Source organism: Lepidochelys olivacea (assembly GCF_965140295.1).
Source record: "Lepidochelys olivacea isolate rLepOli2 genome assembly, chromosome: 15".
Classification (NCBI taxonomy): domain Eukaryota; kingdom Metazoa; phylum Chordata; order Testudines; family Cheloniidae; genus Lepidochelys; species Lepidochelys olivacea.
Window position 1 is genome coordinate 27,774,425 of NC_140425.1, and position 144,179 is coordinate 27,918,603.

Consider the following 144,179-nt stretch of genomic DNA (forward strand, 5'->3'; position numbering starts at 1 on the left):
ATTATTAATCTTTCCGCTCATGCAATTTAATCAGCCTCAAGAACAACTAGGGATTCTCAGCTCTGTATAGAAAGAGTATAAAGTGATGTGTTCCACATGGACAGACCTAGAATTTGGTGTAGTCAATGTGAAAAAAACCAACAATCCTTAAAGGAATAGGAACTTAACTGTTAACAAGACATTATTTAGTGTGCCACGCTCCGGCTTCTTGTCATCTGAGAGGAGTTCAAGTTGCTCTAATTACAAGTTGTGGAAGCTGTCTTCTTGGTGAGCTTTAAGCTTGAGATGGTCATTTGTCATTGTCTGAGTTAATGAATACCTCATTTTCATTAATGTCCTCAAGACAATAAATGGGTCTCTAAAGATTTTCAGGCTGGCTCCTAGAGGTACCAAAACAATCTATTCCTATTTCCTCTAGTGATAAAGCAGAGAAATCCTCAAGGATGAAAGGTGTAATGTTAATATAAAATATTATTGGACCAGGTTCTCAGGTGGTATACACCAGTGTTGTGACCTGGCTGTATTATATTTAGTAGGAAGCAACTCAAATGACACAATTTTGATCTTTAAGGCTTAAAAAATACATTTTTATACAATAAAAATATGGCAGACTAAAGCAAGGTTAATACAACGATTTACAAATAAATTGTCAAACATTAATTGCATTGAAAGCGATAGAAGAAAGTTCAGCATTTGGAGAATGTACAATTTAAAAGTCAGTTGATCACCAATATCCAATATGCATAATTCTCACGCAATTTTTAACTTCTCAAATCTTGGGTCAATCAACTCTTCCTCACTTAATTCTTCATTTAGGGACCTGACATTTCCATTTGCAACAGCCATGTCTAACCATGTTACTGTTCAGATAATGCTCCATTGGAGTAAATAAAATAAGCTTCTGAATTTTTCACTTAACATTTTATAGCCTCAGACTTTCAATCGTTAAATCGATTTTTTAGAAATAATTCAATGGAAAAACTAATGCTTTTAAATTGTATAAAATCTCACTTAGCCCAATATCTTCTCTAGCTATTTATTTATCTTACACATTAAAACAAAATCTTACACATTTTTACACATAAAAACAAAACATTACTTGGCCAATTTCTGCATGATTCCCTCATACATCTTTATTATTTGCATAAAATGCATGTGTTTGTGGTTCATTATTTGTAAAATAACGAGGACAGTTTCCTCTCCATTCAAAGGGAGAGAGAAGAATTTATCTTTAAATATTGGTCAAATCCTGTTTGCCCTGCTCCTGTAGACCAAACTCTTCTCAAGGATTAGTTTGGCCAAAGTGTGCAGGATCTGGCTTTGTTATATTCCAAAAAGAGACACTGTGATGTTCTTACTGTGTTAATGGGTGCTTTTTAAAAACTCTAATATTTGCAATCAAAAATTTAAACGTGTGATTTTATTCAGTACTGATTGACCTGAATAGGGCTCTGCGCAGACATACGCTCTGCCTTTGTGGATCCAATTGCAAGACCAGAGCCTTAATCCATTTGACAGATACTGATTCTATGTTTTCAGCAGAGTTGCAGCTAACCTGAAGAGTTTTGTTTCATTTTCTTCATGGCTATATTATATGGTATTTGCATTGCTCTGGGAATAGGATTTCGTTAAAGGGACATGTTTGGATCAAGTTTCCACACATTTTGTAAAAATTATGTTTTTCTCTAACCTAAGAACAATGGGAAAAAATGGTGAAAATTTTTTTATTTTCTTTTTTTACCATTCATGAAAATAAATATTTCCATGAAATAAAATAAAAAAGCAGTAGTTTAATTTTTTTGAAAGAATAAAGTCATAAACATTGCAGCATTGTGTTACTGCATGAGAACCTGACAGTGAAACTGAGTAGACAGCAACTACAAACTAAAGTCATACCAACTAGCCTCTTTTTATCTTTCATGCTGAGAAAAACTTTAATAAATTAATTAATTAAATAAATAAAACATCTTTTAATTAAGGTGTCCCACTTTAGTGGGAGTCCTCAGCAGGATCAAGACCATTATTTTAGGCAAGAATATATATTTTTAATTTTTTTTTTTAAGTTTTACACTGTCCCTTTAACTACTGATGTTTTGCCAGGAAAAAGAACACAGGGCTAACTCCATCAGACCTTACTGTGGCAAAATTCCAATTAAAGTCAACAAGAATTTTGTCGGAAGGACTGCAGGATTTGACCCACAGTTCCTTGCTGATTTTATCTCAATTGTGTAGGAAATTTTGCTCTGCCTCTCCTACAATCTTGTGCTTCTAATGGGGCATTAAGTTATCATGGCCCCAACTGCTTACAGTATTTCCTTGTTTGTATACCAAAATCACTGAAAGCAGCACAGCACAATTATTTGTGAAAAACCGTCCCCTGCCATGTTTTAGTTAAAGATAGGTTAGCGATGGTGTCTGGAAACTGAGGCAGAACGAACATAGGGAGCACAAGAGCAGAAAAATTGGGTTTGTATGGGTCACACATTCAGGATCCAGAGGCCCCTTCCTCTTCATATTAAAACAACTTTAAAATAGCCTAAATTTTGAGACTACTTAACTACCTAATTATTTAGGTGTTGCCTCATGCAGCGGATACCTTGAGAAATAGACACCTCCAAAGCTGATCCATGCAATTCTTCCCTATTGGAACATTCACATGTCCAAGAAAATTGTTGCATTCTGCTACCCTTCTGAGGCTGGAACAAAGACCAGAACAGAAAGGGAGCTGAAGAGTTAACACGGTAGGAAACCTGCTGATATAAATAACATTGGACATACAGAGAACAAGTTATTTGTCCTTTTTGGTTTTTTTCATTTAAACCTGAGCGAATATAGCGCTAATGAAAGGTGCCAGATTTACAGGCATCAAGTCTGTAGTTTTCTTTATCCACAAAGCAGATACAAGGCAAGCTTCTCACCCTCTGCCATGCCAGTGCGGCGCAACCCTCTTCTGGTGGGGACACCTATGGTGACAGGGTAGCTTGGTCTCCATGGCCCTATCAGTCCTGTGCCTACGTTGCTGTTGAGAATGGCTACAGGGTTGCCAAACTTTGCCAGCTGCCACAGTGATTTAGGAACTGGCCTGATACTGCCAACTCATTATGCATACTTAACTAAGCTGAGGACAGCCTCCAGGTTGTAGTGACTTTCAGCTACTGCTGATCTGGGCCAAATATGGAACAGTGATCTAAAGGTGAAAGGCTCTGTATCCCATTTCCAGTTCCCTGGGCCATCTGGTCACCCTAAGAACAGATTTTATATTACATACTGAGAATGATACATCCATTTTAATTAATCAGGACACTCTCACAAAGAGGACTTTTTTTAACTCACTGAGCTGTCACTAAATAATACTGTACCTTAAGATACAGATGTTTGCAGGGCTTTCTTCAGGAGACAGCTTTAATAGATTTTATATTTATTAGGCTAATCTGTGCCAAATCATTTTTGAGTTGCTATTTTTAGAACAAAATGTTAAGGTCTTAATTGAACTAGATTTTTCTTCAGGTCTTTTTTTGTACTTTATATCTACCAAAAATGTCATGTATTTAAACATAATAAAATACAACTATAGAGCTCAAGCCTACAAACACTTAAGCAGGTGGACAGCTTTACATATGTGAATTGCTCAGTTGTACTAATCACGTAAGTAAAGTTATATGTTTATATATATATATATAAAGTGTTTGCAGATTGAGCCATTTGGGGGATATTCTAATATTTCTCCTCTATTAATGCTCTAATAGAAGCAAAATGGTAACTGCTAATATTGACCAAACAAATGAGCATGAGAAATCCAGATGATAAAAGTATTAACCGATTGGTTATGTAACAAGCCAAAAAAGTTTGCTCATGCCCATTTCTGATTTCCCTATTCATAGTGCTTACTCATTTGGGAGTTGCCTGTAACTCTTGAAAAGGAAATCCCTTGAATCAGTGTTACACTTGCATGACAAAACCATGCAATGCTATGGAACACAAACAGCCTTTAAAGTTGGATTATTTCCTGGTTTAACTCTGGGTAAAGATAGGTACTAGTCTCTTGAATCAATGTATGCAGTTGGTGTCTTAACAGGAAGAAATTTTTAAGAGTACAGAAACACAGAATTTCACTGACTACATTTTTTTTAATTTGGATCTTCAAAAGTAAAAGGCAGGTGATTTTCCAAGTTGTATTTGTAATCTCATTAGGTAGCCAGCTAGACTATTAATACTAATAGAGCAAAAGATAATGAGATCCTTCTTTGTAAATTACCAGCAGAAGAAATTAACTGTCCGAATCAGTCAAAGATTTTTGAATGCTCCCATCAAATCACTAACTGGCTGGAAAAGCCACTGAACAGAATCCATTATAAACCTGCATTAAATGTCCACTTATCTAAAAGCTAAAAATAACTGTGTAGCAGCTTTTTAGTTTTTCCAATTATCTTTTCTTAGAGTAATTCTGATTTTCTGCTTTGCTTCAGCAAGTCGTTCTGATGCTGTAAGAATGATGCCGCACTAATTAAATCAGTGCAACCATCATGTAATCTTAAATCAACTACCAGTAACTTGTTTTTAAAAAGAAAGAGACTCTGCTTACAGGGTAACACTGAACAGAAAAAAAATTACATCCAGTTGGACTGTACATTACTCCTATAGATTTCAAAGCATAACTCCTGCGCAACTGGCAGTGCCATATAAAAAAGAGATGTCTAAATGATTTAGTGAATAATCAATGTGATTTTAGGTTTGGGATTTTGTTAAGAATTAGTTTCATGTGCATGTCCCTCCCTCATCTTCTCCCCGCTTTTCTGTGGCTTTGGAGCATGTGTTCTCCTTCACCACTGCACATGACCCCTAAGGAATCCAAATGCCCCTTTTCTGGAGATCATCCCAGGCTCCCCCTAATATATCTCCTGTCTAGATGGCCATGCTATTCCACTGTTGATGACAAGCATTCAACAAGATGCCTATAACCCTTCCTCAAAAGGCCAAGTATGTAACTCCCATAACTTTCTTCAGCTCCATCTGGCACTAGAGCACTGTAAATAAATAAGTAATAATTAATAAATACTGGGCTAGCAAGAGAAGAACCTAAAGATATTCCTGGAACTGGGTTTCCCCATACCACACAGTCTGCTGCCATTTTGTTGAGCTTGCCCCTAGCACATTGTTTGATGTAGTTCCAGTCCAGTGCCTTAACCTTGAGACAATCCTTCTTTTGCCATGTAGGGCACTCACATTGTGGAAGAGGCACATGGTAGTAATGAGACATACTCTCCCAGCTGCCTGTAAATCTACCTAAGGTCCACCCCCTACACAGCAGGCTTCCCTCCAAATCCAGTGAAAACCTGCATAGGAGTTAATGCTGCTTAACCTGTTGCAGCTTCTACCTGTCCTTGGAGAGAAGGTCAGTGTGTAGTTGTGGAGAAAGAGTCCCTTGAGCTATCCTGAAGGGGAAAGAGGAGCCAAGGGGCAGGGCCCCACATGGGGATGAGATGGGACTTACCCCCCGTCTCCAGGCAAATCTTAGGGTTGTGTGGGATTTGAAGGCTTTGTTTTCTTAGCAGGGCTGCAAACACTTTTTGTTGCCAAAGAAATAACTCTGTGAAGTGAATCTGAGTTTTTCAAACACCTTTTTCCTTTAAGGCCCAGCAAGCTGCTTACCTTTATTAATGACTGTTCAATTACTTCCATCAACTAAAGGAATTTTTATAAAGACACTATCACCACCAGATTTTATTTTTCTTCTATTTCTGTTTAATATATTGAACGCAAATGCAGATTAGGGAAGGGGTTCACACAAAAAGCAGCAAGTGGCTGTATAATTAAATATCAGAGAAAGCTAAAATATTTGTTATACCCAAAGTAACACTGAAGGTACTATTAAAAATTAGGTCAATTTTATTTCAAACAGGATAGAATTTTCCAAATGGCTTTTCTATAGGCCAAAAGAAAGGAAGAAAAGCAGTAAGAATGTTGATCTTCATGACATAACTCTATAGCTCTGACCCTTGTCTGTTTGGCCAAAGAGTGCACAGCAAAAATCAGGAGGGGTGAGGGAGTTTCAAGCCATTTTTTGCACTTCTCTGATCCTGGGCCAGCTGTGCACCAGGTGGATCCCCTGATGTCTCTCAGAACAGTCTGAAGGCTGTCAGTGACCTCCAGGGACTATTTTGACAACTAGTCAGGGTGCAGGGAAGTCTTGCCCACAAACACCTTTCCATACCTTAATTTATGTAGGAAGAATTGGGCCAGATCTACATCACTGGAGGACTGCCCCTGCACTGGGATGAAGTGGGCAGCTATCACTTAGAATCACTTTGCATAAAGAAAACAGCACAAAGCTGCCTCAGTGCAGGGGAAACCCTAGGCCTGTATTTCTTACTAGGCCCCAGTTTAAGTTTTCATGACAACCACAGGGCAAAGTTAGAAGACAGCACATATTTAAAAAGAAAAAAAATGGGAAAAAAATGGAAAAAGCTCAGAATCCAAGTAATTGTTCTCAAATCCTGCTTCTGTCTTTCTGCCAACGAAGGGTCCTCTGGCAGCACAATCAGTTTACTTCAATTGTGTAAGGAGATAGAGGGATTGGGAGTGGAGTGTGCAGGGTGTGTGCACCTCTAGCGTGGCACGGAGCTCAGTTCTGCAATGGCTCCATGCTTACCAGTGAATGAACTGGGGCAAGACAGGAAGGAGAGGGCCATGGGTGGACCAGAACTTCCTATCCTTCCCTCTGAAAAATGTAGCGTTAGGGCTACAGTAGCAGCTGAAGAGCAGCTCTACCAGCTTTCTCTGGCCTTGGGAAAGGACTCCTTCCCCTTGGTTTCTTTGGGAAGATCCACAGACTTTACAGTGAAATTCACCTCAGTGCAGAGGGCTCACACAAGACCCTCCACATGACTTAAGTCATTAACCTGGCACTTGAATAATGTAGAGGGCTCTCTGCTTGGGAGTTAATTTCAACCTTATATTACCCACTGAAAATAAATAATTTAAAAGTAACCTATGTAGAAACAGTGAGAAAACAAAGCAATATTCAATTGAATGATCTGAGGAAATGACGAGGTTAGAAGCAGGAATTCAAAACAAATTCATAATACCAGCCTATCCTCGCCACCTTCCTGAATGACTTGACCAACAGAAGTTTGATTTTGTTGCTTTAGAAAACACTCTCTCTTACACTCCATCAGTTGCTCAAAATCCTGCCACATTTTAGCTTGCTTCATATTTGGTCCATGACTTTCCCGCACAGCTTTTTGTTTCTCTCGTAGTTTCTGTTATAAACAAATAAAGATATTTGGATAGGTTCAACATGACAAACGTTAGCCTACATAGATAGCCTAATGTGAATAAAGAACATTTCCTCTCCCCCTGAAACATTATTAATGTTCAGTTAAGTTAGAAAACATTCCTTGTAAATGGACAAGCAGCATTCTCTGTAGAGTCTTTGATGTGTGCGGCTTGCATGATGTTAGTTTTATTGCAGCTCCTTGAAAAGAACACCCCATTTTTTATATATAGTGCAGCTTTACCCTGCTGTATTCCAGTTTCTCTGTGGGGAGTCCCATTTGTTCTGTAAAAGTTTATTTTAAAAAATCAGTTCACTTCCAGACTGAGATTTTGCATATCAAGTTGCAGCGTGTAATGTATTCTGATCATGAAGTTATATATCCTGAAATTAAACTTTTACATGAGAAACTGTAATTAATTCTCAACTGTAGTGACACAAACTTGTAAAATTCACTCACAAACTGACTCAAAGGGAAAACTAGAGAGGAAAAAGAGGACATTTTGATTGAAATAGTATGGCTAAGCCCTTCACTAGCCTGAATTTCACATGTGAATAAACAATGATTTTGTTAACACAGCTACATTGAAGATATCGTTAGCCTTTTATAAAGATAAGACTGACAGCTCTAAAATTTATTGACTTCAACAGGTTGCTTTATATACAACTTCAGATCTGAGCTGGCACAGTTTGTTATATCTGTGTTTCAGTTTCTTATCCAAATGGTTTACAGGGAATGTGCTGTTGTGTTAAGCTGTTTGACTATCTTTTACAAGAAGCTCATACTATGCTCTGTAGGAAATCAAACTCTGAAGGGTAAGTATGATATCTTTTCAGGGGATTCATTACTGATGCTAACAGGAATAGAGTTTTCTCTGTGTTCTGCAGTATGCTTTTTAAAAGGATTAACACAGTTTTGAACATTGGACCAAATAAAAGTATGAATTGCAACATGTTTGTTCAAGTGAAAAAAGCCAAACTCATCCTTACCTTCCCAAGGTTTTCTTGTTCAAGGATCATTCGTGTATATTGTTCTCTAAAGAAGGTACATAATAATTGAGTTATAATTTTAATTAGTTCTAAGTAATAAGACAGATTAACTCTACAAGAGGGGAAAAAATGGAAAGTGGTAGAAAGTTTACATGTAGCCAGGGTGGGGATAGCATCAAAATCTAAGGGCCCCTAAATAAGAAACTCAAAAGAGTGAGATGAAGAAATATCTTTATCATCAGGCTTCAGGAGTTCTTTGACCCCCATAATTGTGCAGCTGGCATAAAATGCTATTCACGAATGGATAAGATCATTGTTAAGCTTTCAGAGCAGGTTTGATTTCTGGGGTTCCCCACGTGAAGTCTGAGTGCATGGCCCCTCCCGAATAATGCATGGTTGAGAACCTTTTTAATACTGCATTAAAGTTGCCAGTATTCTGAGACTGCTCAGTGTCATACTTCTGTACAAATGCCATACAATGTCCAAATCCAGACTGCTTCGCTTATGGGAATAGTGTCACTGGAGCAAATGGGAAAACTGAGGAGTTTAAGATGAGCAGTATTTGGTCCCATGTTTCACAAAACCTAACACTGGTGGCTTGATTTTCAAAAATGCTGAGCACCCTGCAGCTCCAATGGATTTCAATAGGAACTGCTGGGTGCTCAGCACCTCTGAAAATCAGGCTTCTTATTTAGGTGCCTAAACATAGATGTAGGAGCGTAAGTCTTGACATCCAATATTAAAAATCTTTGCCGTTGCTGTCATCAGTGGATGAAGCTATTCCCTTGATGCTGTCAGGTTTCACATACATGATATGATATTCAAATAATAAATTCTGATATGCTGTTATGCCCTTATTTACATATTTTTCCAATTTAGGTGAGATATTAAGAAACAACATGCTCTCTTTTAAGAACGAAGTATGACGGTGTGTAACAAGTACACTTAGCTGCAGAGGGTTTGAGAGTTCATGAAACACAGAGTGGTTCAGATATCTAAAGAACTTTCAAAATTGCTCAGCTTGGGAAATCTTAGTTTCCAAAAGGATAAAACACATGAATAAACCACATCAGGTTGTGCTAGTAGGCTATTATTCGGCAAGGGTGGAGGATATTGGGATGCATTAGGAGAGGTATTTCCAGTAGGGATAAGGAGGTTTTAGTACCGTTATACAAGGCACTGGTGAGACCTCACCTGGAATACTGTGTGCAGTTCTGGTCTCCCATGTTTAAGAAGGATAAATTCAAACTGGAACAGGTACAGAGAAGGGCTACTAGGATGATCCGAGGAATGGAAAACCTGTCTTATGAAAGGAGACTCAAGGAGCTTGGCTTGTTTAGCCTAACCAAAAGAAGGCTGAGGGGAGATATGATTGCTCTCTATAAATATATCAGAGGGATAAATACCGGAGAGGGAGAGGAATTATTTAAGCTCAGTACCAATGTGGACACAAGAACAAATGGATATAAACTGGCCATTGGGAAGTTTAGACTTGAAATTAGACGAAGGTTTCTAACTATCAGAGAACTGAAGTTTTGGAATAGCCTTCCAAGGGAAGCAGTGGGGGAAAAAGATCTATCTGGCTTTAAGATTAAACTCGATAAGTTTATGGAGGAGATGGTATGATAGGATAACATAATTTTGGTAATTAATTGATCTTTAAATATTCATGGTAAATAGGCCTAATGGCCTGTGATGGGATGTTAGATGGGGTGGGATCTGAGTTACCCAGGAAAGAATTTTCTGTAGTATCTGGTTGGTGAATCTTGCCCATATGCTCAGGGTTTAGCTGATCGCCATATTTGGGGTCGGGAAGGAATTTTCCTCCAGGGCAGATTGGAAGAGGCTCTGGAGGTTTTTCGCCTTCCACTGTAGCATGGGGCACATGTCACTTGCTGGAGGATTCTCTGCTCCTTGAAGTCTTTAAACCACAATTTGAGGACTTCAATAGCTCAGACATAGGTGAGGTTTTTCACAGGAGTGGGTGGGTGAGATTCTGTGGCCTGCGTTGTGCAGGAGGTCGGACTAGATGATCATAATGGTCCCTTCTGACCTTAGTATCTATGAATCTGCTGTGATGCAGATTTTTCTATACATTCCCCATCCCCATTGATTACTCCATCTTTGAGCTATAGTACATTCTTTGAGCTCCATACCATCTGATCCTGGCTCCTGCTCTCTCAGCAGAGTAGATGTGTTAGTGGCCGGAGAGGGTGTGGCTGGAGCATATTGTGCTCTGGCAACTCAGAACCATTCTAAACAGTGTGCAAGTCAGAGCACCCATGAGGCTGCTCTAAGTTGTGCTAGGAGCCAAATTGGCCCTAGCTAGTCCTACCAGATCAAAAGAGCGAAAAGCCACCTGAAATCTCCTCCTTCCTATTAAGCTCACTGGATGTTACTCAGGCACAATTAAGGACCTGGCCCCAGGATGTGTTTGATTGTTTTAAGTAAAGCTGTTTATTGCAAAGCTGTTTATTGCAAAATAATGATAAAAAATAAGAACTCATTTTCATGGTAGCCTTTTTCTTTACTATTTATAATGATGACTGGAATGAATGAATTTAATTAGAAAAAAAACCCAACTTTTATTTTTAGAGAACAAAATTAACTTTTCACATTCCTTAGTACTGACTGTATGGAACAGAGCGTTTATATCCAATAAAGAATGTCAGAATTAAGACTTTTTTGTTCAATACGTTACTAGGAAAGTTCTGTTCTATTTATGGTTCATTTTAGCTCTGTTTACATTCCAGTGCCCAGTGAAAATACATACACATTCTAAAAGGAGGCCTAGAAACTCATTTTCTCTCCCTATTTTGCATTTTGTAAATATCTGCATATCAAAGCCTTCAGTATACTTATAAATGTGAATGCTTTCTGAACTCACAGAAGGTCAAAATAAAATGTTTCTAATTTCAGAGAAACTGTCACCTTATCTAGCTTCTTTTCTCATGTTTAGCAAAGGTTCAGCAAAACAGTGACAGCAGGAGAAGTGGCAATGCTCCACTCAAGTCTTATTCCCAATGCCCAGAATCCTATAACTCCACTCACCATGTTCCAATTCCCGCATTTCCCCTACTTGCTCCTCTGTTTGCCCAATCACAGCTACTTGATTCCATGAAACCATTATTGACAGACGGCAGTAGTGTTTGCCATGTGCCGTGCGCTTTCCATACTCAGCGGAAGATGCAGTTTCTGCCCTTAAGAGCATCCAGTCTTATTAAAAAAATAAGGGCAGCTGAGTGGTGGAAAGGGATACACCATACAAAGAGATTAGGAGATGAGACACATTTGGAGGTTGGTTTGTGTTTTTAAGTTACATTCATTAAATTCTCTTCCCCCTCAACTCAGCCCTCTCACTTTTCTCCTGCACCAGTTCCCAGTTTCAGTTCTAGTGTTCTAATAACGGCCCCTCTGTAGAACACTGGAGTTCTTCTCCGCACGTAAGTGACTGGTCATTGTTATTAAATATTTATGTTCCAGTGGCACCCACTTGTGTCTGCTGGGGTGGATGGTGTCAGGAGGGCACAAGGAACAGCACCCACTTGTGTCTGCTGGGGTGGGTGGTGTCAGGAGGGCACAAGGAACAGCACCCACTTGTGTCTGCTGGGGTGGGTGGTGTCAGGAGGGCACAAGGAACAGCACCCATTTGTGTCTGCTGGGGTGGGTGGTGTCAGGAGGGCACAAGGAACAGCACCCACTTGTGTCTGCTGGGGTGAGTGGTGTCAGGAGGGCACAAGGAACAGCACCCACTTGTGTCTGCTGGGGTGGATGGTGTCAGGAGGGCACAAGGAACAGCACCCAGTTCTCCTACGGAGCACCAGCACTTCGCTTTTCAAGCACCCGTGCAAGTGCTGGCAAGAGCTGGTCAGGATCTGAGGACAACGCATGCTGGACTCCCTTGAAAAGGTGGCAGATTTGCTGCTTCAGTGTGCGCTTTCAGGAACCCCCGGAGGAAACTTGGCTGACTCTCTCTGTCTGACTCAGCCATATTTCCTCCCTGGGCTTGGCTGCGGCAAGACATCTCTGCATCCATTTCCAATGGGAACCTGGAGTTCAAAGTTACTGTCTGGCCGATAGTCTCCAACGCAAAGGGAAAGATTTTTGGTATGTTTGAGAGAACTACTGGGTATACAACAATATCTTTTAGATGCAGGATATTTATTTTTTGAATATTATAGTATTTTTAAGCTTAGATGGTGAATTCCTTCTTCCAGTTCAAATACCAATGAAAACATTTATAACTTTAGGCTCGGTTTATAAAAATCCTCTGAATTAACACACAAGAGACAGACAAGAACATTTACCTAATTGCTTTTCTTCTGTCTTGTGGATCTGGGGAAACATACGTCTTCATCTCATCTTTAGCACGTTGAAGTTGTATTTCTAGATTCTAAAAAGAAATACACAGCATATTTTAGACATATACCATCTTTCCTACTTAAATATTCTCACCTATGCAAGTTTAGGCTTCTCTCTTGTGGACTTACCTTTTTCATGCAGTTAGTATGATGATAGCAGCTTTCTTCCTGAATACACTCCTCACGCAGCCCTTTTACTTCCTGCAGTATGAGAACAATATATTTTATTAGGCAGTATTCTTGAAGTCCCCAGCAGACAGACTGTTATTGTACAAAGTACAACTGGAAGTGTTTAGGGCAACATCCTGCCATCATTTTGAGTGCAGAATTCTAACTGCAGTCAATGGCCCCTACCTTCATGTGAATTAGTAATTGAATTCCCTTTGCTTATTGTGCAAAGCATTATTCTCTGCTTTGGGCTCAAAATCTTTTGAATTCTATAAAGATTACATCAATTTAAATCTGAGACATTCAGCACTTTTATATTTAAGAGAGTTCTCAACCAAAAGATCTTAAAATTCTGTCGCAGCAAATGAAGGTAATGCACATCACTACATACTGTTCAGTTCCTTAAATGTTTAAATCATTTGGGTTTTCCAGTATTAAAGCTCCTTTTAAAATGGTAATGAAAGGATTAAAAAAACCCTTTGGCCCCTTAGTGTTTTGTCTAGACTTGAATTTTCAGGCATGTTCTAACACATGTTAATTGATTACCAGTGAACATGTTTAACTAACACGATCATAATTTCTAATACAGACACTTCACAAATGTGTTCCAGGACTCAAATCCTAGTTCTTATTCATGTCATAAGTATTTGTGTCCTGGAACACATTTGTGAAAGGTCTACATCAGAAGGTACAATCATGTTAGCTAACATGTTAATTGACAATCAATTAACATGTTCGAATAGGACTTAAAATTCAAGTCTAGACAAAACCGTTAGGGTTGGTATCCAGAAACTAGATCAATATAAGGATATTTATACTATATATATATATATACACACACACACACACTATATATATATATATTTATACTAGTATATCTGCATACACACTAGGGGATTGCATGGATTTAACTACATCCGTTTCTAAATTGATATAGTTAAAGCAGTTCAAAACCTGTGTGTATATAATCCCTGTTTTCGGCCTGGTCTGCACTAGGATTTTACACCAGTAAAGGTACATCTCTCAGAGATGTGAAAAATCCACACCCCCGAGAGAGGTAGCTATACTGATTTAATCCCCCAGGGCAGACAGTGCTAGGCTAACAGAAGAATTCTTCCGTCGACCTAGCTACCGCTTCTTGGTGAGGCGGATTACCTACGCTGATGGGAGAACTCCTCCCATCAACGTAGGTAGTGTCTGCACTGAAGCACTATAGTGGAGCAGCTGTGCTACTGTAGCATTTTAGGTGTAGACAAGCACTTAGACATACAAGTATATGTTTGTATATTTACAAAAAAGTAATGTCTGTAATCTATCCAATATCCTAAGCAAACGGGCACTTTGTATAAGCATTTTTAAAATTCGCAGGGAAAACAATTACTCTGTATGCCTCTGGATAGCAGCTGATTAACATTTCATTAAATTTATCCATTAACTATTGGTTTTGTTTTGCTAATTTAGTGAAAATGGCATTCTAGTTACATAAACATTTGAAGATGTCTCTTGGTAATAATTCATTAACATTCCAACAGCCAAATGCTATCCCAGCAGGTGTTACATGAGTGAGCAGGGATTCTGGCAGATGCATCTTTTGCAAAAAGAATTTTGCTGGTCAGGACAAGATTCCATTGGATGGGCCTGGAAGACCCACTCAATGCATTTGTTGTGCTCAAACAAGAGATGTGTACAACTCCAGCTAGCCCTAGGCAGCTCAGGATGCATGGAGCTGGAAATGCATAGTTGGGGATGTCAAGTCACTCCCAACCTGTGTGCACTGGGGCCTTCCTTGTCCAGAAAGTGGGGGTGGGGGTGGGGTGGGTATATCCCATGACCGAAACAGTTACAGGGGCATCATTCTGTGACATTTCAATGGGCAGTTTTATTCCTCCAATCCCCATCTCCTCTCTGGGACCCCCATTTTATAGATGAGGAACGGAAGCACTGAGAGGCTCGGTGACTTTCCCAAAGTCACACAAGAAGTCTGTGGCAATGCAGGAAATTGAGCCTCGGTCTCCCGCATCCCACCAGTGCCCCACTCACTGGGCCATCCTTCCTCTCCAGAGGCAGGGTCGGGGGAATTTATCCCATAATGAATTATATGCTTCATAGAGTTTGTAAATATACAGTAAGAACAATCTTACCTGTTCAAGTGTGGAGCGATTACTTTCTAAACCTGCTGCACAGCTGTCATACTGGACTTTTTTTTCATCACATTCTTGGGTTAACTCCTGGTGTGAAAAGGGCAAAAGGTCGTGTAAATGAAAACTTGAGTCTAGTAACATAAGGCACCTAAGCAATATAAGTTCTTGTCAATCTCACACTTCGACTTCAGCTATTGGCACACTGAGAGCGACTTACATAAACCAAGCAGACATACACGTATCATTACAAGGGTATCACTTCTAGCCCTGCATATTGGAGGATCAGTAGTATAAACTACAACATAACATACAAGTTTCCTTTTTATATTTATATCCAAAGTCTTTAACATGGTGGATTCAATTTCTAATTTGTTCACATTGTGTCAAAGGTTTTACTTGCTCTTTAAACATTAAGCTTACAAGATAGTTTAGATGATTAATTATGTTCCATGTAAAAACAATTTTGTCCACATTTATTTACATTATAAAACAAGAATAGGTTGGGCTTTGCAGAAAGAAAGAAAAAAATTGATGTTGCATTAAAACTTTTTAGCAAACAATAAAAGTTATCATACTTTCCCCTACAAAGAGTACATATTGCTACTAAATCCCATTTAGTTATCCTGTATTTGCAGACACATGTTTTCAAATGAATTATGAAAAGAATGTGTCCAAATCCTCAGCTGGTAAAAAAGGGGCAGAGCTCCACTGACTTTATTGGGAGTGGGCCAGTTTACACCAGCTAAGGATCTGGATGACTTTTTTTTCCCCCCCATAGCCCTGTAGCTTTCTAAAGCCAATGGATAAAATTGCCATCTTCAAGGATTGGAACATGAGATGGTTCCGGTGTGTTATTGCTTAATTATGATGTTTTGTTTTGTCGTGATGTTGTCGTCACCATAGGAACTACTATTGTGAGGGAAAAAGCCTCAGCCGAAAAATATGGCTATATTGTTGATTTTTAAGAGTTCCAGACCCCTTTGGCCACTTCATGTTGCAAATTGCTTTTCTCAATCAGAGTTTCACCACAGTTTACCTATTCTACATCTTCCAGCTTTCCTCCAAGTTGACTGTGGTCTTGTATTAGGTAGCAGAGGTTTGTAAATCATGTATATTTGTGGGTTTTGCCTTCCATACAGCTGTAAGGAAGGCTCTCATGTAACTAACACAACAGTGTTATTTGTCATTAAAATCATTCTCTTTTCTGGGGGGAAAATCCCCAAGGTTTACAATTAAATTGTTTAAATCCACAAGCAGGGATCCTGGAAAATTTGTATAGTGGGGGAGTTGAGAGCCATTGAACCAAATTGTAAACCCTGTATATAATGGAAGCCACTTCAAGTCAGGGGGTGCTGCAGCACGCCCCCCCACACCTCTAGTTCCAGCACCTATGTTCACAAGACAATATAGACTTGTACCACCAGAGGATCCAGCTCTTTGGATTCCAACAACTAAGAATAAAACTTAAGTAACATGCATATTGCCTTAAATTTTCATAGGGGCCTCAACTCAGCCTCTAAATCTGCACATGCAATCTGCACATGCAAGTTTTGGACACAAACTTCTGAATGGCAGTTTACAGACAGACTTATCTACAGACCTGATTTGCCACTTGTGATACCAGTTTTATGCTGCTGTAACTCTACTGAAACCAAACACAGTTATAGTGGTATAAAACTGGAGTAAAGCAGGTCGCAGATGTGCCCTGAATTCACTGGCAAAACTGCAAAGCAAAATTTAGAGGTGATTTCTGAAAATTTGTCCCACTGCACAGACAGTTCACTAATGTCTATTACACAATATATTCCTAAACATTTTTACTAACCTGGCAGTTCTGCCGCAACTGTCTCAATTCTTTGATAATTGGAGCTAAACTTGACTTCTTATCTGCCACCATAGCATTCAGTTTTTTTACCTGATATATGAAGAAAAGGCACTACATGAATATGCTATTAGTAAAACAGTGAGAGTATAAAGAATGGGAGGTCAAAGGAAGGGAAAGATATGGGGAAAAAACAGCTATGAGATGTGAAGAAAGGAGACTGAATCATATATTATGTAAAATAAATGATAGGCAAATGATAATTAAGAAACATAGTACATTTGATAATAGGGGTACCATCACAATCTACTGCAGCTCTGCTCCCATGGTTTGAATTGCCTGTTTATTCTGTATATAGATGAATTCTACCCTGCTGATTATGCAACCTAATACCTTGCTTAGACTGGAAGTTACTGTGAATAAAGGTCTCTGAACTTTTTTAGCTCCGGTGTATGGCCTGTCAAACCCTGACAAGAACTGAAAAAATGCAAAAAGTTCTAGTCAGCTTCTAACATTACTTGCATATACTGATCTGTAAGGTGGGTACAAAAAGAATAGCTACAAATAAATATGAGAATAAAATCTTTTACTGATATTTTATAATGTTCTTCATCAGGATAGATACAAAATTACACATATTTACATCAAATTTAGTCCTCTCTGTCTAAGGACAGGTCAACACTACTGTGTAAGACGATTTAACTTACATTGCTCAGGGGTGTGAGAAAGACACCCCCTTGTGAGCGATGTAAATTACAGCGACCTAAGTGCTGTCCACACTGGCACGAGACGCTCTCCTGCCGACATAGCTTCCGCCTCTCCTAGAGGTGGAGTAATTATGCTGATAGGAGAGTGCTCTTCCATCAACAGAGAGCCTCTTCACGAGACGCACTACAGCGGCACAGCTGCACCCATGCAGCACTTCTAGTGTAGACCTTCCCAAAGGCTGTTTCTGAAAACCAGGTATTTTGTACAGCGTGTAATAAAGAGGGAGCATTTCCATGAACACAGGATCCAATCCAATGCCCACTGAACTTAATGGATGAACTCACTTCAATGGAAGTTGTCTCAGGACCAATACAAATTGTAATCTAGAGTACAAAAGCCTTTTAACGGGGATAGCTTTACAATGAAGTCCTCATAAAGAGGGACCACTGTGTGCAGTAAAGATAGTAGAATCTCAAACATTTATGAGGTTCAAACCTTATTTAACTGATGGCAATCTCTTGCTTCCCAATAAACTTGTGTGATCCTCTTTCTTTCCATCAATCTAATTCCAATCCAATCCCTAGTCCTTCTCCTAATTTTAAACTGGTTAGACACCCAGCAGGTAGTCTCTCCTGGATTCTAACGTTATATTTTCTGCAAATGTGTTGACAGGCTGGGGCTTCCCCTGGTAGAAATATATATAAATCTGAGTACTCAATGTTCCTCTGACAGGACTTTCCAGAGCAGGAAATCCCTCTTGCTCCGGGGCTTCCTATTACTGGTTCAGCAACAATTAGGTTTTTGCAAGTATATTTAGAAATGATTGTAAAATACCTTGAAAAATAGAAATATTTTGAAATAATGAAATGATGTTGCCTAACTGTTCAAATCATATTCAGCCTCCTGGCTGAGAAGAATGCTTTTTTATTTTCATCAGTCAGTTTAAAAAAGGACCTGCAAAGTGTTAAAAAAAAAAAAAACAACACTGTGCCCTTTTTTGTTGTTTCTTTACTATATATAAATAAAGAAGGCTTGAGAGGCTTTCAAAAATATTTTTTCTGCATGTTTTTTTCATTAGAAATTCAAGTCCTGTCTTGTCTATGATGAGTTAAATGACGACATCACAAGATTCATGACAGTTGAAAATGGAGAAGGGGAAGGGATTAGTCAGGCTGTTTAAAACTCATTATGTTTCGGTTTTGTTAACAACCATAACTTCCAGTGATTAAATCACATTTTGGAAAAGGGAGTCTTTGTTAAGTTTCAATCCCATTCCATGTTTTCAATTAAGGTGCCAATACTAACAATAGACAATGCCTGAAATCACAAAAATGTTGAACCAAGGAAGCCCAGATTTGATACCCCTGATATTTCTAAAGGGAAAACGATCAGGAAACATTGCCCACGCATGCAAATGTACTTTTTAAAAAGGCATTCTTTGTACATCAAAAACAGACACATGCCCGATTTTACTAAAACTCTTCCAGGTCACCTTTGTAGCTGTACATTGCCCAAAAGTATATTACAAAATGTATTTCTACAAACATACATTGCATTTTATTTTAAAACCTGTGCCAGAAATGTTAATCCTGATTTTATTTTTTCTAAAATTAAACATCCAGCTTGCAGAAATACAATTGTTAAATTAGGCAAAATCACCATTTCAGACATGTTATCTAATGTTCGTCCCTTCATTTCATCCATCTCGCTCTTTGCCGCAGATACTCTCTCCAACTCCTCCTGTGTGTAACTGTATCCAGAGATACCCTTCTTGTCCTCAATAGCTTGCTGTGGACATAGGAAACAAATACAAAATGTGAGGACAGGTGCTGGCAGACCATGGAGCAAGTTCTTTAATGTAAGTGAAATATTGCAAGAATGCTGAAAGTGAAGTTAAGTGCTAGAATCAGTTTATTTTAAGAGTGATGAAACTCTATGACTGCCGTAAGAACTAACTAAAGTATCTGCCATTCTGTTCAACTGGTAGGTTATTAACTATTTTCTGCAAGACCTCTATCTGGGGGTAATTCTAAGCTAACTGAAGTCAAAAGAAAGTTTCCCATTGACTTCAGTGGGTTTTGGATCAGATCTTCTCTAGAGCAATTAAATATATAAAAAGAGGGATGCCTATTTTGGAGGATGTAATCTGTAGTAAATATAGCTAATTCTATAAAAAAACCTACTTTGTAAATGAGAACAGAATACAGTATTTCTGAACTGTTTTGCCAACTGTATTCTCCAATGCTGTTTTTTTACAGAAGAAAATAGTTTACGGTAATGCCTCAATATATAAAGCTATTTTTCCTATATATTTCTTCAAATTATTTGGGATGTAATACAGTAGAGAAATTATTCTCTTAACTATTTTTATTCCTTTCACAGTTTAACAAAACTTTACCTGTTCATTCACACAGTGGTTACAGTAGCTAATCATTAAATATGCAAAGAAATGTAAGTTTGTAATACAGAATGTTGAGCAACGACTCAAGCAGTCATGGTAGACTAGTATGCAGGGCATTAAATCTCTAAAAGTGACACACACATACCAACTCCAAGTGGATCAGTCTTACAAAAACCCATTCAACTCTAGTGGTTTTAAAAACATTAATCTTAGAATATCTACAGCCACTATGGTGTGGCGCATTTTATGGGGTTTAATAGCTATATGGAGTTAGATATAGGCTTTGTCTTCATTGCCAAAAAGGGTGTGTTTTTTACTGCAGGATAACTAATGTACATTATCTACCTTGCTGTAAAATTCTATTGCAATTAGAATGGATATACATTCTCTGGAGACTTGTACTCTGTACACACGCATATTCAGTTGCCCTTGATTGGTGTGGGAAATCCACACCCACACCCACATCCGATGAAGTGAGCTGTAGCTCACGAAAGATTATGCTCAAATAAATTGCTTAGTCTCTAAGGTGCCACAAGTCCTCCTTTCGTTTTCTTGTTGTTTAGTGGTAGAAGCTGAGTTTGGCTAGTTTTCAATTTCTGAGTAATACATATTCTCTAACTTACTTCAAGAACCACTGTGAAGTACCTTTGCTTCTTAATGCTTGGATTTTGTTGTTGCTATTTTTAAATACTATTCCAGTATCTCTGACAGCTTGTATCTGTACCTTATTGTTGATAAAGTAATTTTAAAGCCCTCAAAATATACCAAAGCTTACCTTCAACTAATTAAGGACCTAGTCCCACTTCTGTTGAAGTCAATAACATTTTTGCCCATGACTTCACTTGAGTGCAGGATTAGGCCCGTCAGACTCAAGAAAAAAAAATGTAGAGCTTGAACTACTGTCTATAAGAAACTATTTCTAGTCATGAAATACGATAGCGGAGTATAACTGGCAGATTAAAACAATTCCTATACCAAGCACGCTTTATCAGTGTTTAGCTAATAATAGTAAGAGAGCTTTAAAGATTAAAACACATTAAAAAATTCCAAACCAATTATGTCCATATCATTGTATTGATGGTTATCGCTGTGGCTAGAATGTATGGAGTGGGAGAATTTTGCCTTACCAATTGTTGCTGAATAGCCTCATGACGTTGTTTTAGGAGTTCTTCTGTTCTCTGTAGGATACCATACTCGGCTGTAATTTCTGCTATTTCTACACGCTTCTTTTTATAAAATGTGTTCTTGCTTCGAAGCTTATTAACATATCGTTTAAACTGAAATGAGACATAACAGGGATATTTGTAATTTAATTTGAATGAAAAAAAAAAGGCCTTATCACGCTTTCTAACTAGCCTATTCAGATAGCAATTAAACTACAATAAACTAGCCTGTTCAGATAGCATTTAGCAGAGAACTGGAAGTCAGGGCTCCCAGGTTCTATTTTCAGTTCTGCCAATCACTCACCATGAGCCATCAGAAAAGTCAGTTCTATCTCTCTATACCTCTGTTTAGCCATTTGGAACATGGAAATCATTAATTTCTACCTACCTGCCCCACTGAGGGGCTAGAAAGGCTAACTGATGTTTGCAAATTTTTGTAGACCCTTGGATAATAATAAAGTTAACATAATAGTACTTTGCACGTACATGAGAATGCCTTCCATCCAAGAACATCAAAGAGCTTTACAGAACTGAACTGCACAACATCCTTGTGAAGTAGATAATCATTATTATTCCCACTTTACAGATGGAAACTGAGACACAGAGATGACTTGCTCAAAGTGACAAGACATTTGTGGCAGAGTCGGGTCTAGAACTCAGGTCTATTCATGGGCTTGAGCCACAAGATTGTCCTTCCTCTCCTAAGATGAAAGGCAGTGGATAAGTATTATCATTAATGTTCCAATTACCTCTGATCCATGTCACTGTGGCAATTTAAATTTTTTTAAAATTAAGAGTTTATTTTTTTTTCTCAAATTTAACCAATGAACACAGGAATTACAGAGAATTACAGAGTCCTATGATCCTAAAGCTCACGCTTCAGGGTTTCAGCGAGTCACCTGCAGGGGTCAGGAACTGATTCCCCCACCCCCATGTATTCTAGGGAGTATTTAAAAAAAACCCTCCTTTCTCTGAAGTATCAAGGATGGCCACATCTGGAGATGGACGGGGTTAACCAGAGCTCTGAGGTGGCGCCAACTTAGCATTCTCTCTCAGGTGCTTGGCTGGCTGGTTCTTGCTCACATGCTCAAGGTCTAACTGATCACCATATGTGGCGTTGGGAAGGAATTTCCCCTAGGTCAGTTTGGCAGTGATCTTGGGGGGTTTTCATCTTCCTCGGCACCAGGTGGGGCAGGTCACTTGCCACAATTGTCTGGGTATATCTCATTTAATTATTTCCCTGCCATTGCAGGGGCCTCGAGCACTGGTGCACTTCGGTCGGTTTCTCCTATTCTCTGCCAGTGGCACATAATAGTCTAGTCTCCTGAAGGTTGTAATACTTTGGTCTAATTTTGGTTGTTGGGTTAATGTGCAGTGTTGGTGGCTTGTGACATACAGGAGGTCTGACTGGTGATCCCTTCTGACCTTAAACTCTATGAGTTCTCAAGTATGATGGGAAAGGGCAGAAAAACGCTACGAGAAAATTGAAAAGGGCCATAGGGAAAAGATTCTTGATTTTAAGTACTGGTTGTAAGTAGTTAAAATACTGATCTCTTTTAATGTCTCTTGCTGAATTGAAAGATATTATTGACTAATCATTTTTAACAAAAGGACAGGGTAGAGTAGAGTCAACTCTTCACTCTGTGTACCCAGCTGAAGGACTGTCATACACAGAACTAGCATAAAAGGCGCACAGCTAGAATTAGTGAACAGGAGTTCAATTTTTGCTTATTAAAAAGTAAAGCATAATAATCCAGAGTTTTACAGATCATCACATTTACTTAATCTGTTTCTCAGTTCTTACGTGTTCAACTTGATATACCCCTGAAAAATCAGGCCCTAGGTGTCTCTTAAGTTAAATGCAGAAGAACTGAGGCTCTTTGAATTACTAACTTTTTTTTTTTTTAATGTAGGACCTAAACTTTCTCTTATCTCTTAGTTTTCCCATTTATAAAATGAGGTTAGCTCTTATTGATACACCTCACAGGGATGTTATGAGGCAAAAATCACTGACATTTGTAAAGTGCTTTTAGAACCACAAATGGAGAGCAAGGAATTCAAAACAAATAAAATACGCTATGATAATTTAGTGTAAAACAGGTTTCAAAATATTGAGCTGGGATAAAGTCATTATTGTAGAATTAGTGCATTCTACTAACAAAGAATCACAAGAAAATATCAGCAGTCCTATTACCATAGATACAATTTTAAACTTTAAAAATTAAGATGCATGAAAGTACCTAGCTTGTGAGTGAATTTCCCTGTTGAAGAATAATGCATAAAACTGATGTGACTACAGCCTAAGAAACCTTAGAGTAACTGTGTTCTATAAAAAGTGTCCTGGGCAAAATGCCCAAAATGAAATCCACCCTGTTCATCTGCCATCCTGTGCAATATCTAGGCCAAAGCTTTTTCTATCTTGCTATGCTCCAGAACTATTTTTAAAGCCAAAAGCTATAAGCGTTTTTCGTGAAAGAACAAACCCACAAATTACTCAATGTGCTCTATGCAGATTGGAGTATGTGTGGCTTTAGGAGACCATTTTACATTGTGCGTATTACCTAGGACAAGGATAGACAAGGTCACAAAAGTCATAGCACTAACAGTAAAGCAGTAGTTTTGTTACAATAAAGACCTCAGTGCAATTGTAATATTATTGTTGGAAATTTATCCCGTTAATTAGCAAAAGAAACGTTTTATAACAGTCAATTCAAACACATCCTCTGAGTTTATACAGACTAGAAAAAAAAGTTTTATCACTTGTGCAAACACTGAATTTTCTGTGGTTTTCAAGCTATTACAGCAGATACTTTGTTACAAAATAATCAGACATGATACCAACTAACACAAACCCATACAAGAAAAACATGGATTGCCTTCCTCTCTCTTGATGGAGGAGTTCCAGTGATATTTCATTTGGACAGCAGAATATAGTAAAGAATTATGTAAGAGAAGAAACTTTTTTCACATGTGACTATAGACAGCTGTCAGATCTGAATGATTTTCTGTCAGTTTACCCCAGGGTTGAAAGCAAGCTGTTATTCTCCTCACTTCCATAACTACTTTTAAGGTCTTGAAAATAGCCTGAGTGGGAGACACAGTATTTGCATATTCAGTATTTTGCCAAGCATAATCTACTTAATAATGGAAACCAAAGGACCCTGTTGAATAAAGAACTGATTTCACAGATGTTCAATTATTAGCGATTGAGTCTGGGCCATATAATAAGCAACCCATCCAAAACCAAAAAAATTGACGAAACCTTCAGATACGGACATGTGGACAGGGTTGCAACCCCATCCATTTTAGGCCATGAAAATCTGGCTCTAATATAGTGCAATCTCCTGGTTTATAAATGCATATCTTGAATTTTACATTATTCTAGTTACATGAAACTATAAAACAAGATATAAGCCGTAGTAGCAAGATGACAGTGTTCTGTAGATAATGAATCAAATAACCTGGCAGAATTTCTACAGACTTAGTCTTTTCCAAATGTAACACAGATTTAAAAACCCTCCTAAATGCAGGGCCAAATTCAGTGCTAGGTCAGCAGGTGAAACTCCAGTTAAATCTAACTGGAAATGAGCTCATGGCAGATTTATCAGATCTATGGCAGCCCAGGTGCTCCCTAGCCCAGCAGCCAAGAATCAAACCAAGAGATCCCTCAAATCAGGGAATTTATAACTAGTCTAATTGCAAATTACCAATCCTTTCAAATGTGTGAAAGCATACTAGGGCATTTCAACTATGTAAAAGGTTGTTACAAGGAGGAGGAAGAAGTTTTTTCTTAACCTCCGAGGATAGGACAAGAAGCAATGGGTTTAAATTTCAGCAAGGGAGATGTAGGTTGGACATTATGAAAAACTTCCTGTCAGGGTGGTTAAGCACTGAAATAAGTTTCCCTAAGGAGGTGGTGGACTCTCCATCATTGGAGATTTTTAAGAGCAGGTTAGACAAACACCTTTCAGGAATGGTCGAGATAATTAGTCCTGCCACGAGTGCAGGGGACTGGACTAGATGACCCCTCGAGGTCACTTCCGGTTCCATGATTCTATGATTATTTGCAGATATGCTTAGCATCTGCAGTGCCCTGCAACTCATCTTGAGCTGTGGGGGGAAAAATCAGGCCCTTAAAGCTTTTAATAAAATATTACATTTTACTCTGGTAAGAAGCCTTTAAGTAGCTATGTTTAGCCAAATTGCTTTCAAATTATCCACCTCGCTCTTATATAGCACATTTCATTGGTAGATCTCAAAGCACTTTACAAAGGAGGTCAGTATAATTATCCCCATTTTACAGATGGGGAAACTGAGACACACAGAGGTGAAGTGGCTTGCCAAGATCATTCAGCCAGCCAGTAGGAATAGAAAGGAGTCCATTTTCCAGCAATTATCTACTCATAGGTCAGGTCATCTCTTCCCTGCATAGAAGCTAAGCAGAATTCATTTAGAGCATTCCTATGGATCTGTTGGTTCCCAAAGTAAAGTATCATTTCAAAGACATTTGTCCCCTAGTGAGCTTTCTGTTTTCAAGCAACTTAATATTAATAGGTTTCAGAGTAGCAGCCGTGTTAGTCTGTATTCGCAAAAAGAAAAGGAGTACTTGTGGCACCTTAGAGACTAAGCAATTTATCTAAGCTTAAGTTTTCGTGAGCTACAGCTCACTTCATCGGATAATGCATTCGATGAAATGAGCTGTAGCTCACGAAAGCTTATGCTCAGATAAATTGGTTAGTCTGTAAGGTGCCACAAGTACTCCTTTTCTTTTAACATTAATAGTTATTTAAACTTCAAAGATCAAATGACTGGACAAGAACCATTTGCTGGTGCTGAGGTAACATTTAAAGTAAACATACCAGCCTTCTGACTGCTGCTTGCTAGCCAAGTCAGAGGCCCCCTGAGATACAGAATCTCTGAATGTAAGCAAAGAAAAATTATGCTTTTCCACTTGATTATTTATATGGGTGGATGTAAGATGAAAGCCTGCTAGTTATGCTATAAAATGGATTGAATAAAAGTCGGACTTTGACCAGAACTTATAGTTCTGAGGCACGTGGGTACCTAGAATCCCAGGACAGATTAGCTATATAACCCTCACTTTTTATTTAAAGATCCACCAACACTATCACTTACCCTGCTCTACTGACTTCCATCTTAGTATCTAAAGGCACTTTAGAAATATTAATGTATTAAGTCTCACAACACCCTTGTGAGATGGATAAGTATTATCATTTTACAGATGGGGAAACTGAGTCAGAGCTATTAAATTGACTTTCACAAGAGCACACAGGAAATCTGTGGGACAGCTGTAAATTTATCCCCTCATTCAGCAAAGCACGTAAGCATGTTAAGCACATGCTTACGTGCTTTCCTGAATTGGAGCCAAAACCTAGATTTCCTAACTCTCAGTCCTACGCTTTAACCACAAGATCATCTTTCCTTTCCTGAAAAGTAACACTTAAGTAACATATTCCCTTCATATGGTTACGTCACCTGGCTTTTGACCTAGCACCTCTTACAATTCTCAGTGTATCTGGGATATTTGACACAATCAAAGCAATCCTGGAAAGGGCAGTGTATCATAAACAAACAGGCAACATTTCTAAGTCTTTGTTTTTAAAGAACTATATTCTTAGGAACATAAATGGTTATCTTCGTTCCCTCCTATTTCTTTGCTTCCTGTGTTTTCGTAATCCTTTCCCAAATGAAAGAACACTGGCATACAATATACTCTAATCCTCTATAAACTATGTCCATTATATGTACTATACACAGTTTAGGGCTTGATCCTGCAAAGTGCTCAGCATTTGGCCCCAATCTTGCAAACACAAGTACATTCTTAACTTTAAGCACAAGTAGTTCCATTGACTTCAAACGGCAGTACTAACATACTTAAATCTAAGAATATGCTCAAGTGCTCTGCAAGATTGAGCCCTTTGCAAGCAGCATAATTCTGATTTATGTTAGTTCAGGTTTTCTTCTAGATTTCTTTCAATAACCAAAAGTGTCAATCAGAAGTTTAAACAACTCACAATATTTGGTGTTTTTCTTTAAGATCCTGCTTGTGGAGTCATGTTGTAAGTTTCTAGCCCTCACAGTTGCAGAGAAAAGCTTGAGAACCCTAAAGGCCCAAAAACCAGCAGGAAAAAACAACAACAAAAGACAATCCAAAATATTTATTTTTAAAATCTAATTATTTTTAAGCCAATCCCATTATTTTTGAGTGCTTGGGATTATGCATTTATAAACATGATGGGCCATATTCTGTACTGATTCACCCTGGGCAGTTCCAGTGAAGTAGGAAATGGTGTAAATCTCAGCAGAACTTGCTCCACTATAAGGGTTAAGAATTTTATTTTCTACTTTATCATTAATACTGCCATTGACTTCTTAGTTATTAATTTTTAAAGATTTAGTAGAGAAAAATCTTTCAGATGTAGCCAGGCACTAGTTTATTTGGGTATCCTATATCATATAAACAGGAAAAAGAACAAAAGAATGGAGATTTCACAAACTCCTTACTACAGGATTAACAGCAGCAAACATTCAAAAGATGAAAGGAGAGGCTGGGTTTTTGGGGGGTGAGAGGATGGGGTGAAACAAATCCACAAATTAATCCCTTACTTTTGTGGCAATCACTGAATGTGGTGATATCATTTTGGATGCATAATATTAAAAATACTTCTTTTTGCAGAAAGTCAATGTCGAAAACAAGGTATTAAATGTGAAGAAAAGATTTTAGCAGCAATTGTGTCAAGGTATCGAAAACCATCTAAATTATTAATAATTAAGAACACCTGGATAATATTAGGTCAGTCTAAATCCCCAAAAGGGATCTTTTATTTCTAAAATTAAGAATTGAATGCAGATTCTGAACAAGCAGTTTTGTTAACATTGGGACACTATCATTGTCTCAGTACGCCAGCCATAAAAAATCTTAGTCAAATCGGTGTACTGAGAATCAAGGAGCAGATGGTTAATTTTCTAGCCAGTCCAATTAACATGATAAAGGCCTTGCAAGCAATTAAAATTCAGTCAGAGAAAGTTCCTGGGCATGACAGGTTTTCAATAATCTCAGATCTCTGTGTTTGAGCCAGTATAGATATTTTTACATATGACTAATGACTCATATACTAAGGAGAAACTTTTAGAGAGAAGCCAATTATTTTGGTATATTAAAAGGAAAGTTATCCTACAACCTGCTCATCAGACAGGCCAATCACGGAAGTTCTTCATTAATGTTAACTAGCAAGTTTCTTCTAAGATGCTTGCTGCTGGGCAGGAAGGGATATTACAACAGCCATTAGTAATAATTTGTACCAATCCAAATATATTTAATGAAAGAGTGCTTCCAGTTATCACTGAAAACATGGAGATCAATAAGATTAATGCTTTATTCATGCCTGTCAGTGCTGAGAGAGCATTCAGTTGTGTGAAGCCATATTTTAAGTCGGACTTACAACATACATTTGGTTTCAGTGATGGTTAATGTCTTACAGCAAGAGCTTTTGGCTTCAGTAGCAATTCTATAGACTTGCCATCTTTGTACTCACAGTGGGATTGACCGTAACATTCTTTCCCCCTGTTTAATTTATTTATAGAACCTTTGGCAGAAAGGATTAAAACCTTTCTCCAATATTTCACTTGGTAGTTAAGAGAAAGAGATGGTTGCATAATGGTGGGGAAAATATATCCCAAGTCCCTGCTCAAACCCATTAACGCCTAAACTGCCAGCTCCTTGATGACCATATTTTTAAAGTTATCTATCTAGTATTGCTAACAGAAGTTTGTTTTTTTGATGGACTCACACTGACTAGGACACTTTGGGGGCTGAATGATCTATAGTCAAAGGCCTCTTTTCTTCTCCTGATATTTGCAAACAAAATATTTCTGCTTGAGAGAGAGAGATTTGTATGTAAAAATAATTCACCAAGCAAGCAAGTTGCTTAACTCAACTACATGTTTAAAAATCCATGGGATGCCATAGGCTACATTCTCAACAAATGTTCTTTTTAACTTCATCTACTATGGGTGAACCCAGCTTTGATCCTATTTAATTCTGATACCCTGGGAAAGTCTAGGCTCCAGGGGTCCTACGTTGAACTCTGAAAAGTATGATGTGCTATGAAAAGAGCTAAAAATATCACAGGTTTACCTAGGATCACTTGTAATTGAACCATCTACCCTTCTAAGTGTCAAAATTTGATTCCCTAATTTTCAGGATCTGACAGCTGCAGCCAACAGCTTGCCAGCTTTGCCCCTATGTTCATTGTACTTCTGTTTGAAGTACTTAAAAGATTTCACAATCCCTGCAGCAGACAGACAATTTAGCTCTAGCGTTTTGTAGTTTGGTATCCAGTGAATTGGTCCCTCCCTGCTGTTGCCTGTAAATTCCATCCGGCTCTGCAACTTCTTGAACTAGTTGCCACTGGAAAGCTGTATGTTCCTTTTCATGATTAGAGGAGAAGGCAAAACACTGGCTCCCAAAAACATAAGCCAGGATTGACCTTTCAGTGGATGAAGAGCTAAGAAGACCTCAACTGAAGATACAATTGCTGGTCTGAGAATCCAGGCAAAGAAGGTATTCATTTGAATGCCAAATCCAGCGACTGCCATGCCATAAGGGGATACAGCAGCACTAGAGAGAGCAATTTGATAATAAATAATTAAAGATGTAAGATCACAGACATTAATGCCTAAGTATAAGAGAAAAAGAACATGTTGATTTTACTACAGGACTTGGGAAGAAGATAGTTGTGTTAATAGCTAGCATTATCATTAAGACTCCATTTAATCCCTTTAAAAATCATGTACAAATACAAAAAGGAGAAGTGGAGGTGTATGTCCCCGTGGGCACTCCACTTCAGATGCACATGCATCATGTGCCTTTGATAGGAGATTTTTCATACCAGTGCCCATTTGGCCCATGGATGTGCCCTATATATCCTTGTGCCCCATATGGAGACTATATAGGGCTGTGCGAGCGAACCACCCTCAGTTCCCTCTTTACCGCAAAGTCCCACAGAGGAAACGCCGAAGGGGAGGAGGGGAGGGGTAATGAAGCACCCATAGAGACACACGTCTCAAAGAACTCCAGTTATTGCACAAGGTAAGTAATCTCTCCTTCTTCTAGTCTCCCTGTGGGTGCTGCACTTCAGGTGACTCCCCTTAAGGAGGCTGGAGTTTTGGAAGAGTCCATCAGAGAATAACTACATCGGCTACTGTAGCATCTGATCTTGCAGCATGAACCAAGCATAATGGGTGGAAAACATATGCACCAACAATCATGTTGCAGCATTGCAGATTTCAGCAACTAGAATGTCCTTGAGTATGGCTACAGATGCAGATTGTGATATAGTAGAATGTCCAGTCATTTGTTGGGGAGGTAGAACTTCAGGGGAACCATAAACAGGCAATAATGCATCCAGAGATCCATTTAGAAAGTCTCTGAGTGAAGATAAAGACTCCACTAGACTTATCTGCAATAGAAACAAAGAGTCTAGGAGTCTTCCCGAATGGCCTAGTTCTGTCCAAGTAAAAGGCTGATGGGCTCTTAACATCTAGCATGTGCAAAGTAGATTCCTGTGTAGATTGATGTAGCTTAGGAAAGAAAACTGGAAGGTGAATAGTTTGTTTAATGCAAAACTCAGAAGAAACCTTAGGTAAAAATTTTGGATGGGGTCGTAATGATACCTTCTCCTTGGAGAACACAATAAATGGAGAGCCTGCCATTAGAGTCCCCATTTCCCCAACTCTTTGAGCAGAAGTGATGGCCATCAAAAAGGCCATCTTCACAGGCAGATGTAGCAGTGAGCACAAGAATGTGTGGCTGAAAGGGCTGTTTGGTTGAAAGGGCTGATCGGTGAGCTGGTTAAGAACGAAGTTGAGATCCCGACGTGGCATAGGGGCTCTAATCTGCAGACAAAGATTCATAAGGCTTTTCAGGAATCTCGTTGTGATTGGATGAGTGAACATCAAGAAACCATATACTGGCATGTGGAAAGCTGTTATTGCCACTAAATGAACCTTGAGGGAACTCAGAAAGCCCTGACATTTCCAACTCCAAGAAGTAATCCAGGACTGTGGAAAACGATGATGGGGCAGGTGTAAGATGGTGCCAGTTACACCAGAAATGATATCTTCTCCATTTCTGAAAATAAGTGTATCTTGTAGATTCCTTTCTGTTAGTTAAAAGTACATTTTGTACTACCGATGAACACAGGCCGCCTCTTAATCCCAAGAACCATTGAGAAACCATGATTGTAGTTGCAGAACATTCAGAGTGGTGTGAAGTGTTTGACTTGCATCCTGAGATAACAGTCGAGGATTGCTCAGGAGCCACCATGGAAGGCAAGAGTTGTGTTTGATGAGGTAAGGAAACCAAACCTGTCTTGGCAAAGCTGGTGCAATCAATCAAAATGAGCTTGGCTTGGTCCCGCTTGATCTTAGTGAGGACATTTAAAGCAGTGGAGCTAAAGGATATGCATGCAATGAAGAAAAAGCAACTTCTAGAGATTGGGGATCGAGTCCCCGTTTAGAACAGAATTTCCTGCCCTTTGTGTTGGCTGCCATGGCTGAAAGGTTAACCTCTGGAAATTCCCAAGCTAGGAATATTTAGGAATAAAATTCCCAAGCTGAGGTTTCAAGAGGCCAACTCCCATTCATAATTTAGGGAGAAATGTCTGCTGAGGTTGTCTGTCCATGGTTTTGTAAACCCATCAGGTAAGAAGCTGAGATGACTATTTGGCTGGCTATGAATAAATTCCAACACTTTAACGCTTCAGTGCAGAGCAAGGGGGGAACGTGCTCCACCCTGATGATTGATATAATACATGCAAGTTATGTTGTCTGTCATGATCTTAATGGACTTGTTTTTGAGTAGGGGAAGAAAGAGCAGACAAGCATTTCTGACCGCTCTTAACTCCAACAGATTAATATGCATGTGTTGTCCTGTTGTGAGCATTTGCCTTGGACTGTGTGAGGACTCAAATGTGCTCCCCATCCCAAGAGGGAAGTGTCTGATGTTAACATGACCATAGGGGGATTGTGGTTGAATGGGACTCCTGCACAAACATTGGAAGGATTCTTCTACCAAGTGAGTCTCTAAGGTGCCACAAGTACTCCTTTTCTTTTTGCGAATACAGACTAACATGGCTGCTACTCTGAAATCTACCAGGTGAGTGCCTGAAGGACACAGCTGGGTACAGACACCTGTTTGTTCAGACTGTGTTTGTTGGGTACACAACTGTCGTGAGCCACTCCTGGAGACATCAAAGATGCAACCTAGCATTTTGTGTCACAAAAACGCAAGCTGCCATGTGTCCCAGCAGTTGCAAACATGTCCTTGGCTGGCCTGAGCTGCATTCTTTGGATAAGGTTCTTTAGAACAAGGAACCTGTCAGGAGGGAGGTAAACTCTGCCCTTTATTGAATCCAGAAACACTCCTATAAACAGTATTCGCTGTGTAGGAATCAAGATTGATTTCAAGATTTATCTATAGGCCTAGACTTTGAAATAGTGAAGTTGCTGTTTGAACTCACCTTCTGATAAGACCAACCTTTGAGGAGCCAGTTATTGAGGTAGAGAAAAACGGTTATTCCTAGATGACGGAGGTACGCAGCTACAACAGCCATGGTTTTTGAGAACTCCCTTGGGGTGGAAGACAGGATGAAGGGTAGGACCCGGTACTAGTAATAGTTGTGATCAGTGTGAAATGAAGAAATCTTTGTGAGAGGGATGAATAGCTACATGGAAGTAGTCATCTTTGAGGTCAAGGATCTCAAACCAGTCCCCGGATTCCAGGGAGGGAATTATACCTGGTAGGAACACCATCCTGAATTTCAAATGTCTTAAGATGCTTATTCAATTGTCTGAGATCTAGTATTGGCCTCCAGAAAATATCTTGAGTAGAACCCTTTCCCCCTGGTTGAAATAGAACTGGTACTATGGTCCCTAGTCTTAGGATTGATGAGATCTCCTGTGTCAGTAGATGATTGAGAGAGGTATGGGTACTTGAAGAGGGATGGGAAAGGGGGGTGGGACAGTGGGATGGAGGTAAATCAGATATTATAACCTGATGTAATGGGCTCTAGTACCCATCTGTCCGATGTTACATCCTCCCACGTTTGATGCAATAGAGAGAGATGATGCCCAAATTGAGCAAGGAGGGGCTGTGCCATGCAGCTGAGAAACTATGGTTATTGTGTGGTTTGGACGCTTGACCAAACCATCAAAACTGGTGTTTGGATGATGTTGATGGCTTGGATGATGCAGTCAAGGTACTTGCAGGCTTCTTTTTAGAAAATCTTAACCTCTTAGCTGGTGGTTCTGGTGGCCTATGTAAGGCTGAAAATTGAGCAAGACAGGATCTTGGCACCAACTGGGACCTGCTAAATTTTCTCTTACTTGTAGGTGTTTATATCCCTAAAGACCTAAGTGTTGCCCTGGAATCCTTTAGTGTATGAAGCGAGTTGTCTGTGTTGTCTACAAAGAACTTGTGGCTCGCTACATGTAAATTTTTCATAGTCGATTGTACTTCCTGGAGAAACCAGGCAACTGAAGCCAGGAAGCTCATTTCATTACTACTGTGGTGGAAATAGACCTAGCTCCAGTGTTCGCTGCACCAAGTGAATCCTGTGGAGATGTCTTTGCCAAGAGCTGACCGTCCTTTATTATGCTGTTAAACTGTTCTCAGTGTTCCTGTGACAAATACTCAATGAAAGCATTAAACTTCTCATAGTTCGGTAGTCATATTTTGACATTAATGCCTGGTGATTGACTCTTCTGAACTGTAACATTGCCAAAGAGTAGCTTTTACATCCCAAAAGATGCAGACATTTCTGGTCCTTATACGGGGTAGCTTTTGGGGCGTGTTGCCTGCTCCTTTCATTCACTGCATCCACGACCAGAGTATTTGGTTCTAGATGAGAAAATAATAATTCAGAATCCCTGTCCAGGATGTAGTATTTTTTATTGTCTTGCTTGCAAGTGGGGGCACTGCTGGAGTTTGCCAGATGGTCTTGGCTGGCTCAAGGAGGCCTTCATTAATTGGCAATCTGTCCAGGAGCTTGTGATGGGAATCTTGGACTTTTTGCAGGGGAATTTGCAGGGTGTCAGCAACCGACTTCATCAGGTTCTGGAATTGCCAAAAGTCATCGTTTAATGACAGCAGTGGTGCCATTACTGCCTCATCAGATGATGATGAAGATATACTTGTAAGCAAAAGGTAACCCTCCGTGTCTGCTCTTGCTCCTCAAAGATCTCCTCTGCTGACTGAGAGTGAAGGGGAGGGATGGGGACTGAATCGGGCCCCCTCAAAATTGGTGGTGGTGGTATACTGCACATGAATCCCAGTAAAACCAATGAGGAGGACTATAAGGCATGTGGGGAGGTATCCTTTGCTGGCTGTCCCAAGTGTTAATAGGCAGGCATCTGGTATCCTGCCTTTCTTGCAAGTGCATCGGGGAACATCTCCTGGAGTATATTGGAGAGCCTTCAATGGAAAGTTCCAAATCTGAGTCAGAATGCTCCTCCACATATTGTACAGGAGGTGACAATCCTGCTTCATGGATAGTATAAGTTGGGGAGGAGGTAGGTCTTTCAAAAACATGAACAGTCGGTGACCAGGCAGATCTTGGCACTGAGAGGTGTCTGGAGGTTACAAGGAGGGGTGACTCAGACTCATTCGGTACCAAGAGGTCTTTAGTATAGTGGAACTCCTGAGGTACCAAGAGCACAACAGAACTTGGTAAGGGCACTGATGATGTTCCCGATGCTGTTGTCCGAAGCGCTGTACTCAGGGTATCATGGATTCCACTAAAGCTGTTCTCTTGGCAACAGAAGTCTTTGGTACCGAGCCATGAGGAATGGGACTTAGTTGAAGTCTTAGAGTGCTTTATGGTACCCGAAGTGCTCGGAGCCTCACTTGCACCTCTCTTGAGGTCTGAGGTCTCTGGTGATGGAATCTTCTTTGAGGAGTAACTCTCTGTCCTGCTCCTCTGATCCTCTCCTTAGTCTGAGTGGGAAGCTCTTGGTACTGCCAGCACAGTTATTGGTACCTCACTCATGGAGAGTATTGGAAACCAGGTTCTCAACGCCGCCATCACTTTGGAAGCTTTCAGTGATCATGATCTTTACATCAATGGGGCATTAAGAGAACAGGAGGGACTCTGTACAACAGGGGGCTCTCTGCACCTGGGTCTACAGCTGATCTTAAGGCCTACTCCATCACTAAGAGACTATACTTTATTTCCTTGTTTTTACAGGATCTTCCCTTAGAAGAAGTGCAGATCTTGCACTTGCTGGGGATATGAGAGTCTCCAAAACAATGTATGTACTGGGAATGCCCATCGGCCATCAACAAGAGGGACGGCTTCTTGAAACAAGAGGCATCCCAGACAGAAGAAAAATTTGTTTGGACCCCTCAATAGGGGAAAAATTAAAACATAATTATACACACACATTTTTAAGAAAAGAAAAGCACGAACAACCATTCCAACAACTATAAGGTTATTAACTAAATATACTACTACTAAAGAACTAACTACTAATGCAAAGCACACATAGGCACACACTAAACTCCAACTCTGGTTGAAGGTGGTTGAGAAGGAGCTGAGGTCAGTTTGCCCATGCAGCCCTATATAGCCTCAATATGGGGCATGAGAATAGGTAGGGCGCATGTGCAGGTCAAACTGGCACTGCTTCCACAAAGTCACAGGGCGCATGCTCACCTGAAGTGGAGCACCACAGGGACATTACTCAAAGAAGAATCTATGTTATTGAAACATTAAGCTTGCACAAGTAAGCATTCAGTTGCTAGAAAGTGCAAAAGTTAAGGTTGATTGTGAAACCTAACTCTGTCCACACTGAACATACACATTACAGTACAGTCTACAAGCCTGATTCACCACTATATTACTCAAGTTTAGCCTTAGATTCACACTGGCATAAAGATGGAGTTACACACTGGTGAATCAGGCATTATAAATTTATGAGCACATCATCTTAGATCCCAAGGTGTATTTAAGGTTGGCTAGATAAGTGGTGAGCCGAGATCTCTGCTTAACGTACAATAACTTTTGCCTAATCGTCTCCTTCCCCCACATTTGTTTGCCTTGTCCACTGGTCCTGTCTTAGCATAATTTAGACTGAAAGTTCCTTGGGGTCAGGATCATCTTTTCAATGGGTGTTTGTACAGTGCTAACACAATGGGACCCCAGTTCCGGATCGGCGTTCTTAGGCACTACTGCAATACTAATAAAAAAATAAAAAGAATAAGATTGTAGAAAAATTGTATTATATTGTGATTCATTATTGAGAAATAGTGTGTGTTCCCTTGGCTCTGCACCAAAACCTGTTTTCTGTAAAACAGAAAGTATATTTAAAAAAAAAAAAAAAAAGGCGGCAGGCACTTTTTCCAAAATAGCGGTGGCTCCTAAAATGAAGACTTAAGAAGATGTGAAAAGCAAAATAAAAGAGCATATCTGAACACAGGCAACATATCTTATGTACAAATATTCTCTTCAGCTTTTCCATCTTGGGCCATATCCCTTGCTCCATGCTATGACCCAGCCATGCAACCTGAATATTTTGTCACCGAATGTCTTTCTGGTACCTGAAACAAAGCACCCTGATTTACTGTATTACCTGACTGTCTAACAATTCCTGGATAAAAACAAATTGTTCCTGTCAGATGTTGCCACAACATGAAGTTTCTTTCATTTACTGTAAAGTACATAGATATGCAGTATTTTCCTGGAGATAAGACAGAGTGTTTGTGGATATCTCTCTTGTAAAAAATTGCTGCTGAGTAATTAATCATTTCTTTCTGAATACTGGGGATGTCATGAAGCACAGATTGCCTGCTTCCAAATTTTATTTAAAAAGCTGTCTGACTTTGACAAGCTGGACCCTGGGGCTAAAGAGCTGATGGTGGTGAGAAATCCAATCCTGTGGTTTTGTTATTACTGTTACTCATATAGCCCCATAGATATGCCTAGTGCTTTACAAGACAGGAAAGAGCTGACAGCCTAAAGCCTTGATCCTGCAGATTTACTTGGGTCTTGCTAACATGAGTAGTCTACTGGAGTCAACCGAACCATTCACTATACTAAACACTACCCTGGATAGGAAGTTCCTGTTGTTGCCTCCACCTGTTTTCAGCATGATTTAGGGAGGAGGTGGGAAAAGAGCAAGTGGGAAGGCAGTACGAACAAGCAAGGTGCACTAGAGTAATGTGTCCCTCTTGAGGAGTAAACAGTTATTTTATTACTTATGGAAGAGAACAAACATGCACAGATGCACACACGCACATGCATATACACATACTTTTAGCGTGTAAGGCTCCTTTGAAGGAAAAGTGATATTTGAGGAGGGAGTTAATGGAGGAGCCGTGGCTGATGGGATCCAGACGGGAGTTCCCCACACAGAGTAGTCCATAGGGCTTGTCTACACTGGCACTTTACAGCGCTGCAACTTTCTCACTCAGGGGTGTGAAAAAACACCCCCCTGAGCGCAGCAAGTTTCAGCGCTGTAAAGCGCCAGTGTAAACAGTGCCCCAGCGCTGGGAGCCGCACTCCGAGCGCGGGTAGCTATGCCCCTCATGGAGGTGGGTTTTTTAGAGCACTGGGAGAACTCTCTCCCAGCACCCTGCCGCGACTACACAAGCCACGTTAAATCACTGCCGCGGCAGCGCTTTAGCGTTGCCCAATGTTCCCTCTAATTTTTGGCAGGCCGTGTGTGCAAAAAATGTCTTCTGTGCAAATTGTTGTGCTTCTGTGCAAATTGTTGTGCACGCGGTGTTTCGCTGTGTGCGCAGGGTTTAGGATCTGTGTGCGTGCGCACATGCGCACAGCTTAGAGGGAACACTGGTTGCCAGTGTAGACTAGCCCTTTCTTAAGAAGGCAAGATGTGGGCATGGGAAAAGATCACTAAGGATCACTCCAGTATGGGCTAAGCAAAGAACATATGCAGGAGGGTGAAAAGAAACAAGAGGTAAGAAGGTGGATTCAGCTAAGGCAGGCTTTGTCTTACTGATTCTGCCTGCCTCTGCTCCCTCAATATGGGTGACAGTTTTTTCCACATGAGGGGAAGTGTAAAATCGGGAAAGTAAATTTGGCAAGGCAACAAGCTGTTGCCCAGCTATAGCAGCCTGACACTTCACAAATCTCCTAAGAAGAAAAAGCTTCTTTGATGTGTGCAGCTTCAAATAAAGCTTTGCCTGCGCCAAACTGAATGTAGAGTCAAAATCTGTGTTACAAATAAACTTCAAGTGGGTCTGGGAGAACAGAATGGAAAAAAAACAGAAAAAGTAAAATGTATCTGGATAATGAACAAATGGTATTAAATCAGGTTTCATGTCATTGCTGATCATTTCACTCTATGATGATGTGTCCTAAAGAGAATAAAATGTAAATTTGTGGATTTTTTTATTGTACATCCCTTAGCAAAGTGAACTACCTGACTTATCTCTGAATCCTGATTACTTGTGACTGAACCATGATTATTACCAAGACCAAACACCATTATTTATTATCATTCCAACAATGAGATGGACTCTGACATTATTTTGACATGTGACACTAAAAGGCTAAGAGATACCAACAACTCCAGTTCACATTATATATGAATATTTATACAAGATTTGGGTAAAACATTAACAACCTGAAATCAAATGTTTTAAAAGCTGTGTTGTAGTATAAACTATGGAAAATATTGTTATTTATCTGATTGCGTGAAGTTAAAAGAAAAGTCTTAGAACAGTCTTTGGTATCAAATTCTAAATTATATTTCGCAAGAAAGTAGATACCTAATTTAGTTACAACATTGTCATTTTCTTTGATGTGAACATTCCATAAAATGTTGGTAAGCTACTCTAGTAACTGTTACCAAATTGTAAAGTTCAACTGGAAATGCTCCATCTTTTACCTTCTCTCATCCTCCCCAACCCCGTTGCTACCTCAGCTCACCTCATCACCTTTCAAAACTTCTGTGCCATCCAACTCACGGGCCTGGTTTGCTTTCTGTAACATTTGCCTCTCCATGTTTGACATCTCCTCCTTGGCAGCCTGAAGCTCTTCTGCCTTGACTTCTTTCTTCCGAGAAATTATGGATGCCTGTGGGATTATCAGATGTCAATTTGGATGAGCAAAGTAAAAAGTGCACTTGGTCACCCATGGTTAACCATCAATAAAATCTAACCGTTAAATTTTAAAATTCAGGTGGGGTAAAATTGAGACTGTAAAGAAAATAGTAGGGAGGAAATTGACTATTAAGGAGAAAATTTCATTGTTAACATGCCCCTTTGTAGGTATACTGGAAGTAAATAATAACAACAGTAGAAGTGGATTAAATCCTGAATCCATTTTGGTCAATTGCAAAATTCTGATTGACTTCACTGGAACCAGGATTTCACCCAGAGCACTTATGTTCCAGATTCACGTTAAACATTTATATTTCAGATTAATGTTCATATTTTTACATTTAGCTTTAATTTCTGTAACTTAATTTTTAATTTGCATTAAAGAAAAAGAGGTGTAGACTACTGTTGCTCAGTTTAATTTGTTTAGTCTTTTTTGTGCATACGTAAAATGCACTAAGCAGGCTTAACTGGAAAGGTATCCAAGATTTTGCAAGATTTCAAAATGTCATAATATGGATTTTTATAAAAGCTACATATTTCTGTAGGTTGGAGTTAACTAGCAACAGAACAGAGTCATTAAATCTGTGCAACCTAGAAAAAGACAACGAGGAAAGGAATAAAGGATTACAGGTTATTTCACCCTTTTGAGCCTCACAGAGATAGACTGGTTTTTAAATGAAAGTTTCACACCATGTATACTATATAGTATTTTTAGTGTTGCCTAACATTTCATGGAAAAATTAATGTGTTTAAGAACATAGGTGTAAAACAGATTAGAAAAATAAAGCATTTTTATATCAGAATTTTTTTTCCCAAGAATCAAACACTAAAGTTATAACATGCAACCTAGTGTTTTTGGCATATTAAAATAAAATATAGCCACAAAGGTATCTTCAATGCTAGCTTCTCCTCACTGGACTAAAGGAACATCTTTTTTTCTAAATATATATCAGAGGTGATTCTGCCTACATGACATCTCAGCTCTTAGCTTCTTAAGATTATCCACAGAGACAAACTGTGGTGAATACATGTGATGATTTTGTAAAGTTGACTATACTAATTGTGGAACTGAGCAGAGAATTTCACTCAAGCTGAATTCCTGGAATGTTTCCCCCACAGAACATCAGAGCTTTATATTAGTAGCCAGATGTTTTTTGTACAATACATTATGTAGCATGCTTATCTTGGGCAACAAAACACATCTTGACACAACAAAGACGAAATACTTCAGATCACATTTGCAACTAAAAATAATATACATTCTACCATTAAATTACAATTTTTACCCAATAAATTTGAAAAATATTTTTCCATAACTGTAGAAATGGTCATGAACAATGACAGTAAAATACAAAGTCACACAGGTTATTGGGAAATAAATCTAGTATTTTACTATATAAGCCCTAGAAATGGTCAAATTTCATATATTTTGGTCTATAATGTGTGGATTTATCATGTCTTGACCAAGAGCATTTGTTTTTTGCTTTCTTTTCACTTTAAGTCTGTAACATACGTTCTGAAATAGACACAATTGGGAAAATGCTATGATACATGGTCACACACAAGAAATGGGATATGACTGGTAGTAAGAACTGCAGTGATTACTGAATCAGGATCTAGGCTTTTCTCTTTTAGGAATTGTCTACACTTGGAAGTTTACCAATATAGCTGTTCCGGAATAAGCCCTAGTGTGAATGCTCTTATTCCTGAAGAGCTATTTCAGTAAATTTCCAAGTGTAGATTAGCAACTCAGTAATGAGCATGCAATATATATAGGCCAATCCTGGAACGTGCCCCAACTACCACTAACTTCTATAGGAGCTGAGGGCACCTTTCAGATGTTAGGCCTAGAATACAGACGCTCTACTGTGTCTAACACACAAAGCCTACGGGCCTGATCCTGTAACTGCTTATCATCAGGCTTAGTCCCACTGCAGTCAATAGGACTATGCCCAGCAGTAAGCAGTTGAAGGATATATAATGTAAATATACTGGTGTTCAACTGTTATTTATTTATTTTTAATGTCTTTCTGTTTAATTTAGCTTTTCAGAAACAAGAAAAAAGACAACACAAGACTGTAGATTACAGTCAGTCAATTTGACAGGATTTTGCTGCTTACAAAAAAGCTTTTGTTCCTTCTTACCTGTTGTCGATACATGGAAAATTTACTATCAATTGGCTCATACTTCATCATTCTCTTTTCAATCAATTGATTAATTTGAGCATTGACTTCATTTATCTGAAATAAAGAGTGGAAGATGGAGAAAATGCCATATTTCTTACTAAATAAACATTAGCAGAGTTAGAGAAAACAGAATATTAATACTTTGTCCTCTCTCTAAGGATATCAAAATGCTTTGCAAACTAATGAATTTAGCCTCACAACACACTTGTAAGGAAGTATTATCAGACTCATTTTAAAGATGGAGAAACAGACACAAAAAGGTTAAGTGACTTGCCAAGGTTGCACAGGAAGTCTGATGCAAAGCTAGAAATACAGCCCATGTCTTCAAACTCCCAGTCCTATGCCTTAACAACATTCTGTGTTAGGGAGTCCCTCCAAACTAAGGCCTTGATCCTGCAAAAGGAATTGGGTTGATGGACTCTTACAGAGAAAAGGGATGATGTTACAAGTGCTTTGTGTACCCTGATTAGATCAATGACCAGCTATAATTCTTCTTTAATAAGCCATTTATCACTAGTCTGAAGAGGAGATAGATTCAAACTAAATGGCACCCAGTTCCACTATAATTCTGAAGATCCCAGGACCCACTTGCCCCAACAGTACAGTATTCAGAGTAGCAGCCGTGTTAGTCTGTATTCGCAAAAAGAAAAGGAGGACTTGTGGCACCTTAGAGACTAACCAATTTATTAGAGCATAAGCTTTCGTGAGCTACAGCTCACTTTCCTTCTACTCCTCCAAGACGGGCTCGTTTTGCTTCTTCTCCCAAAACCTTGATTTTCCTCCTCTATGAGCCCACCTTAGCTGGCAGCCAGTCAACAGGAGCCAAGATAATATACCGATCCCTGATACTCTTAACTCTGACTCACTGCTATATTGGGTGTTCCCTGTAACCATGGAGCCCAGAGCCCAAGCATCCTGCCTTAATTCTCTGCTGCCTAGAAAGATATGTGCTAATAAGCAAATCCTGTAAAAGTGTGCTGCAATCAGAGGGAACTCTAAAAGTAACACAGGCATGGCACTGGGCACTACCCTAGCAATTCTGCAGGCAACAGATGTGTGTACTTTGAAGACCAAATATGTCAAGACTATTACTTAATAATGGTGTACAGAGACTTCCAAATACTGAGACTCCTGAACTCTTCCTCCTCTATGTGGGATTCTCTTTTATTATTTCTAAAGGTATTAACTCTCTGTGGGAATGGGTGTGAATTCAAAGAAGGTATGAATTCCCTTATATCAGTGATTCCCAAACTTTTTAATGCCATGACCCCCTTTGGGCTAATCTCAGTTAATGTAATCCCCAGACTGGGCCCAGGGGTTGAGAATGAGTCTACCCCATGAGGGATGCCCTCAGAAATTCCTCTCATGGTATGCTGGGCTAGGGGGAAAGAGGGCCAGGTCCTGCCCTGGGGGGTGAGGTGTTGGAACGTCTGGCTGGGCTGAAAGAGGTGTTAAGTGTGGAAAAGGGACTTTTTGGGGTGAGAGAGAGAGGGGATGGGGATGAAGAGGGCTTCTTGGTGAGGTGAAGGGAGTGAAGATGGGGTTTTGGGGGGGGTCTAATGGGAGTAAGTCAGGTTGCTGTCCACCAGTTGCAGGTGGCACTGAAGTGGGTGGAGGGTATGAACTCATGCTGCAGACCTGGATGCACACATCTGGCTTGGACAGCACCTGGTACCAGCAGCCTCTGTTATGATCAAAGTAAAGCCAATGACAGTACCATGTCCTCCCATACTCTGATTGGTATAATGACTCCATTATTAAAACTACAGATTAGATCTGAAACCTTAAAATAGCAGTGTGATTCACCTTTGGAACCTCTGCCATCCACCGCAGTGTGATTATGTTTGGGAATTAAAAACATTTATTTAAGGATTTAGGGCAGAAATAAGACAGTCGATGCTTATATAAGTCCAGAAGACAAACTAGTTGGATTTTTAGTCAACATACCTTAGTTTCAAGTTCACTGAGATCCGATTGACCCATAGCCGGCTCTGAAACCACTTTTTGTAGGAAATACAATGATTGCTTCTTAGTTTCTAGTTCTCTAGGAAATTTTTCAGAGGACAGATATGAATTGAACTTTATCTCCTCTTCCAGTCTCTTCATTAAGCCTTGAAAAAAATATTAAAGCAACATGTGTCTAAACAAAGGAATGTAGAGGGTAATTAGGTTTCATTCCAACATAACTGTAATTTAACCAACACATCAAGCTATTTAGCAACAGATTACAATAATTAGAGCATAATGCTTGAGCCCGCTACTCAAAACTGAAAGGAATACCTAGTTGTTTCATTTATACTTTAAATTCTGGTTATCTCTTTAAATAAAAGTAACATATAATACAGCAAACTACATGTTTCCCTTCCAAATTTCCTTCTTCAGGATTTAACTACAATAAAACCCCCTCTTCTGTGAAACTCCATTAACCTGAATTTGGATACAATCTCCAATTTGCAGCACTCAAATGAAAAGTCTCACCATCCTCATTCAAACAAACACCATGTGCTCCATTTCATTCAGAAAACTGGGTTGTGTAGTACTTTTTTGTTATACTAAAATTGATGTGGTTTTGGACTACATTTATACAAAGTTCTAGAAGAGGGTGACCAAATATAGGCAGCTTATGTGTATCCATCTTCTTATGTGTATTCAGAAAAAGGGGTGACCAAGCACAGCACAAGTCTGGTGGATTGCTCAGGGCTTTTCTAAAACTCTCACGCCTCAGGACCTCCAGGGTTGAAGCATCAAAGTAAGCATCATGACACAGATGTGCACACAGACAATCCCAGTCACATGTGGATTACTTCAGCCCCAGATGGTAATTACATGGAGGTGAGGAAAGGAATCTCTGTCTGTCTGCTCTTAGCACCGCTTCTGCATCATTACTATACCTGACCCTGCCCTCTATCTGTGACTCAAAATAGAACAGGTCTAGAATTTGACCCATTATCTTTAATAAGCATTTGTAAGTGTTCTAATATGGGCCTTAGTGAGAGTTTGTCCTGTCTGATGTGCAGATTTCTGATAGTCTCTGACCCTGTTCAGCCTGATTCTCATTTACAATAAGACCCCTTTACACTGCTCTGGCAGGGTACAGGAGCCTAAAAGTGAATGATTTGCAATTTATGCTCACTTTAAGACTCCTTCAAACTGCCAGAGTTCTCTTTAAAAAAAAAAAAAAAACTCACACAACTGTATATTGATTAAGAATACTGAAAATGAAAATGAAATAGAAAAAGACAAGAAGAAATTGCTGAGGTTTCTGTCCATGGATGCAACAGGAGAGAGCATTGTTTGCTCTGTAGAAGCCTGATGTGCACTGCCTGTTACCAAGCTTATGACCACTTTGCTCTTGCTAGGTACAGTAGGTTAGCCTATTTTCCTGCTAATTCAGAAAAGGAACATTAATACATCCAGATAAGTAAAATTCACAACCAGTGGGAAATTAGTTTACTCTGTCAAGTAGCTGTGAGATTTTTAAAATTACATTGTACAGTCTTCTGATGACAGTAGGTGGTAATAGCTCAATTAGTTCTCTAAGATACTAGTGCCAAGGACTATGATTTGGAAAGCACACACAAGATAATATGACAGTGGGGAGAGTATTTTAGAATATTTTCATCGGTTTGATGGACACAAAAAAGACTAGTGGTGCTGTAGCTATCCAAAGTGCTTTAGAAGCATGGCTGTTATTTTCATGGTTGTCACAGATATTACAGAAAACGTTAAATTAGCTATGCCAAGAAAAACATGAAATGCAGACTCTGCCAGTTTTTCACTTATTGCACACATGCAGGGAAAAACCTGAGACACATGGATATGATTGATCCTGCTGAGACAGGGATGGAAATGCAGGAGGCAGGTGGGAATGGGACCAGGGCTCGAGTCAGCTGGCCTGCCCTTTGGTTCTCTCAGGCTGAGGGTCTTGAGGTCTTGCCATTGAGAACAACAGAGGGAGAAGGTCAAAACAACTTGAGAAACAGGCCTATGAAAAAGGGGTCATGACTCTCCTGCAGCTATTTACATCTGGAAAGTGGGGAGGGCCAGATCCTCTTTGCCCTTCTGTTTTCAATAGCTTTTTTAGACAGAAGCGGGGAGGGTCCTCATTTCAGCTGCCGTAAGGGAATTAAACCAGATGGAAGAGAGGAAAAGGTCTTAAAAACATAGAAGAAAAAAAGCCACCCCCAGAGAAAGCAGTACTATTAATGAAGTAAAACCGACACAATCCAAACGTGAGTGAATTCTTCACTTCCATTCCAGCAGTTTATAAGGATAATTTGTTTATACTGACCATTTAAACATGTGCTTAGAAAATAGATATTGCCCTACAAAATGAACTGTTTTACTCCACGGAATATGTCAAGTGTTTCCATTAAAAAATACAATTAATAAAAATGCAGCCTTAATGGTGACTTCAGAACTGGGATAGAATGTGTAGGTTCATGCAGTAGCCATTATGCACTCAGCAATACTCACCTGCCACCTTGCCCATTAGAATCTGATTTATCCAAAGGAAATGCAGGCCAGCACAGCAGGGTTATGATTCACCTTTTTCCAAAAATGCTGTGATTTTAAACTTTCACCAGGCCTTTCATCAGAGCTGAGTCCCTTCTGCCCATGGTTAGTGTTTCAGCAGAAACACAGCACCTCTACAACTGCAGCAACCTCTCCCACATACACAGTGTAATAAACTTCAGCATCAGCACTGAATAGGAACACAAGCCCTGGTTTGGAATATATAACCATGGCCCTTGGCATGGAAACAAAAGTGATGCCAATTGATTTACCCTGACACTAACTGCTAGTTTTTTACTTTAGGCTGATTTCTAGCTTTCCAACTTCCTTTTAAATAAGAAAGGGAGATTACAATATATGTAACCTTATATATTCATAGAATCCAAGGCTAGAAGGGACCATTAGATCTAGTCTGACCCCCTATATAACAAAGGCCATAGAACTTCTCCAAAATAATTCCTAGAGCAGATCTTTTAGAAAAAACATCCAGTCTTGATTTAAAAGTTACCAGTGATTGGGAAACCACCACGAACCTTGATAAATTGTTCCAATGGTTAATTACCCTCACTTAAAATGTATGCCTTACTTCCAGTCTGAATTTGTTTAGCTTCAACTTCCAACCAGTGGATAATAACTTTCTATGATATGCTAGATTGAAGAACCCCTTATTAAATATTTGTTCCCCTTGTAGGTACTTATAGACTGTAATCAAGTGATCTTAACCTTCTGTTTGTTAAGCTAAATAGATTGAGCTCTTTAAGTCCTATAAGGCATGTTTTCTAATCTTTTAATCATCCTTATGACTCTTCTCTGAGTCCTCTCCAATTTATTAACATCCTTCTTGAATTGTGGGCTCCAGAACTGGACACAGTATTCCAGCAGTGGTGGCACCAGTGCCAAATATGGAGGTAAAATACCTTCTCTACACCTACTCGATATTCCCCTTTTTATGCATCCCAGGTTTGCACTAGCTCTTTGGCCAAAGAGTCATATTGGGACCTCATGTTCAGCTGATTATCCACCATGACCCTCAAATATTATTCTTTATATCTAATGCTACTAACATTTCTAAATATCCCACTGTACATAATGTAATCAAGCTAAAAATTCTAATCAAGTATTTCCAGAGGAGCAGGGACCAACTGGCTTCAAGGGGCTTGAACCTGCTGGTATTTGGGTTTATTTCTCCAACAAGCTGATAGCCATTACCAAGCTATTAAATTTTGATTGCTCCTTATACCTCGAATGCTCCTGAAGGTACAGTAAAGCAGTGAAACAAGTCAAAACTTGACAACTTGATGGGAAAGAGCAAACACTGATGACTAACCTACTCAGTTTCCTTCACAAATAATTTTGGAATATTTTACTCTCTGTGGGATTAGACATATGGGGAAGTAGCTACCTAAATGCTATTTCTGCAGTTTAACTGTAACTTTTTAAAACAGTGTTTGACAATGAATCATGCTTTTTTCAAATTCCCAGGCTAGAAGACAGAGAAGCAAGTGTACTTTAAATCTTTCCATTACATACATCAAAATCTCATTTTTAATTTTTTCGACTCTGACTTTCTCTCTCTCTAAACAAGCTGTACAGTAAGTTTGGCTCAGTGCCCAAAGGTTATTTTAGCTGAGATTTCTGCCAACCACATATTTACATGTGAAAAGCTATTAACAGCAATTCCTAATGTTTTCCATTCAGATTATTTTATTACAGGAAAGGGGTGGGCAAAGAGTTACTTAGTGCTTGCTCCGTTATGCAGGAATTAGGCAACTTTCTTGCCCTGATTCTATTAATGAACATAAATTCAGACTTGCCTCAGCTCTCAGGCTCTTAGTTCTTTCCAAGCTGCTAATTGTGCAAATCTGTACCATAAACATTTGCAACATTAACCGATCTGATAAAAAAAAATGAGGAACATACAGTTAGTGGCCTCCTGACAAAATGTTGGTTTAAGTGACTTGCTCAACATCACATAGGAAGACCATGACGTAAGCAGATCTAGAACTGACTTCTCCTGTGTAGAATTCACATGCCTTAACCATAAGATCATCCCTTCTCTTCCTGCAGTCACCATCTTTTTCTCTTCACCACTTCCAATTTCTATCCCACGTCAGGTATGGATGCTACAGACACTTCCATTACACAGCCCTAATTCATTTCCTGACCACCACCCATACTAGGCATTGAATGAAGCAGGCATCCCTTGGAAGAAAACAGTATATATCTATGTAATGAAAGACTATCATAATGAATGCGCACAAAAGGGCCAAATTAAGGTTGTGACATTTCCTAACTTTTGAGTGCTTAAGTTAGCAAAATAACACAGTAATATCTTTTTAACATAGGTTTTTGGTTTGTAATGTCCTGTTTCTTTGAGGGTTTTTTAAAAGGAAAAAGGTAAAACCAAATTTTACTATGTGCAACGGTAACGTTGCCCCTCAGCATGCATCAGTGGAAGATTTGTACTCTGAACCTTCATCACTGCAGCACAGCTTCAGCTTCAGGACTAACTGTATTAGCTGGCAGCAGGAAACAACTGTTATCCCCAAAGGGAGGATGGCCTACTGGGGCCATGCGCTAGGTCCAAGAGGGTTATCGGGGAGCTGCTCTGGCTCTCTTTCCTCATCCTTGAGAGGTTGTCTCCCTAAGCGTTCTCAGTACAGTGCATACGACTGTTGCTTTGGCAGTGGTATGGGCCTGAGTTATTTGCTGCATGCTGCAAAAAATTTCCTGAGCAATGCAAATGACAATTTCAAGAGCTTGTATCTCATAGATTATAAGGCCAAAAGGAACCATTGTGATCATATAGTATGACCTCCTACACAAAACTGGCCATAAGACTTCTATGCCTTAATTCCTGTTTGAACTAGAACATACCTTTTAGAAAAACATTCAATCTTGATTTTAAAATTTCCAGTGATGGAGAATCCACCACAGCTCTTGGTAAATTGTTCTAATGGTTAATTACCCTCACAGTTAAAAATTTACTCCGTATTTCCAGTATGAATTTGTCTAGCTTCAGCTTCCAGACATTGGAAATTGTTATACCTTTGTCTGCTAGATTGAAGAGCCATCAATTATCAAAACTTCTGTTCGCATTTAGGTACCTATAGACTGTGATCAAGTCACCCCTTAACCTTCTCTTTGATAAGCCAAACAGATTGAACCCCTAGAGCCTCTCACTATAAGGCATGTTTACCAATCATTCTCATGACTCTTCTCTGAACACTCTCCATTTTTTCAACATCTTTCTTGACTTCTGGACATCAGAACTGGACATAATAATCCAGTAGTAATCATACCAGTGCTAAATACAGATGCAATATAACCTCTCTACTCCCACACAATAATCCTGTGTTTAAACATCCAAGGATCTTGTTAACGCTTTTGGCCACAGTATTGCATTGGGAGCTCATGTTTAGCTCATGGATTATCCATTATGGCCCCCCAAGACTTTGTACCAGTCACTGTTTCCCAGGATGGAGATTCCCATCCTGTATGTATGGCTTACATTCGTTGTTCCTAGATGTATGACTTTACATTTGGTTGTATTGAAACTCATACTGGTTGCTTGGCCCAGCTTGCTGTGTGATCCAGACAGCTCTGTATCAGTGACCTGTCCTCTTTCTTTTTTACCACTGCCCCCAAGCTTTGTGTCATCTGCAAACTTTATCAGTGATGATTTGATGTTTTCCTCTAGGTCGTTGATAAAAATGGTACAAGCCATAGGGCCAGGACCCAACTCCTGTCGGACATCACTACAAACACACCTGCTCAATGATTAATCTCTTTTTATAATTACACGTTGAGAGCTAAAATTTATCCAGTTTTTAAATCCATTTAAATGTGCCATGTAGAATTTATAATATTCCAGTTTCTTAAAATGTTGTGTGCTAGCAAGTCAAACAACTTACAGAAGTCTTAGTATATTACTCAAATGTTATTACTTTTATCAACTAAACTTGTAATATCATAAAAAAAATTAAGTTAGTTTTACAAGATCCACTTTCATATACACATGTTGATTAGCACTAGTTATATTACCGTCCTTTACTTCTATACTAATCGAGGCCTGTATTTGTTTTGCTTGGGATCCACATCAGGCTGACAGGCCTATTGTTACTTGGGTCATCTTGTTTACTTACTTTAAATATTGGCACAATTTTACCTTCGTCCAGCCCTTGGGAACTTGTCCAATATTTCAAAACTTAATGACAATCAACATTAACAGTCCAAAGAGCTACTCAACCAGTTCTTTTAAAACACTTGGATGCAAGTTATCTGGAACTGCTATTTAAAAATATTTAACTTTAGTGGCTGCTGTTTAACATCCTTCTGAGTTGCTCTTGGAATGGAAAGTATTTAATCATCATATGACATGATGACACCATCTGGCTTTTTCTCAAATATAGAACAGAAATATTTATTGAACACATCTGCCTTTTCTGAATTATTGACAATTTTACCATTTCCATCTGGTATTGGACAAATATCGTTGTTCAGATTCCTTTTGTTTCTAATATACTTTAAAAACTCCTTACTGTCCTTAATTCTGTTGACCACTGATGTCTTCTTCTGTTCCTTTACTTCCTATATCAATTTTCTACAATTCCTATCTTATAAATTGATATTCATTGCTAACAACTGCCCCTTTTTTCTATTTGATATATATATATTTAATTTTTTTTATAGCTTCTTTCACTTCCCTTTTCACCCAGATTGTTTTTCTAACTAGTGTAGTGTTCTTTCCCCATTGTAGGATTGTAAACTTTGGCCCATTAAATTCTATTCAGGTTTGCTAAAGAAAAGGCTCTTCTCGGGCTCAAGGGCTTTCTACTCACTGAAAGGCCTGCTGCCAACAAGAGCTTCTCAAAAAAGTATGCTAGAATCTTTCATTACAGAAAGTGGTAAGCAACCTAAATATAAGCTACCAGCTCCTCTATAATAAATAATAAAAATACACAAAGGACATACTTTAATTTTAAGGGCTATTTTTCAATCAGTCTCAGTCTTTTCTCTGGTTTCTGCACTCTCTTTTGCATATGCAAAAGTCAATCAATAATCTGTACCTGCAAAAATGGGCACAAAGAAACAGGCCAAGGCTGAAAATCTGGCCCAAATGTTCTTAATTAAAACCCAAAAACAAAGCAGTGAAAAATTAAGGATTAAGCTATTGTAATCTTATTATGCCTCTGTATTGCAACACATACTGTATATGTGCTAGATCACATCATTGTCAGAGACATCTATGAACTGTCTAAGCACAATGGGTCACATTAAGGACAGGAGTTTCAGCTTTTAACTAATAATTTCTTTAATTGATGGTCCAATCTTACCTCAGCTGAAGTCAATGGGAATTTTGTCATTGAGTTCAACAGGAGAAGAATCAGATTCCACATGAGTTTAAGGTATCAGGAGCAAATCCTCCATCTGCCTCCACAGCCACATATCACATGAAATGCAGCAGGACTGGTACAGCTCTACTACATGCGGAGAGTTGGGTGCTCCATGCCCACTACAGAGCTGTGTTCTGTGGTTGTGATCTAACGCCCACTGAAGTCAACAAAAGACGTTCCACCAATTTCACTAGGCTTTTTGAATCAGGTCCTACAAAAGCTGTGGTGCTGTTCTGCTATTAGAGTAAACCCTGGAAGAGGGCTGTCTTTATCCCACATCCCAACTGCCAGAGAAACCACTGACTCAGGGTTGAAGCAGAGACCTGGATAAGAACCTGAATCTATCTTTATTGTCACCTTTCCTCTTTAATTTCACTTTTTATTTAAAAGTAATGTGAAAAAAAATATCCCTCATCCAAATGTTAGGGATTTGGGGACACCAACCTGATTTCAATGCAAGTGTATGAGAAACCCATTAAAATATGGCTTATTTGTCAACACCAGATCAATGAGCTCTTTCATGAAACCTCTGAGAAACAAACTCCAATATGCAACAGTGATCTGATTTCTTTTTTAAAATTAACTCTTCTTTTTTAATTATGAGCAAGAATCTACCCTACGATACACAACTTTGACTTCAGTGGGAGTTGAACATGAGGATCTGTGGGAAGAATTCGTCCCTAAGAATTTAAAGGAAGAAACTTCAGTGAACCAAATACAGTGCATTTATAATGACATAGGTTACAAATAATTTTTTAATTATCTTTTTAAATTAAATGTAATGTATTTTAATAAGGGCATCTTATGCTTCTCTTTCATCATATGTACAGAGTAAGGTTAAATATCAGATACAGTTTATATGAAGTAATTCCTCTTTTACTGGTATTTTAAAGTGGCTATCCCTCTGATCCTATTACTATTTATTAATTTGACCAAGTGTACCAATTTTTCCGCTTATCAACGATAGTCATCTTAATATATTATTTTAATCAATATTTTACAGCTAGTCATCCACATCCCGGTATCCGTGCCAATGAAATGAACAATAGTGTTCTCTATAGTGGACAAGAACCAAGAATTTATGTAATTCAGTTCCCTTCTTGGCATTAACAATTTGTGTTTGTGCCAGCAGAGATATTCAAAGCAAATCGAGGGCAATCTTGCTGAGAAAGCATGAGTTAGATTTTCCAAACCCTCTGCTACTGACCACTGTCAACAAAAATACTATGTCATATCCTGGGCAAAAAATTAGAAACTGCAAATTCATGCCACCTACTTCAGTACTAACAGCAGCAACAACTGCCTCCACAGTTAAGCAAACTATTAAGAAATGCTGAACTTAATGAAACCGGGATGGGGTGCCATAGTGAAACCAAGGAGAACAGTCACTTCAAAACACTTAACAGAAAACCTATATAGACTAGTACAATGGTCAACCATTTTTCATTGTACAATACATCTTTTAAATCACTTACCTGAGCTACACTTCTAGAAGAATAAAACCTCTAGTAACAATTAGTTGTAATATTTTCCTGGCAAGGCTAAAGCACACCGATACTAATTGCACATTGACACAATAAGAAATAGTGACCTAATTCCATGTTCATAAGCTTTTCTTAAAATTAACTTAATTTTAGTTCATAACATGAGGTATTTGTACCCTTCAAGCTGGGGGGTATAATTTCCAGTTGGAGGGGACATACTGGTGTAACTCTCATTGAGCTAATTCACTAAAAATAGAGTGTAGCCATGGCAATGCACGTGGGGGGACAGGCTAGCTGCCCACCTGAAACCCTACACATGTTCTCAGGGCAGCTAGCCCATCCCACTGCTCATGCTGCCATGGTGAAACACACTATTTTCAGCACACTATCTTGATGAGAGCTAGCGTAAGTATGTCTCCTCCAGCTGGGAATTACAGCCCCAGCTCGAAGTGTTGATGTAACCATGGAGAAAAAGAATTCAAAATCAGATCACAGTAATATGTATTAGAAAGACAGATAGAATGCTCCCAATTAAGCACTCACTGAAGAGCAATACACTCACTAAACAGATTTTCCTTCTTGTGTCAGAAGTGAAAGAATCTGATACAGATTGAAAACTGAGGAGAATGATTTTAGGGGAGAAAATACCAAACCTTCAGTGAGTCTCCATTGCTTTCAGACAGCCTCTACACTAACATAGATTTGAAGTGGTAGGAATAGACATCCTGACTAAAAGAGCTGCAGCAAAACATTTAAGAGATATAATAGCTCCAACTACAGACCAACAAAGCAATAAACTGAACCCTACTTAATACACTTATGTCATCTAACTTAATTTTTGTAAACCATATTGGCTATGTTATAATTGCTCTGGAGAGCAGTACCTTTGCTTCTCCCCAACGCTAGTTACAATCAGAAACCCAAATCCTGGAGCCTTTACTCAGTCAAAACTTCAACAGGGTCTTTACTTAAGTAAGGATGCCAGGATTTAGCCCAGGATCTCTAAACACTTGGTTCTCTTTTGCAAGCAAGGCAGAAGATGAGATATCTCAATATATTAATCTCATCTGTGTTTTTATCTCAGTGACAAAATGACAAGTTTACTGACTTTTTTTTACTATCCTGCCTTTGCTTCTGTAAGCGAAGATAAAACTAACCCATAAAGTTTCCATTGGACTAAAAATAATAATAATAAAAAAAACTTGGAACTGGTGCAGAAATGCTGACTTAGCTTTGGTATGGCTACATCTCTGGCAGCTGAGTACCACTACTGAGAAAATGGAATGGTTACAAAAGCCCTACATACTTCTTTTGAGAAAAGCATGCAATTCAGATCCCTGTTTGGTTCCATTTCAAGTTGACATGCTGATGCTGCATCCCCATTTTTCTTTTTTCAGCCATACAGAATTAAATTCTTCAATTTCTTCATAATTTTGTATATCACCATTTAAAGACCTGATTCCTACCCCATTTGTGCAGTTTTCTTGCAGCCATCAACCAGGTTAAAAAAAAAAAGAAAAAGAAAAGAAAGAAGTTTGCAAATCGCTGCTTCATCAGCCCTCATGCCATAAGTGTGCAAATATTATCTTCTCCACTGTGTATTTCTAGGAGGAATTTTTTTAAGAGAGTTAAAAGTTAGAAATGAGGGCATTAGTCTTCTCATTCTGTTCATTACACAACATAAAAACTGAACCTGTATTCATTTATTTTAACAGTATGTGAATTAGACCTCCTTCATACATCCTGTTTTGTAAATTCTGTGATCAATCTGAGATTTCTATCACCTTGGCAGCTGACTGGGCAACTATGAACAATTACAATTAGTAAGAACACTTGGTAAAGGAGACTGAACATTTTAAGATAAACAATGCGATCTGCTGAAAACTAGACGCCCTACTTTTTGAGAGCGGATTTGGTGTCCTAGAATTTGAACCAGCTGATTCATCTATGTGCTGCTATTAGACCATTTAAAGTACCAGAAGGGGAAGGCCAACACTTTATTTGGCAACACACAAATCTAAACACACACAAACACAGCCCCGATTCTGTTACGTGGGTGGAACTCTGAGTGTCTGCAGATCTCCAATAATCTAATAGGGCTTTACAGGAAGCAGAAGTCTGGGAACAGTGGCACGATCCAGGCCATACCTTTTCATGGCTAATATCATTATAATAGTAATTTGCACTAATACAGCACCTTCCATCCTAACTACCCAGGATGACACTCATCCTGGGAAAAGGGTCAACTCAAGGTTTATGATCCACTTAAGTCTTGTGCTAACCCTCTATACAGCAGTGAATTTCACTCTCAGTGATTGTATAAACATTAATATATTAAGCCTCTAATGAATCCTATGAGCATCATCTGCATGCTATAGAAGAGGAAACCAAGACACTGAGAAGTGTTTTGCCCAAGATCACATGTCAGACACATAGATGAGAAGAGAACCTTGATTTGAACCTCACTTTTGTGCTCCAACCACTGGACACTGGTACTTACTTTTCCTTAAAATGACTTAGTAGTTAGAAACTTAAGTATCATACGATTGCTTTAGGAGACAGAATTAGCCATGCATATATCTTGCCTCTACATGGTTTTACAATGGGAGGAGTTTTATAATCTTACTCACATTGGAGTAAAACCTTAGTCTGTGACTAATCCCACTGATTTCAGTGGGGCTATTCATAGATTCAGACATACGCCATGTGATGAGTAAGGGTGACAGAATCTAGTCCTATAAAACTATATGGGCAACAGTTACATAGAAAGAACAGAGCACCCCATGCAATTTGTGCACTGGGACGTAAGTATAACTGGGAACTGACTTTATTTCAAGTTTCATAAAAACTGCAGTGCTAATCTGCTCTACCAGCTATAAAAATGTTTCAAAGGTTTTTTTCAGCCAACTATTTTGCCAAATGAAGGGAATTATGGAAAAGAAGTCTATACTTGTCACAATGTTACATGTACATGCTCATTTCTGAAAAAGTCAGTATTTTATATATTGTCTTCCCCGGTCACAGACATGATATACATAAAATCTTCCTGCTTAAAAAACCCAGTATTAAATCCATCTACTTTTACAACACTGGTCATTTTTAATTCCAGTCATCTCTCCTTCTAGTATATGATCATTAATATTGAATATTTTATTCTTTAAACATTAAAAAAAATTAATTAAGCCACAAAAGCATGTACATGCCTAAACTCAGACACTCGCGTTGCTATCACTCTAACCCCTCCCTCCTCACTCTCTACTATTTGTCTCCCTCATTCCTTCTTGTGCCAGGGCTGACCAAATTTCAGATTGTAAGCTCTTCACTGTACAGACTGTTTCTTTCTTTGTCTTTTCTGAAGTTCCTTTCTGGCACTTTAAGATAATAAATCATTACCATGCAACTTTGATTCTGCCTGCTTCTAACACCACGGGAAATAAAAAGCAACATTTATGGATTATTACTCACTTTCAGGCTTTGAATCCACAACTGCATGTTGCATATCTTTCAACTGGAGCTGTACTCTTTGCAGCCTCTGCTCTGCATGGAACAGCTTAAAAAAGACAATTGACTCTATTAATATATGTATTCTTTTGGAATGCAACAATGAAATATGATATCAACAAGATGCTCAAAATACAAAAAATGGTAACAGTTTGCACCTGGAGAACATCTGTTCCACAAGACAAAAGTAGTATGTTCTTACAATGCAAAAACAAATGCTTCAACAATTAGTTTAGTTTTATTTGTTGCATTTTAGAATTGAAGAATATATACTTCTTGAGCTACATCTGAGTGATTTTTTCTTTATGGCACAAACTCATTTAATAATTTTTTAAAAATAAAAAATGCTAGTATTCATGAAGGTAAGGACAAAAAGCAGTAACTAGGATCAGGGAGCGCTAAGGGAGGTACTGGAGAAGTATCCTTACAGTGCTTCGGCAATGCGGATGAGTTCTCGCAGCAACCCGCTATAATATTGAGCCAAGTTTGAGAAGACACTGCCAAGTTTGATGCTAAACAGCACCTGCTTGAATAGTATTTTTGTGATTTGGACAAATATCCACTAAGAAGTGAAACTAGTTGAACATCAAGTTCATTTCACTTGTGGTCTAACCCAGATGTCAAGCTAGGACTCAGCAGCTGAAAAGGAGTCCAATAACTTCTGCACAAGCGCCAAACACAAATGAAGCCTGCAATACTAAAATCTTTGACTTTTTCTTTCAGTACATTTTGCCAGTTCACACTAGTCGTCAAAAGTTGGCTAGCTGGTATAACAAACAATGCCATCAGACAGCACTGGGCTTCTGTTTAAAAAGTCTTGTTTTGTCACTGTGACCTGGAAGCAAAGTCCAGCCATTCTGATACCAACCACTTCCAATCAAGCATGTTATATCTATGACACACATGATTTTCAAGTTGGAAAGACAAAATCGTAAAGTTACTCTTAAACCCACATCCCACAAAACAGGGTAGTGCAATGTCATTGTGTTTGTTTCTGCTATTTCCCATCTTAAATCTTAATGGAAACACATATATGTACAAACCACATCAAATCAATATTTGCTCACTACAATAATTTCAATCCTCTGTCTCTCAGAAATACAGTAATATGCCACAGAGCACAGAGTTCTTAAGTGGCTTTGATGTCAGTGGCAGTTAAGACTGCCAAACACTTGAAAGGTGCTCAGCACCCTGCTGGATCAAACCCTTAGTATAGAAATTTACTAAAATATTCCTGTTAAAAATAGGTTTTAATTTCCTGGGGGAGGATATACACACGGTCACCTAATATCATCTTCAGTGTTACTCTTTTAAAAACCTACCGAGGGCTCATCCCCATATAAAGCCAAACATCTATTTCCTTATGTTTAACAGATTTGCTTTTACATGGATACCTGATTCTTTTGTTCTTGTTTCTGCTGGGCTAAAGATTCTTCTCTCTCTTTCTCTACTCGAAGCTGTCTTGCTATTTCAAGCATTCGTTGATGGTTTTGCACCGTCTCCACCTACAGCACATGGATAAATAGTGCACATTACTGTCAGATAGTTGAGAAATAAATTAGTGTGATCATATGTCCCACAAAGCCACTTAGCACTTCCTTTCCATATATATTGCTACTTAGAGATGACAGTAAGGCACTGGATTCAAGGTCCTTAAAAACTTTGGACTATCGCCGAGGGAGATTCCCTTTCCGTCAATTAGTTATTCAATTCCTTCCTCAGACATACAGCATGTTCATCTTAATCCTTGTTTGCATTCCTAAATCAGAGTTGCAAGCCAAGGATTGTGACACTGAAATGTTACAATGTTACTTCTCTCATTACCCTCTTCTTAAGACGCTCCACTCTCTTGATGAGCTGATCTTTCTCCTCTTCCATTGCAGTGATATCCTACAAAGCAGCAAAAATAAACAAAATTCTAATGTACTTACAATATTATATTATAATATAGGAGTTGGGCCAGATTCTGTTACAGTCATGTAAACGTGGAGTAAGCAAAATTGGAATCTGTCCTTTTACATACTGATACACTTGCAACTTCATTGATTCATGGTCTGATCATCCAAGGCTCTAGTCCCGCTCTCTCTTTCGTCTTATCACTCCAACCCTCACAATCTTTATGTAGAACAGGCTAGATGACAGCATAGCATTCACCATGTAATTACTGTGCCTATTTAAAATGTGAGCACATGGATTTCTTTGATGATTAGGAAAAAACAAAACCATTAAGACAATTCCAAATTTGATCCTGTAACATGTATGCCCTTAAAAGCTGCTGTCGTGTCCACTTCTATGCAGATAGATGTTTGAATTCCAGTTTTGCATTCAGTTACATAAGAGAGCTGCATTCTGCCATTTTTCCAGTGAAATTACATTTAAAGAGATACTCTGTTTATAAACCATGGGTCTGATTACTGTTCTCACTTACCCTTCTTTACAGTGATGTCTCTCCATTGTTTTACAATGAAGTGAGAGGAGAAACAGGCACTATATATTTAGGCCACAATCCAGCATAGCACTTAAACATATGCTTAATTTTAAGCATGTGAGCAGTCCCTCTGAAAAGTTAGGCGTGTGCTTACATGCTTTGCTCCATTAGGGTCTTTATGAAAATAGCCTTATTTAATAATAACACCACCTAGGTTCTCATAACTGAAATAACTTCTATAATTGAGTTTACTTTTCAACATTTCTGTTGCTTTCAATTGACTCCTAAGTCACCGTCTGAAAATGTTACCCTACATTACTAAAGAAAGAGGTTTTATGGACAATGTGTGTTCAGAGGGAAATGCAGTATTAATATTGGAAAATCTTATTATTGAGGCCAGTCCTGTGTCTTGGCAGCACTGCTTCACAATGCGCTCCAGAAGACACAGTTCTGAGCGTGACCTTAGGTCTCGTTCTTCCTTTGTCAGCAGAGAACTAGTCCAGCTAAGCAGAACAAAGTTGCAGTATCTATTAGCGCTGACCTGTATACACTAAGCACTGCAGGGGGCCCATGGAACTGATGAAAATGAAACAAACAGATTTAAGATAAAATCTGGACAAAAATGTTGCAAATCTATGGTTTCTTTTGGGTTTTGCTTTGTTTTTACCCGTCTTATTTCTGCAGTGGAGAAGCCAGAAGTCTTGAGCTGCTCACATTCCTTATGCAGGTTTTTAAAGGCTTCTATCAGATCTTCATACTACAAAACACAAGGGAAAGAAAAACTTCAAAGCCAGCACTGTATCTAATAGGTTTCAAATAACTACATTGCTTTTTATTAATACCATATGTGCACAAAGATCAGCACTGTGAACACATGGTCATTTAGCTGTTTTCTCATCTGAAAAATAGTCAACATATAAAGTAGACATTCACGTTTATTACACCATTGCAGCGAACCTTTTATTTGAGGGTGCCCTCATGAACCCCACAATTTCTCCCCTGCTTTAATGCTTTTCTCAGTGACACATATTGCAGCCAGCATAGTTCTAAGGAAGACTTGCTTGGCTCCACTGGGAGTTAATCCATGTATGTCCTCAGTAAGAGTCATTGGTTGGTTGGTATATGGCTCTCCCTAGGTCTGAGTACACTTCCTGTGTAACCCTAACAGCCCAGAGAGGAAAATCTTGATCTGAGAATGCAAATACAAGTTTCACAAGCTTCTTGAGCATGCAAGGTACTGACCACTCTGGCGTCACTCCAACAAAGCACTTAAGCATGTGAATAGTCCCATAGACTGTAATTGGGGCCAGAGTGCTTAGACCTTGCAGAATTGAGTCCAATGTGCTAGATGCTACGGTGAGTGGGGCAGTTTAAATACTACAATAGATTTGATAGAAGATAGTATACCGCATGCTACTTCTAAGCCATTGTGTTCCCACCAGTGATCCTAAACTGAGAGTCAATGTTCAAGTAAGTGCAGGTAGAGAAATAATACCAGAAGACCTAGAGAGTTTAGAAATATAGGTAGGAAATAAAATTAGATTAAATTTGGAAAAATGCAAACTAACATCCAAGGAAAGATAATGCCCACAGAAACACAGACATTAAATAAAATGGAGAAATCTAAAAACTGATCTGCAAGTGCTCTCTTATTCCCTTGCAAGAGCAAATTAGATATGAATGTTCAACACAATATGGGAAAAGTATCATTTCACAAAGCAGTGAAGTGATTTTTCTTTTCAAAATAACTCTGCTGAGATAGCAACTGGAATACTACTTTGTGTTCTGGGCACTTCAATATCAGACACATACCGACAAAGTGGAAGGAATTCAGAGAACAACAACAAAACGATTAAGGGCTTGAGGGACTGATTTACAAGAAAATAGTAAAAGGTGAAATACATATAGCGTGGCTAAGTGACATATAGAGAGGGAGACACGATAAGATATATGCATCAATGATGATAAGGAATAATTTATAAAGAGGTGGGAGTAGAAACATGACTAAGGGCTTGTCTATATGGGACATTAATATCTGGCTTATCATGAAGTAATCTACAGTGGACACTACTACTGCACACTAAAAGTTCCATAGTGTGCTTTGATGTAGTGCTGACTGAAACGGGATTATTTCGAAGTGCACTACAGAACTTTTAGTACACTGTGGCACTGTCCATCTAAGACATTACTGTGTGGCCAACTGCTGCGCTATAGATTCACACCCTGGCTTACTATGCAGTTACATCCTGTGTAGACAAGCTGTGGAGAAGTGGGGTGAAATTGTGGCCTTTAGGCACTACAGCAGTATAAATGATAAATAATAATTATAAAAGAAAAATGGATGATGATGATAATGAAAGCTTTTATACACAAAGATCAGTTAGCTTGTGGAACAGTTTCCCAAGGGAAGTGATGGAAGTCCAGAGCTTGGGACATTTAAAACAAGACTGGCCAAAGCCCTAGAAAAGTATACTGTAAACAACAATCTTGCATTGGCATCTGTGGATGATCAGATTATCTGGAAGGGCTTTTCCATTTCTATTATCCTTCTTCATTTGGGATCCAGAGACACTGTATAGTTACATACTCATGGAGAAGTGTGCATAGCTGGTATTTTCTTTGGCTTTCTTCTGTGGCTTGACATATTCCTCTTTCCACAATCCAGGGAAGAGGCTGCACTCAGATGATCCATCTCCCAGTAGCTTATGGGTTGGGAGGCTTAAAGCCAATAGTATCCACATGGGAAAGACTCAGTATTTCATGAATGGGGGATACACTTGAGTGAAGGCCCAGTATAGTATGTTGGACCATAACAAGAGTATGGTTGGCCAGTTTGACTGGATGGAACTGTCAGTGGCAGCTGGAGAAGGAGTACACACAGCACATGCAACAGGAGAAACACACAAGCAACCCAAGAAAGCTTATAGGTTCAGTGATGGCATGACTATCAATGCCATGGGGGAAAGTTCATCAAAGATTGGCCACAGAGATTTAGGTCTATGTTTTCTTGGTTATTTAATATAAACTACAGCCAATTTGATTCCCAGATGACAGCATGGCCTGGAAACTGGTAATTTCTTCAAGTCATCTGCTTAAGTAATTGGAGAAATACAAGTAAGCAAAGTACCCCATGTACCAAAGAAACCTGCATTAGCTATGCTACTTCCAAGAAGTCATATGTGAATTGTTGATATCTACCCCTAAAATACGTTGTACATTTGCATAGCCAGATACAGTCAGTGAAACTTGATTAACTTCATCAGCATTTAAATACTCTCACATGGTAATGTCAAATTGCATAAAAGCTGGTATATTATTCCAGCTTCTATTTTGAACTAGTCAGTACAGCAGTGGTTCCCAAACTTGTTCCACCGCCTGTGCAGGAAAAGCCCCTGGCGGGCCGGGCCAATTCGTTTACCTGCCGCATCCGCACATTCGGCCTATCACGGCTCCCAGTGGCCGCGGTTCGCTGCTCCAGACCAATGGGAGCTGCTGGAAGCGGCGGCAAAAGAAGCAGCGCACCGCCGCTTCCAGCAGCTCCCATTGGCCTGGAACAGCGAACCATGGCCACTGGGAGCCGCGATCAACCAAACCTACAAACGCGGCAGGTAAACAAACCGGCCCGGCCTGCCAGGGGCTTTCCCTGCACAAATGGCGGAACAAGTTTGGGAACCACTGCTGTACAGTATTAGTTTAATAATATAGTTATATTATTCTAATCCCAAAAAGGCACACAATTTACGTAATGGGAATAAGAGAGTTGGATATTTATACAAATTAGGACTTTCACATACTGAACAAATATACAATCTACATTCCTTTTTCTAACTGCTGCTTCTGTTTAGTTATTTTTAAGTTATTAAATCAGAGATTGACGATGGTTACAAAAAAAAAGAGGGGGGGGAGGTTGTCCAAACCTCCATGCAGCTATACAGCTTTCGTGATGCATAACAAGTATTTAGTGCTACTTGTTACAAACATTCCATAATATTGATTTTATGAATGACTAATGAAATGCACTAAAAATACTGCATAGAAATTAACTAACTATGTAGCTCAGAATATTTAAATCTGAACACACATCTTAATTACATTTCATTGGCTTTAAATTTCAGACCCACCCAGTTTAATTACTTAAGATCCACATTTAAGATTCACAAAAAAATGCTGGAATGTCAGCATTGGCAACGGAAGTCCTTTGTTTATCCAAAGGACATAGATATCTGTCTGCTAGAAATTGAATAGACCACCAATGAATTTTACTTGAGTAATCAAAAAGCAATCAGAAGACAATGGCATGCAGTCACTAATGTCTGGGGACAGATTACAATGAGTTACCTACAGTGAAAAACTCCATGGCCTTGTCTAGAATAGGAAAAATGTATGTTAGCTCAGATATTAAACACTTGGTGATGGTTTTTTAAAAGCATTAAACCCTGTCTACATTAGGTGTTAACATGGTTTTGAACACCACTTACTTAAAAGGTGTAGCTAACACACTTTTAAAAACACATTTTTTCTTAGTCTGCCCAAGCAATAATCCCCTAAACCATCCCTTTGCCCTTCCTTTTACCTATTTTATTAATTTAAAATAATAGCTGGGTAGCAAATTCATCTGAAACACTACCTGTTTGTTGGTGTCAGCCATAGTATCATCCTGAAGAAACTCAGCTGGCACTTCAAGTTTAATTAAGAAACGTGCCAGATAGGCTCTTTTCTTGAGTTCATTAGTCCGTTGAAGGAGCCAGTGTAAGACAGGATGAATCACAGGTTTGCTTCCAATAACTAAACCCTGGCGGAATGTACTCCTAAATAATAATAAAAAACAGTAAGTCTCCAAATAAAGAATACTGCTTTGGAACAAACACTATTAGCAATTTTTATGATTCCCTCCCCCACCTGCTAATGCTTTTCTCTAATGTTGCTGCCAGTTTGCTGACCACGGGCCTGATTCTGCCGCCCTTATGCAGGCAGAATTCCCACAGAAGTCAGTGAACAAAGACTGCAGCAATGGATCTTGTGTTTCTGAGGTATCCTCCAGAAAACTAGAAGATCTCAAAATGGCCTGGATTACCAGCCTGCAAAGTGGTACAGGATGAGTGCAGTACAGACCAATGTGCCTGGTCTCTAAGGGATGGTGATGACCCTACTAGTCATACAGCACCCTCTACTGGCTAACCTATTGAATATCACAAGATACAAAAGCAAAGGTAGCACAACAGTGGAGCAAACCAACAAGGACAGGATTGAGACGCAACTCCCAAACCCTTGAATTTTTTATTACCACAAGCTAAGTGTGCCATACACTGTACATCTCCTAGGGGTTAATGGAAGAAATATTTTCAGAACATCTGCATATTAAGTGGAACAATCAGTTTCTATATACTATTTAAACAGTAGAACAAAACAATAACTTATAAATAGAGATATATTGATGAATGAGTCTGAAAATGAAAGAATTTGGTACAAATGTATCATTTTCTCTTTGAACGAGGAAAAGGATATTGGCAATGGCAGAACAATTAATAAGACAGACTTACGGGTAACAAATTATAAAATCTGAAGACAAACAATATTTTTACATAGAGTAGATCATTTCAATATTGGTCTGCAATTAAAAGACTTATTTTGCCATTATCTATAAACCAGTTGATACTTACAGGTCAGTAATACTTCCTGGAGGTTTGTATTTAAGGATACCAAGAAGGCTCAACATTCGTTTAGCTGTTTGCTCTGGCATCTCCTCTCTAATGTCAACAACATGCTGAAAAGCAAAAAAACAAATACTGTATTACCATGCATAGGTCAAATTCTTAGCCTCGCAGATCTAAAGGAAGGGACTTGATCCACCCATTATATGATATATTATAACATGTGACTGACATAAGTGAGGTGTCACATACAGAACACCACTCTAAGAGCCAAATTCTGATTCCCTTTGGACTCTTTCCCCATGTGTGTGCTTAGGCAACTTTATTTCAGACCCGTATTCTGGCTGGCCATGGGCCCACAGTCTGCCAGTCATACAGATTACTTCTGCCAAGAGTAGCAGTAATCCTGATAAGACAGGGTGCATAGCGGCCACGATTACATTGTGGGCAAGATCATTACTCAGATATATGGCCCACACCTTCTGATCTAAAAACCTATTCCCCTCCATAGGTCAGCACTCATAGAACCCGAGGATGGATTGTGGACTGCCAGCTCCTTTGCTTTGTGGGGCACAAGGGTAAAAGTTGCATCCCTGAGTTCACTTTCTGATCACTTCCCACCCTGTACATGTGACCAATGGCCAGCCAGAATTTTGTCCTTTAGATGAAAGAAATGTAAGAATAAGATCAAGATTCACATTCTGATTCCTAATCAGCAATTTAAGATGGCTGGTCTCCAGCATTTTCTAGTTTGCCAAAAAATAACTAGATAGAAAGGATTCTCTTCTGGACGTGCACATTTAACTCTCGAAGACTAGAACAATCTACATATGTAAAGCAAACATATGCCATAAAATATACAAAATTAGCTGCAAATGGAGATTTTGTGCATGATTTCTGCTTCCACCACTCTTGAGAGCAAGCCTTCTAATGCCCATGTTTAAACTCCATCCTTACCTTTGGGTCAATCTCCCCCAGAACATCATTGAGAAGCTGCAATAGCTGCATTGACTCCAGTGAGTCAAATGTGATTAAATTATAGTTCTTCTTAAAAGGCTCCTTATTGAGCTTCTCAACAATTGATTTGATTTGATCACTCATAATTGGGTCCTGAAAACAAAAGAGAGAGCAGGAGGGGGAAAAATCCACTCAGTAGAACAGATGTAATGAAATCTGTGAACCTCTGTATGCCATAAAACTCTTGTGACGGATGCATAGAGCTGGGGGGAGAGAGGGATGCTGCAAGACAGGAAGCCTGCAAACCCTGCCTAGTGCATTGCCTTTTACCATGAGGGCTTGTCTACATTTGAAACTGTAGCACTTCAGTGTAGACCAGCGTTTTCCAAACTGTGTTTCGCGGAACACTGGTGTTCCACACGATGTGAATAGATGTTCCACAAAAGAATCTAGAATTTAATTTTGACTCTTGCACTTGATTTTTGTACTACTTTATAAAAGCTTTCCAGTTAGAATTGTTAGTTCAAGTTATTTTAAATTTGTATTTTTGCTTTGTTTTATAAAATAAAATATATTTGAGCATAAATCATGCAATTTTTTATTTGAAAACCAAACGACTACAAAATAATATTGTAAGTGTTCCGTAACAGGCTAAAAAGTGTTCCGTGGCCAAAAAAGTTTGGGAAACACTGGTGTAGACATTACCTACACCAGTAGGAGGAGTTCTCCCATGGGGATAGCTAATCCACCTCACCGAGAGAGGGTAACTGTCGATGGTAGAATTTTTCAATCGACCTACAGCTGTCTACGTGGGGGGTTATGTTGATTTAACTAGTCATTCAGCAGTGTGGATTTTTCACACTCCTGAATGACCTAGTTGGGTTGACCTAACGTTTTAATTTAGACCACAGAAAGAAATGTACATTGAAACATTTGTATTTACTAGCAAAAAGTAGTTCATGGGCTCAAGAAGCCCTTGTGGGTCATTTCATTGTGTGCCATTACCCTGGCAGCAATTACTGCATAGGGTATCACTCCCTGTAGCAGAGACCTCTATAGGTATCAGGGGGACCCCATAGCCTCCCCCACAGCAGGGACTGACCCCTACGGGTGCCAAGGGAATCTCAGATCCTCCCCGCACAGCAAGGAACAAGCCCGATGCATTCCAGAGGACCCCATAGAATAGAATCATAGAATATCAGGGTTGAAAGGGACCTCAGGAGGTCATCTAGTCCAACGCCCTGCTCAAAGCAGGGCCCAATCCCCAATTTTTGCCCCAGATCCCTAAATGGCCCCCTCAAGGATTGAACTCACAACCCTGGGTTTAGCAGGGCAATGCTCAAACCACTGAGCTATCCCTCCCCCCATATCCTCCCCAAAGCAGGGACGGATCCCTATGGGTGACAGAGGACCCCATATCCTCCCCAAAGCAGGGACCCTCCCCTCTGAGTGCCGAGGGGGGGTGTCTCATCACTCTGTACAGTGAGACTGATGGGGACCCTCAGCAGGGACCGATTCCTCTGGGGATTTGGGGGACCCCATATCAATTCTCAGAGAGGGACCTGATCCCACTGGCTGCCGGGAACCTCTGTATTCTTCCTTGCAACAGAGACCGACCTCCGGGATGCCAGGGGGCCCCGGATCCTTCTCCAGAGCAGGACACGCCCCCATGGCTGCCCGGGCCTCCCCGTGTTACTCCCTACAACCGGGACGGCTGGGACCGCTGCATCTACCCCAAAGCCGCCGGGGCCGGCCGCTAGGAACCTCGGCGCTGCTCCCCGCAAGGCCCCACCCCCTCACCCCGGCCCCCGTTACCTGACCTCCTGCCCCAGCTACCCGTTGTCGTTCCCCCTCCTCCTTCTCCTTCTCCCCAAGAGTTTTTCTCCTAGTTACCAAGCCCTTGGTAACGGTTGCTAGGGCAGAGTGGAACCCTTACTTCCGGTCACGTGGCGTATATGACGGCTGGCGCACAGGAACGGGCCATTGCCCTCCAAGCCGGGGAGGAGAGGCGCATGCGCAGCTTGAGGCAGTGCTCTCTCTGCTTCCCCCGCAGGGGCAGGCGCGAATTGCAGCCGGTGTAAAGGTGGAGCCGGAGTGGGCCCCCCCCCATTGGCAACCCTGCCTGGGCGCTCCCCTAGCTGTGACTCCACCTGGCACACGGGCGTGAGCTGCCCACTTTGCAGTGTGTATCACCAGCTGGGCTGCCTCTGAGCTGGCCAGAAGTGGGCTTCATCCAGCGGAGCTCTAGGGTTGCTTCCAGCACCTTTCCTTTCACCACAGTCAGTCCTCATTTCTGCTGGGGCTTATTAGTAACTCGGCCTCCCATTGAGCCCTTTTCATCAGGAGGTAACAAATTGCTTTAGGAGAATTATTGAATTAAGCCTGTAGGCCCAAGAAATTCTCTCATTTGACAAAGGAGTAAAATGAGGAAATGAGAACATTTGTTTTGGTTTTCTTTTTCATTTGGACCTGAGTACCCGAGTATCTGACTGTCCATAATTGCTAACAAATAGATATGAATCACGTTGGCGAAAATAACCGTGTAACCCATTTCAGGCAGGTGGGTGCATATACCAGTCTTTGCAATTTTATCAGCTCTGGAATTCCAAAATGATTCCAGTTGTATTCAAAAATAAATAGCTTGCAATCTGTTAATCATCCCCTTCTAATGTTTATTCTTTTTCAGAATCGGGGTGTGTAAATTGATTTGCAAATGTAAAGAATTTAACTTTGTATGTCTTATTTTATTTTCTGATATGCTGTATGTGAGCTGTGTTTTCTGTTTCCAAGGTGGAGAACTTAATTCTCATCTCATTCTAGTGTGACTCTATTAACAGAAAAGGAGATACTCTTGATTTATACCTGTATAATATCTCAATCCTGAAAAGACTAGTGCATAGATTTCATAAGAATAGCCAGATTGGGTCAGACCAATGGTCCATCTAGCCCAGTATCCTGTCTTCTGATAGTGACCAATGCCAGGTGCTTCAGAGGGAATGAACAGAACAGGTAATCATCAAGTGATCCATCCCCTCTCACCCATTCCCAGCTTCTGGCAAACAGAGGCTAGGGACACCATCCCTGGCTAATAGCTATTGATGGACCTGTCCTCCATGAACTTATCTAGTTCTTTTTTGAATGCTGTTATAGTCTTGGCCTTCACAACATCCTCTGGCAAAGAGTTCCACAGCTTGACTGTGCGTTGTGTGAACAAATACTTCCTTTTGTTTTGCCCTTTTAAAAACTAGATCATGTTCCTTTCCTACTAGTAGTCTTTATACTGAGTTTAGTAATCCTGTTTATTTACTAGTTACTGGAAGAGATTCACTTTCCTTTCACATGTTTTCCTAAATTTTTTTAAGCTCTCTTTTCCTCAACTGAGTGTTTAGAGTATTTGTACTACACAGGGGGAGAGTCTCTTCCTATGGAGCTATTAGTGCCAATTCTGGCCCCTACGGGCTGTTCTGGGGGTATATAGGGGCCACAAAGGACCAGGGGAGAATTCCCCATGCTGGAGCAGCATAGAGGCGACATAAGTCCCCCTTTGCCAGTCCCAATGAGGGGATGTGCCTGTTGCATTCAGAGCTATGAGGATTCTGGGATGTGGTACAGCCACAAGGAGGCTGCTGCTGAGGTTCTTTTACCTTACAGCACAAACTATTTCAGCCCCCCACAGTGGCCCAAAATCAAGGCAACACAAAGGTGGCTTAAAGCCAGGTTTGCCATCACCCCTTGGGCTGTGTCTGTCAGGAGGCCCAGCACAGAATCAGTCCCATTCATTTTTATCAAGAGGATGAAGAGTATTCAGGTAAAGAAGGAGTTGGTTTGAGTGCCATATAAAGTGTCACAGCCCTACTCTCCCTTACAGACACTACTGCATGTATGACTGCCTTGTGAATCTGTGAGGGGAGCTCAACCATGAAAGCCAGCAAATCAGAGTGGAAAGGAACTTGAGCAAATAGAAATCCTGCTCAACAGCAAAAGAGAGATCACCTTATATGGAAGCATCCGTGGGCAAGGAAATGAATGTATCTGGCCTGGCTGCTAAGGTCAGATCCCAACTGGATGGAAGAAGTTAATGTGAGTGTGCTTAGGAAGAAAAGAAGACACTCTGAAGAGCAAGTCTTTGTCCCAGATGGAATCCAAGTCCTGTTGTTTTTCCTTTTTGTTATAAATCAGGGAATGGGCACTTAAATCTGACTGGGTTATATTAAAATCCATTTCTACAGTATGGCTTTTCAAGTAACTAGATGTATCACAGGTCTTGCTTTGATCCATCCCAATCTGTGTTATTTTGTGCTATTATTTTGTATCACACTTTTCAAAGTTTGTTGATATGCTGCTAATTTTCTCAGCATAGTATACTATAAACCACAGCACCCCAGGACAAAATCAGTGCTGGCACAGGCAATGTCCACTGTGATTCTATGATTTTATGAACAAGTACCTGCTTACCCCAGGTGCTAATTTGGCCCCTGTGTGGTAGGGAATTGTAAAGCAATTTGCAAGAAACTCTACCAACTTAAAATCACACTTTGAGGATTTCTTGTGCCGGCTGCTGTCACATGTAACCTGAGGTGACTATAAACTGAAAAAGATTAGAGAAAACAATGCCTCTGTCTATCTTAATGAGTTTGTTTATTTTGTGTACTTGTGTCTTTGGTTCTGATGTGGGTCTTTCACGCAGCAACAGGGAGAGAGGGAAATTGGCCCTCTGAGCCTTACTTATGAGTCTGATCTGGTGTAATCACATACTGAGGGCCTGTTTGACCACTGCCCTGCACTTTACATGGTCATTCACACCAGTGCAGAGTGGGCATACAGCATTAACATTCTAATTTGGTAGCGTATCACACCCACTTTACACTGGTACAAATGACTATGCAAGGTTCAAGGCAACAAAGAATCAAGTCCTTAATAGAGCCAGAACAAGGTGTAAGCTTCACTAGCATAGTCTCCTTTAGACTCATTTTTGCATTTAGCCCAATGTTTTCAAACCTCTGGGGTATACTCAGGTGTGTCCTACTAGCCTTTGTAGGTAGATCGGAGCAATGCAAAGTTGCTTCAGTGAATTTGGACTATTGTACAGCGAATCCCTGACTGGGACGCTGTCCTATGGTGATATTTTGGCCTGTGTTGAGGTAGCACTGCCCTCTCTTGGAGAATAAGGGTGTCACCCTGCAAAGCACAGTCATCAGCCTCTGCTGGCTCTGGAACTTCTTAATTTATTTCTAAAAATGTCCTGTGAATTTGGTGTTGATGAGAGGGGCTGGGTTGAGAGCTATAAACAGCCCAGGCAGAAACAGCTTAAGTAGCCTACTTCTACTGTTCCTCTCCTGTGCCTGTCTAACTGTACCTGCAGGGAACAGAGAGAGATCAGTCTTCAGTGATTAATCCTGGTCATGTGCCACCTGAGGCACATTGTACATATGCAAAGAAGAGTCTTTATGATCCCTACAATCTTTGGCCTCTGCTGAGAATACTAACAATGGAGCCAGCTAGTGTATTTTGTGGGCCCCCTGATGTGGATACCTATCCCCTGGGAACTGGACTGATATCAAGCAACCCATTTCATAACCGTTAACGATGAATCCCTGGCAGGTGCATATGTATCATAACCCCCATTTTACAGAGGAGGAACAGGAAGCACTGAGAGGGAAAGTGAGTTGACCAAGATTCTCCAAGGGTGCATTCTTCAACATTGACGATTTTTATATCAAGAGTGGATGTTTTGCTAAAAGGTCTACTCTGGGAATTATTTTGGGGAAGTTCTATGGCCTATGTTATACAGGAAGTCAGACTAGATGATCACAATGATCCCTTCTGGCCTTGGAATCTATTAATAAGACCATACAACAAGCCAGTGACAAACCCTGGTTAGATAGCAGATCCTTCTTCTCCTTCCTGTTCTCATGTCTTTACCCCATGCAATCTTCTGTCAGTGGGATCATAAAGAAACAGAACAGATGAACTGTAGTGGCATTTGGAGATGGTGCTGTTGAGCACAGACTGTGAGCTGCACTGGGCAGTTCTAGGTGCTCTGGAGGCCTGAAGGAGAAACAGGTGGATAACACAGCTCACTCTCCCATCTTCTTTCTCTCAGGCCCAATGCATTCTTTAAGGCTTCCTAGCTTGGGCTAGAGTAAATGAGAGGCTGTTGCTGGATTTCAACTCTGCTCCTGCTTCCATAGAAGTTTACTGAAAAACTCTATTGACTTCAGGCTGTGGGACCAGGCCCCTAATGCACATTTTAAACTAATGAAGTCTGAACCTGTGAGATGCCAAGTGAAATCAGTAGGACTTGACGGCATTCACCAGCCCTCGAGAGCCACTCTACAGCTCATGAGCCTTCAATAAGTGTCTGGCACATCCCCATTTGTTCAGTGAGAATCAAGATTTCCAGTGACAAACTGGGTGAGGTGATATCTTCTATTGGACCAACTTCTTGTCTCTCTAACATCCTGGGACCAACATGGCTACAACAACACTGTGAACAAGATTTCCAGTGGATGTTCAGAAAGATAAGAATTTGCCAACAGAAGGATCATGGCTGAGAATTTAGCAGGAAATTAGATCTTGGATCCCAGGACATTGATATGAATAGCCAGGCTATTTTGGAGGACATCATAGGAGTATTAATGCATTTGACACTTTAGGCTTTTGCTTTTTAAAAATCCTGAATATTCAAAATGTTAAAGCATATTTGCAATGTCCAAATAAAAGGAATTCCAGAAATATTCCTCCGCTGAAAACTGTCTTTGTCCAACATAGTGTGGGTGGCTGTGGACCATTGTATTTTAGTCAACAAACAGTCCAAATTCATCTCTTGCATAATTGCTTTGATTTTAATGAAGATGCAACAGGGATTAATATGGTTCTTTGTATTTTATTTGTCCATAGGTAAAGCAGTTGGCATACTTTAACCCATTTTCTTGCTACTGATTAACAATAAATAATGATCTTTCTTTAAAGAGCATAATATACTCAGTTTATTCAGCTTCCATGCTAGTAATGCAAATGGTTTTCTTACTGTGCCTTTAAGTGGTGTGGCCTGCCTAAGGGAGTTGTGGGGGTGGAAGTAGACAGAATCAAGTGGCTACAGTTCTTGAGAGCGTAGATTCCAAAGGAAGTGATAATAATGGCTGCATTTTGCAGTTTGAAGAATGTATGTGAATATGAAACTTCTAAAGTTGTCCGTTTTCAGAGCGTTTCCTATGGGAGTTTGAAATGGACCTTCCATATGATTGTCTTCCTGTATGTTTGGTAAGTTAAAAGTAACTAGATGAGCAAATGTGTTTCTTATGTGGGTGATTGTCTGAATGTTTAGGACTCAGCCTTCAACAAGTACAGAGAACTTTTTCACTCTGTACTAGAGGACCAACATAAATCAGTTGTTTAGTTGCTTTTTAAAGGCAGAACAGTATTGTGTGGTAACAGGAAGGATCCTATAGAGTGGCTGTTTAGAACAGGGAGTTGGCTGCTGGAGGTGTGGTCCTGCATATTCTTCTCTCATCCTCCTAATAAAAAGTGCCTGAATGTAGTTTCTTTTCCAACAGGGCTGTCTGGTTTCATTTACACAGTCAGTAGACTTACCTCAGATTTACACTGATGTAACTGAAATCAGAACCTGGCCTTGAGAGTCCAGGGGTAGATCTGCCATTCAAGTTACCCAAGGGGTCACCCAGGGCATCAATTCTTAGAAACAGGGTTTTATGACTATTAAGTGCATAGGTCTGGGACCATAAAGGGCAGATGTTTTCCTGTTTGCCTCAAAACTGGGGCTGCTTTCAGCAATAATATTTGCTGACCAATGTCTTTAGTTATTAATAAAATATGGTTAATTATTACGGATGGGTGCTTTTACACATTGAGCAGCTGATACCAATTGCACTGGCAATAAACTTGTAAGAAGTGCTATTGTCTAATTAAGGCACCATTTCCAAATTGTTGCTGAGATCTGCTGAAGCAGCATGACTGTCCCAAATCACTCTTCTCAAGAGAGGAAAGACTGACTGTAGAAAACACCTCAGAGGCAGAAAAAATAGTAAATTAGGAGTGATTTTAAAACTGACAATTGATTTAGTCAGTTGCTTCACAGTTACACATTCTAGACACAGTTTTTCACCCCTGAAATTTTTATTTGTTAACTGAAATAGTGCTGACTCAGTCAACTAAATCACAGACTTGTCTGTGAAAGGAAACCCTTTTTAGATGCCATTATTTAATGTGGACAGTGTCTTCTGAACTTACACAAAAGTTTTGGAAGGGGGGGAGTGAGAAAACCTGGATTTGTGCTGGAAATGGCCCAACTTGATTATCATACACATTGTAAGGAGAGTGATCACTTTAGATAAGCTATTACCAGCAGGAGAGTGGGGTGGGAGGAGGTATTGTTTCATGGTCTCTGTGTATATAATGTCTTCTGCAGTTTCCACAGTATGCATCCGATGAAGTGAGCTGTAGCTCACGAAAGCTTATGCTCAAATAAATTGGTTAGTCTCTAAGGTGCCACAAGTACTCCTTTTCTTTTTACAAAAGTTTTAGAAATGGTCAGTTTCATGAGTTTGACCCATCACGTTTGCACACCTCATGCTGCAGAAGCAATGGATGCTAGTGACTCTTAAAAGGTCACTGTCAACTTTTAAAAAACAATTGTAAACAAATATATTTCCTTCCTTATGTTGTTGGTAATGCATTAGATTATTAACAGAGGGAAAATGTTCAGGCCTACGTTTTCCAAAACGGTTAGTGATTTTGGGCATTTAACCTGAAACTCCTGAAAGGGCTTGATTTTCAAAGGGCAGAGGGCTCAGCACTTTCTAGAAGTCAGGTCCCTTTAATATTCTTTATTTAGGGACCCAAAATGGAGACATCCAAAAGCCTTAATAACTTTTTAAACTCTTGTTCTAGAATCCAGTTTAGGAGGCAGTATTTATGCCCTTTTTTTACTTTTTGCATTTCTCTCATTTTGGACAGTGAAAATGCATCAAGAGTAAAATTTTGAAAAGCGCCTAAATGACTTAGGAGTCTGTCTCATTGAAAGTCAGTGGAACTTAGACTCCAAAGTCACTTAGGCATTTTTGAAAATGTTACCCCAAGACAATAACTAGGGACACTTTCAGGTACTTGGTGCTGCAGTGTTTTGGTGCCGAGGCTGCAGTGGTGGGGTGAGTGGCTATTTATTTATTTCCAAACAACGATTTAACTGGAATAGGATAGCATTTATATTGGCCTTAGGTTTTATAAAAACTTGTTTTTACAGAATGCAAATATTAGGCTAAGTTTAGGTTGGTGGTGACCTTTTAAAAATAACAGTAGTGTATGGAAAGCCCGATTTTATTTTAAAGAGAAGCCTTTCAGATTGACCTCTTAGCACATGAAGATGACATTAAGCAATCTGAAGAGACTTATGAGCTGCGATTGGTACTGCTTTTAATGGGTCCCTTGTCATGTGGCCTTTGCACAAGATGAAATGCAAAGGGAGCTGTTTCAAGCCCCCTTGAAATTAGTGGGGAACTTTGCCATTGATTTCAGTGGGGCCAGGATTTCACCCTAATAGTACACAACTACACTATACAATGTCCCTTACATACATCAGTGCAATCCCATCAGGGTCAATGGGATTGCAATAGTATCACTGAGGCAATTGGCCTGAAAAATGCATTCAACGCATGACAAGATTCCAAATTTCTTGAAAAAATTTAATATGGCTTTTAATTTACAGTACACTTTTTCAAATAATCATGCCAAGAAATGACTGTCATTTCAACCCATTTCAGTGGGTTCATTTGTGCTTTCCATTTTGTTTGGTTAGTTATGTGCTTGTCACCGACAAACGGTATCAGAAAAAGGACTCTGTGATCAGCTCAGTTCACACTAAAGTGAAAGGAGTAGTTCAGACTGACTCAAGAATCTGGGACACAGCCGAATATACTATTCCCATGCAGGTGAGTCTCCGTTTAAGGTCAGGACAGCATCTGACTTCCATTGATACATGCCGTTGCTTTCCTGGCATGTGTCTTTGTCCTGCTGCTCAGTGATTTTAACATATCAACAAGAGAGGCAGTTGTATTTGTGAGCGTGAATTAAGAAGGCTGTAAATTGGGAGCAGTAACTTTTAAGCATGGGAAAAAATTTAAAAATGTCTTTTTATGGGATTTTTAAGAAACTTGATGTTTCTACAAGAAGTAATTTTTATTTTAGTAACAGAAAATGTAGGAAGAAATTCAGTCCTGGTGTAATTCCACTGAAGTTAATAGAATTATTCCTGATTTACACTAGCATCACTGAGATCCAAATATGGATCCTCCACCAGTTTTACAGTGGAAGAACTTTATTGAGTTCAATGGAGTTACTCCTGATTTACGCTGGTGTGAGTGAGATTAGAACCAGGCCCATTTGTCTTTAGTGGTGTCCCTGTGGATTAACACAGGGGTGACTGAGATGAGAATGTGGCACATAGTATTTTATTGAGACTTACTGTTTTCTTTTCTCTCTGTATAGGGAATAGACTCTTTTTTTGTGATAACCAACATAATCATGACAGAAAACCAGTTTCAAAGTGTTTGCCCTGAGGTAACTGCATTTTGTAAGTGATTTCCCACCTGCATAACATAGCATTCTTTGGCAGAAGTAATCCATAGCGGCCTCAAACATTAATAGTGGCTCATGATTATGGCAATTTTGCACAAGTGAACATTGCTTTGTCTTCCTCTGCTTCTTTATTTCATTCAGCAACATGCAAAAACTAGTCTAGTTATTCCTTTTTTTCCCCTCCGCCCTTTTGCTTTTCTCAGAGAATCAACTGGCATTGGTGTGATGTACCACACCAAAGACCCTGCAGCCAAACCTTCACCTGGGTCACACTCTCCCCATGCATTTGTTCTTCTTGTTCAACACATCTGGATTCACCCCTGGTATAAAGTGCAACTAGGAGGAACAGTGGGGTTAGAGAATTGTTGCCAGCTTCTCTGTAGTAATCTGCTGTGCTGTAATTCTAAGCTTGATCATGCTTGGGTCTTTTTCTTTTATTTCTGGTCAAAATTTGTAGCCAATTGCAGTTCTCCTATGCGTTCATTCATATAGTTATTAGAAGAGACCTGAGTTTGCAGAAATGAGTTGACTGTTATTGGCTACAGCGTATATGTGCTCTTAACAAATAAGGAACTAAACAATCCACTGTCAGACTGGCTTGCGCTCCATAGGCTAGGTGAGACTCAGTATTCACCAAATGGAAAAGGATACAAATGATAGGGAATGAAATGTTACTGCAAACCAAGGAAAGTTAAAAAACCAAAAGCTACCAGAGGCTCTTTATCTGATCTGTTCGGTTTTACAGTTTTGATGTATAAGACAAACACAGCAGTTAGTTAATAAATAAGGACCAAATTTGTGTGGATAGAGACCTGAGGCACAGAGACACAAAAATGCATGCAGATTTAATAACTTTCGTCACAACATAGAGACCACACTTGTTTTTGCAAATCAGGTATTTGCACATGCAACTGGGTATTTAAACAGGCAGTTGTGATCATTGGGTGTGAAACTGTGGGCACACAAATGCATGCATATTTTTGAATGTGCAAGCTGGCCTCAACTATTCAATTTTTAAAAAAAAAACAAGCATACATAACACACATATTAATCTACTCTTGATGAGTGTGAAACAGAGAAGTAAATTCCGTGCCACTGATAGACAAAACAATATCTTACAGTACATGTCCAAGCTTGTCAAAAGATTGTATTCTATTCTGTGCCTGTACTCTAAATCACTGGTGCCAAAGCATCAGAGTGATACCAGAGAACTGCAGAGAGAGAGAGAAATGATAAAAAACAGCCTATTTACTAATTGTGCATTGAGGGGGATTTGATGAGGAAAACTCAGCAAATCTGCTTATGCTCTGCAGGGCTATATGGAACAGGACCATGAATATTTTCTTTAATTCTTCTGTGGCTGCAACTTGAATCCCTCAGAAGCCTTTGGTTTATTCTGATACTCAGTTTTTAAAAATATTTGATGTGTAAAGTAATTAAATTGGTTAATCAAAATTCTCCCTTCATTGCCAATAGGATTCCAGCTGAGGAAGTGGCATGGGTGTAACCAGAACTGAATTTGATGTATTGTCCCAGAAACTCAGGGCACTAAGGAACAACTTCCTTGCATTTCCTATATCATTGGTGTGTTTTTTTTTTAAATCACATTCACCGGACAAATAAATCCCTGGGCTAACTCCAGTGAAGACAAGAGATTACACTTGAGATGAATTTGTCCCATTCAGTCTTTGCTTGTACTGACCTTCTCAAAAACTGAGGTCACATTAAGCACCATGCTGAGTGAATGGTTACAGAAGAGGGCTGTACTTCCTCTGCTCTGCCTCTCGCTCTGTGATTTCATCTTACTGTTTGCCATTTCTGTGCAGAACATTTTACAATAGCAACAGAGAGGTAGATATTTATAATGATATTTTATATTTGTCTTTTTCAGTACCCCATTGCCAAAGCTGTCTGCTCTTCAGATGTGAGCTGTAAAAAAGGACACATGAACCCCCAGAGTAATGGTACATGGATTCCACATTCAGATTTTAAAACTCGTAGCAGGTGGTGAAATGCAACTGTCTTTTAGTTAATAATTATTAGATGGTTAAAGAAATTATGGGGTACCAGCCTTGAAGAATTTGCAACTGTAGAGCCAAATTCTGCTCTAAAATATACTGGTGCAACACCCACTGGCAATTGTGTATGCAGATCTATCTGACTAGGGAGATGAACTACCAAGCACAGTGGGTGGTGAGGAGGGAGGCATAAAGACAAGAGTGGGAGACGGAAACAAAAGGAGCAGCAAGGAGAATGACATGAAATTTGTATTCACTCACCTGGATTTTTTCCACCCTGTGGAGAATTTTAACAAAAAGTGGGACTGGGCAGGGGCAGTGGCAGAGAGGGTGGATGTAGGAGGGGGGATGCAAATCGGATACCACAGCACACATACAGCCCACTCCTGCAGTGCTTTCTACAGGTGTAATTCACATTGCAGGCAGGGACAGTTCTGCATGTAGAGTGACTGCAAGATCAAGCCCTATGTAAAGGCTATGTTGTCTTTGATACCCTTGGAAAGATTAATTAGTTCTAAAAATTTATTAGATATCTGTGTCCTACCTTCTAGGATACTGACAGCCAATAGGAGTTGTTTCAGATGGTGTAATAGTCTGTGTTTCATTGGCTGAATGGTCATTCAGTATCCTGCTGACAGTGTTGGGGGGTGAAGTTCTGCACTTAGCAGAACATTCTTGCTTTAATTTGCTCATATTGTTTAATTAAGCCCTAAGAACTCTTGAATATTGTTACTCCGGCACAACTATGGAGAAAATCCTTCACCCACATCTAATGTGCAGTATTGACAGGGGCAGCGGGAGGAGTTAAGCACTATGCATGTGTAGTGGAAGCATGGATCTGATAACCCCTCCTACAGTTAGTTCAGCTCACAAAGAACTGCGAAAATCAAAACCTTGACTCTGATTTTAAAGTCTCTGTCCTACCTGTGTGTAGAGATCCACCAGTACTTTGAGACTGTGTTATCCAAAGGACTGAGTCAAACTGTGTGTGTGAGAGAACTCAGTAATAGCTAACTCTTCTGTTCAGGAATTCAGACAGGAAGATGTGTGAACTATAATGCAACAATTAAAACCTGTGAAGTCTCTGCCTGGTGCCCTGTGGAATCAATGAAAGGTGCCCCAGTGTAAGTAAAAGTGTTCACATTTTTATGTAATCAATAAAGGCCGGATCCTGCAAGACAATAGGATCTGAGGGTGCTCAGCACCTGGCAGAGGGCCCTTGGTACCTTTGTTTGTAAAACATTTGTTTCCAACCCAACTTTTATTATTATTAACTCTGATTTTTATAAATTAAGTACCATCAATTTGCTTGTAGCGGCTTCTCTTTCTCTCTGATCTTGTGGTGAAGTAATAAATCCAAGCTTGTGACATCACAGTCTGTTGCCATGTGAACAATTCTAGATGTCACAAATTTGTCATGGATTCACTACAGGCATTTTGATAATTAATGAGGATGACAAGGAAAAATGTGGCAAACCTGATAAGTCTCATGGGAAACATTTGCTAATTCTGACTGTGGATCAGTCCAAGGGAAGTGGTGAAAGGCCTAGTGCTGGTAACATGTAAAATTGGACTGAACTAAGCTCTATAAAATATACTGGAGTAGACTATAAGACCTAGTAGCTCTCTTCCACATCTAATTTGTATGATCCCATGATTGTAAAGTGTTCTGTGATGTAAGGGTTCCACTTTAACATGTAGTTACTCATTTGTATCAGGCAAAAAAATGCAAATATGGCTATAATAAAACATTTGATTTCATTCACATGTGCAATGCAAAAGTATTCTCCACTTGAAGCCCCAGGATATAACATTGCTTCTACCAAACCCTGATATGTAGCAGCTTTTGAACTACGTGCACAAGAAACTGGGTCTCTTGTACTAAACCAGACCTTGCTGCTTAGAAAAGACATACAGGGCAAATTCTCCGCTAGAGTAAATTGGTGCAGCTCCTTTGACTTAAATGGAGCCGTGCCATTTTACACCAGCAGTGTATTTAGACCATGATATGGTTTTGCTTTCTTCTCCCCTCACTACCACTGCATGTGGTTTGCTAGGCTTACCCACAGAGAATAGGGTAGTGTTTAATAGGCCACCTGCTAAACTGATGTGTCCACACCACAAAACCCAGCAGTCCAATTAATATTGATTTGCCCTCTTGTTGGCAGTTCCAACAGAGATACCAAGGACTAAATAGGCCAGGGAAACTAAACTCTCCTCATATCCCAAGGGGTAGGCCCTCGAGGTTGCGAGGCAGGCATAGGGGAAGCTGCCAGTGCTGTCTTTGCTCCACTGATAGAGGACCCCATGATTGGCTTAACTCTTCTTTCCTTCATGTCAGTGGTAAAAGTCTTACTGGGGGCTGAGACCTGAGCCCTTTTGAAAATCCCACTTTAGGGCTCCAACCCCGCATGCTGCTGAGTACTCTCAATTCCTATTGGCTTCAATGGAATTCAAGGCTGGTTAACACCTTGCAAGGTCGAGTCCTAAATTCACATAAAAAATCAAGAGAATGGGAGTTCTCCCACTTTTGTGACGTTCATGCAGGGCAGCTTAATGAACACCCATGTTGTTAAAACTCTTGGTTTTGTTTCAGTGTAACTTCAGTGAATATTAAATATTTTCAAACATTGCACTGCGCAAGCTGGTAGCTGCACGCAGCAGGAAAGAGATTTGGCCTATATTTACATTGCATAATTGGCAGAGTGCCCATATTGTTGTCCAATTTTCCTCTAATGTATCAGTGATTGGTTTTGGTCTCCTGGCAGTGACAAATGAACCAATAAATGCTTCCAGGATGGCAAATCACATGTATGAGAATTCTTCACAAAATCCACTGGCAAGAGTTCATGGCAGTCACTAAATGGGTAATATGAGTGTTTCTCTGCAACTTGAATGAATAACTGAAACAACCTGTATGGAAGTCTGTAGCCTGGTGCCTTCAAATTTTGACTTCTGGCAGAGCAATGTTGGTTCTCAGCTATACCCACAGTTGGCTTTTCTGTGCAAGTTCTGTGCATTATAAAGAGCACTTCCCTTTCCTTCCCTTTTGGGATGGTTGAAACTGAACAAAACTATAACTTTTTGCAAGAAGGTTCCCTTTCTTTTGTTTTGACTGGTCTCCAGCTCCATGCAATGCCAGGCAAAGTGACCAGGATAAACTTACTTAAGGACAAGTGTTTACAGCACCTTCATAGAAGAGATCTGGAAAGATTCCCAGGTGTCTGTCCTGAATGCATAAGCAGTTTAAAACTTTTTGATTAATCTATTTTTAGTGTTTTAAAGTTCAACATACATTATTCATTTCTTGATCATTATAAACTGAAGACTGATTAGAAATTCTAATTGTTCAGATGATGTCCCAAAATGTTTAAGTTTCAGTTGCAGCCAACACCTGCTTTTTCAATTTGCTTAGGAGACAGGCTGAAAAGTCTGTAATTGACACTATGTGTCAGCTAGGTAAAGTATTTCCTGTCCTTGCAGGTCTTTGGCTCAGAGACTCTGCTGCTAATACAATGATGTACTAAGAAGAACGCTCCGAAGTACTGTTCTTTGGATGGGTTGCTGCTTCAGGGACCATTTGTGTCCACCTTTGGGGACTTTCTAGGTGAAAATCAAAGCGTTCCTGGCTCATTTTGAAAAGAGAACGGGAGAAGCCAGTATCTTGGCTGACATCCTCTTGCAAAAAGTTATTTTTCAAAGCTAATTTTGTGCTGGTGCCAGGTTGACAATGCTGGAAGTTGAATTCCTCTATTTTTCCACCAAACAGGGATGGCCTGTGTAGTAGCAGAGCAAGCTTCCTTCACATGGTCCAGCTGATGTGACTTGAACTTTGACCTGGAGGGACCACCTCCATGGAGGAGAGTGTAGTTCAACATCTCATTTTTATAATCTGTGCCAACTGTGGTTTAAGTGTCTGTGACAAAGCCATCTGTCTACTGGGAACTGCAATGAACACACCAACTAATTTCACATAAGCCACAGCGATCACATGATAACATCAGTCGCTACTGATCAATGCCCAGATTTCAAATTAGCAGTCCCCTATTATTATTTATTTGTATTACAATAGCATCTGGGGACCCCAGTCAGAATCAGGCCCCATTATGTAGCTACTATACAAACAAGTGTAAAAGACAGTCCCCACCCCCAGAGAACTGACAGTTTAAGTTTATAAGTAAAACCAAGAAAACTGTGTATTCTATTCTCAACCCCCTGAGCCATCTAACTCGTTATTCTCAGTATCATGTTCTCCTACTGACAATTTCCCAGGTAATAGCAAAATAGTGTACCATTAATTGATGTATTTAACTAAAGGAAGATAGTTGGTTTAATAGCTTTCATTGTACTGGATATGTTCCTCTTTTAGGCCTGCCATTCTGAAGAGTGCTGAAAACTTCACAGTGCTAATAAAGAACAATATCCACTTCCCAAAATTTAATCACACTGCGTAAGTGCAAACATTCATCCATCTCCTCTTAAATAGCGGTTCTACTCCAAAAATGAATGTGTAAATAAAACACCTTCAGTCTGCACTTCTCTGTGTATTTAGGGCTGTATCTGCTATGCTGAGTGACAAAAATCAGGTCTGATTGCTCTTTGTTCTTCTTAACCTTGCATGACCAAATACAGCTATAGGACAGTGAGATGGACTCTATTCCTTCTCATGCATTAGTAACAAAATGACTAAGTTGTAATTGGCTACACCAGGGTAAAACCACTGAAGGCATAGGATAACATAAGTGTCACTGAGGGCATAATTTGAAGGGAATTGGGTTGCACGGGTGTCACTGAGGGAATAATTTGATCTGCAAAGCCTTTGTTACTGGTGGTGATGCCCGAGAACTAAAGGACCCAGCTTGATTCTTAGACCCCATGTGGAATTTGCAGAGCTGGTAGTTACAAAGTCCCCCCCATATTCTACTAATAAACTGAGCACATTTGATCATAGGCTCTGACTTCTACTGGCACTAGTGGGTGCTCGACCCCTCTCTGCTCCCGGCCCCACCCCAACTCCACCCCTGTCCCACCCATTCCAATCCCTTCCCCAAAGTCCCTGCTCCAACTCCGCCCCCTCCCTGCCCCTATTCCGACTCCTTCCCCAAATCCCCACCCTGGCCCCATCTCTTCCCTGCCTCTTCCCCTGAGCGTGCCACATTCCCGCTCCTCCCCCTTCCCTCCCGGAGCTTGCTACAGCTGTTTGGCGGTGGCAAGCGCTGGGAGGTAGGTGGAGGAGCGGGAATGTGGCACGCTCAGGGGAGGAGGTGGAGGAGGAGGTGAGGCGGCGGGGAGCTTGGCTGTCAATGGGTGCAGAGCACCCGCTAATTTTTCCCTGTGGGTGCTCCAGCCCCGGAGCACCCATGGAGTTGGCACCTATGCATTTGATACAGGTCTGGGAAGGAGCAATGAGCAGGGAGCCCCTCAATGGCATTTGTAGATGCTTTTTCAGGGAAGAGCTCACATGTATGTTTTCAAATAATTTGTGGTTCTTTGCAGAAGAAACTTTTTACCAAAATTGAATATTTCATGCACATTCAACAAGATAACTGCACCAGGCTGCCCAATTTTCCAGCTGGGAGATATTCTCCAAGCAACAGGAGAAAATTTTTCAGAGATGGCAATTCAGGTCTGTGGCATGACTCCTGTCTTCCATTCAGAACACCTCCATGGTATTTCTCTTTCATTTTCATTGTTAAATGTTGCAAACAATGGAATTGTTCCAGTTTTAAGGGCTGATCCTGGGGGGTGCTGGGCATCCTCAACTCTGCAGGATTTCATGAGAATTGAAGGTGCCCATATTGATTTAATACACATTGGATTTTGTTGTCAGTAATTAAACAGTCTTCTCAGGCCAGTCAACATGGACTCTTCCTCTCCTCAGGATTCTGTTAAAGGGCACCTTGAGCCATGTATTCAGGGGAAAGATTCCCCACCATCTTCCCAAAAGCTAGGCTGGCACAAGAATTCCTCTGACGACCTAACTCTGTCTACGCTGGGGATTAGGTTGGGTTAATGACGTCTCTCACCGGTATGGATTTTTCACACCCCTGAGAGAGGTAGCTATGGTGACGGAACTTTTCAGTGTAGACGAGCTCTGAGGGTATGTCTTCGCTGCCATGAGAGGCGTGACTGCAGTGAAGTCCTGGCAGCACAGGGTTAGCTACTCAAGCACATACCCAGGCTCTCATTGTGTAGCCTGGGGCTGCTGCAGCTTCGCTGTTGTGGTTAGTCAAACTAGCTAGATCAAAGTTAGCTCGGGTGTATCTACCGTTCCACCTCTCATGGCAGTGTAGATGTACTAAGGCCATGTTGACACTACAAACTTTTGCTGCTGCAAGTTATGTCGGGGCAGTTAGCATGTGCGCATGCAAAAAACATTCTGTGCAAGTTAAAAGCAAGTAAATAAATTAATGGAACAGAAGTTAAGAGGAAGGAGCGTTCATGTCTGTTTTTGCTAAACATATAGCTACCATGCCTCTCACAGGTTAGTATACATGAAGCTGTGGTGGGCCTTACATTCCCCTGGTGTGGAGTGGTAGGGGTGATGCCATGTGGAATGTTGATGGGGGTCTAGGGAGCTGCTGTAATTGAGTTCCCCACGCACTGCAAAGGGAAGCGAGCCTGCAGTTGTTGACACTGTAGGTCCACAAGAGTCTGCAGCATCCATGTTTGCTACTGGAGAAGCCCCATTATTTCCTGGTGCACCTTCCTCTCCTTTTCCTGCTGGGACTTCTTGTCCTTTCTCCAGTCCACTCTTTCCTTCTCCATATAGTCAGCACCCTGCAGGCGCTCTGCTAGTGGTCTGATGCAGCTCTGGCTTTCCCCATCTTCTTCTTTCTCCTCCTTATCTGGCTCAGGCACTCCACAGGTGTGGAGGGGGAACCCCTCAAGGCCACTACAGCAGCAGCTAGAGATAAAACACCCAGAGGTAGCATTGTTAATATCGTCACAACAGCAAGTGAAAGTTCAGGTTCAGAACTCCTTTCCCTTGCTCTCCTAAAGCTTTAAACAAGACACACTAAACACTTCACTTCTGCTTCGGAGTGTTTGTGCATGGCTCCACTCACAGCACCAGCCAGGGTGAGTGTGGCCCGCCAGGGGGAGGGGGAGGGGGAGGGAAGTATTCGGTTGTATGAAACTAGGAGTATAGTGCAGTAGAGTGAACGCTAGCCCCGTTTTCACAGGCAGTGGTGATTTTAGCTGATATCTGTTGCCTGGGGTTAATAAAGGTACAGAGACCACTGCTGCTGCTGGTGTCCCAAAATTGCCGGGGCCCGTGTGCTGTTAGTTTCTTTATTGCAATGGTGCCTGCTGAAGTTATGGCCGACTGGTGTGGGAAACCATCCTACCGGGGGGCAAGAAATAAGGCTGCCGTCCCTTATTTGTATTTCCTCACCCTACTATAGGAGAAGGACACCCCAACTTTAGTAGGGTGAGGAAATACAAATAAGGAAGAGGGGAGAAACCCCTACAGGATATGCATTAGACATAGTGGTGTCAGTGTAACAATACAATAAAAGTTGTATTCCAGCCTGTGGGCAGTAGGAGAGAAAGATGTCGCCCCGGGAGGTGCCAGAATGATGGCCACTGGTGACGATGGGGAAGGTGGTGGCGATGAGGATGATAATGGCTAACATTTCAGGTTGTTCTGCAAGGGATGGTGTGACTATATGGATTTTCAGGTGTACATTCTGTATTATCTCTCTCTACCTGACTGAGCTGGAGCATCAGTGACTTAGCTAAATGTATTAATAAATTATTGTAAATATAGAACAGTTCCTATAATGTGAGTGTTGCAACTGTGCACATCAGGGCTCCCAGCTAACCAGTAATTTTAATAACACTAGGCCTGATTCTGGGACAAGAACCTGTCGATCCTCAAAGTGATAACTGGGAATTCTTAAGTAATCAATATAATTAATATAGTATCTATAGATCAGGCTACAATTGTCACTAGAGTGGTCAGTGTCTGACTTTTTGGGACAGCTGCTGGAGGACTGCTAGAGTCAGCTGACATAATTGACACAGTTCTACACCTGTGCTGCATTGACCTCAGGACACCTACCATGGCTCAACGCCACTCTGGGAAGTGGTGATACTGCGTTGCCATAACAGGGCACTTACATCTGTGAGAGACAAATTTAAGTGTAGACATGTGCGCAACTCGGTCAATGCAAGGTACCTTACGTCGACCTAACTTTGTAGCGTAGACAAGGCTTCTGCCTCACAGTGCCTCTGTAAGATTGATAATTACAGGTGGGTGAAATGGAGATACATAAATATGAAGTGATTTTCTCAGAGCCAGAAACCGAACCCAGTTCTGCTGAGGTCCGGGTCCGCAGTACCATCGAAGCTGCAACATTCAGCTCTGGATCCCAGGTCCCCTGCAAAATTAATGGGAGTTTGCGTTTGGGATTTTAGTTTGAGCCCATCTTTGCCATTTCATTCAATTAAACTAATCAGAAAGTGGCAATGAAATTGGAATTTTTGTTGGTAGGATGAGAAATTGGCCAAAAACCAAGAGATACTTTCAGAATCTGAATGAATTCTAGCTTGTAGCTAGTTTGATCTGTGCAGTTCACTAAGTCACTGTAGAAGGAAGTCTTTGCTGGAGATAGAAATGTACCGTAAGTACAAGTGTATTATAGGTGTGATCCTGCCATTGGACCACATTCAAATCTCCTCTGATTTCAGGGGGAGTTTGGTGCACAGAGCAATTTCAGAACCAGGCCTGGCACAGTCTTTTTTCTTTTTCATGCTCCTGAATGCATTTAAAGTGTGTTTTCCCTTTCTGTGTCAAGGGCGGAATCATGGGCATTGAGATCAACTGGGACTGTAACCTGGACAAATGGTTCCACCGCTGCAGTCCACAATACAGTTTTCGTCGCCTTGATGACAAAACGACGACTGAATACCCTGGATACAACTTCAGGTAAAAGGTATTTTAAAAATCATACATCGCAAAGCAGTGTATTATCTGTATTGCTTGAGTGATAGGGATGTGCAGGTGGAATCAGGTAGGTGGAAACCAAGGGGTTTGTAGCTAGAGTGCTGGAGCCCTGGCTGTTGTTCTTGACTATGCCACATATTTCTGCTGTAATCTTTCTTTTGTATAATAGCCACTGTTGTACTTATGAACCTAACTTGCATGCACAGTTACTACAGTTGCCTGTGCATTATCAGTCAGACTCGTCACGTACACAAACAACCACTTATGCATGCAGCTGGTCATTTGTGCTTGCGTTTACCAAGGCTACGTGCACAGGTCTCGTGAATGTACGTGCAAATTAAGATCCGAATCCTGCAAACTCTTCCATGCAGATGGATCTTCGCTCCTGCATGGAGCTCCATTGCGTGAGGCTATGTATAGCACAGGAGTCTGCCTACCTGAAACAGCTCATATGATTGGGGACCTAGCTGTGCACACATGTTCTGAGCCTGACCCCTAAAATCCCTTCTCTTTCCCCTGGGTCGTAGTCTTCCTTTATTTGACTTGTGTGTGATTTTTATTACGTTATGGGTTTGAATGGAATTACCATAGTGCTTAGGAGCCCCAGCCATGGGCCAGCACCCCATTGTGCTGGGCGCTGTACGAACACAGAACAAAAAGAGCTTACGATCTAAGACAAAAGGCAACAAGTAGATACTGACAGACAGACAGACGGCGGACCACAAGGAAATAATGAGACAGTGTGGATCAGCATGGTGGGCAAGTGGTTTCAGTGTGATGGAATGCTAAAAGTGTCTTATAAAATTCAATCACTAGATGGTACAGTGTGTAACATACTGTACTTGAGCAGGTAACAGCTATACCTGGCCATGCATTAAAATATCTTAAAGAGAATACATCTTGTGTATCGCTCTCCATGATGGGCCCTCTGTGCCAGTCCAGATCTAGTACAGAACCCTAGTAGCAGCTTTCCAAATTACCGTGTGCAAGGAAGACGTGACATGACATGAGTAAATGACACCAACGCCCTAAGTGTTGTCAAGATTTTTGTAGACATAGCAGAAGGGTTTTGAAGGAGGACAGCAAGGTCGCTTTGTGAATGTTTAGGTTTGTTATAAAACAAATGGGCAGGGTCAGGGCACCTAGGCAGGAGGGCACATTGTAAAGAACATTATTTGAATATATAAAAACATAGATCTGTAGCGAGATCCTTTTGCTACAGTTCAGCACAGTTAGCTCTGCTCAAGGGAAGCCCAGCCCTGGCATTGTGGAAGTGTGGCCAATCAGAGCTTAAGAACCATAGAATGGCACGCCTGTTTGGGGAAGTCTGCGCATTGCCAGCTCACGCCATGACTGGCTAGCGCTACTGCTGTTCATCAGTGGCTTCGATGAGCGTGGAAAATCCCGCACCCAACCCCTGCTACTTTCTCAAAGAATAAAAGCAAAGGAAGAAGAGTGTTTGTGTGCAGCAGTTTAACATCAACGATGAGTAATTTAAAATAACAAAACAGGGCAGTGAAGATTAATGGGCAGTGAGTCGTTGGATTGGTTAGATCCTAATAGAAAATTGGCCTGACAAGTCTGACAAGGCTAATTAAAACAAGAAGAAAAAGAAACCCTGCACAAAATCCACTTCTTTTTGGAGCATGCTGTTTTTCCAAGCACATTTACAGTTTTGAAGGAAAAAGCTCCATTGTTCTTCTGAGAATAACTCAGCCCGGGATTAATTTTTTCCTGGTGATGGGGCTAAATTCTGCTCTCAATTACACTGGTGTAAATCAGGAGTAATTCCACTGACTCCACTGGAACTCCTCCAGATTTTGCACTGGCGTAATAAGGGAGACCAGAGTCTGCCCCACAGACACTCTTTTCCTGTGCACATTTCAGGAGAGTTTTTTCTGTAAAGATCCTGAAAAACTATTGCTCATGTGAGTAAGATTTACTGATAAAGTGTAGCTGCATTGACTTCAGTATAACTACTTGGGTGAGTAAGAGTTGCAGGATTGGGCCCTGCCCTCAACTGATTGTGACTGAATCAAACTAATTTTATATGTGGTAGAATGTCACATGGCAATGTGCAAAATAAAGGGTATTAAATATCTCGTGCATTCTTGGGTAGGTCTGGGGAGCAATAGGACCTTGTAGGATGTCCAGGGAGCCTTTGTCACAGGAGAGTGAAGCTACATAAGGGTTATCCTAGAGGGAATACATTTCAGGGACCTTTTTATCATCTGAGTGAGCATAAAGTTCTGGAAGTCAAGTTATTGTCCAAGGCCCGAACCATGCAAACTGTTCTGTGTGGGTGAACATCAGTGCCTGCGTGCAGCTCTGTTGACTTCAGCTGAGTTTCAAAGGGAGTTTTGCCATAGACTTAAATGGCATCAGGATTAGGCTACAAATGTGAGGTGCAAATCTGAGGTACAATGGGCCACTGCCCAGCTGGTCATCAATGATGCTCTTAATATATCAAATCAGAGCACTAAGCTGTTGCAAAGGAGAAAGTTTCTGTGACATCCTAAGTAAACGTAAAGTGACTTCTCTTTTTGGGGATAGAAAACCTGTGTGTGGGGAATACTATCTGATCCTGAATACGTAGGTAAAACCTGAAAATAGAACGTCACAGAGCTGCAGGCATCAACGCAGGCTCAGCCAAGTGCTGGCCAGCAAAACATGCCTCAGCTGGAGATCACAGAAACATTGAAAGCAAGATAAAAGAGCGTTTCGTGTCTGTGCAGCGAGGAAAAGCAGAACCATTACATTGTGTACTGCTGAGTAACTCACTGCCTTAAGAACAGATCTCCGCAAAGGGGAAGTTAATGAACACAAGACATGCAATGCAGATTAAAAGCACTTCAGAGTTCTGCAGAACTGAGATGGGAGAGGGCTGTGCTGCAGGAGGTGGGAGTGAGTGAGAGCTGGCTGATGGCTGAGTTGCTGGTATCAAGGCGATGACAGACACACTTGCTGCCCGCCTTGTACAGCTTTAGGAAACATTGTCTTTTTGGGTCCTACCCCAAATAGGAGCAGGTGCTCTCGACTCTCAGCAGGAAGTGGGCGGCACTCAGCACCTCTCAGAAAACTCTCAGTACCTTGCAGGAGTGGGCCCAGCAGTTGCAGGAAGTCCTGAGATTTCCCGAGAAACTGCTATGCTGGGTAAAATGCCCTTTGAAGTGTGGGGCTTGAACGCTCAGGAGTGTTGGGCCAAATCCACTGGTCCTGCCTCAGTTTTTGTTCAGGCCTTAAACGCATCCTGACAGCCATTTGCCTGACTAAGGATTGTGTAAAAACTGAGCCCAGGGGCCAGATGCCTCCCTCTGAGGGAAGACCCATGGGAGGGGCTAAGGGAGGAAATTTGCACAGGATTCCTCCCATGAACAGACCACGGGGCCCACACATCAATTCCAGGGCATTAGCAGCAGGCCAGGGGCACCTGTGCAAAGACCCTTTGCCTCTGTGTCCACCTAGCAGCCCTGTGTCCCCTCACCCCAACTCTCTGGCACTGGGGGTGTACTAGAGCCATGCTGACAAGGCTTCATGAGCCAGCAGCTGCCCTTGGGTCCTGCCTTTCAAGGGGGATCCCCCACATAAAGTGGGAAGCAGGAATGACAGGAAGATAATACAGGCTGGGTGGGGTTGTACTACTTCTCTCTCAGGAACTCTTCCTGCCACAGGTGGTTCTTCTTGCTTGGATCCACAGGGTCTAGGATGAAGGGGAAACAATGCTGCTCCACCATCCTGCTGTGTCCTTGGCAGCATAGTCACTGCAGTGCAGCATGAGCTACAGAGCAGAGTCTCCTGATTGGATACGTGCAAGGAATTGAGGGAAGCATACTGCAGAGTGCAGCGACTCCCTGGCTTTGGTGCCAAATCCAGCGAGAGCCCCACCTTAGCAATGAACCCACAGAGGGGCTTCTATGAGATTGGGCACCAAACCATGGAGACAGCACCCCTGCCCCCCTCTTTTACCATCCGTTTTTGGGTTCCAGTGAGTTTGCCTCCTCTCAGGTAGTGGATGTGGAGGGAGAATATGGCCCATGGAGAGCAGCTCCAAACTGGATTGTCGGGTTGTTTTCAGTGGTTCTGGCAGACGTGGCTCTGGATATTGATGATGGGCAAGATGAACTGAAACCCGGGAAGGAGGGGAAACTGTGTTTCCCTCGATGCTTTCATGCCATCTGTGAGATGAGTAATTAGAGAGCAGAGAGCTGAGCTGATGGCCTGGCATCTGGGGCCATTTCCCATTGAACCCCACCTGCTTTTACCAGAGAATTTGGTTACTACCCAAGAGACTAACCACTAAATGAAATCGGCATCTGCAGTGACAGCGAGTCCTTGAATTACTTTCCACAGTGCTGACACCTGTTTACCCCACTAAAAAAATTACAGTTGGAATTACTAGGCTAAATGAATCCAAAGAGAACACACATTAGAAAATACTGAAGTAAACCTATCAAGAACAGGACAGTGCTTTCAGCCTGGAGCACTGACATGAGTGATACAAATGTTGGTACTGGAGTTAAGATGTTAATGTCATTGAACATTTCTCAGTAAGTCTCTCAGTTTGGGGTTTTTTTTAATGACTCTGCCTGATTTCCCAACTTTTCAGCATCAGGTGGGAGCGTTCCCTTAGTTCAAAGTTCACAATGTCCCTGTTTGCTGATCCTTATGCTGGCGTTATCAGTGGAATTTCTCATGGTAATTGACTTTGGTGATGAGGAGAAGGAGTGTTGTGTAGTGGGTAGAATAAGGGGCCGGGTTTCAGGAGTTGTGGGGTCAATTTTCTCCCTTCTGCAACTGAGGTGGTGTGTGTGACCCTATCCCAGGCAGCTGCATGAGTTATAAAGCTGCCCTTTATCCCTGCAGCTAATACTCTCATTAGTTTTGAAACAGAGCAGCAGAGCTGAGCAGAAAGTGACTATAAAATCCAGTGGAAGAAAGGGACCCCAAGAGTAGGTGCAGACAACACGGTGGTAAAAGTACTGGTGCCTGGGAGACACTAGTGTTCCCACCATTGCCAGCAGCTAAAATCTTCCTGGGTTTTTCTTTCTGCTTTTCCTGTAGCTGACTGCCCCTCTAGAGCCTCTAAAAGTAACCCTTTGATTCAGGTTACATCCCTTCCTGGGCATTGCTCTGATTTTTCTAAGCTTCTGTGATGGGAGCTGGGGGAAATGCTATTCATCAAAGTGACCCACAATCTGCGGCAGCTCTCATGGGTCCTGGGAGAGGAAGAGCTTTGACTTCGTAACTGAGGGTAGCATACTAAACGGGCAGAAATGGGAGGAGGCAGTAGAAACAAAACCCCATTTTATTCTCTAGCCCAGAGGCACTGAATTCCCCTGATATGCTGTATGGATCCTTGTTTGGTTTTGACAGATTCGCAAAGTACTACAAACAGCCCAGTGGGAAGGAGGAGCGGACGCTGATCAAAGCCTATGGGATACGATTCGACATCCTTGTCTTCGGCACAGTAAGTGCAACCCTGTTTTCTCATCACCGCTGCAAACCTGTCTGCTTCCAAACAGACATGAGAATTTCTTGCCCTTTGGCAAAAATAACTCCAGTGATAACAACAGTGTAGCCCTTATGGGAGGAAGCGCTGCCTAGTGATTACAGCATAGGACTGTGGCTGGGACCTGGGTACAATCTTGGTCCTGAGAGTGACTTTCTGTGTGACCTTGGGCAAGTCTCTTCCCCTCTTTGTGACTCAGTTCCCCCGTCTGTAAAACGGAGGTCGTGCACGGTACCTATGGCAGGGCGGGGCTTGTGACACTTGCTGTTCGTAAAATGCACTGAGGTCGTTGGAGGGAAGGTGCTATAGAAGGGCATGGTATTATGGTTACGTACTGTCCCTGTTAGACAGTGTTTGACATCTACAAAGGACTACAGAAATGAAGGGCCTGATTTTGCCAGTGAGGCCCCAGGGGGAGGGGAGGATCCTGGGTACTTTGCAGGATGGAGTCCTATCAAATCAATCTTCAGACGAATGGCAGGACTTGGCCTTGCCATGCTGTGGGATCAGAGATCAAAGCTTGGTCCCTCATTCCTGGGCTGGTAGGTACCACTCATAGCTCCGAAGATGTGGGTGGAGGGGGATAATGCCCTGGGGCCCTTGTTAAGGTAGAATGATGTACCCAGAAGGGAGCACTGCTTCTTTCCTGCTGTCGAAGGCGGAGGGGAAGGACGCTCCTGCTGAAGGGGGAGAATAGGTGAAGTGGAAGCCTTTGTGTCATTGCTTAATGTTGTACAGATGAGGACTCCCTCTCTGTCTCTGGTTCCCCTTCCAGCTGGGAAGGGGACCTTGGGGAAAGTGACTGGCTCTGATTGAAAGAAGATAAGGGATCCTTCCAGCAAGAGATAGCAGGGCTAAAAGGGAACCCTTAGTTCCCAGCTGGATGTAGCAAAACTACCCTTTAATTTAAACACATTCCACCCGGTTAGGTGCTTTAAGTCCGATCATGTCAGAAGAAAGCTAGAAATCTTGCACATGACAGCAATTTGGCTGGGCCCGATCATGCAGCAATCCTTGCTGTTCTTCTGAAAACTGAAGGACATTATCTGAATTCTGACTTCAAATGACTGTCTTCTCCTTTGCCTAAGGCCGGACGGTTTAACATCTTTGAGCTGCTGGTGTACACCGGGTCTGTGCTGTCCTACTTTGGCTTGGTAAGAGATTTATTTCCTGTCCTGACAGAGCTGCTTCTGGAGACGCAGTCTCATTAAGAAAATGGAATCACTGCTCACTTTTGTTTTGCATGCAGGCTCAGTTCATTATTGATTTTCTTATTACTTCATACACTTATCCCTGCTGCAAAACATCAATCAAAGAATATTACTTCAGGAAGAAGTGCGAGTCTGCTCTGGGACCAAAATGGGTAAGGAATGCAATTAGCTGCTTAAGTAGTAGGAAAATCCAGTGTATTGGGCCCTTCATTGGGTCCTTCGTCAGCTCTCTGTGGATTTGTTCCCAATACACCGCTGCTCTGAGTTCTCCTGCCCCCAGTGCGCACCTTGCAGGCATGGGTTGCATGCTGGGGAGTGGTGTGAGTGCAGGAGCGGATCTTAGCATTGCAGGACTCCTTGCAGCTACACAGAAAAGTGACCAGTGGGTCCCTATAGTTACCTCCTCCCCCAGCCAGCCATTACTCAAAATCCTTCAGGCACAGGGCCTCTGGGAAACCCCACAGAGCTATGCTCTGCAGTGCGTAGAGGTTGTGGACCCAGGGCCTGAGCCCCCTGAATTCTGCTCCTCTGCACTTGTCTTCTACAGCCAGGACTTTTGACAGCTGCAGGGGGTGAGGCAGGTTTCACCCTTTAGAGAGCAGTGGAAAGATGCTGTAGAACAGTGGTTCTCAACCTGTTTACCAGCGTGGGCCACATATGCAGCTGTCTCTGTGTTATGTGGGCACATGCACACAATATGTGCACTACCTGTATGGGCCTGAGGATGTCACATGGGCTGCAGCTGTGTAACGATTGGGCGCGCGGGTTGAAAACCACTGCTGTAGAGAGAGGGTTGTCTCTAATTAGAGCATTCCTCAGAGCTTCTCTCCCCTGTAACGGTTAAGGGTATTTGCATGAAAATAGTTTTGTTTCTCTCAAGTCCATCAGCTCCAGTCCACATTCAGCTCCAGCGTCTCCTCTCTAGAAATTCATGCTGCACACATCACTGTGGCATCCTGAACAGCTGAGCTTCTAGGCTGGGATTTCAAAGGAGTCTAAGGGAGTGAGGTGCCCAAATCTGAGCTCAAAAGCTCCCTCTAAAGCTTTGTACAATCCAACTCCCACCAACAGCTCCTCTCTTCCTGCTCCCTGGGCTCCACCCCAGGCTAACACCTGACTGTTCCTTTTGTCTCCCTCACCTGGTCCTATGCCTGGCCTTCCTCCATGCTGCTCCCTATGCCAGGAACAGCCTCTCCCAATGAACATGTGCCTTCAGAGAGATTTTTATCTGAGTAAGGAATGCAGGAACTGGGCCTCGAGGACCCTAGTTATGGGTCAAATCAATACAGTGTAAATCCCGAGTATTCTAAATAAATACTCCAGCTGAGGATGTTAATATCTTTTATTGCACAGACCCTGATGTACGTGTCATATGTTGATGACCCACACATTATTCTGGTAGACAAACCGTTGAGGACGAGTCTGCAGAACGTTAAAGGCGAGATTGTTCAGGTAAGTTCAAGCTTTTACTGTTATGACTTTTTGTGGATTTATTTCCTGAGTGACTTGAGTTTTTTCTCCCTGAGTTTCTAGCTAGGTTTTGGAAGGGCCACACTTGTGATCCTGGGAAACGCCTGAAGCTGACTGTTCAGAACTCGAGACTGTTTTTTCTAGATTAAAACTAGAAGATCTCATTACTGCCCTGTGGGTGTCCTTAGGCCTGCATGAAACAACTTGGGGTACATCTACACTGCAATAACAAACCCGTAGCACAGAGTCTCAGAGCCTGGATCAATTGGCTCGGGGTTGTGGGGATAAAAATAGCAATGTCGACTTTCAGGCTCAGGCTGGAGCCCAGGCTTCGAGACTCTCCCCCCTTGTGGGGTTTCAGAGCCTGGGCTCCAGTCTGAACATCTACACAGCAGGTTTTAGCCCCGCAGCCTGAGTCCTGTGAGCCTGAGTCAGCTGACCCGAACCAGCCCCGGCCATGCCACAGATCTTTGATTGCAGTGTTCAGATACCCTTGGTAGTTCTCAGTCCAGCTCCTGTTGGATGGGTGTTCCCATCACAAAAAGACAACCACTCTAATTGGCACTCATTGGGTCCCTTCTTGGCTGTCTCTGGGGACAAGCCAAGGACCATGAAATTGACTTACCCATGCAGTGCTAAAGGTACATAATACAAGGATTAAGGAACGTGGACAGGAAAGCATAGGGGAAGTTTCTATTGCAATTGCCTGTGGTGTGACCCCTATGTCGATAAAGGACTCCTGTCACCCACTCTCTCTCTCTCATATCCTGGGACCGACACAGCTACAACTACACTACGTAGAATCCTGTCACTAACACAGTCGATCACTGGGTATAAACTTACAAAACAGATTTAAAAGAATATTCTGATCCTGACTCATACAGAGTGGGAATGAACCAACAGCTCCCTGGGTTTGTTCCGCATTAGAATTCAAAACCAGTAACCATTTGTTTTCCTGATCTGCCTCTTTACTGTTATATTATACTGTCCTGCTGCATTAAATGTGAAGCTTGAGCAGTTAGAATACAGAGGGATTCTCTAATGGCAGGTAAGTGCAGATGTAGACACAGAGTAAAGAAAATGCTACATTTTCTCATTTTCACTCTGACTCCTCTGATTATGTGTTTGGGAATTTTAGTTGCAGAAAGACACTGGGGCTTTTACTGACACGACCAAGCTCACAGCACACTATCCCATTCGGGTCCCTGCCTTAGCAAAAGCCCATGAGATGCAACCCCTTAAAAGCGAAGGACAAACTTCTCCATCCCATGACCGCCCGGCTTGGTGCTGCTGTGGGAAATGCTACCAAACAGAGTCTTTCCGGGAGCAGCTCTGCTGCCGAAGAAAAGAAGGGTCATGCATTACAACCTCGGCTTTGTTCGAGCAGCTCGTTCTTTCCAGATCGGCACTGGAGTTTATCCTGCTTTACAAAGAGCCCTTGTTGGACTTGAATACTGAGACCCTCAATAACCAGCTTCGTCACTGTGCTTACAGACAGTATATTCACTGGCGTTTTGGCTCTGCTGAGGTGGAGAGCTGTGCCCTGATACCAAGTTGCTGCAGGTGGAAGATCAGAGAAACTTATCCCAGTGAGGATGGCAAGTATACTGGTTTAGAGAGGAAGAATTAACCTTTATTAAGCCTCTATTATATAGCTCCAGAACCACAATTAAGCTTATTTCTCAGTTAAACCTCCTTAATTTCTCTTTGGAGACATTTTAAAAAGAAAAGCATGCGATTTCTCAGAATCCACTGCTGTATGACTAAAAGAAAAGGAGTACTTGTGGCATATCAAAGCTTACAGAGGGAGGTATAAGCAGTCAGTGGAGATGGTGTAAATTAAAGCTGGACTTCCTAGCTGTAAACCTAACACGAAGTGGGCTCCACAACATTGACCACTCAAAGAAAAGGAGGACTTGTGGCACCTTAGAGACTAACCAATTTATTTGAGCATGAGCTTTCGTGAGCTACAGCTCACTTCATCGGATGCATACCGTGGGGTATGCATCCGATGAAGTGAGCTGTAGCTCACGAAAGCTCATGCTCAAATAAATTGGTTAGTCTCTAAGGTGCCACAAGTCCTCCTTTTCTTTTTGTGAATACAGACTAACACGGCTGTTACTCTGAAACCTGAATGCTGTATGACTGAATTCCATATTCTGTGTTGTTAATGAGGCAGTATTAGCTAATGATTAGTGCAGGAGACTGGGAGTCAGGAGTCTTGGGTTCTGTTCCTCACTCTACCGCTGACTCTCTCTGTGACCTTGGAAAGGGCACATAGCCCATAACTTTCAAATGTTGCCCCAATTTTTGCATGCCCAGTATTGGACACTTTGGCCCTGATGTTCAGAGGTGCTGAGTACTCAACACTCCAACTGAAAACTAGACTGCACCAACAGCTACCTCAAGGTGGGAACCCAAACATTCAGGGAATCAAAATTAGAGGACTTTTGAAAATTTGACTCTTAACCTCTTGGTGTCTCAGTTTCTCCATCTGTCAAATGTGGATAATACCTACCTACCTTAGTAAAAGGCTTTTGAGCCTTGGATGACAGATGCTTTAGAACTACAGAGTATTATTGTTTGCACGGGCTTGGTCCTGCAAATCGTTATTCATGTGAGTAGTCTGTAGTCACACAAGCAGTCCTAAGGTCCAGAGAACGGGCTTGCAGGACTGAGCCCCTTGAGGGTGTTTTTCATGGACAAAGTCATGCACAAACTGTGTAGCATTTCAGATTCTTTCAGCTTTGTGGTTGATCAAATCTGTTACCAGAAGAAACCAGCTCATTTTGGGTGATGTTAGTAACACAGGAAAAGCATTTTTAAGTGTACGGTTATTATGTAGATAGTGCCCCTTTAAGCATAAACTCAGGAATTGAAACGGACAACATTTTTACTGCCTTTCTACCTTATTTTCAGAAGCCTTGGATCAAATTCTGCCATCATTTACTCTGGTGCTAATTCATGATGTCATCATGATGGTATCTGTGTAACTGAGAGCAGGCTTTAGCCTCATGTTTGCTCTGAGTTTATGTAGGGCCACATACCATCCAGGATGCTCAATTAGCTTCCCAGTGAGTTGCATAGCAGTATGCAGTCTCAGGGCAGTATCTATAGCCCCGAGACTGCAAATAAATGATGGATTAACCTGTGCATTGATTCCTATTTTTTCTTGTGCTTCTACTTTATCTCACTAGCTATTTTTGCAGCAATGCGGCAAGATGGATATTAATTAGTATATACTGGGCCACTTTCATCTCCGCATAATTGTAAATCTGCACAACTGCATAGTTTGTGGTTTTAATTTTGTACGTATTTTTAAAACTGGGGTCTGGAAAAATATTCCCGCTCTAGTTGCATTTCCAATGGTAGTATGTATTAATTGCACTGACATTCATGTGACAGCATCTCATTGTAGCTATGGATTGGGACTGTGTAATTTTTGTAATGTTGGCACTGCACTAATATATATTGGTTAGCACACTTTCTTTGCTTTTGGAAATACTGTACTGATGTTGGAACCTGGAGTGTTTTGTTTAGGACTCTCTTTTTAAGGACCTGTTAAATACCTTCTTATGCTCATTTTGCAAGCCTTCTTATCTTGCAGTGAGTTTTGACTGAATTTTTCCATTAATAAATACAGTGTTTAATCAATCCATAGCAGAGTGGAAGACTCTCCTGTAGTGATTTTGCAGTAGCATATACATTAAATCGCCAGCCAATTCCCTTCCCCTCTAATGATTTGTTGGACTATTATGAAAATCATTATTATTGCTACCCATATTTCTAAAACCCCATTGCCATAGTATCTGGGCAGCCAAGTGTCAGCAGGCATGTGAGCTCTTTGTTGCTGTCCTTAGGAAATTGTGGCCATTTTTAAAGTTCATAGAAGATTAGGGTTGGAAGAGACCTCAGTCATCTAGTCATCATAGCTTGGTATCACACAGCAGTTCAATTGTTTGAAACATCTGATCAATTTTGTAAGAGAGAAAAAATACAGTAAAGGATTTGATCTAAGGGAAGAGATAATTGGTGAGCCTAAGACATCTAGGGACCAGTTCTGTCCTCACTGTAAATGGGAGCGGTATTGGGGCCTTGCTAGATGTATGTAACTATTGGGCCAGATTCTGCTCTCACTTTCCTCCCAGCAACCCTCTGACTTCAGTGTGCTGGCACAGGGTAACTGTAGGGAAAATCTGACCCGGGGGTGGGTGGGAGAGCGCGCGGTGGTGGTAGGGGATGTATACCAGAGGCCATTATGTCTTGGCTGTTTAAAACTCCATCAGCAGTAGTTGAAAACTGAAGACACGGCTCCATGAATCTTCTGGCGTGATTTTCTACAACCACCTCCTCCCCCACTTACTCTTTCAACCTTTGATACTGCCCTGGCCATCTGACCCTAGTGTGTAGTGGGGTCCCTTTTGCCTTCATTTTGAGCTTCCCTTTTGCATTTATTTCCATGCTTGTGGTTGCTAAACATCTCAGGGGCTTCTAGTTGAGTCTTTTCTTGGGGTAGGAGGTGGCCATAACATGATACAAATTCCTCAGAAAAATTACCTGCGCTAAAATACTGATAGTACGCCTAGCATCTGCCTGGCACAAGGGGAGGGCTAGTCCTGATTGAGATCTTTGAGTTAAATAATAATAATTAGAAATTAAGGTCGTAGCCACCATGTTGTCCAGGGTAGGCTCTATGGATTACGGAACGATGATATCAGTCATCCCACAAGTGAAACCCAATTCAACTGAAAAGGAAATGATTTTTGTTCAGACGGATGAGAACTCTTTGTTTTTGTTTGTTAATACAGCTACTTAACTCAAATGCTTGGGATTAAAGTTGTCTGTGTTAAATCAGCGTTGCCACGTTTCGTCATTTTGACCTGAGTCTCACTGTATTCCGTGTTTATCTTAACGTCCCAGCTGCTGGCATCCGAGACCGCCTGGAAAGATCACTTTTCATCTTTTTGAAAAGTGCATTTCTAGCCTTTGTGCTTGTCGAGAAAAGCTTGAAAACACGTAGTGCCCCCTAAAGGCTCCCAAGCCAGGTGGCAAATTAAGAGGACCCCAAAATTTATTATTTTTTTTAAAAATCTTATGATTTTTGAACATGCGGTTGGCAATCCATATCTCCCCCTCCCGTCATTTAAAGGGCTGTGGACAGCAGTGCCGAGACAATTTGTATTGGGGGGCCATTGAACCAAACCATAAACCCTGTCTATCATGGGGAAACCGCTTCCAGCCAGGGGGGGCGGCAGCAGCAGCAGCAGCAGCCCCCCTGCCCCGGAGAGCCCCGGGCTAAACGCCCAACCACCAGAGCAGGATCCTGCCGCAGGGCAGCCGGGAACCCGTGGCGGGGTCAGCCCCGGGCCCAGAAACGCCCGCCGGGGGTGGGGCTGGCCCGTGGCGGAGCCGCTCCAATCCCTGTCAATCCGGGGCCGGCGGGCGGAGCGGGGCAGTTCCCGAGCCAGGGCTCCGCGGGCGGCGCTGGCCGCGGCGTGTGCAGCAGCTGCCCCGTGCGCCCAGCCGGAGCCATGGCCTCCGGGGCGTGCTGCGGGGTGCTCCGCGGCTTCCTCTTCGAGTACGACACCCCCCGCATCGTGCTGATCAAGAGCCGCAAAGTGGGGCTGGTGAACCGGGCGGTGCAGCTGGCCATCCTGGCCTACGTGATCGGGTGAGCGGGGCCGGCGGGTCCCCCTGCAGAGCCCCTGCCCCGGGGCTGGCACGAGGAGCAGCCCCCGGTGCGATCCGCTCCCCACTTTCCAGGGATTTTCACTTTTACTTGTGACGACGCCGTTGGGAAAACAGGAAACCGCCCCCCCTCACCCCCATCCCAGCTGTGTTTTGCAAAGGGGGGATTCCGGGAGAGAGATTTTCCCTCCGCCCCCCCCCCCGCCTGTTGGGGGGCTGCTGACTTGGGCAGGAGGAGGGGGTGGTGCGCAGTGTTCTGGGTCCCCCTGGCCAGCGGTCAAGCAGTGGCTAGAGGCAGTGGGGCATGGGACAGGTGAGGTTGATACATAGTTGTGTAGCTACGTTTCTATCTTCCTGTCTTCCACGCCTTTGCACTGGTAGCTGCCTGGGGCAGGGGGCAAGCTTGGCCTCTGCTTGTAACAGCTGCTGATCAGGGTCTCTGGGCGGTAGTGTAATAACACAGTAGCACCCCAGCACTGCCTCCAAAATATTTGGACTCAATGCTTTGGGTGCCAGGATGCCCAGCTGTCATCTCTCCTTTTTCTTACAAAAACTTGGAAGTCATTTCTTACCTTGCTTCTTCCTGTCTGGTTTCTCACTGTGCTCTTCTACTCTGAGATTTTTTGGCTTGTTATCAGCTCTTGATTTACCACAGCTCAGTGGTTTTCTCCACAGTCATCTTCCCTGAAGTCCTTTCCCATCTGCCCACTAAATGTAAAGTAGAAGGAAACTTGGCCAATCTGGTTCCTTTTTCAGCTGAACAAATCTCCAAAAATAGAATGGAGAACCTAAGGCAATTAACTTATGGGCCTGATCCAGTCCCATTAAAGCAAATGGAAATACTCCCCTTGACTGTACTGGGAGTTCAATTGGACCCTAAGCTTGTTTGGCTATTGCTAGTGTTTCTGACTTCTGAGATAAGGTAGTTCCTCTTCATGGATCCGATGAAGTGAGCTGTAGCTCACGAAAGCTCATGCTCAGATAAATTGGTTAGTCTCTAAGGTGCCACAAGTCCTCCTTTTCTTTTTGCGGATACAGACTAACCCGGCTGCTACTCTGAAACTCTTCATGGATAGTGTCACTTCTAGTGCTGGCTCTATTAATGGGGCTGTCCTTAGCTGTCAAGGCTCAGACAGCCAGGGAAGCCATCAGGCCTTTGAAAGGATCTTAAACTGGATTTCCCTAAATAAGTGGCTCAGCCCCATAAGACTGCTTCCAAGTGACAGAGCAGAAACTCTCTAGAGAGAATGGCCTTGTGGCTGTTCTACATTGTGGGATTTCTGAAGTGTTGTGAATGGAATGCCCCAGGCTCCTCTCAGGGGCTTGAATTTTCAATACGTGACTCATAGGCTAAACTGTTGTGCCTTGTACAAGGACGGAAGCATATCGGGCTGAGGGATAGTCGTCTGCCTTTTACAGTTTGAGAGTCTTGGGAATTGGTACTAGAGGCTGGACCAGGACATCACTATACAGGATGATCTTGTGTGTTTGTCTTCAGTGTGGCTTGTTATATGGCTTTTTCTAGCCGAGAACTTCTTGGTCACTTCCTCCTCTCACATGTTTGAGACACTTCCTGTCCCCGAACTAGTCTTCATACTAATCAGTAACAGTATTGCCAACCTCCAGTGGTCAAAAATCATGGGTGAATTCCCACAGATCATAAGATTGGTTTGGAAATAGCGAAGTTTTTAAAACAACAAAATGTGGGCTCTTCATTTGGTTTCTGGGTTTTTGTGGTTTTTTTTTAGCTCTTAGAGTTTATGGTTTCAAACTTTTCTCTATAACGATAAGGGCTAGACTTTTTTCTAAAATTCTGAGATTCTCAGGTAATCACACAAGTCCAGAAGCTGGGGTTTTAAGAAACACCAAATATCCTGTGGCTCATGACAAAAGTTGGCAACATTAAAGTTCTCAAAAACAGCAAGAGAGATCAAATATCCTGTTACTGTGATATACTAAGGTAATGTCAATATTACTTTAAATGGTCTCCCTTAAGGAAAATCAATGGGCCTGACTTTTCCATTGCCTCGTGCATTCACTTACCCTGTGAGAGCATCCATGCGTGTGTGAGTGATCTCCACCCAGTTACACCGGTGGTAGAACTCTCAGTTGGTAGCAGTCCCTTTTTATACCACCTTTCATGGTTGGAAACGCAGCAAGGCCCAATACAGGGAGAATAGGCCCCTACATTGTTGAATGGAGCTGATGGACTGGTCAAACCAGGTAGTGACATCTGTAGATGGGAATGTGGTGGCGGAGCTATAAAAGGTAAATGCAAGCTGTTCACTGTGGCTCTCCTAAAATAGATGATCCTGTCAGATGACGAAAGGGACAAAGGGACCTTTGTGTATTGTCAGCCTGATTCTGCTCCCACCCTTACTGGTGAAAGCAAGAGTAACCCACTGATGTCATGATACCAGTGTTAGTAAGAGCTGAATTGGGGATGGGGCTTGTGTAGATACAAAATCCCACAAGTGTCTGCTGTTCTCTGCTTCAGTCTTTGCAGCTCTAGTGTAGCTGATTCTCATTTGATGTTGAGTGTATCTGTCATTTCCACCTCAAATAATGCCTGGTGTCTGCCAGATCACCCTTCCCATTTCAGATCCTAGCCCTAAAACTTACCTGTGCAAACTTCCAGTGCAAACCCGATGCTGAAGGATCCAGTAATTATATAATACCCCACAAAGCAGATGACCAGGGGGGAGGGGAATTAGTGTTTACAGTGTCTTCCAGGTGTTTGAGAAGTATTAATGAAGGCTATCCTCCCATGCAAAGTGGGTCCCAGTTAGCCCCATTTTACAGATGGGAATGGGAGGGAAATGAGTCAGATCTTAAGAGACTCTCCCAAAGTCACCTAAGGAGCTAGAAATAGAACCCAGGCCTCCAAGCTCCCAGTCACACTGCTGGGATCTCTAAAGGTGTCTCAGTGCGGAAGCCATGATGAACTTTCCTTCTTTTGCAGCTGGGTCTTTGTGTGGGAAAAGGGCTACCAGGAAACAGACTCTGTGGTCAGTTCTGTTACCGCCAAAGTGAAGGGAATAACCATGACGAACACGTCGGAGTTGGGACTCCGGGTCTGGGACGTGGCTGATTATGTTATTCCACCTCAGGTATGGGGTTTTTCTGGCACAGTTTAATAGGGCTTTGCCAGCCAACAGAAGCCTCTCAGACAGGTGTTCCTCAACTCTGGAACGCCTATTCTGTGTGGCTGCAGGAAGACTACTGGGCTGAAAAAGGCATCTGGCTATTAGCCTGGTTTCCAGAGGCACTAAACATCTGCAACTCCCACTGACTTCATCAGGGTTTAGGAGTGCTCAGCATTATTGTGTCTGGAACATGAAGCTTGTCTGTTTGTATGGTGGTAGGGAGGGGAATACCACAGCCTCTAGATAAAGCTGCAGTAATGACCCAGGTATTGTCTCTCCTACTTCTGTATTGCTTTGTTTGTTTAAAAGCCAATAGACCAAAGTCAAACACTGTATTCTCTCGGTCCTAACGATTCTCAAATAACCTGATCTGGAACTAAACAAGAACTGTTGGAAGTTACTGATTGGCAGAGGAGAGCCTGGTGCCATTTTGATACTTGTATGTCCTGAGTGGGCAGTACTTGGCCTTCAACCCTCACTGGACACCTACAGCCTGCCAGCCTTTGAATGACTCTGTCCACAGCAAACCTGGTGGAGAAGTGCCAGAGTCTTCTTAGTGGGAACTTGCCAATTAAGGAATTAAGACTAGTTTGCTGGGGCATGAACAAGGAAAAGAATCTGAGCCCTTTGGGCTTGTGCCCTAAAGAAATACAGGTGGGAAGATCAATACCTGCAGGTGGAAAAGTACAAAAGCACTAAGTCTGGAAAAGTCTCCACGCTGAGATTAAAAACACAAGATCTAATCATGCCAGCTAATCCATGCAGTTGGGTGCTTTCTGTCTGCCCCAGGACCCACTGAAGTCAATGGTGCTCCATTCAGGAGCATTGTGCCTGTGGGGATCAGCTTGCAGGACTGGGATCTCACTTGGCAGTGGCCAGCGGTCCTCTTTGCACACTCGTGTGAAAATCCCAGCGTGTTGTAGCAGTAGCTGCCTCTGGCTTTGTCACAGATCTACTTACTAATGCTAACTTCCCTCGAGGTGTTCAGCCTGGTGCCAGACTAATATCTAGGGCAGTGGTTCTCAACCTATTTACCATTGCTGGCTGCTTATGCAGCTCTCTCTGTGTTTTGTGGGCCGCATCCACATAATATATATGCTACCTGTATGGCTCTGAGGATGTCACAAGGGCCGCAGCTGTGTACTGAATGGGCTGCAAGCGGCCCATGGGCCACAGGTTGAGAAGCACAGGTCTAGGGTGACATGTCATCTCCTTGTTTTATTACACCTGATTTGAGCTGTTGCTTCAACTGCTGGGAGCTTTGTCTGTGCCCCACTAGAGCTGCCCCATTGGAGAGTTATGGAGGGGTCCTTTAATTTTCATAGTGTGGATTCAGTGAACCTCTGGACAGAGTACCGTAGAAAGGGTTATACTCCTTCAGGACTGCTCTGTCCTAAGGAAGGGGGATTCCTCGAGTGACGCCCGAGAGACCCTAGTCCAGTAGCAGTGCGTCTGCTCTCTCCAAACACTAGCTTTCTATGGCGCCACCTGAGAACCTGTTACTGCAGATCAGGTGAGGCTCTAGCTTTCCAGAGCGTCGCTGCTTAGAACTAACCCATACATCTCATTGATTGTCTTGCCTATTCAGGGGGAGAATATGTTGTTCATCATGACAAACCTGATAATCACACTGAATCAGACACAAGGCTATTGTCCTGAGGTAGGTATGGTAACTGGCCGTCTCCTTTATACTTTATCTCCGGGAGAGTCTAATCCTTAACTGGGAGGAGTAACTCCCATCTCGTGGCAGGGAGGGAAGGGGGTGCGTGGCAAGTCATCTTTGTGGCTTATGGTAACAATTCTTCCCTTTAGCTTCCAGATAAGACAACTGTGTGTAATTCCAGTGAGGACTGTTCTGCAGGATACATAGGCACCCACAGCAATGGTACGAAACCAATGTACACTGTATTGGGACGCCTAAGAGGTTCTGTTGCCGCTAGTACAGGAGGGGAAGCGGTGATTAGTCCGGTTACCTTGGCTTTTACTCTGGAAGCAAAGTGTAACACGGCCTTAGAAGAGGGGCATCACGAAAGGGAGCACAAAGGGTTAAACATTCTAGTACCACACGAAAATAGAAACGTTACTGATCTGACCTCCATGTAGTTTATCGGCAGCTGTAAACCTCTGCTGTCCTAGTCATTTCCCTCTGGTCAAGTTAGATTTCCTCATGCACAGCCTTTCCTTTCAGAAGTCAGCAGCCACTTACTGGGTTAACAAGGCGCCATTTAAATGGAGGGAGGTTCTAATGCTTCATGTCCCATTTAAACAGTAAAATACCCTGGAATTTTCTTCTAGCCCTTCAATTGCAGTGTATCAGACTGATGTTCTAAAATGACACCATAACTAGTCAGATGCTTGCCGTTATGGGCTGGGATGGAGACATGGCTGGTGGTTTGGGGTTGGCTCTTTCGCGATTTTGGCAGAGTTTCTCAAGGACAGTATTGAGGTTTCCAGGTTAGACATACCATAGGAACAAGCTATTGCCAGATTCTCACCGAGTGGCAAAGAAGCCAGTTTTCTTGCTGACCCTCGTTTGAGGCCGCCCACTGCTAAGGTTAACTTTGCTGCGGTGGGCGGTAGCCCTCCCCTAACAGGCAGGTTTACACTAGTGCTACCTCTAACTAGCGTAGTTATCAGGGAATTCTGTTGCTGAACTTTCCCCGTGATGTGGGGATCAACCAAGCAGCCTGTTAACCGTCATCACCCTGTCAGGCGCTATGTGTCAGAGCCTGTGTGAATGTTGCCATGCTGCTCTCGATGCCCCGGTATTAACTCTGTTCCCATGTCCTTCCAGGAGTCCAGACTGGGAAGTGTAGGAAATACTCCACCTCTGTCAAAACCTGTGAGATCTATGCGTGGTGTCCTGTGGAGAATGACACACGTTTACCTAAGTGAGTGCTTCTGTTGCCACAGGCTATTTACCACTGCTGGGCGGGCTGGCGGCCCGTGCGGTCCTGAACCGGAGGGGTGGTCTCTGGGCGGTGGCTCTTACTGTGTGGTCCAGTCGAGGAAGTTTGAAAACCACGGCTGAAGGAGGCTTTGGTGCACGTGTAGCAATGGCAGTAAGCAGGAATGGGGGAGGGCTGAGAGCAGTCACTGCCTACTGAAAAGAACTGTCAAATAAGCCTTGCGGCATCTCAGAACTGCATGGCACAGGGTGTCACCTGCCGGCACAGTGGGATGCCTCCTCAAGTTGGATGACTAACATGGAAAGCAATGGCTGACACTAACTTCCAGCTGGGTGGCAATGCAAGCCAGAGGTGAGAGTCCCGGCTGGCATCTGAGAGCGTGCACCAAAGAGAATAGCGTAGCATGGGAAGCAGTGGGACCATTGTAGCTGTCCTGAGTACAAACCCACTGATACCTCGGAGGTACATATTTGGGGGCTGCTAGCACACGCTACTGTGGCTACTCTACAGTTCTAGCGTGCTGGGTCGATGAGAGCTAGCACAAGTACGTCCGCTCCCGTGGGGAGTCACGCTCCTAGCTCCTAAGTGTGGACATAGCCTTAGTTGTGTCCTGGCCACTTCCCACTTTTAGATTGCAGGAACTGTCCGGTGCACTCTACCAGAACGTAAATCTAATACTCATACATCCTCCTATGGAGACTAAGGAGGCTAATTCAGGGCTGCTAGAAAAGTAAACCAGGAGTTAAACCCCTGACACCTATAATCCCCTATTTCACACTCCCTCCCTCTGTCTAGCTTTATAACATGCACGCTGCTATAGGAGCTTTGGGCAAGTGCCTCAACTCCTCGGTCTCGGTTTACCCGCCAGTAAGGTGGGTGTAATTTACCTGCCTTACAAGGGTGTTGGATAACTGGCTTCACAAAACGCTCTGAGATGCAAAGGTGAATGTTTTTAATCTTCCAATTGTTTCATAGGCCGGCTTTCCTAAAGGATGCTGAGAACTTCACCATTTTGGTGAAGAACAATATCTGGTATCCCAAGTTCAACTTCACCAGGTAAGTATCCCATAGAGGTGCTAGTGTGATCGCTTGGGCTAGTACTCCTCTGCTGAACAGGGTGTTGAGCTGCTGCCTGGGGTGGAGGAGGATGTGCAGGTGCAAAGGGCTTCTGTAACACGTCCCTTGTCTCTTCCGTGCCACTTCAGGCGAAACATTCTGCCCTCTATCAGTACCACTTACCTCAAGACCTGCATTTACCACCCTAAAACGGATCCCTTCTGCCCAATCTTCCGAGTCCGCCAAATAGTTGAAGCTGCAGGGCAGAATTTTCAAGAGATGGCTGTTGAGGTATGTGGAAATTCTATCCTCACTTAGGCCAGATTCACATTATAAACTTGCATGGGTATGTCACTCTGTTATCCACCCCCTTGAGTGACGCAGTTATACCGACCTGACCCCCGGGGGCGACAGCGCTCTGTCGACAGCAGGGCTTCTCCCCCTGCCATAGCTACACCCCTCAGAGGTGGATTAACTATGCCAGCGGGAGAAGCTCTCCTGTCAGGGGAGTAGCGTCTTCACTGAAGGGCTACAGGGCACAGCTGCAGCGTTTGAAGTGTAGACCTGCCCTTTCGTGTTTGTTCAATGAAAGGATGCAGCAAAGGAACAGGAGCCATTGTTACACAGCCTCTTCAACTGCCTCAGAACATAAAACTTGCTTATCTGCTGGCAGCCATCTAATCCGTAGCAAAACGGCTGCTGGCTGGAAGGCTTTTTTTTCCAGGGCCATAGGGAATATTTTAACTTTACTGTAGAGTAAATATTTAACTTCCCTTCTGTTTGTCTTGCGTGGCACTCATGCAAATGCTTATGCAGTATTATGAACAAGGTCTCATTCAGCGTAGGTGAAGTAAAGCTGGTAAACAATTCAGCTGGCCTGTGGGACTGTGCACCACTTACAGTGGAAAGGGTTTGTGTGCCTGAGGACGAGTTCTAAAGTCTTGCGTTTTCAGTGAAAGACACCATGTAGAAGTAGTTTTTGGTTGGTTGGTTTTAATAAACTGGATCCTGGTTTCTCTTGCTGATGACTTTTATAAGCTGGAAGGTAGCTGCTTATCCTAGGGGTAGGAAGTTGGGGACACGCAATTCAGGGGTGATGTGCAAGTTTCACATGGGCAAATGTGTGAGCTTAAGTCTCCTGGGGTAACTGCAGTGGGATAAGAAGCAAATCTTGTTGTGTACCTAGAAATCAGATATGCTCTTCCCTAAACTAGTGTGTGCTGGTCAACGTGAAGAAATCCCTTTGACAGGTTGGCCAGCAATTTTAAGCTACCCCCACTGATACATTCTCTCTGTGTGCGCCTTTTTGTTTGTTTGCGCTGTGCAGGGTGGAGTAATGGGAGTGCAGATCAACTGGAACTGTGACCTTGACAAACCTGCTTATTACTGTGTGCCAAAATACACCTTCCGTCGCCTTGACAACAAGGATGCCAACCACAGGGTCTCACCTGGATATAATTTCAGGTACACGGTTGAGTAACGGAGTCTGTGGTGTCGTCATGGCTCACTCCACGTTATTAGTACAACTACGTGGGTTCTTGGGAATCAGGTTGTGATGCTTATTCTACCCCAGTTAACGTCATGATCTAGCTACCAAAAACCAATTTGTCTTATGGCCACCCAAGAGTCCCCCTTACCGTGGACCAGATCCTCAGCTGCTCTAACTCAGTGTAGCAATGCTGAGGTCAGTGGAGATATGGTGACTTAAATGGCTGGGTCAGAGCCTCAGCTTAACATGCCCTGAATCATGTCTATAGCAGTGCAGCCTATGAAAATCTGGGCAGCCATCCCATCATGTTTCATGGGAGGTTAGAGTGCCCAGAGGATCTGCACGTGGGGCAATGAACTCTGGCGTCCCCTATTTAGAGTTTGGGTGAAGGGAGAACTAGCCCACCGGACTGTGTAGGTACAGCTAGATGATGTTGTTTCACTCTGGTTACAAGATGACAACTAAGGCTAGGTCTACACTAGGAGCACTTAGCCAATATAGCTAAACCACTATACCGGCAAAGCACTCATGGTGTGGATGCAACTGGGAGAGCTCATGATTTTAAAAACAAACTGTGGCTTGTTTCAGCTGCATCTCCCCTCCCTCTGTCCATTTTGCCAGTAGAGCTGCATCTACACCAGGGATGTTTAGCGGTACAGCTATAGCAGTGAGATATCACCCCTAGACCTAGCTGGAGGGCCAGCTTAAACCACTGGCAAGAGTGATGTCTGGCTGCCTGCCGTGGTTACAGCACTAACTATAATGTGTGTTGGCTCAAGTTGTGTCCACTGTGTCACTAAGGTGACACAACACTCCAGCTAGCGTAGAGGGCATATCTGGTAGAACCTGAAAATTTGTGAATCTTAAATTCTGGCATAAGGTCGACTGCCTAAAGACTATGATGTGACGGCCCGAAGGCTAGTGAAGGCTAAGATTTTTATGCAGAGCTTCTCATGTAAACAGAAGACAGAGTGGTTCATCCAAAGTTTGTCACAGGAGGCTGCTTTGCTGTGGAAAGGTGATAGGATAAGTATGAACAAACACTAAGAAGCCTGCAGGCCTCTACATCCAGCAAACCCCAAAGGCTGTCAAGACCGATTACGCTAGCCTATTTGATTAGAACAGGCTGGTCCAACTATGCAGAGTGTAAACTGCTTCTAGACTTGGCCATTGACACTTACCATTGTACGTGCTTATTATGGAGAAAATGTGTAGCCAAGTAGCAGTCATTCTTCTTCTCTTCCATCCTTTCTTCTCTTTCCACTTGAAGCAGCAAATCACATGGCACAGTAAGTCTGATCTCCCTCTTTCTCCCCTATTTAATGTCTGCATGCGAATAGTATTGCATGAACTGAGAAAATGACTTCTGTGGGTGTAACCTTGTAGCTCCAAGTACTGTCGTGAAGCAAGTCCCCTTCAAGTTTGAGTATTCTCTGTTCCCTTCGGCAAATCACATACCTGCAAAAATCCTCTGTCCCTCCCACATCAGACTGTATGTAGCTTGGTGGATCCTTTGAGTGGCTCTGCTATAAACTAAAACCCTCTTGATACTTTCATTCCCACTTTGTCCTGTTGGAAACTAAATTACTCATCTGAAATGGTCTGACTGCAGCAAGAGGTATCCAAGGTTGGTTATAAAGAGCCGCAGCCACCAAAAGAAATCCAGGAAAGTGACTAGTGGGAACTTAGTTTTTACTGTCTTGCTTAACTTCACCATCTCACATGGATTTCCCCTCTTCCACTCCTCTCCTGCCTGTGCTTTAGAACTCTTCTAATTCAGCCACTAACTGCTTCTGTCTAAGGCTCTCTCTCGACTTCTCCTAGATGAATATTGCATGATGTGTGTAATTGTGAACCGCGCATTTTCTGTACTTGTAATAATACAAGCGCATCTGTTCATGGGCCAGTATGAGTAAAATAATGGCAACTGTGGGATCAGGGGTGGAAGAGAAAGCAACCCCTACTTTTTTTTTTTTTTTAAGCCTCTAAAACACTTGTTCTTCAGGTTTGCAAAATACTACAAGGATGCAAGTGGCACTGACTCGCGGACACTAATTAAGGCTTACGGCATCCGGTTTGATATCATGGTGTTCGGAAAGGTAGCTCTTTGTTTCTTGAATCTCATGGCTGACTCCTTCATTAGCTTCTAAATGTTTTCAGAGTCTGCAAAAATGCTTATGACTGTCACTTTGTGTCTCTGTTAGGCAGGAAAATTTGATATAATTCCTACAATGATTAACATTGGCTCTGGACTAGCACTGTTTGGAGTGGTAAGTTACACTGTCTTCCCACTGAATGCATCCGATGAAGTGAGCTGTAGCTCATGAAAGCTTATGCTCAAAATAAATTTGTTAGTCTCTAAAGTGCCACACGTCCTCCTTTTATTGAGAGAGACTTTTAAACTAATATCTGTTTGCCTTGAAGTAAGAACAGTTACAAGAGCTCTTTGATCTCAACTAGGCAACAGTCCTGTGTGACATCGTGGTTCTGTACTTCATGAAGAAGAGATATTACTACAGAGAGAAGAAATACAAATACGTAGAAGATTATGAACTGGTAAGCAGCATGGCTGTGTTGTGGTGAGAGTCTTAGTTGCAGCCAAGTTTACCTCCCTCTCCCCACCCCAAAGTTGTGGCTTGTCCATGGATACGTGGAAATGATTATCTGCAGCCAGATGACCACTAAGTTAACTCTATCCAGATACCAAATGCAGAGCCTCATAGATGAGGGGGTGGAGAAGGACAAGGCCTCTCAAAGTCTCCAATTTTATTTGTTGGTGGAACGTAAGCCCCTAGGAACCAGTGTCTGTCCTCCATGAAACAGGCTCTTGTTCCTGCTGCAGGGGTGGGAGAAATTTTAACCTGCTCTCGCTGTATTTCAGTCCTGACGGTAACCCCAGGCACCTGCCTCTTGTGAGCAGAAGATGTTGGGGTAAAGACTAATGCTCATCTTCCCCAAACCTTTCCATGGGTGACCTAAGTGTGAGCCTGCCCTGAAAACTGACTTTAAAAAAAGCTATTCCTGTTTATCTGAACCTCACAGGTCAAAGTGTCTGTTTGCAACTGACATTAGCTTCCTACCTACCAGCACCACAAACAATGCTGGGATCTAGATGTGGGGCTGGGCTGTTCCTAGAATCTCTATTCTCCAAGAGTACGTCTGCTCTCTGCTGCCGTGTTGTCTTCAACAGGGCTTCACACAAGCTGCTCAGGGCAGGATTTTTGCCCTGCAGCTTAAATTTGGTTGGAAATGCTTATGCATCAGCTGGACTCACCTGTCAAAAGCCCCAAATTATTTATCCTTTATCTAATACACACAGGGAGCAGATTTCTTGTGGGAAGATTCCTTTTTTGGCTGACCAGATCAAGGCAGGATTCCAGTGCTAGTCTCCAGAAGTGAGATGCTAGTGTACTACCCTAACCTAGGGTCTGCCCCTTTTGCCCTCACTGTAAGTGTAATGGCTGTCTACCTTCTGTCAAGGGAGCCAGTGAGACCTATGGAACACAATCATGACCATGGTGGTGCTGCAGCGAATGTTGTTCTGCTTCACGGAAAGACAGTAAGACGAGGCTGCAGCCTTCCCTTCCTGGAACAGGGTTAATCGAGCTGCATTCTCCCTGTGGAAAGAGAAACTTCCCTCATTACTTTACGGCTGACAAACATTGACCACATAAAAGAGTGCATTCTTGTTCCGTGTCACTGACAAACGAAGGAAAGTTCTGAAGTTGTTACTAGTTGGTTGAATTCTGGCCTCGGTAAACAAACGTACAGATCAGGACTTGTATGCCAAACTTTCATGGAAAGTGTCTCAACAGCTGAGTAAGTTTCCCCTTCCCCCTTACTTCTCGAGACTAACTTCTTATATCCCCATATCCTCTAGAAAGCCCCCTGGAGGGGCCAGTCACCCAGAGCTACCTCTTTGCTAGGGGCATAGGCAGTTGGGCCAGGATGAGAGGGTTGAGATGAGTGACATTAAGTGGGGGAAGGGTAGCTGCCCTCCCTTGAGGTTACTTGTTGGGGGGAGAGCCAGGCCCCTCTTTGCTGTGGTGAACCTGGTTGCTAGTCTTCCCCTCAGGCCTGGAGAGCATCTAGCTACAGCGTGATGGCAATAAAATGCATTTCCTTCCTGTGAGGGCAAGTCAACAGGTTACCCCTCGTCTATCTGAGCTTCAGGAGCCTAGAGTAGGAGAATGAAGCTCTCTCTGGGTCTCCTGCATTTGAGTAAGTGGCTGATGCATTTATAAAGAGGCTTCTTCTTTTCTGGTCCTCTTAAAATTCAGTGTTTGTAAGGAAGGAAAAGGATGACAATGCTGACAGCACTTCGGAATATTGGCATCTCCACTCATTGTGAACACACAAATTATATTGAATAAACTTTCTTCTAAGTGATTTGGTATGAGGAGAATCCATTCTGTTGTGAACTAAAAGGTAAGCGAGGTCCCTTTTCTTTGAAATGCTGTAGCTGGTGAGGCCAGGGCATTTGCACCAGCTAGTGCCACTGTTGGAAAAGCCCTTTTCCTGGCTTGGTGCTAGGGCAGAGCTGTACACAGCCTAGAGGAGGAAGCAGACTCTGACCTCTCCAGCTGTGAACCGAAGGGGGTGGGGGAGGGGAACGAGTGGAGTTATATAACTCACCCTTCCACAGCAGGATTTGTACTTTGTCCTATTAGTAGCTATGATTTATCCAGTGGAAAGATGTAAGGACTAGTGTCATTGCATCCTCGTCCATGCCCCAGGAGCTGCAGCCTACCCCTGTTCTCCTTCCCTGCCACACTCCTAAACGTCAACACTTAACAGCATAGCCACTGTACATAGCTTAAAGTGGCCTGTCTTAGATGCCAGGAGAACAGGTTTGGGGGGGTTCAAAATCAGGCTTTCACAGGAAACCAGCTGTATTTAAGTACAGCAGGTAGCCCCTCCTAAACCTCATCTGAAAGTCACTACATTCTTCCATTGACATGGTTAGAACTACATCTGAAGAAACAGGGCCACCTTGCAGACAGGGCCAAGCTCTGTTATTGGGCTTTTTGCAGCATGCTGTCCTCAGCAGGCTGAATACTGCAAGAAAGGGAAGTAGTAGACTGAATATTTTTCCAGCAGTGGAAAAGTTTTCCCAAAAGAAGTGTCAGAAGCTGCCCTCCATTAGCACACAATCAACCAAAACAGGAACAATCTGGCTTGGGGAGGGCTGCTCTAATTTCGTCCACTTAAGTTGCACACTCAAGCCGAAGCCCAGTCCACCCTGAAGATCTTTCCCTAGCCTCCCATGCAACTACGCCGAGACAGTTGCATCCAACAAATGGCAGTTGGTCTGCAGTAATACTCCCCACACGGCTAACACAGTCATCATGGTCTCTTCCCCTTGCCCCTATTAAGAACTCTCCATCTCATGTAGCAGAATGAATGATTAAGATCTCGACCGTGCTAGCAGGTTCCTGCTGTTTCACCATTTCTCTAATGCAGGATAAAGTTCTGTGGGTCAAGCAGAATAAAAGTTCTCCAATCAACGAGCTCACTGGGGGTTGACGGTTGCAGGCTATTTATTTCAATTTGTACAGAGAAGTGTGAACATCTGTGGAAAAACACCTACATTTCTTTTATTAGTTAATATAATTTAAGTGATAAATACATAGTATTTAAACTTTATACACTTGATGAAGTAAAATGCATAGTAAGGAGGGATAGGAGTAAAACAAGCCGTAGGCATTAAACAACAGTATAAAAGTCAGCAATATCACAGGACTTTGCAACACCCGATTCCTTATCCAGTAGATAATCGGAAACCACCAACCGAGAGCAGCTTTACTACTGCAATTTCAGAGCCACATGGCTCCTCAGTCAGCAACAATTTATGGCCAGTGTTGGGTTTTTTTTTGTTTTTAAAAGGAGTTTCAAGGGGAAAACTAGCCACAGCCCAGTTCGAAGGCACAGGTAAAAGGCTTACTTCACTACAAAAAAAGGTAGCTTGACTAGTAAAGGACAGTAGGTACAAAACTGAACAGGTTTGTATATATAGTTTCTCTAATGGCTCATGCATTTAGATAACAGATCTTCTGCACACTTTGTACACTTTATATTTTGACAAGGAAGCCCACATAAAACGAAGAGCTTAATTCAGAGAAGTATATTGGGCAGAGAGGTCAGGCTGGAGACTGTTACTCAGACATGGAGCTGGGTGTAGCAGGAAAATAAATTCCTTGGAGTTTGCTTGAGGAAGCTCTTAGGTTTTGGATGCTTAAGAGTCAAAGGTCAATGTCCATAAACTGTTCTACAGCTAATCTCCAGTGCCTAGATACTATGCGGATAGGTACCGAAGACCTGCGCTTGTTTTAGAAGCTGCATTGCACCTCTCAGGCCCCTGTTTTGTAAATTAAGCTTTAATGATATCAAATGGCATGTACCAAATCATTAATGTAAATGGAAAAATTCCACACTATATCTCCATGCCGCTCACAGACCTTAAACAAAAACACGATACGCAAACTACTCAGCAAGAACAATGAAAGAATTTTCTTTTAAGCATTTAGATGCATTTTTTGCAAAACAACAAACCCATTTACAAGCGCAGGAAACCAACTGGCAACTCTTTATCAGATCTGTATTTCCACAAAGGAAATAAAATTGGGGAAAAGAGGAAGGAGAAATTTTGAAGCTTGAGTTTACTTTGGTATTCCTCTTGGTATTAAGAAGCAAAGACACAGAGCAATCAATAGCAGTTCACAGCTTCAAATTAAGCAATAGGAAGAACCGAGTGTCCTTTTCTCTGCTGCGGATTCATTGTTTCTGCTCCTAAAACATTTACTGAAGTTGTGGTTCTTATATGAAACATGTCATCAGCTTTGGAAAGAAGATGACTGTACCATTCCAGTACCAATTTGGGAATACAGGGAATCTTGGATTATTGGGACCCAGAAGGCTTTGCCAACTATACAGGCTATTATGCGAAAGGGAACTTGCTAATTACCAAATTAACTTCCTAACTCTTACATAAAGGTCTGTCATTTCTAGGGTGATGGGATTTGCTGTACCAGGTCAGAACGTAGCACCAACATATCCTGCCTCTTGCAGTGTCCACTAACTGATGCTTCAGAGGAAGGCAAGAACACAACCACCTCATAATGGCTCTGGCCCAATAAGCCAGCTGTAGGGTAGAGGTTGGGGAAATCAAAATAATACTTGACACTTCTATAGTGCCTTCCATGCAGGATAAAGAATTCAGCCTCATAAGCCCCTTACATGGTAGGGAAGTTTCATTCTCCTAGTTGCACAGGCAGATTAAGTGATTTGCCCAAGGTCCCACACCAAGTCAGTGGGAGGGCTGAGAAAAGAATCAGCTCTCCCACCTTTCAGTGCCATGCTTTATCCACAGGACTATCCCACCTATTTTGACCCTTCCCAATCACAAGGAGAATCTCATCCCCACTCATCTACATTCATGATTACCTCAGTTATTCTGCTCAAGATACTAACAGAGCATGCATTATCTGAAAATCTAATGTAGAAGCCAGAATCCCACCACTTGCTGTTTAGATTCTAACAGCACCGCAAAATCATTCCGAAGCAATCTCAGGGATGATGAACATGCTCTTAGTACGGAGTAATCCCTAAACTAGATGTGCATTTAAATTACTGTAGTCTGCTAACTAGCCTCTGATCCACAGGGATTTACAAACTATTGGCTACTAGTTTGCAGAAATATCTAGCCCCAAAATCCAAATTAAGAGTTTGAAAAAAAAAATGCTTCTTTGAAAAGTTACCAGCTAATCTAAATATTTCAATAAGATCTTAAATCCTAAATGAGCCCTAAGTCTATTTAGATACTTACAAATAGCATAAATTGTTTTTTTAAATTGTATCAAACCATGTAATGTACATGGAAGTGAAGGATTTTACCCTGAATTTAACATGTAACTATATATCTACCGAGCTCAAGTAAAAGATTTAGAAACATTAGTGCTTCTTTTGCCATTCAAAATAGGAGTTCAGCTTCCCCCAGCAATACAGGATTTAACTCCTAACACAAAACGCCCATTGCTGTAAGAGTTCAGACCAAACTTCAAGCCCTTAGATACATTTTCCATCTGTACCCTGAATACTTGGCCCAGCTAGTGCACATCTATCCATGCTAATGTCAAGATTTTAGGAAAAGTGGTGTCTTCAAAACACAGTAATTAACATTAGTTTATGAACTACCTGAAGATGCTATTTATTCAAACGGTTCAAACTTTGCTCAAAAAGACAGGCATTGTTGAAAAAGGTGATGTGGTGGTTTTTACTTCGCTTCCGTGCAATTAAAATGTGTCAATTAGAAAAAACAATAAAAAATAGATGCAACAACATTTCCGGTAGGTTGTGAGCTCTCAAAGTACATCATTCTGGTTTTTACAGCTGTGTATGAAGCTTCACACGCCTGCCTACCTCCCTTGTACAATACCTTGTGGCATCAGTCTCTCTGAAATATTTGGCATGAAAACCACTTAAAAGCCATTTCCAACTGCATCTTTCTTTGTTTGCTTTTTGCAAACCACCACCACTGCCCCTCACATCATCTCACCTTCTGATCTCTGCCAACATGTTTCCAGCAATAAATCAAGCAGTCCATTTATGTATTTAGCAATCAGAGATGTTCAATATTTAGGACAAGTGCGGTAATCTGGTTTCTTACAACATGCTGCTATGTAAGCGTTGCATGCAGCGTATAATGCTGTACTAGGGCCATGTCATGCTGTGTGTATTTGGCTTAGGCTCTGTGACATCTCTTCTCCCCAGATGCATGTTGTAGAAAAGGAGCCATAGACCAAGTTGCCCGTCATAACCATAATGTTGGATTTCATGAAAGAACTTCATCTCCTCCCACATTTGGCAGGTCATTGCACTTCAGGTTATCTTCGCTGCCTTGCTTCCTGCTTTAAAATGAAATACAACACATTAGTGCCCTTAAAAAGGAAACATTTTATATGAGGGTGGGTGGGGAACCCTATATATGCTTTCAACATATCATACAGTAAACAATTTCCACATCACCAGCCACAACATCATGGTTTATTTTTGTAAGCACAAGAAACCTAAATAGGTAAAGACAGCGCAGACTGGGTAAGAATTAGCATTCTAATAGCCATAACAATATCCCAAACCACTTGAAAGCAGCAGTACTAGCTATCAAAGATTAAACCATACCACACATGGAAGCAATCTCACATGAAAGACTGCAGAAGAGTGGAGGCTGGGGGGAGATTAAAGAAATATGGGAAGATTCTGGGCCACATAAAATCAAATGGTATAACGCATATATGGTAATAGAGAAAACAGATCACCTCCTTACCCCCTCTGTCTAGCCCTCAGACACTTAGTTCACTTCACATGATTGTTTTAACCCGTGTTTGGGGGGGGGGGGGTGTTTGGCAAAAATAAAACAAGTTACTTTCATCTACTGTGTTTGACAGCCGCTTCCGTAGTTGATCAGTGATGGAGGAGACAGGAGCTTGTTAACCACAGCATGTAAAATATTACAGCTCTGTTGTAGAACAACAATCAAATAAATCACCAATATAAATAGGATTTGAGTGTCAGACTGTCAACTACAATTCAGAATATAAGAAAAAGACTCAGAAAATACACAGATACATTCTTTTAGCTCACAGTTAACAACATACAAATGAGAAGATGTCTTCCATGCACAACTCCATCTGAAGTCAACAAGAGTTACATGCATAAGGTGAAATTCATCCCTCTGCAGGCCAGTCTGAGGTCTAGATACAATTTAAATCCTACTTAATCTCTCAAAATAGGATTCAGTTGGCTGGTGCATAGGCCTTGTTCTGTCCCTCTGCACAGGGTGAATTTTACTGATTGAACACATCTCAGGACAAGATCTTATATAAACCTACTCCCAAATGGATAACTGGGGGATTTACTTGCTTAAGTTCCAGGCATGCCCAGAAAGGAATCGAGCATTGGCTATGGAAAAGATTCACACACATCTGTCTGCTGAGCCTCTTGTAATCAACATAATACAGGGTCTTTGGGGAAAATTTAAGTAAATTACCATGCCCTTTAGATACTGCTCGAGAGAAGAGCGTGAACGGTGGAAGCAAGTGTCCAGCAACAGCACTTTCAGTGGTTTGTCAACTCTTCCATTCAGAAAGCTCAATCCCCCACGATGCATCTGTTTTAAGATTCTCAGTAGAAAAACCAAGCAAATGCCCGGGGTACTTTGGGAAATTAAAACAGGATGCAAGTGTCAAGAAACTGCAGCTCTACCTTTGTTAGACACTGGTAAAGCAGCAGAATCCAATGATGTATTCTTTGTATTGCAACCTTAAACTGACACAGACTGAATCTGCCAGGATGTGTTTCAACTTCAGTAACTTGAAACTGACAATATGATCTCTGTTAGTCTGTGATGATATTTCACTAGATTGATCTTCCAGTTTATCCAGACGGAAAATGCCTTATACAGCCAGAATTACAAATGCAACACACCAAAATCACAGGCATTAGTGGTCTTTTGGGTTCATATACAAGGGCTCTGGTTCAAATGAAAATCAGTTTTCTGCACCAGGCAGTTAGGTGCTGAATAGACACAGGACTGACCCAGACAGGAGCGTTCTGCGTAAGAGATGTCGTCACTTGAACTCCCATGCAGACGCAGCCCATTCTAAGCATTAGCAGGCAGGACACCAAGCCCTCATCCATCCGGGAACTAGTGGAGCTGGACATACTGTGTGCTGGTAGGAAATGGGAACTTCACAGTAAGCATCTACAAGCTCAGCAAGGCCGTTAGAAAGCCCATACGGGCGCCTGAGCTGGAAGACAGTTGGGGTGAAATCCTGGCTCCACTGAAGTCAGTGGGTGTTTTGCAAGTGATTACAGCGCTGGCCCACATATAAGCCCTTGGGAGCTTATCATCAATGGAATGAGCCCCAGTGAAAAAATCTGCGTCAAATGAGGGGGAAAAGGTGATGGCAAACAAGAAGTCCAACGTTTGTTTTTATTTATTAATTTGCATTTAGTACAAAATAGATCCCAACACAATGGATCAGTTTATTAAAGTGAAACCTTTATTCTAAAAGGTAACTTATTAACGTTTCACAGCTGCAATGCAAACAGAAAGAAAAACAATGCATCTTTAAGCTGCCTGATTAATTTACTGGCAAAATTCAATTCTGTGTCCTCCAGGTTAATATAAGTGACCATGCTAGCAAGGAAATCCAGACAAGAGTATTCCTGTTATCAGAACAGCAATTCATGCATGTCTGTCATCCACTGCATGTAGTCAGAAGAGCTTTTGTCATTTACCAGTTATTTACTAGTAATGTTTGATCCACTTTCTGAGAAAGCTCCATTCATGGTTTTAAGGACTATCCTATTTTAAATGTAATTTTCCTACAGCTTATGGGCTTCATTGGTTGAAATAATGGCAATCGGTTACTGGGCTCATGGTGAACAGACAGCCCCCGATTCTGAAGCCTTCCTATGAGAGCCACGGCTTGTAGCACTAACACGCTTCCTGGTGTACGTGTCCCCAAACTGTGATCCCTCTCCTAGTACCTAGATCTCTGTAGAGAGACAATTTTGGAGGGAACACAACCCAAAGAAATAAACGCTCCTCTGGAGTTGCATCACACGTTATCTGGGAATGTCCTAGAGCTCCCTGGCGTATACGTTGCCTACATGAACGGACAGGCAGAAGGCACTGCTGGGTAAGTCTGACCGATGTAATACTTCACATTTACTGATTTGTTTTTTCTAGCATTGTGGGGAGTGGGAAAGTGAAGCGAGAACGAGCACAAATCAGGTAAGATGACCACAGTGTCCGACGCCTTTTTCCCGTCTCCCCATAATGAGCTGAAAGGAACCAACGTGGACTAGATTCCAGCTCGCACTCTCTTAGCGGTGTTGGTTTTCCAGGAGCAGAAGAGAAGAGTAAGAAGGTGCCAGGTTTACAATCACTCTGACACTCCTCCGATAGGAAGGCCCCATTCACATGCAGGAAGTGAACAGCAGAGCTAACACTTTCATATTTTTCCTCTTATCATGAGCTCCAGGACTCAGATCATAATCTGCATTTCACTACTTACAGTGGGTCCAATCCTGTCTGGTGGCGAGTGCCACCTGCAGGACGGAGAGCGCCCATAGTTCCTATTGGTTTCAACAGCAGTGGAGGAAGCTCAGCACCGTATAGGCTCAGGCTCCAAATTCGTAGACCCTAAAACACTGGCTTGGAGGAGGAGCCTCTGTGTCTCTAATCCGCACAGAAGTGGCAACAGTAAGGACAAATCCTGAGGGATGTCGAACACTTTTCCTGCACCTACAGCTCTGTCTCCTGGGGGGAGTTTAGGAGCTCAGAACCTCTGAAAATTTGGTCCTAAATCACTAACTAAATCAGTATTTCCACTCATGTGCGTAGGGAGCCATGTGCCGTGAACTGGCTCAGGCTATAGTAGATCTATAAAACAGAGGCTGAGCATTCTTTAGGGACAAGGATCTGATTTCATTCGGATTTGGTACAGGACACCATTTGTGAAGTATCATAGCACGGTGTGCCTCAGTTATAAGTAACTTACAAGAACCACTTCCCTTATCACTGAAATGCTGTCTTCTATGGGTCCAAATAGAGTTGAGATTAGATTCAGTACGTACAACGTATCAACTAAAAGCCCGGTTGTAGTACAGGTTTTAAATAAAAATTCTCAGGCTCTGCTGGTGTTTTGCACTGTGACTATTCACTCCCTGGAAATCACTCTGGAAGCATGCATTGCACCTGAGCGAGATGAGGACACTTACGTCAGTAGGTTCCCTGGGGCGCACAGCGATCGTTCTTCTCTCCTGCTCCCCTCAAATGGATTCCCGAAAGATCGTTTCCGGATCATCGTTTTAACCAAGATCTGCAGGACAAGATTGATTTCAGTCAGGGACAACCCTTTCCAATAGCAGTGCATTTCCACTCAAGAGTAACGGAAATGTTTGAAGTTTATACCAAATCGATAGAGTTTGTGCTTTAGCAAACTATTAAAAACAAGCCTAGACTGGGCAAAGTTTTCATTTAACAATAATGACGACTGCCAGGTCTCCAACTGCTTAGTACAGAAGCTCATTTCTTTATCTGGAACTCCTCAGAGCTACATATGCACACTTCAAACCACAGGAGACTGGATATGAAACCTGAGTGAAGAATGCAACATTTTCTTTTCCAATAATCTTTCTAATTCAAAAGTGAATTTTGATTTGCATGTATCTGTCACCCTGCTGGGTTCACTTTCTGTGAACTTCCAGCTGCTTGGTCTTTAATGGCAGGAATACTCATTAAAAACACAATTTGATTGGGGGATTGGGGTGGGGGGGTGGAATTTGCTTTAATACTTGCCAAAACTGAATTGTGATTGGAAACTCTATAGTTTGTACTGAGCTAACTTTAACTGTGAAGCACAAAAGTTACAGAAAAAAAGACTTTGAAATTCATGTTACCACTTAGTTTCGTAACTTACATGTTATTGCATCAGTTCCCTGATTGAATTAAGGATGCAGCTAACCACGATAGTGCAAACTGAGTATTACAATCGGGTGTACAGTTTGAATGTACTGTCAGTGGGTTACAAAGTCACTCAATGTGATTAATAAAGCCAAGAGTAAAAATAAAATAAAAATAAAAAAGCCAAGAGTGTGTGAATCTTATACCTCAGTGTAACATTTGCAGCTTGACAGGCAGACTAAGAATTATTCCCTGGAGAAATTTGTGAATAATTTTGAAGAACAAATCAAAGTTGAGAATTCTGCAACCTGTCAGTGACCAACTCATGAATAGAAAAAAAGAAAGAGGCAAAACAAGTTGAATAAATCATTCATTTTGCACTCAACTGTGCTAGACACACATTGATTTCAAATGGGGCTGTGGGTACTCAGCACTTCTGGGGGAAAAAAGGTCGAAACTTTTTCCAACGTTCTCCTTCGATTGTAAACTCTTCAGGATGGGGATGGTATTTGCATCTCGCACAGGGCAACACACAATGTTTGCATTTAAAAACCAGTCTATTACAGGGACGTTAAAGCAGGTGAGCTATTCACAAACAAAGGCAGAAATAAAAATGGAGGCAGGTTTTTTTCCTTTCTTCTAAATAATGACTTAAATCAAAGATGTGACAGCAGGACAGGAAGGAGGTTGCTGCTAATGAATTCCAGGCGTAGGAGATTTGGGGTTGGGAACACAGAGATTGTCTGATGTGAAGCTGAGCCCAGGGAGGAGCAGATGCAGAGACTATCCTTGCCGGGCCTGATCCTGCAAAGCTCTGAGCACCCACAATTCCCACAGAACTCAGGGTGCGCCGAGCTGGGCAGAATTTGGTTCTCTAAAAGGAAAGAGGCCATGGAGCACAGATTGCTCCATTGTCTGCTCACCAGAACACAGGCAGACACGGTTGCCAAAAATCATTGTTCTTCCTCCCAGATTTGTTCCCTTTCAGTAAAGTGAGAGTCTGGGGCACAGCGGCAGGAAGGGGAAGGCAGCACAGCACCTCCCAAGACACTTGCGGCGCACAGTCAAAAAGCGGAAGGTACAAACTAAAACGATGACAATGCCACTGAGCAGCCATGGCTCCAGTGGTGGTCAAAAGAACATCTCAATAGGCCCAGGGATACCTGCTTGAAGTCCTGGTCTCTGTTTAGCGCAGCCCTCCTCTCCATATGGTCCAGAATTTTAAATATGGTTCTGCTGTGGAGCTGGGCTTTGCAATCATCAAGAGGCAACGTATGAGAGCTTTGAAATCTGAGAGCGAACCACAAGCTGGCAAGATGGGAAAAACCAACTTGTTTCCCTTTTTTCCTCCACAGCACCTTATTACAAACAGCCACATGAAAACCCTGAGGCAAGTTAAGAGTAGTCTTCTGCTAACTCCCACTACTATACACCGAGATTTCCCTTCAGTGCAGGACACAGGACAGGCGTGACCAAAGGCCCAGAGCTGCTAGGTTAAAAGCAAGTCGCTAATGTGGAGTTACAAGCTGGAGTTTAGAAGGTCCAATAGAAGCACCAAAATCCCACTAAACAGCAGTTGCAAGATGGCAGCCACAGACGCACCAATCAGATGGTTTATAGAAAGGGGTTAAAAATGACAGGGGATGGGGAAGCCTCAGCACTAGGAGATAAGAGACTCAGATCTGCAGACCAGCGGAAGTGCGACAAGAGAGCAACTTAGACAACATCCCGTCTTAATGGACTGCTCTGAATGATCTCCAGACACACACAGTTCAGTTCCACTCCAGCTTGAGGGGAAGGCTATCTCCACCAAGCAACTGACTTTGTGGTCTCTTTAGCAGCTGCTTAGAAGGGCAGTGCTGTCCTAGATCTATTTCAGGAAAGGTTTCTGACCCAGAGATGCCACATGCTGCTGCATGGTGCCCATATGCCACCCCATGGATGGGTGCATTAGAAACAGAGAATACAGGAGTCCTGGCACCTAGTCCTCAACTCTAATCATTCATCAGCACAGCTAGATCTGAGCAGCGATGCTGGGGCAGTAAGATCAGACCATTTTCCACGCACACACTGAGCGAACGGTTGGCCTATGTTACTCACCACTGTGGCCAGGCTCGGGATGTGTTTGACCGAGTTCTCGACTTCTTCTTCGGTCACCTCGATGAGCGTGCAGTTCTCATCCTCTGTTGGCAGTGGTTCCGCTCCGTTCTTAGTGACCCATGGGTGCAACTTCAATTAATAACACAGCCGGTCAGAAACGATTTCCTCTTTTGGAAAAAAATGAGAACAACCCAGACCTGGCAAGCGCACTGCATCTCTCCAGCTACAGTACTCATAGGTCTGTGAGTTATTAAGGAATCAGGGATGCTCTGCCCTTTAATCTAGTGAGCTAGAGGAATGAACAATCCCAAATCATTAGGACTAGAGATGAGCTCAAACCAGAACTCCAGATGCACACACCCTCAAACTTTGGGGAAGTGCAACTCTAGGTCCAAACTCTGTGGACCAGGCCTGTAGTCACGTAGGAAGGGAAAGTATAAATAATGGGTGGCACTTACAATGCACTTTGCATCCATGGATCTGCACATGCTTTACAAAGATAGGGAGCCATCATTACTCTTATTTTACAGATGGGAAAATGGAGGCACAAAGAGGTGAAATGACGTGCCCAAGGTCATGCACAGAGACAGTGGCAGAGCTTGGAGTAGAATCCATGGAACTCCTAGTCCCAGATTTTCAACAGACCGCAGCAGAAATGGGAGAATAGGTTCAAAAGAAAAGAAGAAAACTTTTGCCTGCTCTCCAAACACCATCAACCATTGTCCAGTTCTTGAACCCTTTCTGAAGGTTCAGAAATAGCTTATTAACTCTCCCTGGTTCCTGCCTTTCCCCAACCTTATTTGCCATTTTCACAGCTGCTCAACCCTTCTGGGCTCCAGCAGGGAGAAAGGGACAGAAGTCTCCTGGGAAGGCTGTTTTGCAATATTATCCTAGTAGCCCAGAAAATTGGACGCAGACAATTTCTTTATGTGGCCTAGTCTTGTAGGCACAAGAGGTTCCGGGATGGAGAAGGCTCAGGAGGGCCTGAAAAGGAGGCATTGGCAGATAGGGGAGGGAGCAATGAATGATAAACTGACTCCAGACAAGACTGAGCAAAGAAAATGCAACAAAATAAAAACAGCCCGGACAGTAGCGAGGTCGCAACTCACCAACAAAGCTTCATTTCCAGCTGGCAAATACCTTGATTTCTGGAACTGAAATCCTGGATTCAGGGTTTTTATCCAGCATCTGCATGATCAGATCCTTGAAATCCTCGGTAATGTCTGGCCTTGGGAAATTAAAGTGAGCCATGGGTTAATTTGAGAGCGTTCACAGCCACTTCTCATTGCCAGGTTTCATCATATCAGCTCATTTCCAAAGCGGTGTTTGGGGGGAGGGACAGGTCTGGACATAGCACCCAGGGCTTAAATACCTGTGCTTCTGCAGAGTGCTCAGACTAGTGCTAGAGAACGACCATGCTGCGTGCACACTCATTTCTGCTCCATCGCAGAGCTGAATCCCGAGGCCCACGTTGCCCAGCACTCACTTTGGTAAAGCTCTGAGCGGAGGTGACTGGTGTTTGGGAATGGGATTAAATGAAGGAGAACCAAGGAATAAGGAGTAGTAGAACATTTAGGAATCCAGGGGATTACTCAGATCAGTTACTTCTTCATTTAGTCACTGCCTCCGGAAGGAGGGACCCACCCCCATGTAAGTGTCCCCAAGAGAGTTTCCATAGGAGAAGCAAATACACACTGAGATGACGAGGAGTCAAATAAATCACCGCGCTCAGAATGGTCAGGGATGTGCAGGGTATAAAAAAAAAGAAGATTGACAGATTGGACAGAAATCCACCGTGTGGCAATGGAAGAGGTTAATTCCCTTTGGAGACTCCGGAACTTAAAAATCACAAACATTTTTTCAACAGCTGTAGATCAACAAATTTTGACCCCATGCCAAGTTTGAAGGGAGTTTTCCAGGGATGAGTGCAGCAGAGAAAGGGACGTATTGGTGGTCTGGGTTATAGTTTTGTAAAATCTCATTGGATAAGATCCAGTTCCACCCACTCTGTGCTTTCTGGGAGCCTGGGGAAATGGTGTTCACTTTCCAATTTGCATAAATAATAAAAAGCCTTCTATGTACTCACTGATCTGGGAATTCCAGGGGTTGAGTCTTGATTTTACTGTGTAAACTTAGAATCCTCTCATCCATAAAAGGGCACTAGTCACAAATAAACAAAAACAAACAGGATTTGTTAAGCAATAAGGCAATTTGGTGGAGTCAGCAGAACACATCACTTGCCTTGGGAAGAATTTTGCAGGTTTCAAAGGAGAGGGAGAAAGAATTAGGAGGAAAATACAACATATGGCCAATTTTCTCACCACATTATTTTGTTCAGCTTCATTTAAAAACAACAAAAATGACACCTTTACATAGCATGGGCCCAAAGGACAGACTAGAACAGCTCCTGGTTGAACAATCTGGACAGGCCCACCCTGTACTCCTTGAGCATTCTGAAAACAGAGGAGCTTCTCATGTGCAAGCACTACTGGATCGACCCTGGGGTTTGGAAGGGAGCCCGACAGGGTCATCCATTCTTCAGCATCATTTATTAAGCCATCTCTCCCTCTACGTCCCATTGCACCAGTTAAAATCTCTGTTGGATGAGCTCTTGCTCGCCCAGGACTGGCACAAAGATGTTCTCAGCAGAGGTGCCCTCTGCTGGTCAAATGGATCTACTGTTCGGTCATGTGCAGGGTACGGGAAAAGCTCGCCCATTTACTTGGGCTTTCAACTAATGAATCTGTTAGCATCACAGCAGGCATGGGCCATGTGCAATTTCACTGAGTCACCCAAGCTTGCGGTTATTGATTTTAAACTGAATGTGAAATGCCCAGATGCCATGACAATATAAATGAATCAGGGCAGGAATTACTTCATTATCACTAACCATCCCCACACCCAGTGAGAAAAACCGCTGCAGTAATGTCCAGACACCCTACGAGTGAATGATTAGACATTTATAAAAAACCACTTACGGAGCTGTGGGTTGCACAAGACACTCTCTAGCAGAGCCCTGTGCGGGACTAGGGTAGAGCCCTGCAGCAAGACTGGGATCCTGTGGCCATAATAGTGGGAGCAGGATTTTAAGAAGTCCCCACGCAGGTCTCTACTCTACAGCAATGAAGCCCTGCAGACGGACTACGCAAGGGGCTGGGCCTTAGGAGCAGCAGCTTCATTGTAAGGCAGGCCTCTGCCTTACAATGAAGGAGGAATGTTGGCCCGTCCCCAGTGCAGCACAGGGATAGGTTATGGGGAGAAGAAGCCATGACGGATCAGGCTTGGGGGGGGAGGGGGGGAGGGGATATAAATTTCACTCTATGAAACACCACCCAGAGCCTTGTGTAGAAAGACATCTTGACTCACTGACCAGGCACAAAACAAGAAACTCATTACCTGTCCAAACACAAAACAGAAGAGCGTGATTCCCATGGCCCATACATCCAAAGCCTTGGAAGAAAGGAGAATACAATATTATAGCTAGTTCTTGCACATGGAGCCCGAAAAGCATGTATATATTAAAGAGACAGTTATAAAGAAACCTCACTACAAAATACCTTGCCAGAAAAGATTTTTCTTGTTTCTGAGAGGGTTTCCGGGGCCATGAATGCAGGGGTGCCCACAGTGTTGGTCAGGAGGGCATCGGTTCCTTTGAACTCATTGCTCACTCCAAAGTCAGCGATTTTGATGTGACCATCTTCCCCAACTAGAAGGTTGGAAGGTTTAATATCCCGGTGGATAATCTTTTGATAGTGCACTGTGTGTTAAAGAAATAGCAGGACATTTAATGACAGTGCATGCCTGTAACACAACTAGGGGATGGTAGCTAAGAGCAAATGACCAAACACACAGGGACTGCAAATCTCAATTAACAAGGACGTCGAAACTAAGGGCTAGATCCTGAGTTGGGGTCAGTCAGGGTAGCTTTGCTGAAGCCAGCTGAATTACACCAGCTGTGGATCTGCCCCCAAGTTGTTAAGACCGCCAGTGGTTTCTGTTTACAAGCTTACAGTATTCGATGCCTTTGATCAGATCCTGAAAGTAGAACCGAGCCTGATCTTCAGTGAGAGGTTTCATGGCAGGGACTTCCATCACAGGCCTGGAAAGGCAACAAAGCAGGGCTCATGAGGAAGAGGGGTACAGTTTAGAACCCACAAGATGTCAGAGGCTTCTTTTTCTGACTGATGTTTAAGAGAACAGGTAGCAAAGCTCTGACCCAGCAAGAGATAATGGATTCTTTAGCTCATTGCCCTGGCTATCCCACAACTCTCCTTCATGGCTTCAGCAAATGCTGTGAATTAACTCACTGTAGTAAACCAGAACGTCGGCATATTAGGCCCTGTCTACACTATAAAAATAATCATGTTGCATTGTTGTGGCTCAGCATGTTGACACATGATTTTTAGTTATCTCTGGGTCTGTCTACACTGCAATGAACACCCGTGGCTGGCCCATGTCAGCTGATTTGGGCTCGTGCTACAGGGCTGTCTAACTGCGGTGTAGATGTTTGAGCGTGTGCTGGAGCCCAGGCTCTGGGACACCCCACAGACCAGCTCCAGGTGTTTAATTGCAGTGTAGACATGTCCTATGTCACCAGAAAAAAACAAGCTGGGGAACTCAATTTTAATATGGTAGATACAGTGGCACCTTTACACTGACTCTGCCTAGGAAAGGCAGTGCCAGACATTCAGCTGCCCCTGCTACTCCAAGGGAGAGATTTTATGTCCCCGATCTTTGGCTGCATTAGGGCCCCTTTGCTGCACTACGCTGTTGCAAAGCGGCCCTAACGCCACCGGAGCCAGCCACAACCTCAGCCGAGTGGGATCCTCTGCTGGTGCAGAACTGGAAAATAGCTCCTACACTAGCCTTCCTCTTGGTGGGTGGCTTAGGGCTCCCCTAAAACCCAGCAATTCCCAGCTACTGTAACTGCCCCCGAGCTTGACAGCTTGCTTAAGTTACAGCAGCCCCCAAGCTACCCTGGGGAGGGGGGTCAGTTCAGAACACAATGGCCCAGGATGAGGACCAGGGAAGTAGAAAAGTGGCTTAAAGTCACCTTTGCGGCCTTGTGAGTTATGCCGCACGTTCTTTGGCTGTAGCCAAAGATGGAGGCCTACATCTTACCTATCCCTCTATATAACAGGTTCCATGATTTCCCCTCTTGCGTGGGCACCTGGATGGATGGTACCATTTCTGTCACCCCAGAATATCCCCCGGGTTGTGATCCACACAAGAGCCCGAGCAGCAGGACTCTGCTGCCCTCAGTGGCATCACGTTCATGCACAAATGCTAACTTGGCAATGGCAGTTCCTCCCTTTATTATTAGATGGCCAAATCCTGAAGGATTCAGTCAGCTTTGAGTCAGGCAAAACTCTTACTGAAGTCAGTGAGAGCGTTGCTTGAATGAGGGTGGAATGAAGAAATTAGGGTCTGGTCCATTAGGATCCGGGTCATTAACATACACAGTAAGGTACGTGCATACAGCACTGGATAAATTATTGGATTTTGGCTCCATAGATAAAGTTTCCCCATCCCAAAGAGCTTGCAATCTAGAGACATTGCCTAAGGGAAACATTACAGGAAGGAAGAATGTACACAGGATAGGAAGCAGCCATCACAGTAGAAATGCTTCCTGGACTAAGTGGTATTTTAGAAGCAGCCTGAAAGTGGAGATCTATACAATTCAAAGATTGGAGAGAACTAAGAGCCATTTCAGTGAAAGACGCCTCTTACAGACACGAAAGTGCTGAGCTGCCCTCTCTTAGGTCTGATTCTCACTGAGGTTTGGGCTCCTGGAAAGAGAAGTTTCCAAGGATTTCCAATGTGGTTTCTTCCTGGCACCCAATCGTGTTTCAAGTGTCTTCAAACCCACTTCCTCAGCACACGCTGGGAAAGCAGCTCTAGTGGGCTCCACGCCAATCTCCCTCTACACAGTCACACAGCACAAAAACTAAAGTGGTGTACTGAGGCGCTCTCCCATTAATAGCTGTGTCCCCGCTTGACCCCAGAATCCGGTTCGTATCACTCTAAAAAGTCAAAGTGGGACAGGGGAAGGGATTAACTGAGTCATGTTAGAAAGAAACAGAGTACAGAACTTGGAACAGCACCTTGGCAGCTGTTTGGCTTGCACATCTGGACCTTACATAGCTCTTCCATAGGTCACAATGGATGGCTGTACTGGTTCATCAGTTCATCCTTTCAGAACTGTATCCTTTCTATCTGAGGGACAGATGGAATTTTCTTCAACCCCAGGAATGTCGGTCTCCTCTTTTTACTCATTATTTCCTTCAAACTAAGAGATTTAGGGACAGATCCCAACCTCTATTTCACCCATGCCAATCTGCAGTTGATCCCTTAAAGTCTATGCAGTTGCTTTGGATTTACCGGGACTGAGAGCAGAATGTGTCCCTTAACGTGGCCATTGCAAGGAAAATCTCCCTTCTCCCCTATAGCCTTATTTCCCCAGTTTTGCACCCTCTCCTGTGGTATCTCAGAGAAATGTTGAAGCACAGGATCTGGTGCCACGCCCCCGTCTATTTAGGATCCATCGAGGTTTCTAGTGTCCCAGGGCTAACTGCAAAGTTCAGATCATTCTTTTGCCATCAGCACTGCAGGGGTGTTGTTTCTTTGGAAGGCGGGTGGGACTCACAGAGGAAAGCTAAACTAATTAGCTCCACCTTGACATGTGTCTCTTTGCCAGAGTCTGCACATTTTCCCAAAAGCTGTGGGAGATGCTGCTGCTGCCCATCTTGAATCTCTGAAGGATCCAGCATCTAATGAAGTAGACAGAGCTGAAGAGATGCTAGAATGCCTTGCTCTGTCCAAGAGTCCCCTTTTGTTCTTCACATTGGTGGAGGATGCCCATATATTTATCATTGGTATTATAATAGCAGCTAGAGTCCCATCCAAAACCAGGGACCCACTGAACTGAGCACTGCACTAATGCATAGGAAGAGACAGTCCCTGCCCTGAAGAGCTTGAAATCTAACCAGAGAAGACAGATCAATGGTGGAAGGGGGCAGAGAGATGAATGTGACTCGACCAAGGTCCCACAGCATGTCAATGACATAGCCAGGAATAGAATCCAGGTCTCCTGAGTCCCCATCCAGTGCCCTACTCACTGAACGATGCTGCTTGCACTGGCCACCCCTTTACTGTTCCCGTAAATGATCGTCTATATCCTCCTAAATCCCATCTCACGCTAGCACATGATGGTGCACTGCAGACACTCAGCAGGCTGAGTGCCAAAGAAGATTGATGGGTAACACAGGAAATGGCCTCACAAGTCGAGAGGATCAGAAGACGACCCATTAGCATCTATTATCTATTGCACAGGATTACCCTCCACTAGCACTAATGGAAGTTGCCTACGCCTGTCAAGGACAGAGGAGACTACAGTACACAATTACTTTTCAGCTGGATACATGGACTTCCCCACTGTAAGATGGGGGGGGGGGAGAGAAAGAGGTGAGGAGCACTCAGCATTTCATTCTCTCTCCAAGAGGACCCAAGCTAATTCTCAGTACTGAGGGAGAAGATACATATCAACATAACCTCAATGGGTGTTTAAATTCTCATGCCGGAAAACTGTATCATCAAGAAACACATTGGCTTACTGTGTTTTCAGCTTCTTGCCCATGATAATAAGGGAAATCTTCAGCTCTAACAGTTTTATTATTTGAATTATTATAGCACCTAGGAGCCATAGCCATTGTGCTAGGGGCTGTACAAACATAGAACCTACCCCAAAGAGCTAACAATCTAGTTTTAGTTACAATTACATTGCTAATGCTGCTTTCATGAGAACTGCAAACAGCCTTTACTAAATTCAAAGATACTTTCTCCTAAACTTCTCATGCCATTTAAACCCTATTTTATTTTTCCTAGAATTTTTCATCTGTAAATCTCAAAACACTTGACAAAGTTCAGTGAGCATTATTATCCCCATATTAAAGATGAGGAAACTAAGGCTCAAAAAGGTTACATGATTTGCCCAAGGTCACACAGTGATCAGCAGAGTCAGAACCTCAGATTTCTTAACTCCCAGTTTGAAGTCCTGTCCACTAGGACATGCTGCCTCTGTCCTCTGCTGATGTAGCAGGATGAAAGGAATAAAACTCAGACAAGATGTTGATATCCTAGAACAGAACTGAGACAGTCTGAATGTAGCTTACTGCACACACATGCACAAGCCGACACAGGTATCTGCAGTTGTAGATCATGGCCTCGTGCCATTTTCCCAAGACATGCAATAAAGTGCTGGATTGGACACAGAATTCCACATCTCACAATCATTTGGGCTCATTCTACACTCTCATGGATAAACTCAGAGCACGTCAGAGAGCCTCAGTCAGCGTAACTCACATACACAAAAGCCAGAAGAGAGACTGCGGCAAGAAAAGCAGCTAACAGGGGCTACAGCAGCACAGCTGCAATGCCACAGTGTAGACACTTCCTACATCGCCTGAAAGGTTTTTTCTGTCAATGTAGGTAATACACCACCAGGAGCAGTGGTACTTAGAGCCATGGAAGACTTATTCTGTCAACCTAACCACATCTACAATGGGGGGGAGGAGGGAGAGAGGGAGGGGTAAAGGTTGGCTTAACTACAGTGTTCAGGGGGTGAGAATTTTTCACACCCCAAGTAACATAGCTAGGATGATCTAAATTGTAAGTTGCAGACCACAACATAGGGAGACCTAGCTTTAACACCTTCCGCATCACCACTGTGTAAGGAATTTGGCCCACTGTATGCACTATTTCAACCAAACTACACTCTCACACACTGCTTATGAAATACATTTGCTTCAACAGTCACTAAGTTTGGAGACGTAATATCAAGGTTCAATACTTACCCTTGTTTTACCAGTTCAAACACTGAAACACAAAAGAGGAGGTGATTAATGACAGGCTGAAAGCTCTGCAAACAAGATCCCAGCAGAAAAGCACTTATTTCTATGACCAATTATGGAAATAATAATAAACAACAACATGAAACTGGCTGGGTGAAGTGAATTCAGAGTGTGGAAGAATCTCTTGTGGTATTTTGTTTTTTAAAAATGTACATTTTTGCATGACGTTGTCACTGTATTTATCACACAGATCTGGAGTTCAGGCAGAAATTAGACTGACAATTCACGCCGCTACTTCAAAAAGCGCATTACTATCTTCCTTGTTAATAATCTATGAATTAACATATTTGTTCAGTACTTCAGAATCATTATAGTTTATCAGGCTAAGACTCTTCTCACTATGACCCTGATTCTGCATTTCTTACATACCCAAGTTTTGAGTGTGCAGAGAATGCAGAACTAGGGTCTAAGGACACTTCAGCTCTTTGACCCGAATACAGTGCTCCATCATCAGTTAAGTAAGGTACAGTGCAAAATACACACCATCAGAAAGGTTTCACCAGGAACCAGGTAAAAAGTTTCCCCCCCCACAAAATGTTTATGGATTTAGCTTAAACAAACTACTTATTTCTTCAAGAAAAGCTGGGAAGGAGCCAGTAAGGGTCTATCTATATCGCAGCTGAGATGAGCCTCCCAGCCTGGGGAGACTTATTTGTCCTAGCAGGATTCACCCTAGCACACTAAAAATAGCAGTGTGGATATTGCAGCACCAGATCGGGCTCAGACTAGCCACCCACGCTTGGAACCGGTGGCTCACCCAAACCTTCATCGGGGCTGGAACATCCAAACAGCTATTTTTAACACACTACCACAAGCGTGTCGACTTGTTTGCTCCCAGCTGCAGCGTAGAGAAACCCTTAGTTCCTCTGTTAACTAATGCACATCTTACACCTTCTGTGATGTTATATTTTTAAACCAAGTAAATAACATTTTTGCATCTAAGCTGAATGTGGAAAACACACATGACTTGTACAAAACGGAGACGTGAATATAGTCACTTATTTGCACGTTCACAGATACACATTCAGGCCCTGAGCATAGCATGAGAAAGGATGGCAAACGTGCCCCTTCGTTAACATGTGTTTTTCAGGCACAACAGCTGTTAGCACTGGGAAACTTGGCCCTCAGGGGGTAGATTAAATTAATAGAAATAAGGCAGATTCACAAGGAGACCAATATGCTAATGAATTCTGATGATGATTTTAAAAAGGCATATTGGCAAGAGCAATGATTGGAACATTGGTCTTAACTGGTCATTGTCTTGGCCTTTGGCAGTTCATCCCCTTTGGTATTGCAGATGGGTATTTGTATTGAAATTCTCAATTGTTAAGTGTAGTTTTGAGCAATATTAAGCAACATGTATCAGGGAACATTCTCAAGGCTGATTAGTTCCCTTAAACTGGTCTATTTTAGGGAACAAACTGCTAAACAATTCTAGGGAGACACGGACAAAAGGTAGAGGGTGTGCAAATCAGTGAGCTCTTAAAGGCTTTGCTGACATGACTCCCCAGATCCCTGCGAGTAGTTTGCTCTTTACAGCCACTACTGCCTAAAAAAAAAAAATCTACAACTCCCACCAGGAGCCAACTTCAACAGCTCTGGAAGGAGCTAAAGTTAGGGTATGAGGAGGAAACTCCCCCTCCCTGCCCATCTGACAACAAGGAAATGTTGCATTTCCATAGTATTTTCAACCCAGAGTCTCAGCATGGTGTGCAAACATTTATTGTTTAGGTAGGCAAGTTCTACCCCATTTTATAGCTGGGATAACTGAGGCACAGAAAAGTTAAGTGACTGGCCCAAAGTCACACAGTGAGTTAGTGGCAGAGCCCTGTATTAAATCCAGATCAGACTGTTGACACCCTGCTATAACTAACAGATAACACTTCAGTTTAATCCCAGATAGGATTACGGTAGAATGAAGCTGCAGGAAGAGGTGTCCAGAATGAATATCTAGTTTACAACACATTTTAATTTACTTCTATTGCACCTTTGATTCAAATCAATAGATGTCCAGCTAGTGCAGGGAGAGAGTCTGAATCTGGAAAGATATGGAATACATTAGTATGAGAGTCTGGTACTGGCCACTTTCAGAGACAGGGTACCAAACAAATGGGATCATTGGTCTGAGCAAATATGGCAAGCCCTACATTGCTATTCCTTGCACGACCCGGACTTGTATGCTCTTGGGTAAGTCACTTTAAGAAAAAGGATGATGTTGGCACAAGACCAAAGGGGCATAAATTGGCTATGAACAAATTCAGTCTGGAAATTAGAAGGTTTCTAACCATCAGAAGACTGAGGTTCTGGAACAGCCTCCCAATAGGAGTTGTGGGATCAAATAACTTAGCTAGATTTAAGAGAGCTGGACAAGCTTATGAGTGGGATTGTATGACAGGATTGCTTGTGACGGTAGGGAGCAGGGCTTGGATCCAGTTTGTGTCTTATGTTCCTAATATCTCATGTTTCAGGGCTTCAGCCAGTCACCTGCAGGGATCAGAAAGGGATTTTTATCCCCCCATTTATTTCCTATTTCCCCCCTTGTGTCTCTTCCCTCTGAAGCATCTGAGATGGCTAAAGCTGGAGATGGGAGAGGGTGGGTGAGTGCTCTGAGGGGGCATCAAGCATTCTCTCTCTCGGGTGCTTGGCTGGCTGGTTCTTGTTCACACGCGCAGGTCTAACTGATCGCCGTATGTGTGGTTGAGAGGCAGTTGTCCCTCAGGTCAGATAGGCAAAACACCCCCAAAGTCACTGCCATTCTCTGCAGCATGGGGGTGCAGGTCATGTGCCAGGATCATCTGGGGATCTCTCACTTAATCAATTCCCTGCCACTGCAGGGAGCTCATACAACTCAGTTCCTCCTATTCTTTTCCTGTGACATGTGATAATTTAGTTTCCTGTAGGCTGTAATATTTTGGTTATTGGGTTTAGAGTGTGCATGCTGGGAGGTGTTGGTGGCCTCTGACGTGCAGGAGGTCTGATTAGATGATCTCATGGTCCCTTCTGGCCTTAAATTCTATGATTTACTCCTCCCCTGTGCCTCAGTTTCTCTAGCTGTAAAATGGGGTTGGGAGAGGTAAGACAATGTAAGGACAACACTTTGCAAACCTCACTTGGCAGGATAGCTATGGAAATAAAGTTATTATTGGACTCTGCTCCTCTTTAACCTCAGTGGGAAGGGCAGGGTTTTCAACATTTGGGGAGAGAATGCAGATAAGACAGTCCCTCTTTCAAAAGGAACTACAGCTTAAGCAGCACTCGGGTGAGGTGACAGGAGGATAGCAGTTAAGAGCATTACAGGTTACAGCTGGGCACCTGGCTCTGCAAAGTGCTCCCAGATATCTAATTATAACCTAGTGCACTGCTAAGTATAGGCTGACCGGGTAAGCTACAGTATAGGCTGTTTTATCTCTTTCTGAGCCCAGACGTTGGATCCCGCATGTCTCCGTAATTAAAGGGGTCCTGTTCCTCTGATATACCCGTGCCATGAAAATTCTCACTGCTGTAAGCCCTATTCTATTATTTTAAGCAGCATAAAAGGAATCTCCATAGTGATCAGCTACTTTGCTGGCATAACTCACTGCCTCAGTCTCTCCGCGCAGACCATGGGAAATATTTTATACAGTCATCCAAAAGTTTGATCCACACAAACAGAGATTGCATCCAAATACTGTTGCTGTCATGTGGCATGCACAGTGGGGCAGAAGGGAAGAGTGACTTGTTTACCCATGTACAGATGGTCCTCGCTGGGGTCATCTAGCACCTGTCAACACAAGTTAGAAGGATAATAAAGTGATTGCACATGGATAAAAAGCATTCTATATTTCCACAGGTCCATATCACCCATCAGAAAATAGTAAGAATAAATATAATTTAGTATCAGATAATTTAGGCGCAAAATGTATAGCTAAGGTTTTATTTACACACACACACACACGTGCGTGCAAACACACAAAATAAATCTACGTCCACCTAGGGTTTCATGGTTGTCCCAATAGTGCACACCCTGGTCACTCAGAACTTCTTGACAACATCAGGGACAGAACTCAGACGCTCTTGCTCTAAAAGCGCAGGCCTCTAACATTTGACGTCAGAGAGAATTACTCCATCAGTTGTAAGCAGTACATGGCATATGACTCAGAAGAGAACTATGGTATGGACATCAGCCAGTTCATCCCTCTGTATGTGTATGTTTGTCGGATAGATAGATTTTAAGTTTTTACACACACACGCACAAGTTAAATACTTAATGTATATGTGGATTCATGGAGAAATAAAGCAAAATGTGTTTTGTCTGGTTGATACCAGTTTAATTATGTTTTAAACCTACACCCCCGATGCGCCCATATCAGGTCAGCAGCTCCAGTTTGAGAACTGGCACTTTTCTCAAAGCCATTTCCCTTTAGGAATTCCAGTTCCCAACATCTTAATTTAAAAGAGACATTTTTGCTTTGCTAATCTCACTAGTTCCTTCCCTCAAGGGAAAAGATAAGAGTGGAGGAAAAAATGTAGCTGTAACACAAAGGAAATAATATTTCTGGTATGTTTAAACATTTTATCTCACTTGTAAACCATCAAATTTGAATATGCATATTCATAGATCTTGATACTTTTTGCATGGTCAGTTTCATTAAAGCCAATATGTTTCCTAGGAGACGAATGAGGAATCTATCATTGGCATTACTCAAACTTTTCATAATTAATCTTTAAAGGATAAAGCATTAAAAGAACCAGAAGGGGAATTAGAAAACATCCAAGGGGATAGTGCATACTGTGATTCCACAGTAGATGCTGAAAGAGCAAATTGGAGCGGATGGATTACTCCTCAACTCAGAATGAAAAACCCCAGAGACATAATTGGGCATATGGCTTTAGAGGACCATTTACACTCCCTCAGCATTACAATCAAATTGTGCTATCTGCAGGTTCTGTACACAGAGCCTGCAGATTTCCTTCCACTGCTGAGTGCAGGGACCAAATCAAACAGACTCCTTTGCTGAAATAGATATAGGTATGAATAAAAAATGATTCTCTTTGAGCCCCATCCTGAAAGATCCTCAGCACACTCAGCTCCCCCTGAAGTTAATGAGTTCAGGATGCTCAGCACTACACAGGAGGTATGCAGCACCTTGAAGCTTCAGGGCCTTTGTACAGGGGCTGATCCAGGATTATAGAATGGGGCTGGGATTTAAGGCACTTGATGCAGACGAGGAGAAATTACACTTTTTACTGCCTTCCTACAGCAACAACAAAACAATCACTTAGAGCGTACGTGGTCTCTCGCACAGAATCCCTGGAAACACCACTCCCCTCATCCCCAAAATGGACTTGAGCTTTTACATTTCCCCCCAAAATCCAATTGTTTTTGCAGTCAGTCACAAAAACCAACATTCTTCCAAAAATCACCATTTTAAAATGGAGGAAAACAAGCATCTGATTCTGAGATATAGGAACCAGACCCACGATTTCATCTTGACTGGTAAATAGAGATGCTCCTAGGTTACCATTTCTCTTTCAGACTGATGCATACGGAGTGCCTTGCAACACAGAGATCCTTTTATTCCCAGTGTCCAAGCATGACTGGATTGCAAATCCAGCGTGAATGTCCACAAAACAGGTTACTGAAGCCCACAGAAAACTAATTGCACATGCATCCCTCCATGTAAATTCATAGATATTAAGGTCAGAAGGGACCATTATGATCATCTAGTCCGACCTCCTGCACAACGCAGGCCACAGAATCTTACCCACCCACTCCTGCGAAAAACCGCACCTATGTCTGAGCTATTGAAGTCCTCAAATCGTGGTTTAAAGACTTCAAGGAGCAGAGAATCCTCCAGCTAGTGACCCGTGCCCCATGCTACAGAGGAAGGCGAAAAACCTCCAGAGCCTCTTCCAATCTGCCCCGGAGGAAAATTCCTTCCCGACTCCAAATATGGTGATCAGCTAAACCCTGAGCATGTGGGCAAGATTCACCAGCCAGATACTCAGGAAAGAATTTTCTGTAGTAACTCAGATCCCACCCCATCTACAAACAGGCATTGCTTGAGTCAAGCTAAACGCCTGAATGCCCTGAAGATTTTAGTTATTATTTACTACTTATTTATTTTAAAGATGGCCCTTCAACCACACTGGACAGATCAATATAGGAATGGCTTTCCGGATGACAAATGTCCTGCCATCAAGGAACACCCGTATTCTGCACTGAACGCCTCCAGGCCCCTGCACACCCTAATATTGTAATTGCAAGTTAACATTTCAGCCACTCTCACCTCCACCAGTTTCACTACATTAGGATGGTCCAGCTTTTTCAAGATGGCGATCTCTTGGTGCACCTGTTCAATAGGCCCTTTTGGTTCCAAACAGCCTTCAGATGTGGCTTTGGCACCTCGAGGAGGTGGGCGGCCTGTTTAAAATGGTAAAGATACAGGAGGCAGGTAGCACAAGACAAGTAATAGAAACTGACAGCTGATACATGTGGCTGAGCCAAGGTTGCACCTCACCAACAGTCACAGGATAAAAGGCCTGATCTTCAGGGGTGCAAAGTTTTCCCCTCTCCCCCTGACTTCTCTGGGCATTGCAGGTGTTGGGCACCTCTCAGGAGCATGCCATGATGCATGTATTTGAATAAACCGAGTGCACCGCAAAATACACTAACAGAGATCATTTGAAAGAGAGAAAAGCCAAATCATTGCTTAATACGCATGGTCACTGATGACCTTACCAAGACAAATATCTTCATTTAATTTCAATAGTGTCTGAGATACTATCTGAAGAATAGCACAAAATGCAGATGATCAAAATTCCCAACTCCCCAATTTTTGCAGGCAAGTATTTATTTATTTTGTCTGTTGAGTCTTTACATTTATGCCATCAGAGTGGAATTTCGCCCAGAGACTGACACTTCTTAGCGTGTGTGCAACATGGCTCAGGTGATGTGTGACCAGGATACACCACCAAATTTGGTCTACTGGTTGGATCATTAGCTAGACACAGCACAACTAAGTGACTTGCCCAAAGTCACACAGGAGGTCTGTCTGAGCCAGGAACAGAGCCGAGATCTTCTGGTTCCCAGTCCAGTGCCCTAACCCTCAAATCAACCTTCCCTCCATCTCTCCAGCCCTCGCCCCAAACCTCCAACATCAATATACACAAAATTCAGCACTGCCACAAAGCACTTTCCAACCAGGATATCTGCCTCATACATATATGATAATTCTGCTGTCAGAGACCGTGGGGCTGTATGTTTCCCCCACCCCACCATCTCTGCTGCTCAGCCGTAGATCTCATTAGTTCTCCACACACCAGACAGCCATTTGTCACTTACGTGGAAACCCTGCTTGTCTCATGAGCTTCTTTTTGGAAAGAACTTTCATTGCCTGCAATACAATTAATATGTAAATAGATTCTGTCACTGCTATTGCAAAGAACTCACATGTCTAGGTTGAAACCTCGCTTTTGGGGGCAGACGCTGGATCTTTGTGCAAAGCCAAATGGGCCTGGTGTAGGGGATGAGAAGAGAGCGCAAACCTCATAGGACAAAGAAGTGTTTTTGATCCATCTTCAGAAGCACTGGGGAGACATTGTTCTGCTCACATACAGCATCTTCAGGGGCAGCTCCCCCATGATACCCCTAAATACCTGAGGGGCATATCTTTCCCTCTCTTGTGTCTCCCAGTCTCTTCTCTCCCCACATCCCAGAACCTTCTCTCCCCCTTCTGGTCTCGCCACCAGGTTCACCCACCTAAGATCTTGACTCTACAAGGGCAGCATGACCTTCAGGCAGGTCTTGCTCCTGCTTGGTGCCCCTGGGCCAGCTGAGAAACGCTCCTCCCACACCTCATCAGCTAGCTAAGCAACACATTCTCTCCCCTCCAAGGCAAGCTGATGCATCTTCTTCCACATCCCTGGCTTCTGCAGCTGGGTGAAGAGAGCAGGGAGAGTCTCTAAGCTGCAGGATTTCTGCCTGCCAAACAAGGGAGGCAGCAGCCTCTGGCCTTGCTGTTTGGTTGGTGCATGCTATTAGATCTGGTGCGCAGCACAGAAAAGCTAAAAAGGTGGGTGTCAGATCAGGGAGCTAGAGAGCAGGCTGGAACGCTCACGACTCCATCCAGAAGCTGGAGGAGAGGCAGGTCCGCCCCTGCACCCAGCACTAGACTATACTCCACCAGAGAATCTCTGCTAATGATACTCACATAGTAGGTGTTGTCATCTTCATTGTACGCGAGCTTCACAACCCCATAGGAGCCCTAGAAAAATACACCAGCAGCCACAGGTTACTGACTGGGGACCGTCAGAGAAACACATTAGCCACCATGGCTCCCACTATCGGTGAAAATGAGGTCACTCTCTGGACTCCTTTGTAGGCCCCACAGATTCACAATGACTGTGGGGCTCCTCCCGCTGCTCCAGCACAGCCAAAAGGTAACCCCCAAGTTTGAACTCAGCATGGCACAGAACATTTCCACGCCACCTGCCCACTAGCAATAAAAACACAGCAGGTTTCAAGTGCTGTAGCCCCTCAGGCTCCAATGCAGGGAGGTCACCTGAGAGTCCTGACACACCAGCAGCCATCTTGGGGACATTCCTGAGCAGGGAATCACCACAGGTGCCGACCAACCTATTAAAAAGCTCTGTTAGAGAGGTTAAAAGCATGGGGCCAGATCACCCTTTTGCATGGGAAATTATACCTGCTGTGTTTCACTGGACTAGAAATTAACCTTTTAGCACAACTGAAAAGAGGTGTAATTGCATAAAGTAGCAGGGGTGAAGACATTTAATGGAGTATACTTATGAAGGTGTGAGCTGGCTTAGGATAAAATAAATTAAATAGTCCGCCCTGAAACTCCCAGCCTAATGCTCGTATGCCAAAACTGTAAAGTATTCACCTTTCCGATTTCATCTTTCAATTTATATTGATTAAGCTGCACACAGTCCTATGAAAGGAGGGAAAAAAAGTTTGACATGAACCAGTGGCATAACAAAAACAATCATGTATTTATTTGCATTTTTTTTTTTTTTTGCACAGGAAAAAGAAATGCATTATTCATAAACAGAGCTCCAAAAAAGCTCAAGACATCAAAAGCACCATTAGAGTCAATTAACCTAGAGAGGTAAAAATACAATCCTGAAAGAGTAACAGCCTCTTAAATCACAGATGTAATGTTCTTTAGACAATAAATGTCATCTTTTACTCTGCAGATTACTGTATTTGTTAGGTAATGTAAATCCATTCAGATTGTAACTATAATGTTTGATTTCATTAGCAATAAATGACAGCCATTTGCCAAGATTGGGAATTTCTACACATGGCTAATTACTGACGTTCAAGTGATCATTCTCAATAAGAACCACTCACATGAAATAGGCATATAAAGATCAGTAGCTGAAATGAACAGGTTATAAACCTATCAGAGTGCACCAGGCCTTGTAAGCTGTGGAAAGTTTACTCCTTAACTAACAGCTCGTGACTAACTTCCAGATCCCTTTATTACGTCTAACACACTGTCCAGCAGACTTTCACTGCCTGTTCTGTGTTAGAGACGACAGGTTCTGGGCATGCAATGCAGTATATCTGCTCACTGTTTCAGACTGTTTTTTTACATTCACATTTCCCATGCACTGGGCTGAAGATCAAATCCACCCACCTCTGAACATTGTTTCCAGCACCAATAAGCCCCTCATTTTGCTGTCTTTTTACCATAATTAACAACGAGTTAATTATCCATGAAGAACTCAAACCAGTTACTGAGACCATGTCTTCACTACCACTTTTGTCAATGTAACTTATATCGCTCAGGGGGGTGAAAAACCCCCCCACCCTCCTGAGCGACGTAAGTTGCACCAACAGAAACACCGGTGTGGACGGCATTATGTTGGCGGTAGCTATGCTGGTGGGAGAGCTTCTGCCACTCACTGGAGGTGGTGTTATTATGTCAATAAGAGAACTCTCTCCAATCAGCATAATGCGGCTACAGCTGTAAGCTCGCTAGTGTAGACATGGCCTTTGTAATGACCAATTCCTCAAAGGGTTAACACTCCAATCTGAACCCTCCTATGAAATGCCTTTTTTTGGAAAAGCACACGAGGCACAACCATGCAAAGCGCTGACTCATTTATTTAGGCCCAAGCTCTGCTCCCATGAGCATCAATGGCAAAACTCCCATTAACTGCAGTGTGGTTGGAGGAGGCCTTTATTGACCTCACTAGGAGCATCAGGGTGATCAGCACCTTGCAACATAACATGTTATCTTGTATAGTGAGCATTTGATTATTCTGCGTTATTGCTTTTCAGAACTGATAACTACACTTTGCTATTTCAGGTACAAGGGATAGGGCCCCGTGCCAGCCTTGAATGAGATATTGCTTAGGAAGAT

General features: G+C 42.2%; 4 protein-coding genes across 13 annotated transcripts in view; 2 read left to right on the forward strand and 2 right to left on the reverse strand.

Moving 5' to 3' along the window:
* Positions 1–1,773: 1,773 nt before the first annotated feature.
* Positions 1,774–67,255, reverse strand: IFT81 (intraflagellar transport 81). Of its 5 annotated transcripts, XM_084648710.1 has the most exons (20): positions 67,108–67,214; positions 65,288–65,440; positions 64,340–64,443; positions 63,307–63,487; positions 59,347–59,436; positions 58,076–58,141; positions 57,646–57,756; positions 56,216–56,300; positions 43,303–43,466; positions 41,314–41,409; positions 38,997–39,143; positions 20,992–21,141; positions 19,123–19,251; positions 16,759–16,848; positions 14,934–15,020; positions 12,754–12,825; positions 12,571–12,656; positions 8,264–8,309; positions 7,166–7,259; positions 1,774–2,696 (listed from the first exon to the last, which is right to left on the reverse strand). In XM_084648710.1, the coding sequence occupies exons 2-20, from the start codon at positions 65,429–65,431 to the stop codon at positions 2,683–2,685; spliced, it is 1,956 nt and encodes a 651-aa protein (XP_084504836.1). In that variant the 5' UTR covers positions 65,432–65,440; positions 67,108–67,214; the 3' UTR covers positions 1,774–2,682. The 5 variants fall into 5 exon arrangements, with proteins under 5 accessions (XP_084504836.1, XP_084504837.1, XP_084504835.1 ...); XM_084648711.1 differs by lacking the exons at positions 1,774–2,696; positions 67,108–67,214 and adding an exon at positions 3,713–7,034 and having other exon boundaries at positions 7,103–7,259; positions 65,288–65,777; XM_084648709.1 differs by lacking the exons at positions 1,774–2,696; positions 67,108–67,214 and adding an exon at positions 67,224–67,255 and having other exon boundaries at positions 6,938–7,259.
* Positions 67,256–72,375: 5,120 nt separating this feature from the next.
* Positions 72,376–97,018, forward strand: P2RX7 (purinergic receptor P2X 7). Its single transcript, XM_084649236.1, has 13 exons — positions 72,376–72,550; positions 75,102–75,234; positions 75,791–75,862; positions 77,772–77,844; positions 78,926–79,022; positions 82,268–82,348; positions 83,395–83,524; positions 86,700–86,830; positions 92,222–92,315; positions 93,446–93,511; positions 93,607–93,720; positions 94,922–95,020; positions 96,177–97,018. The coding sequence occupies exons 1-13, from the start codon at positions 72,426–72,428 to the stop codon at positions 96,666–96,668; spliced, it is 1,707 nt and encodes a 568-aa protein (XP_084505362.1). The 5' UTR covers positions 72,376–72,425; the 3' UTR covers positions 96,669–97,018.
* A 3,452-nt stretch (positions 97,019–100,470) lies between these two features.
* On the forward strand, positions 100,471–113,715 carry P2RX4 (purinergic receptor P2X 4). Its single transcript, XM_084649237.1, has 12 exons — positions 100,471–100,709; positions 103,689–103,836; positions 105,461–105,532; positions 105,685–105,757; positions 106,667–106,763; positions 107,757–107,837; positions 107,987–108,128; positions 109,165–109,301; positions 111,332–111,425; positions 111,531–111,596; positions 111,787–111,882; positions 112,807–113,715. Exons 1-12 carry the CDS (start codon positions 100,570–100,572, stop codon positions 112,837–112,839), a joined length of 1,179 nt encoding a protein of 392 aa, XP_084505363.1. The 5' UTR covers positions 100,471–100,569; the 3' UTR covers positions 112,840–113,715.
* A 1,167-nt stretch (positions 113,716–114,882) lies between these two features.
* The window catches only part of CAMKK2 (calcium/calmodulin dependent protein kinase kinase 2), a 46,491-nt gene continuing 17,194 nt past the window's right edge, over positions 114,883–144,179 (reverse strand). The window contains exons 2-16 of one of the 6 annotated variants that reach the window (XM_084649626.1): positions 142,692–142,739; positions 142,350–142,423; positions 141,999–142,052; positions 141,131–141,182; positions 140,076–140,209; positions 137,530–137,566; positions 133,750–133,771; positions 128,908–128,996; positions 128,455–128,654; positions 128,294–128,347; positions 126,984–127,057; positions 126,038–126,125; positions 124,898–125,026; positions 122,113–122,213; positions 114,883–118,232 (exon numbers count right to left, since the gene is read on the reverse strand). In XM_084649626.1, coding sequence (XP_084505752.1) covers positions 118,157–118,232; positions 122,113–122,213; positions 124,898–125,026; positions 126,038–126,125; positions 126,984–127,057; positions 128,294–128,347; positions 128,455–128,654; positions 128,908–128,996; positions 133,750–133,771; positions 137,530–137,566; positions 140,076–140,209; positions 141,131–141,182; positions 141,999–142,052; positions 142,350–142,388 — 1,149 coding nt within the window. In that variant the 5' untranslated portion in view covers positions 142,389–142,423; positions 142,692–142,739 and the 3' untranslated portion in view covers positions 114,883–118,156. Of the gene's footprint in view, positions 118,233–122,112; positions 122,214–124,897; positions 125,027–126,037; positions 126,126–126,983; positions 127,058–128,293; positions 128,348–128,454; positions 128,655–128,907; positions 128,997–133,749; positions 133,772–137,529; positions 137,567–140,075; positions 140,210–141,130; positions 141,183–141,998; positions 142,053–142,349; positions 142,668–142,691; positions 142,740–144,179 lie in introns of those variants that run through there. The other 5 variants (XM_084649623.1, XM_084649622.1, XM_084649627.1 and 2 more) reach the window with 5 other exon arrangements.

Coding starts and splice junctions, on each gene's coding strand:
- IFT81 (XM_084648711.1), bottom strand. CDS start 65,431: ATGAGTGATCAAATCAAATCAATTGTTGAGAAGCTCAATAAGGAGCCT. Junction 57,757..58,075: donor TGGAGCGTCTTAAGAAGAGG/GTAATGAGAGAA, acceptor CATGTGCTGTAG/GTGGAGACGGTGCAAAACCA. Junction 56,301..57,645: donor AACAAGAACAAAAGAATCAG/GTATCCATGTAA, acceptor GTCTTTTTTAAG/CTGTTCCATGCAGAGCAGAG.
- P2RX4 (XM_084649237.1), top strand. CDS start 100,570: ATGGCCTCCGGGGCGTGCTGCGGGGTGCTCCGCGGCTTCCTCTTCGAG. Junction 109,302..111,331: donor TCACCTGGATATAATTTCAG/GTACACGGTTGA, acceptor CTTGTTCTTCAG/GTTTGCAAAATACTACAAGG. Junction 111,883..112,806: donor ACGTAGAAGATTATGAACTG/GTAAGCAGCATG, acceptor CCTTCTGTCAAG/GGAGCCAGTGAGACCTATGG.
- P2RX7 (XM_084649236.1), top strand. CDS start 72,426: ATGGCTGCATTTTGCAGTTTGAAGAATGTATGTGAATATGAAACTTCT. Junction 86,831..92,221: donor TACCCTGGATACAACTTCAG/GTAAAAGGTATT, acceptor TGGTTTTGACAG/ATTCGCAAAGTACTACAAAC. Junction 93,512..93,606: donor TGCTGTCCTACTTTGGCTTG/GTAAGAGATTTA, acceptor TTTTGCATGCAG/GCTCAGTTCATTATTGATTT.